General features: G+C 36.1%; 4 protein-coding genes across 10 annotated transcripts; 2 read left to right on the forward strand and 2 right to left on the reverse strand.

Annotated features, from left to right (window-relative positions):
- Window positions 1–403: 403 nt before the first annotated feature.
- LOC128986569 (fat-like cadherin-related tumor suppressor homolog) lies at window positions 404–66,063 on the forward strand. Of its 2 annotated transcripts, none has more exons than XM_054407000.1 (42): window positions 404–605; window positions 1,246–1,385; window positions 2,027–2,268; window positions 3,421–3,656; window positions 11,557–11,743; window positions 11,957–12,185; window positions 12,733–12,976; window positions 13,435–13,655; window positions 14,197–14,387; window positions 16,580–16,847; window positions 17,074–17,229; window positions 19,718–19,889; window positions 20,449–20,673; window positions 21,592–21,828; window positions 22,226–22,420; window positions 22,749–22,934; window positions 23,531–23,691; window positions 24,516–24,678; window positions 25,439–25,647; window positions 26,479–26,611; window positions 27,321–27,482; window positions 27,648–27,956; window positions 29,027–29,296; window positions 30,115–30,375; window positions 43,835–44,005; window positions 44,209–44,448; window positions 45,359–45,508; window positions 45,826–46,062; window positions 46,872–47,086; window positions 48,017–48,154; window positions 48,514–48,657; window positions 49,938–50,189; window positions 55,384–55,715; window positions 56,252–56,402; window positions 56,969–57,179; window positions 57,704–57,926; window positions 58,562–58,661; window positions 59,536–59,671; window positions 60,997–61,065; window positions 61,521–61,703; window positions 62,402–62,610; window positions 65,263–66,063. In XM_054407000.1, exons 1-41 carry the CDS (start codon window positions 458–460, stop codon window positions 62,500–62,502), a joined length of 7,998 nt encoding a protein of 2,665 aa, XP_054262975.1. In that variant the 5' UTR covers window positions 404–457; the 3' UTR covers window positions 62,503–62,610; window positions 65,263–66,063. The 2 variants fall into 2 exon arrangements, with proteins under 2 accessions (XP_054262975.1, XP_054262976.1); XM_054407001.1 differs by having other exon boundaries at window positions 62,402–62,563.
- Window positions 66,064–66,901: 838 nt separating this feature from the next.
- Window positions 66,902–77,916, reverse strand: LOC128986309 (uncharacterized). Of its 3 annotated transcripts, none has more exons than XM_054406607.1 (9): window positions 77,809–77,910; window positions 74,905–75,735; window positions 72,882–73,319; window positions 71,959–72,078; window positions 70,911–71,067; window positions 69,979–70,122; window positions 69,077–69,169; window positions 68,626–68,718; window positions 66,902–67,707 (listed from the first exon to the last, which is right to left on the reverse strand). In XM_054406607.1, exons 2-9 carry the CDS (start codon window positions 75,715–75,717, stop codon window positions 67,616–67,618), a joined length of 1,950 nt encoding a protein of 649 aa, XP_054262582.1. In that variant the 5' UTR covers window positions 75,718–75,735; window positions 77,809–77,910; the 3' UTR covers window positions 66,902–67,615. The 3 variants fall into 3 exon arrangements, with proteins under 3 accessions (XP_054262582.1, XP_054262583.1, XP_054262584.1); XM_054406608.1 differs by having other exon boundaries at window positions 77,814–77,888; XM_054406609.1 differs by lacking the exon at window positions 74,905–75,735 and having other exon boundaries at window positions 66,906–67,707; window positions 77,809–77,916.
- Window positions 77,917–82,839: 4,923 nt separating this feature from the next.
- On the reverse strand, window positions 82,840–88,777 carry LOC128988057 (uncharacterized). 4 transcript variants are annotated; one of them, XR_008490327.1, is made up of 4 exons: window positions 88,495–88,777; window positions 86,327–86,485; window positions 85,480–85,643; window positions 82,840–82,980 (listed from the first exon to the last, which is right to left on the reverse strand). XR_008490327.1 is itself a non-coding variant. In XM_054409242.1 (3 exons), the coding sequence occupies exons 1-3, from the start codon at window positions 86,403–86,405 to the stop codon at window positions 82,858–82,860; spliced, it is 366 nt and encodes a 121-aa protein (XP_054265217.1). In that variant the 5' UTR covers window positions 86,406–86,692; the 3' UTR covers window positions 82,840–82,857. The 4 variants fall into 4 exon arrangements, 1 of the variants encoding a protein (XP_054265217.1); XR_008490329.1 differs by lacking the exon at window positions 88,495–88,777 and adding an exon at window positions 87,974–88,054; XR_008490328.1 differs by lacking the exon at window positions 85,480–85,643.
- A 48,822-nt stretch (window positions 88,778–137,599) lies between these two features.
- On the forward strand, window positions 137,600–142,748 carry LOC128984778 (uncharacterized). Its single transcript, XM_054404146.1, has 4 exons — window positions 137,600–137,621; window positions 138,945–139,059; window positions 141,151–141,769; window positions 142,349–142,748. The coding sequence occupies exons 1-4, from the start codon at window positions 137,600–137,602 to the stop codon at window positions 142,532–142,534; spliced, it is 942 nt and encodes a 313-aa protein (XP_054260121.1). The 3' UTR covers window positions 142,535–142,748.
- The last annotated feature ends 1,431 nt before the right edge of the window (window positions 142,749–144,179 follow it).

Below are 144,179 nucleotides of genomic sequence, written 5' to 3' on the forward strand. Positions count from 1 at the left end.
ATTGTAAGAGAAAAAAAGGAATTTTTCTCAACAAAGGGCTTCGCTTTTGCTTTACTAGTTTATGCACTAAATATCGATCTACAAGAAATCGCCGCTAATAAAACCCAAAATGGTTTTGAGAAAAAGACAACATGGCAGCTGTGCGGATGACTTTTGGGTTTTGGAAAATTTTTATGTGATATTTTATTTTGTCTTTGGTCTATTAATGATATTTTAAAAGGTCGATAGTTTGGGGACACCCTGTATATTGAGTTTGTAGATACAAGCCATTTTTATCATCTACGAGACTCACACATGCATATATTGTTTATTAATTTATTACTCTCTCAACGGTTACGTTACGCCATTTTATTGTAATAATTAGAGTTATCTGTAAATAAACAATCTGTGATAGGTGAAGGCCACGGATCGCGGCAGCCCCAGACGTAGTTCTACAGTGCGTGCCAGTGTCCATGTGATGGGTGTACAAGGAGTGGATACGTCCAACTTGATACCTCCGGCTCACACCCATGTACAAGTTACTGAACAAGACCCTATAGGCTACTTAGTGGCTGTGGTACAACCTCCGGTGGTGGACACTGGACTGGTGTGGTTTACTATTGTTGGTAAGGCGTTGTCTTTTATGTCAACTTATATCTAGGGTATTTTTGCTTTCCCTGCCTATACATAGTACGTGGAGAAAGTATTGTTTTTGTCATCATTTGTTAGTATTTTGGGTGAATGTATCTGCTTTGGGTCCAACTGAACCCCAAAAAGAAGTTTTCAACGTGATATGTGTGTGCGGCCCAAACAATTTTAACTAAAATTTTAAAATGGTACAAGCCCCAATACTGCAAAAAATATGGTTCAAAAGTTATTGCAACTTGTGATTTTACCCATAAAATATCATAGTTAATCCTACCACTTGCTCATGATAAGGGTTTTTTGACAAGAATAGGAGAAAGTATTTGTCAGATTTCTGGTACAGTTTATTTTTTTAATGCAACCCTAATTACGTGTACCAAGAGACATTGTTTAAGGACAGAAGATCATAAGTTGGTACACCTGTAACCACTATTCATTTTCGATCAGCTGATGCATTGTTGAACTGTTTTCTACACAGTTTAGTGTTACTTATTCTGAATAAGACTCGACATGGTGTTTTTGCAAGTATACTATATCAACATGCAATTTACTATCGTAGATGTATTGGTTTCCTAAAGCTCTACTCCAAAAAAACTATTAACCACTAAACCCTTTTCACAGGCGGGGATCCAAAAGCAGAGTTTGTTATCGGCTCCGACTCAGGGAGTATTCACCTAGCACGACAGTTGGACTATGAAACACAAAATTTCTACAACTTGACCATAAGTTTGTCGGACAGTCGGCGAACAGTGCATACACAGGTGAACTTAAAACTACTACGTTCATAGATGATTGGTGACAATCAATGGTGCAGTTGAACGGAACACATTGGACCTGCATTCCCACTCCTTGTAAATCCCATATATTGATAGAAACCTCTCTTATTTAGTCTTGCGCTTTGATGACCAGAAGCAGCTCCAATTGTGCATCACCAAGTAACTGAGCTTAGTCAGAAAAGTTGACAAAAAATTTCTAATCTTGTCCACCGCTATTATAAGTGACTCGATTTGTTTGGCAACTGTGTAAAAAAGGAATTTTATTAACTTTTCAAAAATGTATATCATGAAAATCTTGCATAAGCTTTTTTTTATTCTAAAACGCTCTTTACTTTCTCATTAGCCCCTGTATATGCCTATTTGACACCATTCAAATGTACAAACTTGTGCTTTCATAAATAAAGATTTGATTGATTGAGGCCGGTCATCGATAGTTCTTGTTTTTAAAACAAAATATTTTCTATTCCTTCAGTATACACTTGTTGTTTTTGCTTTCGTTAATATTTTGTTATTGTTAGTTTTTTAGAGGTCAACTGTAACAAAAGGACTATGATGCCCTAAGTTTGCCTCAATGAAGAACAATTTTCATTTAATTATACAACTTACATTTACAATATATCTTGTAGGTTACCATTGAGGTGATCGACAGTAACGAGTTCACACCAAAGTTCCCACAATCACAGTACCAAGTAGAGGTCGGGGAGGAGGTTGCAGTCGGAACGTCTCTACTGAAGGTGAAAGCCTACGATGAAGATGCTTCCAGTCAGCTGGTCTACTCAATTCACCAAGCCCGGAGCCTGACGAGTCTTCAGATGTTTCATCTTCATCACTCCACAGGCGTGCTCACAGTGGCGTTACCACTTGATAGGTGAACACGTTAAATGGTTTAAGTTACCTTGCTTCGTCATGAGATTCTTTGTAGTAGAGCACACTACACTAGGGGCCACAAGAGTCTGCAGTTGGCGGTAGCCAATTTCAAGACTGGACTAGCGCGGCGTTGCAACATCGCCTGTTCACTAATTTTCAACACTAATAAAAATATACTAAACAATATTTTCAAATCAGCTGGTATTATTAGATTTGGCAACACCGCACTGTCCTCATTGGTTCCTTTGAAGTCACGTGGTAAATAGGCTCCTCCCTCAACTGCAGACTCTCGTGGACCGTACTATAATACATGTTCTGATCCTTTGGAGTGGAAAAAAATCTACCAGATTTGGTTGGATCCAACCATAAAATTATAGTAGTTGTACAATCTCTGTTTTGATCTCAGAGACATTGGATGAACTTCAATGTGGTGATGGTCGAAATGAGATATTTTGAATCTTGGAACTAAAAAGAACACTCTAAAAATCAGGTTTCAAAAAAATACCTACTGTTACATTTGGTATATGGGTACCAAAGACGTCAAACGTCTAATGTTTCACGGTGTCTCCAGTAGTTTTTTTTTTTTATTTTCAATTTTAAATGTTGATTTCCAATAAAAACCCATAAAATAACAGAAAAATCGGATTTCCACAAAAAAAGGCTCAAACAATTGGATTAAAATTTGGTATGTTATGGTCCTTTTTAACTCTAAACAAAATGGTACAACCCCCATTGCCATAAAAAATAAGGTTCAAAAGATATTGAAATTTTTTTGACTTAATACATAAAATACCATAGTTTCTAAATTAAAAAAAAAATATAGTAGAACCTGATGACAAGACTCTCATGGGGATTGTAAAATAAGACTTGTTATCAAGGTTGACTTCTTATCGAGGTTTGTAATAACATGTAATTAGGGGTAAAATAATTTTAAGGGGATTTGAAAATGACACTTGTTATCAAGGGCGAGTTGTTATAGAGGGTCTTCTTATCAAGGTTCCACTGTACTAGTAACTACTAGTAAAATACCCATCGCTTTCTAATTATTAGAGTTTTTAAGAAGCTAATAGGGAAAAGTATTTGTCAGATTGCTGATACCGTTTATTTAATATTCTTTGGGATATCCCACACAAATAATTCTTTTCGCTTCCAGAGAGACAATCACAGAGCACGAGTTGATTCTATGTGTCTCGGACGGAGGACTGAGAGGCTTCACTCGTGTGATTGTCAAAGTGACCGACACTAACGACCATGCCCCCGTGTGGACGAGCGGAGTCGTGACTGCTGCTGCATCTGAGAGTTCTCTCCCTGGCTCTAGAGTCGTCACTGTAGCAGCGACCGATGCAGACCACGGCGAAAACGCTCGGATCAGTTACTCCATCGTGTCAGGTAAATCCAAGAACCATATAAAATGAAGAGAGAGAAGATTTTGAACTTGAGCTGTAAAAATAATGTAAAACTATGGATGAATGGTGAACTCTGTAGGCACCAGTGGCGGATCTAGAACAGTGACAAGGGGGGGGCGAACCGGGGGGCCTGGGGGGTATGGAATACCCCCCAGTGAAAGCGGGGGGTTCGGGGGTCCCCCCCCGAAAAAATTTTGTGATATAAGTGTCCAAAATGACGGCTTTTAGACCATTTCTTTGTCTAAAGTTTAGTAAACAAATATTCAAATCGCCATTCAACTTTCCTTGAGAACGGCAGTTTAAACAAACTATCAGCTTGTTTTGCTAATATTATTTTCATGATTATTTAATGGAATAATTTTATAACGTGAAGTACAACGCAAACACTTACACTAACTTTAAAATTCTTGTTCGTTTTCAGCAGTGCAGTCATGTTTCTGGAGGACTATCCGTGAAATTGTGTTCACTGCAAACGCAGAATAAAGCCACTTATTCTACCTTTGGATTTGACTATACCTCCCTGCCTCACCCACTCAAGTTACTGCCTTAATCTTCCAATGATACTGTACTGTATCGCCTGTTATGCAATACAGTATTGGTGTCATCAAATCTGGACTAAAAATCGTTAAAACAGGGGTGCCCACAAGGGGGGGGCTGTGACGCAGACTGCGTCATTGAAATTCTTGGGGGGGGGCTCAAAAAATTCAAATGGGGGGGGGGGGTGGCTAAAGCTAATTGCAACAGTGTTCAACTTGACGACAATCAAAAATATATTACACAGTCACCAGATAGAAAGTGGATTAATTAATGACAATAGTTATATTATTGAATTAAATTAGTTAAAATAGGATTTTAGGATAGTTTAGAATTCGTGTAGAAAGTTATTATTTAAGATTAGCAAGACGTGAGATCTAGAGGGAGCGCACGGGATGGCTCAACTGCTGTGATAGATAAAAGATAACGCGTGGTACAGACACGTCCAGCTACACCGCGACTTAGCACAGAACGCTTTGTTGACATAAAGCTCGTTAAAATACGTACAATCAAGTAGCATAGGCTACAATACTTAACAATATTGTGTAGATACTCGATTACCTGAGTTAATAGGGAGAGGGGGGGGGTAATGAAAAATACGGTTAATCCAATAAAAACAGATGACAAACTCATTAAAACGCTGTAAACAGCAAACAGCCATTAACGTCACGATTTGCTTTTTTATAAACGAAATTCAATAGCCTATTGCATAATCATTATTATTGTGCAATAACATTATTATTGTAAATTTCAAATCATTTATCTTGGTTCAGTTGTACAAACGGCAACGTTTAACATTTTAGCTAACTCAAACTCAACTAATCACTAGCCAAACATTGCGTTGCTATAAAAAACGTAAATATTAAAGGAACCTTTAGAAAGTGTTATAAGGTACTGCTCGTGATAGACAGATAGGCTACCGATAGGTGCTGTATCACAGCATAGGAATTGACAGATAAGTAATAAAAAAAGTGTAAAATTATATTTAGAGATAATTAAAACACTCTTAAAATACCCCCGCCGCAGCAAACCTGCCGTCTAAGCGAATTTCCATTTGGCCGAATTGATTTTCAATTGATCTATTTAAATAACATTAGGTTTAACGAGTACCTAGGTTTGCTGCTACAAGGAAACTAATAAAGTAGTGTGTTTTTAGTAAAATATTGATAGCTTACTATAAAATAAATAAATTTGCCAAGTTTGATCAAAATATATCCATAAACAAGCAAACTACAACATTTTACAATATTCTCCATAAGAATAACATGGGAATTTTAAATTTACCATTTTTTTAGTTTTCTCCGTAACCAATAACCGTACAAAAACACTTTGATATACTGAATTGTTTGTTTTTTTAAGCTCTTTAAGAAGGTTTAGAGAAAAATTGGGAAATTTTGTGTTTTGAGGGTAAAAAGTGAGAAAAACCAATTTTTACCCCATAAAACCCCCCATAAAACCCTGTTCCCATGGTCCGATCATGCTGGATCGCGAACTCATTCAAGTTTATCCCGCCTTACACCTTCAAACCAAATTTCATCAAAATCGGATAAAAATTACTCAAGTTATCGTGTTCACGGACACATATATATATATATATATAAATCTATATATATATATATATATATATATATATATACATATATAAAAATTTGAATGAATGGTGTTTTTGGCCTCTGGGGACATTAAAATGAAAAAGTAAATCGGTCCCGGGCCTAAGTCTTACCATGAGACCTACGGTAATAGCTACTTCCCTATAGGGAAATTCGCTAAAAGAATGTAACGAGAACAATCTCGTAATTCTTTTTCTTTGTTCTTCTGTTCTTTAATTGGTTTCTCTTCAATTCATACACAAATTCAACAAGTCGCCATATTTAGGCCTACTCATCGGCCAATCACAACCTTACTTAAGTTACCATGGTTACTAATATTTCACTCAATCACAGTTAACTAAGCATTATGATTTATCTATGATTATATCGTCATCATTCATTCCCCAGCTGTTGTATCTCAAATCTGTTGTAACATAGCGCACAGCAGACATAAAACGGAGCAGACGATTATTGGCGCAAGCGTTGTTTCCATTTAATTTTCATCAAAGGAGCTTGTGATGTTTCTAAAGGGAGGGAGAGGGCATCGTTATATCGAGAAAGACGCTGACAATTCGTTAAGCAGAGGTTACGAACGCTATATGGATATTCTGGCAATAAAGAATTACTTAAATTGAGGTGACTTATAAAACTCTAATTTTATTTATATAGAAAGATAAATTTTCCAGTCCTGTACAACACTAAATCACGGTCTTTTCCCTGTAATCAAAATTCAAGTACAACTTGATACACACAGAATCTCCGGTTCCCGACCTGGATGATGGCTAGTTATTTAATTTAATTTACAGTTACATATTAGTAGGTACCCGTGATAAATGAAACCCGTTGTGTAAGCCAAAGCCACACGGTTATTAATATCACTTGGTTTTGGATTTGCTTACAAACGTGATCGGAAATGGTTACAAACGTGATCGGAAATGGTTAGGGCCTACACAGTATTCGTAAACAACATTTATGTAAACATATCAGTTCAGCTAGGAAAAGGAATCTTTATCAAAACGGCTGTTCGTAATATCATATATGACGTGTTCTCTTAACAGATTATTAGTATTTCATTAATTAATGACGTATGTAGTAAACATGGAGAAAATAAACTAGAAAAATCACACAAAATTGTGTTTTTGATCGTCCGTTATTTTATTTCCAAAATAGTGAGGCCATATTTTAATGGCTATAAGGACTCTCTCGCCAATCCTGTGGATTCAATTAAACCATTAGAATCGTAATCGGTACTTTAGTTTTCTTTAGAGTAGACTGCATAAAAGGCCTTCTGGGCCGTGACAGACGGACATAAATTGAGATAAGACATGTTTCAACTTCTTCAATGTATAGAACATAAATAACCCAAAATATGTATAATTCTGAGCAGTGTACAGACTAAACTATAACTTTATTTATATAGATTAACTGGGTTTGAATTTTAAATATCTAAAAAAAATTATAAAACTTCTTTTATAGTTTTACAAATGTGCTGGGCGGGGGAATAATGTTTCTCATTTGTTGTGTACATCATTTATGGTGGGGGGGGGCTGTTGCTCAATTGGGGGGGGGGGGGTGCGTCATGAGTCTAGGGGGGGATGGGCACCCCTGGTTAAAACAACGTTTTTTTTTTTTACTTCAAACATAAATTTATAGGATAACGATAATAATTTGACATTTGTCAATTGTAGATTATTTTAAATTGCATGTTTGAAGTATTTATTGAACTGATTGAGTATAGGTAACTATTTTAAACAAAGGTCAAATATAATCTAAAATGTTTATTTTTATTCAGACAAACATTATAAATAATTACACGAACGAATGTGGATTTTATAGTGGCAAAAATAACGCGAGAGAGTAACCATTTTTTGCATAAAGAAAAACTATGAGAGACGAGAGTAAACAATATATGTAGCTGAGTTGATTATACAATTTAAACATGAAGCAAATTATTTAATTGCTTTAAAACTAACTAAACATAATCAAAAGCTTCCTTTGCTCAAAAAAAAACTAAAACATAAAACTTTACTAGCCTTAGCCTACTTTGCTAGCTTTGCTTATGAATAACAAAACATGGCTTATAACACGTAAACATAATCTCACATTGGTTTAGAACTAAACGTAAATAAACAGCTCCCCCTTTGTTGATAAAAAAACTAAAACTAAAAACATCCGCTATGAACAACAAAACATATTTGATTTTGATAGCACATAAACATTATCTTATGTGGTTGAAAACTAAAAGTAAATAAAATAAAAAGCTTTCTTTGCTAATAAAAATTTAAAACTAAAATAGCCTATAATACTTATTTAAGCTGGCCTCGCTTAGGAAAAACAACACTTGACCTTAAAGCTACATAATATTAAAACTTTTGGCCTACTAAAACGTCTTTGGGACATGTAAATAAGTTACATCAAATCAGGTAATTTACCAACCTATTGCAAAATTACAAGAAGTAATTTTAATATGCATACCACATCCACATATGCACATATGCATATCACATATGCATGTGATTTTTACGAGTAAGGGAAAACTACTAAAATATGTAAACAAACTAGAACACATTTAAAAGTGTTCAGATTGTGAAATTAGGCCAAATAATGCCTAACTAACCAAATAACATTTATTCTCTCACGAATATAATCAGGGCCTGATGGGTCAACTATCGGTCAGTATTAGCCTATTTTTTAGACGACAAAGTCCAATCTTCTGGATTTTTTTGCAGCAAAGTTATTGACAACATTATCAATGTTTATGGTTATGTCTTTGTGAACATATAATAATGCTAGTCCTGTTAAGCGGTCTTCCGTCATTCTTGACCTCATCCAAGTTTTCACTCTTCGTAAAGTAGAAAAACTTCGTTCAGCAGTTGCTGCAGAAATCGGCAATGATGATAAAATTTGCAGTAGAGTCTTCAGCAATGGATAGGCGTTGCTATCGCATTTATCATAAGCTTCAGTGGCTCTGGTGATGTTTTTCAAACTGCTGTATGAACTGGAATTCTTGAGTGAAATTATTTCATTTATTAATTTGGAGACCATCGTATCAAAATTGTATGACATTAAGCCAGAATATGTCTTGCACAATGGTTCAACAGCTTCTTTTAGCTTTGTTACGTCTGGTATTAGGTCAAGTTGTCCTGGTAACAAAATGTTCATTTGGAAACATTTCATAGTATCTTCCGAAAACCGTTCACTTAGATCAAGTAAGATGTAATCTAATATTGGTATGTATACAGCTTTTCGCCAGTAAGAAGCAACTTCATCTTTCTCAGTAGTGGGTTCAGATGCACTTTGATAGTTTGCCCGGTTCATTTGCCTTTTTGCAAGTCTAGGTATCTTCAAGTCCACCTCCATTATTTCCAGGGCTTTTTCGGCTTGCCCAAAAACTAATGAAAAAAATTCATCTGACTTGTCACGTTTGTTTTTTAACGTATTTACAGCTTGGTTGACTTTTTCTTTGGCATGAGCTATGTCTATGTTTTGTTCTTGGAGGTATTTACTGAGGATGACAGTTGAAGACAATATGTCACTCAAGCTATATATGACAATTACAAACTCGCAGTTTGAAATACTGTGTAATAACGTATTTGCTTTGCAAGCGGTTGAGGCATCTTCCCATCTTGAAATAGTTTCTAAAGCCTTTTTTATGTTTGGAAGGTCCTCTAGAAATGCCAAAACAGCCTCATGCCGCTCGACCCATCTGGTTTCGCAATAGTTTTTCAGCTGATGGCCTACCACATTTTTGAGAATGTGGTTTCTTTTTGCCGACGCGTTGAAGAACCCAACCACTTCTTTTATTGTCCCCAATGCATTCCTAACACCTTGCACTTTGCTTGATTTTGACAGCGCTAGGTTAAGAGCGTGGTTCTGGCAAATACAGAGTGTACTGTAGGATACTTCTTTTTTAATTTCAGTTACAGCGCCTTTAATTGTAGAAATATTGACGCTGCAACCATCGCAGCCTATACCAACACAGTACTTAAGATTTAGGTCAAGTTTTTTCATGAATTCCAGAACCGTTTTCCCCAGAACCTCACCAGTAACAATAGGTTCTACCTCTACATCTGACTCATTGAAATTTGATTTATGCACATCAATGAATCCCACGAAATCTTCTCTAACACTTCCTTTATATATGTATCGCAATGCTAAAGTCAACTGCGATGAGTGAGATACATCAGTCGTCTCGTCAAAAATTATACTATAATATTTGACGTCATTCACTCTTTTCGTTATTTCTGTTACTATTTCTTCACCACAGATTCTTATTATTTCATTCGCAGTTGTTTTGCTTATGTAGGTTGCGTTTGATTTAGATGTCTTTAAATGATTTTCTAGGTCTTTGTCCCCGCTATCCACCCGAAATCGCAATAAAGCTTTAAAATTGCCTTCATTAGTTACTGGGTCTTCATTCAACTCAGAGAGACTTCCGTCGTCTCGATGACCCCTGAGGGGAATGTTTTGTTTGCCATGTAGGACTATCGTTTTTATAATAGGGACTAAACGAGACCTATTTTCAGTCACTTGTCTTTTCCGTGTTTCGTCCAATAGATTTATTACCTCATTTTGTGGATTTTCATGCATAGATTTAAATGCCTGAGCATCTTGTTCTGCTAAATGGTGATAGCTTGATGATGCATGTGTGTCTAAATCGCCATCTTTCCCTGTTAGTTTAGCATACTTGTTAAGGGGTTCTGTGACCAACTTTTTAAGCTGGACTGTTTTTCTTCCCCCAGCTAAAGTTTGATAGCAAAAAACTGCACAATATTTGCAGAAGAGACCTTGTTTATTTTCGGAAAAAACTAACCAAGGGTATTTTTGAAAATGGCTATTATTCACCCGTCTATGTTCTTCACGCCCTTTTTTCAAATGGACACTCGACGGGAAAATGTAGTCTTTCGGGGGCATATAATGATTGGTCAAAATTTGATATTTTGTGTGGTCATCAAGACATGACATACGCCCCACGTAGGTACCAACATCACGTGAGAGGCTAGACTCACAGGTAAGTGACCTAACCTCATTTTGTGTAGCAGCTACATCTATGGCTATATTACCTTCAGTGCTGCTACAAGGTTGAGGCTCTACAGGTACAGATACATTTTCTTCTGTAGCTCGGTTCCCTTCTTCCACTCGTCTTCGTTTTACAATATACCTATCCATTGCTTAATTCATGCATACAAACGAGTGTTTAGCACATACAAAACTACACACTTACACAGATCACTTGACACTAGAACACTACGTCACTACGAGTACTACGACAACGGACAACAGTAACATTTCGCGGGTAAAAAGAGCGGGAGTCAAGCCGTCAGGCAGTAGGAGTAGAGAGGGCGTGACGTACGGGCTGCGGGGTGTGGGGGGAGAGGTTGGCCAGTGCAGCCAACTGTCAGGCGTTGCGATTGCGAAAGTGGAATCCCTACTCTCATTATTTACCATTCTGAATTCATAGCTTCAGTTACCTTAAACGTAGTTTTGTAAACTATCCTCTACTTGTAATTCCCTAAATAGATGACGAGGAATTTAGTGTGACATAGACAAATGATTATACGCAATGTGTATATTGTACCGTTGTAAAAAAAAAAAAAAAAAAAAAAAAAACCCCGAGGGGGGGGCGACCGCCCCCTTCGCCCCCCCCCTGGATCCGCCACTGGTAGGCACAGCCCATTATCACTGAATCACTGGTAATCATGAAGTTTAAAGGGTTAATGTTGTAATATAGTTTGAAGATAACCACCTATTATTTTCCAGGTAACATTGGCAACTTCTTTACTGTGGACCCAGTGCTGGGAGATATCCTCATAGCTCGACAGTTAGACATAGAAGCGACATCAGAGTTCAACTTGATGGTTCGGGCTGTAGATGGTGGAGAGCCTCCGTTGGCATCAACACTTCCTGTATTCATCACGGTCACTCAGTCCGATCACGCTCCTCCTAGGTAAATAAATCACTCCAACCTCAGTGAAACATAGGAAACTTGCTTATGGTACAACCGTGCACTTCCAGCTCTATGTGTGAGGAAAAATATTAGTGGCAAACAAAGAAGAATCTGAGTAGATATTTATGTTAAAATGTTTTATGCACTGGGGAATTCATATACTTAATGCGTTACTCTCCTCCCCACATAGTGAATGTAGCGCTATGTTGCTAGGTTCCAGAATATTCTCAGCGTTGTGGAAGTGCCTGAAGACACTCCTGTAGGAAGAGTTTTGTGGCAAGCCCAGGCCAGGTCTTCCCTTTCCATCACTTACCATATTGTGGCTGGAAACTCACAAGAACAGTTCTTCATCAACCCCATCACTGGGGTGGTGACAATCAAACAGAAGTTGGATTACGAGAAATGTGCTGAATACAACTTGACAATATCTGCAACCAACCTGGTGAGTGAATTAAATGACATTAAATTAAATACTCAAAACAGCTCATAATGTTGTTTTATTCAGCGTTGCCTCCAGTATTGATTTATGACAGTGTAAATGTCTTTTACATAGTCTTTGATACCCTTTATTTATCCTTTAGTCAAGGTTAAAGGATAAGGTTATCCGTGTAAATGATACGTAAATGGTATGACAAGGTTGTCGTAAGCTTATGTGCTATCTGGGATACTTCCATCGTCAATTCTAATTTAATCCTGGGCGACTTAGATTAAAGCTTTGAACAATACAACATTGACGACAATGTGGTCAAATAAATGTATGTAAGAAGACAAGAGGCTTGAAAATAAAACTATTGTATCAAAACTAGTTGTCCGAGACTACATTAGTTTTGAAAAACTAAAATAACAAGAAACTATGTAAACAAAACTATCATAAAATTTGTCGTCAGTTGATCTATAAGTATGACAAATCTATTGTGATACTAGTCATCCTTGTTCAAATTTTCTTCTTCACATTTCATTACCCGTAGTTTGTGATGTTTTGAGAACAGGCGGGAGTTCAGTCTCTAGCTTCGCTGCTGGTAGACGTAGAAGACTGCAATGATTTTCCCCCAGAGTTCTCAGCTACCGAGTACCGAGGCCATATTTCCGAGAATGCTGTCCCTGGATCTCCTGTAATCTCCGACATGGGAAAACCTCTAGTTCTGCGAGCCGAGGACAAAGACTCGACATTGCTGCAGTACGAGATACTCGATATCACTTCTCGTAGACTTTTCTTCATCGACTCTTCAACAGGTATAATGATTTATATATATATTTTTAATCAAATAAATTAAGTATAGCTATCCAAACAAATTAATGACCAAAATGTGCAATATACCAATTCTAACACAAAATTTGAAACTGGACCTCTACATGGGATTAATATCTAGAACATTTACCTAATTCGTATAGAACTGTATTAAAATCAAATATTACATGTAAACTAAAAGAGACTTTGAGCCAAGAAGTGTATTATAAAATTATACTCCTTTTAAAGATACATAACAAAAATGTACTTTGCATTTGTTAATATTACTTTTAGATTTGTTTAAATGTAAATCGTTAATTTTAAAGATTTAGTGGTTTTTGTCTAGTTTTCTTTAAATTGAAATTTTTTTAGATTTAATAAACAATTTTTAATTTTTGTTATAATTTTTTTTTCTACAAATTTAATTTCTAAAGAAATGTTTTGACAAATAAAAAACTTTTAGGAGCGTTGAGGACACTACAGAGCCTGGACTATGAGACTCTTCGAGACATAAGTTTTCGAGTGGCAGTCAAAGACAGAGGTATTCCTCCTTTGTGGGCCCGTGACATCGCTACTGTCCTCGTCAAGATAGACGATGTGAATGATTGCCCACCAACCTTCACCAGTAATGAGTACAGCATCACACTTCTACTGCCTACCTACAGCAATGTGACGATCATACAGGTAATGTCAAAATAGACTCCTCGTAGGGATGGTCAAAACCAGAAACTTTGTATCTCAAAACAAAAGAAAAAACTGAAAAATTGAATCCTGATTCTCGAAAAGCCAAACGCAGAACTTTAAGTTGCCTGGTCAAGTTTATACTTGGTTTACAAATTTAGGTAGTTTCAGGAGAAGAAATCTATCCCCTCAACTTGACCATACCTTTTAAATCAATGTTCAACAGCTCATTTCAACAATGACTGGCTAGAAAAGTAAGGGAGTCAAAGAACAATGCGCTGGTGAGAGATTTGAACTGGCTTGCTTGGTCGCTTCTGGAGCTCTTTGACGACACTGATTAACGGATAACCCTCGTTAAATACAGTCAAATGAACTAAGATCTTGCCCTTTAAAAACTTTGAAAAGTACAGTACAGTATATAATTTTGTGGATTTTTTTTGGCACTGAGGGAATTTGCAGGTTTTAAGATTCTGTCAACTTCAAGTAACAGTATTTTAAACAAATAAGTAATATAAACTATGGTAATTAGTGAATATTTTCACAGGTGGCAGCGACTGATAAAGACTCGTCTGATGTTACAAAACTTGAGTATTCTATCGTCAGTGGTAACTACGAGAATATGTATGAGATGTCAACATCTGGCGTTATATCTCTCAGAAATAAGACAAGAGGGAGGCACAAATCACCTCACAGACTCAAGATCGCTGTTTCCGATGGAGTGCACACATCGTTTGCGTGAGTCAAATAAAATTTTAGAAAAGAACTCCTTATGCAGTTTTAAGTGGATTGTAATAACTGTAACGAATAGTTTTTTCAGACACGCCTCTATTTGCATTACAGTAGAACTTGAATCCAAATAAATTGGGACTGCACCACATTCGGGGTTGTTTGCAGAAAATAGGCCGAGTCAAGCCCCAGCTTTTACTATTGTTACCGCAGAATGTATCTGCAAAGATTTCACGATAGAAAAATTCACGCTTCCTTTGACAGGATTGCGGAGGACAATGATGAGTTTCATTGACCGTGGGAGACGGCAATGGTATTCCCATGGCTGCAGGAGATGATGATGATGTCTATAAGTACTTTCTGTAAGCGATTTGGATATTTGGAGCGCGGATTTTTGGAGATCTATTGTATATAAATTCTCAACTAACTTTCTTCTACTTCTTCAAAACTACACATAAAATTGATGAATTTATATTAATAATTAAGGCTGTAAAAGGGAACATTAGTAACATTCTATGCCACTTATAAATTCCTCTTTTGTGTCTGGGATTTTTCCAAGGAAATTAAAACAAGCTAAAATAATACCTTTACATAAGAAAAATAACTTGACAAATGTATCTAACTATCGACCAATATCTGTGCTCCCTGCTATTTCTAAGATATATGAAAAAGCAGTATACATTCAATTTCCCAAATTTTTATAACAATTTAATCTTTTAGATGATAACCAGCATGGATTTCGGAATGGAAGATCGGTTGTGAGTGCTGCTGTATCTTTTATTGAAACTGTAATTGAGTCGGTTGACAAGGGAAAATGTACAACTGGTATTTTTATGGACCTATCTATGGCATTCGACAGTGTTAGGCATTCTACTCTACTTGAAAAACTTCAAAGACTAGGAGTAGCAAAACGAACTCTTAATTGGTTTACGTCATATCTCACTGAAAGATCTCAATACGTAGAAATAACTCACTTGACAAATTACAATAGAATTATTAAATCATGCTCAACTTATAAGCCAATAGTTTTCGGAGTGCCACAAGGCTCAATATTAGGGCCCCTGCTTTTTTTGTGCTATCTATGTGGAATGAAAGATTCTTTAATATATAATAAAAATTCAACACTATGTCTGTATGCTGATGACTCGAATTTGGTGATATCATCCAACTCAATAGAGCAAACAGAAATGTTCGCTTATGTAGAATTGGAAAGTATTGGAAATTTTCTTAATAACCACAACTTGATGATGAATTTACAAAAAACTAAATTTATAAATTTTAAGACAACACAAAATAGACAGAAGGAGCCAATAACAATAAGCTATAACTTACAAAATATTGATGAAGAAATTAGTACAAATTTTTTGGGTTTAACACTAGATCAGCACTTGAATTGGGATAAACATGTCCACAAAATTTTAAGTAAAATTAATTCCGGAATTCATGCTTTATCAAGTATGTCTTTTTACTGTGATTTAAAAACTTTAAAAAATATATATTTTGCACATGTGCATTCACATATCACGTTTGGCATAGCACTCTACGGCTCAACAAAAATATGTAATCTAGATAGCATTTTAAAGGAGAAAAAAGAGCGGTTAGAATCATGCTTAAGCTGCAGCGTGATGAGTCAGCTAAAGAGCATTTTAAGGACCTAAAAATCTTTACTGTTTACGGGCAGTATATATATGAATCAATAATAATTGCAAAAAAACAAAAAGTATATTCGGAACCAAAAGAAAAAACCCATTCTTATAATTTAAGAAATAAGAACGAAAATGTACAACCACATAGGACTAATTTTTTTGAAAAGAAACCATCCTATGCAGGTAATAGATTTTTTAAATTTATTCCAAAAAATATTAAAAAAGAAACAGATCCAAACAAATTTAAAAAAATGTTGAAAGAGTTTTTAATAAATTTAGCAATTTATTCTTTTGACGATTTTTTTCACCTCCCTCAGTCGCTATGATAAATTATCTTACTAGATTTGTAAAATGTATTTGTTGTTTTTATAACCATTCCTCATGTTTTGCTGTTTTTTTATCCTGTTGAACTATTTTGACACTATTTTTATTGTAATTATTTTGACACTATTTATTGTACAATGTACATAAAAATGAATAAAGATATTTGAATTGAATTGAATTGAATATCATCAAACTGTCAGCGGGATCGTAACTAACAGTTTGTAAACGTAGGTATGTGAACATACATTGGAGGTGGGGATCAGAGTCCTCACTGCACTTCTCCCAGCAAGTATATGAAGCCGCAGTGGTAGAGAACACCACGAAGGTAGTCACAGTCACAGTAGCCACCGTAGTCGGTGCAGAACTCAACGAATATATCCTCTTCTCCATCCTCAATCCTTCGCCGTTGTTCCACATAGGACTGACATCTGGAGCCATACGCACAACAGGAACACGGTTCGACCGAGAGGAAGAGGATATGTATCAGCTGATTGTTCAGGTAATTTCCTTTTGTGAAACGTATTTCAACGTAACAAATAATTTTGTAAGGTGTTTGAGTTTCCTTTCAAAACTAAAATTTAAAAATGTTTACAAAAACAATAATATCTCCATAAACGATGTAAAGGGGGAGAAAGTAAAAAAAACTGCTGGCACCTTTAGAGAATAGAAACGTTCCTGTACCTTTTTTACCTAGTATTTAAAGTTTCTGTTGTTGTTATGTCCAGGCCCGCAGTGAAGCCGAGAGTGAGGAAGTCCGAGTGGCCCAGACTCTAGTGACGGTGTCAGTGTTGGACATTAACGACAATTGCCCAGTGTTCCTCGGGGTGCCTTACTACGCCACCGTGCCTGTCGACTCTGCCAAGGGAGATGTTATCACAAAGGCATGTGCCAGGTTTGGTAAAATCAAATCAAGTCAAATCATCTTTATTTCGTACATCAGGTACATTGGGAATGGTGGTAAAAGTTAAATCTAAAACTTAACATGAAGCACAAAAATAAACAATAATTTGACACAATATGTACAGGTGATAAAAACAGGTAGAGCTTAAATAAGGTTTTTCAAACAAATTATAAAAAAAAAAAAATAAATCAGGCTTACAGTTTTAAATATTTACGGTCAGCATAAGTAATTAATTTTCGAGCGGATATCACATAATGCAACATTTTGAGAAATAAAAAATCAGAAAATATTTTTTTTTTCTAACTATGGCTTTATACACATTTTTGGAAAGGTAATTTACCATACTTTTACAAAATAACATGAGCAGCGCAGGACATGTTGATGGATAAGCTAAAAAAATCAATAAGGAAAGAAACGCACACAAATTATTCCAGGCCGTCCCCAGCTAACTTAGTTGCTCCCAAGATATTATGTTAAGGATATTCTCTCCCTAAAACATTTTAAATACTACTTTTGGTCCAGTTTGAAATTGTATCAACTTGAAAATTATAAAATATAAAGTAAAACTATATGTACCAGCCCACTAAGACTGTGTCCCAGCTAAAATTGATAAAAACTTATCTTTTTTTGTCAATTTGAAGGAAAAAGTTATATAATTGAACTTTATTAGTATTCCTACATGCAGTACAATATTTAAAAAAATGTGTTTCGTACCTAAGTTGCTTTAAAATTTTTAAATTTTTGATAATTGTTAGGGGGACGGTCAGGAATTGAAGGGGACAGCCTGGAAACATGATCAATTTGGAGTATAAATATGAAGGATGAGCATAATTTTTAGTTTTGAGCTTTAATTATAGGTAAAATGATAAACAAAATATATGTTTTAAAAGAAAAAAGTGTATTATTACTAATTCATTCCAGGCCGTCCCTAACAAGGTTTGATTCTTAAGGGACGGCCTGGATAGGGACGGCCTGAGATTGAAACATTGTTTTTGATCAAAACTTTCGCTAACCTCAAAGAAAACGCCGGTTGCGAGGATTTTACTTAAAAGTGATGCATTACCGTCGATAATATGTACAAAGAGACACACAATTGTTACTTGTACTAAAAAAAACTTACAGGACGGTCTGGATTGTAATAAAATCACGCTTACCTTTTTGTAAACTTAACTTCATGTGGAAACATAAACTATACGTGAAACAATTATTTTAACCACATAGAGTCAAGATGGCGACCTTCTCTACCGAAATAAATCTTGAGTGGTAACTAGCACTGCCCTACAGTCATTTTGTGGACTAAAACAGTTGCCGGGACGGCCTGGAACAAAAACTGCCGGGACATACTTTTTACTGACACACCCGACAAGTAGGATAGAAACTTGGCAAGATTCATTCTAAAAAGTAATCTACAGTACAATGTTTTTGGACCAATTTATATTCCATTTGGAAAGCTTTAGTAAGCAGTAAGTGGTTTTTATACAGGTCTAAAAGACAAAAATGTGAATAGGGACAGGGGACGGCCAGGAAAAAGGAGGTATTTATGGTGTTATAAATAACACAAAATCACATAAATATGCAGTTTTTTAAATTTAACTTTCAAGAATGCATACCGGTAAACACATTTAGGACCTTTAAACAAAATATTTTACTATGTCCTAGATTTTGTGAATAAGGGACATGATTTGTTGAATTTATGTGATATCCGCTCTTTCATACAAGCCTAGTCTATGGGAATGCGCTGAGATACCCTAATTTCTAGTTTCTTACGAGGAGCTTTCTCCTAATAAACTTAAACCCGGGAACTTGATATACATGCTGTAGACTTATTCTATCAAGGTATTTGAATTCCTGTCCGTCAGTGTCTCTCTTAATATCCTCTTTGGACTTTAGTAAAGTAATTGAAAAGTTTGGTTTTATGATTCAATCGTTACTTAATCGTGAGAAGATAGAAAGAAGCAGAACTATGAACAACAATTAATTTTAATACGGGAATAAATAAATTAAAGACTTTTTCATCTTTTTATGATGCAAGACTTGTAGCACCAAGTAAATATTTATATTACGTTTTCAATCCTATTTCCTTTTGGAGACATGTTTGCATCTCTTCACGCTCGGCTAAACTGTATTTTGAAAATCGGACACAGCTTCTACATAAGAAATCTACACGTAGTAGGCGGGTATAAATCATTTTGTAGAGGAAACATTATGGCATGGAATTAAGACTAACATAGTTTTTAATTAATTGTAAGTAGGATTGTGTCTTTCGGAGGCAGGAAGATAGCTGTTATATCATTGGATTATTTTAGACACTTTCTATTTCAATTAGTAGAAAACAAAGTTTCCACAACGTTTCAGGATCAGAAATCCGACCCCTTTCTCAGGCCGGAGTAAGTGTTCCATCTTACATGGCAAAAAAACAGTGATGAAATAGTTCCACAACTTCTGTAAACAACTATTGTTATTGGTAGGTTCACGCACTTGACCTGGACGCAGGAGAGAACGGAGAAGTTCGCTATGAGTTGATGAGAGGCCACGGAGAATTGTTTCGTGTCAGCCGCAAAACTGGTGAAGTTGTGCTGAAACAAGCGCTCGAATCACAAGTGAGGGAGTATCAGCTCAGCATTGCAGCGTATGACGGAGGTGAGAAGGTTCACAGTTTTAACTCTAGTTACTTGACGAAAGTTAGTTTGTAAGTTAGTTTAATAAGTTAGTTATTAATTGATTATATTTGTCTGAAATATATTTTCCATCAGATCTTGTACCGGAAGATTGTATCACTCCTATGATATTGCAAATTTTAATTGAGATTAATGTTAGTGACATACATTAAATGAAACAATTTTAATGGTGAGTCACACCGAATCTCAAATCTCAAAAGCATCAAAACTTTAGAAAAGGTTCTAATTTAAGATCCAAAACTGAAACAGCCAACTTCGTCAGTTTCAAGAGTTATAGTAGTTTTTGTTTTGGGTTGATGAAAATGTTTTTTGGGTATAAGTGTATTTAGACACATATTCAGATTATTATGTCAGAGTTCAGTTAGGATTGCAGAGTTGAGATCTGATTTAAGTGTCAGTTTCGGTTTTGAGTTTCAAAATTTCTGGTTTCAACCGTTATGTAATAAAATTATTTATGTAAACACTTGGTTAAAGTTCAGTTAATAATATTCTATTTTAGTAAAACGAATTACCTGTGACAGGCATGACTCCGTGTTCAACCGAGGTGTGGGTACATCTCACCATTGTGGATCGTTCTCTCCCGCTGTTTGAGAAGCAGTTCTACTCTACCTCCGTAGCGGAGGATGTCGCGCCTTACTCCGTCCTGCCACTAACTCTGCACACTCACACTCCCTATGGCATGAAGCTGTACTACACCATCGTAGCGGGCAACGAGTACGAGATGTTCTCTATCGACTTTAACTCTGGTAAATTTTACCTCATGTCCCTAGATTGATTTCCACAGTTTTTCTGTTAAAATCATAGATATTTCCGATTCAGTAAATTCAATTCCAACCAATATTCATTCACTCGGTCATTTTAGAAACCAATTACCACTTTCAGTTGTCTAGTGTTTGGAAGGATATTTTTAAGGTAATTGTTCAATTAGTATAAATAAAAGCTGCCTAGGCGAGCTTTCTAGACCAGAAAGCCGGGTAAAAGGTCTCCGTCTCTTTTCGTACCCACCAACTCTTCCATTTTAGCAAAATTATTGGTAGCAGATTAAGCACGCTTAAGTTAGGGGCAGGCATAGCAATTCCCAAGCCCATTCGTTATTACCCATCTTATCATCACTAAATCCCCTTTTGTCCCCAACAATTAACCTTCCTTCTCGCACCCCAATCCGCTTCAGGAAATAGGATTGAAAGCGTAAGGAAGTACAATATTTACTGAAAGCTACAAGTCTTGCATCATAAATAAAGAGGAACAATTCTTTAATTGTAGGTATAGGAAATTCATTGATGTTCATAGTTTTACTTCTTTCCATCTTCTCACGATTAAGTAACGATTGAATCACAAAAGCAAATAAGTTCACAGCAGTGTATGAGGTTCCCAGATTTAAATTTATTAGGGGGATGCCACTTGTACGAAACTATAAATTAGGATGCTATCTCAGCACATTCCCATAGACTAGGCTTGTATGGTCTAGTAGAAGCCCCGAGCTCCCTGGTTCAAATCCTGCCAATCACCAATAAATTGTATCATGTGATAATGATGTAACACTTTTGGACCAGACTGAAGTAATGTGTAAAACAGTTCCAGGCTAGAACCTAGCGTCCTAGGATGTAGTGATTTTCATCCAACTAAGACTCTAATGTTTTCAGTATTATCCATTCTTTTAACAGGCGTGCTGAGAGTCATTGACCAGCTGGACTTCGAGGATGCTCAACAACACAGTTTGACAGTGAGAGCGACCGATCTTCACTCTGGCGTCTCGGCGGAGACTCTGATCAAAGTGAAGGTGATTGACGTCAACGACTGCTTCCCAGAGTTCCCTGTCAACATGTACCACAAAACGGTGTCAGAGTCTGAGGCCGCTGGCTCGTTTGTCATCAAGATCACAGCTCTTGATAAGGACACAGGTCTGTTAAGTAAAATCGCAGTATTTTTATAAATTGTCTCGATATTTTGGAATATAGTAATTAAACGTAGGTAAGGGTCTTGGGCAATTCAACCATTGAAATGTATCATACCCTAAAACATTTATGTTTTATGATATTGGCTGAAAAATTAAAAATTCCTTCCCACTGCACTGTTACGAACCTATTAAGAAAAAACCGAAAAAGGAACTTTGGAACTGGCTCGTAAATCAATAAGTCAATTGATGATTGTACTCGATCAAGGAATTTTCAACCCAAGAAGATTATTGAAAATTGTAAAGCAAGAACAACAACTTTTATATGTAATGTATTTTGATGCTAATGCATTTCTTGAAGAAATTACTAATAAATAGTATGTTTATCTATCTATTTTAACCAGGTGTCGGAGGAGTTGTAAGGTATTCACTTCGCAACACCAGTGAAGCGGAACCGTTCATTGTGGAGCCAGAGGATGGATCTATTTTTCTCCGCAAGAGCCTCGACCGTGAACTGTGGAGTGAACATCGTCTAGAGGTTATTGCTACGGACACTGGAGTACCGAATCTCTCTACATCCGTGAACGTTCTAGTCACAGGTAACGACAGAATAGCTAATATTGTTCTTGCACAGGCTTTCATTTGAGTAGAAACATAACTTTTTTTAGTACCTCTTGAGTAGGGTATTTATTTATTAAAATATATATTTTCATGGTATCTACAAAAGATTAGTATACATCTATACATTAGACATATTAATTATTTTCAATTTAAGATGTTCTACATGCTATAGTTGTATCGATCACAAGCTAAAGTTTAGTATTAAAGTTTGACAATTTAAAGTGTTCTAGAATATACTTGAAGGATAGTGATTATTTGTTATATATTTTCTGTATTTGTAAAGCTCATGTTTACTTGATGTTACAGTGGATGATTCCAATGACAATCCGCCGCAGTTCATCCGCTCTATCTTCGTGGCTCAGCTATCCTCGGAGATTGTGAGAGGTCAGTTCGTTGGTCGAGTGTTGGCCGTAGACCCGGACTTGGACAAGCTGCAGTACAACCTAGTGTCAAGAAGCCTTCACCACACCTTTGTCATGGATCCTGAAACAGGTATGGATTTCCACAAGGGGAAATGGTAAAATGGAATGTTTGAAATTCGTTCAGCCATGGGGGTAGTTTTTTTTTTGTGTCCTAGGACACTAGGCACGAGCCTGGGATTGTTTTTCACATTACTTCAGGCTAGACCTAGGGGTTGCGGCATTATCACTTGGATCAAATCCATTGGTAACTTGGCGGGGATCGAACCCGGGACCTCTGGGACTGAAGTTCCGCGCTCTAACCACTACTCCAGCTCGCTCCCCAACTCCCCAGCCATGGGGGTAGTAATGCAATTTTAATTTATACTACATAACAAGTGGGAAGTGAGCTGGTCTAGTGGTAGAGCACAGGACTTTGGTCCTGAGTTCAAATCCTGCCAATTAATGGATTTTGTCTAAGTGATAATGTTTTTTCCTCTAAACTTAGCTGAAGTAATGTTTCAAAATTCCAGGGTAGCACCTGGAAGAATGAAAATCAAATAATCCAACTGCTAAGACGAGTCTAAAACTGGAAGAGACCACTTGAAGGTGTAAAATCTGAGGTGTCTACTAATAAAAAAAATAAAAATTGACTACTAAAATGTAAAATGCTCTACTAATTTTTTTCAGGCATATTGAGGGTGATGAAGCTACACAGATTCCCTAGTGGTGTACCATTGGAACTGAACGTTTCTGTGAGTGACGGAGTCCACACAAGTTATTGCACGATGGTAATAGAACTGCTAGTGGCCGACCATCGTCCTCCTGTGTTCCAGTCAGACCATTACGAGGTAAAAGCAATGGGGAGTTTACAACTGAACTAGGGAAGCTCAACATTCAGATTATAATTAACATAGTCAACAGTGACAGTTTTAGGACACTGTCAAAGGGGGGGGTACCGAGGGTGTCCCACACCTCACAAAAAATAGGTGGCCCCAGAGAGGCTAGAAAATTTTGTATTTTTAAAGCATTTAATAACTTTCTAAAGCCATTTTCAACGTCTAGAAAAAACCTCCAAAAACCTCTGTTACATTTTCAGGACAAAATGTATGTTTGAATTTAATTTTCCAGGATCCAATGGAGGGGCCCTAAAACCCCCCTTGAAACCGCCACTAATAGTTTTAATATATTGGTAATTATAATATATCTTTAGGAAAAAAGCATTTGGATTGAAAAATTAAAGGATGGAGTAGACACAGCTATTTTACCTGAAGAAAGTTTGCAGACGAGTCTCAGCACAAATAAATTACATACACAATAGACTTTATATTTCGCCTCTTTCAGAGGCTTCTTCAGAAGTAGAGGGTATGGAAGTTGAGCTTGCCAGTATATGGTTTACTAGGGGGAGTGAGCAGTGCGTCAGTACTGAAATTCTGGGCTCAAATCACCCCAATCACCGATTGATTTTATCTATGTGATTTATGCCTTAATCGACTACAAATAGGCTGAAGAAATATGTGAAATAATTTTTGGCTAGACCCTAACGTCCTATAAAATGTTTAATTCAATGGTGCATACTAAAATATACAATTTTAACTAAAGTCTTCGGTTAAAATAATTCTACAAATTAATGTCTTAGGTTACTTAAAAATTAAAGTCGTCATATGTTTGGCAGGTAACACTGCCAGAAAACATGCCAGAGCCAAGTTTCTTGCTGTTGGTCACCGCCGAAGATCATCACGCTGGGACGGAGCGAGAGATAGAAACCCAAAGCGAACTCACATATTCTCTGCCCTCAGAGAAATATACAGAGTTTGTCAGTATTGATCCTTACACAGGTAAATTGTAATAGTAATACCTGAGACTTGTGAAAAGTAATATCTGTGAAATATGTAACAATGAGATAATAACAAGTAGAATATGTAACAAAATTTTGTATCTTTTTGTGAGGATAGCAGGCTTATTAGGTGTGGTAAGACCACATTATTGACACCATTTCCAACAAAAATAGTTCCTAGAAGTGCTCTCAGTGAAAGTAAAATATCCTAATGTTTTTAGTATATAAGGTTTGTGTATCTTGTGCCAGTTTGGATTCTTTCCCATTATGGTAAGCCTGCTATCCTTACAAAACGTCCATAAACCTAGCCCTTGTGCCATATGTTACATACTTCAGTAGGGTTCTAGAGAAACCTACTGAAAACTTGAATTTTGCACAATTTTATCTAGAGAGCTACCCACCAAACTCCCTGAAGAAAATTGAAACAGTGTCAATTTTAAGATTTTGATTTAAACTCCTTTTCTGTATTGCATTGATGAATTTCAAAATGCCACATGAAAAACTAAAGTCAAGACGGTATAATTTAAATTTAGTATGGGATAGTTAAAACCTGTTTTTGTCACCATTAGACCTTTGACTATTAATACAACTTCAGAATCCAATAGCCAATGATTAGACGTAAAAAATTGTACATCCCATTGTTTTCAACTCCCCTAAAAACTTAACATGACTGATTTTTTTATTGTAAAGCAATACTGTTCAAAGATAGATTCAATGTTAAATAGAATAATCTTCTTTATCTTCCACTTATATTTTCCCAGGTATGCTGAGGAGCCGTCAACCTCTGGATCGTGAGACTTGTGCGTTTTATGACATTCTTGTGATGGCTACGGACGACACTGGGAATTCTGGATTCACCTCTGTTAGACTCGCCATTTCCGATGTTAACGACAATCCACCAATGTTTACTCTGAAGCGTTACACTGTCTGCGTCCCTAGTAACCTTACCACCGACTCTTCCTTTCTTAAGGTTTGTCAGTTTTAATTATAGTCACTAAGGGGATAAGGTACCTATCTAACTAGACAACATAGTTAAATTAATTACATTTTGTTTATGCCCAGATTACTTAAGTGTAATTTATATTTTTTTACAGTAAAATCTTTGCCCATCATCATGCTTTAAATGAAAAAAAAAACATATAGTAATGTACTATCTATCGCTTGTTCATTGATTTGTGTCTACCAAAAAAGCTAGTATTAGAAACATATTTTACTTTTACTTTAGTGTATGAAGAAAGTAATGTTTTTTGGAGTTTGAGTTTTGGGGTAGAAATGTCCGTTTTGGGTCCCTTAACCAAAAAAGTGGTTTTTAAGTGATGTTTCTGTATGTTTGTATGTGTGGGGGGGGGGATGTACAGAGCTACGGACCACACCTGTAGTCTGACTTTTATGAAATTTAGTACACGGGTACTATTATCTATGCTATTTCCAGACAATTTCTTTCATTTTTTATGAAATTTTGATTTTTAATGGTGATTTTCTCATAAAAATCCTTTAAACAATGCAAAAATCAGTTTTTTACAGGAACGGCTTGGATGATTTTGGTTAAATCTCAGCATGTTCTTTTTAACTGTAGAAAAAATTAAAATTATAACTCCAATCTCTGTAAAAAATATGGTTCAAAAGGAACTGCAACTTTTGTAATTTTTGCTACAAAATCATAGGTACACTCACCGCTTATACATGATAAAGAGTTGTCGAGGAGCTAATAGGAGAGTAAGTGTCAGATTGCTGATACCGTTTATAATGTTCAATAAACACATCTATACATCTCACACAATTAAACTTATATTTGTTGTAGGTGAGAGCCATGGACCCAGACCAAGGCCCTGCAGCCCAAATAGTTTACACAATACATAGAGATCTTCAGAAGATATTCTCCATCCACCCGGTCAGCGGAGCTCTCTACCTTCGTCAGTCTGCTTTTACGTTAGGTGAGAATCCATAACATTTCATCACTAGGGCGTAAAGTGACTCATGTCACCGCAAGCTCAAGTTTAACTACCGAGACGTAAAATGGACGAGGTTTGAAAAGAGATTGCCCATGACATGAACTAAATTTTTTGTCATATTGCACCGTTTGATCAAACTATGTTACAAAATCAAAAATACTTTCCATGTAAAGATAACTTCTTAAAACTCCGTACTGTTTCAATTTTGCTATTGCAAAAACATGCAGCCGTGTAGTAAGCCTAACCTGTTGAATAATTTTACTTAGGATTGTGTTTGTGTCCATTATACTGTGTCCATTTTCCATCTTGTCTGAATGGGGGAGAGTCCATACTGGCACAAAACACAAAACTATTCACATTATTAAAAATGTTAGAATATTTCACTGTCACAGACAGCATTTTCAACTAATGAGGGTATGAGTTGAGGAGAAGCTTTCTTCAGGCGTCTGAAGAAAACTCAGGCAGAGAATCTGTCATCAGAGACCTGAAGAAAACTCCATCTTCAACTCGTACCTTCCTTTGTTGAAAATTCTGTCTGTGACAGTGAAATGTTTTGTGTGCAGTGTAAAACTTCATGTTTCTTGTGACAGTTTGGGCTCTATCTCATTCAGAAAGACCTGCTATCTTCACCAAAAACCAATTCTATAGAACGTGTTTAGGCTATTTAACTTTCAGAAAATTCTCTTTGCAGAAGGCCGTTTGTTTGAGTTTACGGTACGAGCGACAGATAAAGGCAGTCCACCACTTCACGCAGATGTTCCCGTCAGTGTATACATAATGGAGTCCTCAGACGAACCTCCTATCTTTCAGCGGACTGACGAGGCCTTCGTTGTAGCTGAAAACGCAAGAATAGGTGAAATATTATAATGATGAGTTAAGTTTTTCATTTTTAAATTTAGATTTCAAACGTACTTAACTTTTCCATAAAATAATGGTCAAAATTGAATTTAAAAAACAGCTTTAACAATTTAGTAGGCCTATATTATTATGGTCTTTTTAACTCAGTTGGTCTGTTTAGGCCACAACATTACACACCTAGTACTCAGCTCCGCAGGATTGGTTGACTTCCAGCTACTAGACTCAGATTCACCCTTTTCCGTTACTGACTCAGGAGTCGTTTACCTTTCTTCTCCGCTGGACCGAGAGCGAACCTCTCACTACTCTGTCGGGGTTATAGCTCAGTCTCAAGAAAACCCTCGCCTACACATGTTAACCTCCCTTAGTGTAACCGTTCTGGATGTAAACGACAACCAGCCTGTCTTTCACTCGAGGAAGTACCACGCCACACTCGCGGAGGACGTCGCAATCGGAACTTCTGTAATACAGGGTGAGAGAGTGTATTTGCAACTTTTTTATGAATAGAGCAATTTTCGGCATTAAGTTTGAGTGGAAACATGTAAGTTTTTTTTAATTAATGTTTTTTAAACCAAGTGTATAAGATATACAACGATTTTCCGTTAATTAAGGTCTCAATGAAGCTCATTTCGTAGCCAAAAATTCAAATCTTAAGACCAACATCATTTTCCTTATCTGATTTACTACTAAACCTCCATGGGAGGATAAATGTTGTAAAATAATTTAAATGTTGTGAAAGAAAATTGACACTCCCGCCATGTATAAAGTGCGTTCTGCGGTTTCAGTCATCAATTACTATTGAAGTCAATCGCCAATTGGCAGACGTATGACTTAAGTGTTTGTAGAAAACATGTGTAGGGAATTCGGAGTTAGCTTTGGAAATGTATTGGATTTTTTTATGTTGTTGACCAACTGCTTCTGTTCAATAGTCTGTTTAAAACATTAATCAAGGTTAGAAAAATTTTGCAAGGGGTTTGTAGTGTAACTGAACGAGATGGATTTCCAAATTAAATAGAGGAGGTCTCTATATATCATCAAGGAATATAATCACCAATGAAAGTCTCAAACGATCAGCATCAGTGAGCTTAAGTGTTGTCAAATTTAATCACTACCTTGACGGAGAACGATGATCACTTGCCTCTGGCCTGTTGTGTAAACATTCTGCACCTTCTGCGAACTCCTTAAAGCACTAGCAAATTCTATACAACAAACCACTTTTCTGCATATACATCTGTCAATTGGCAACCGTAATCAACAAGGGTGGACCCTGTTCCTGGAGAAACTTTTCACATAACGTGATTCATACATGGCAGGAGCTTTGATATTCTTTCAAAATTTTTTTGATAAGACTAATCGTCCCATAGGAGGGGTGGAAACCATTTAGAATGGTAGATGAAGTAAGATATACAATGTTGGTTTCAGATTTGAGCTGGCTTGCTTGGCTGCCACGAAAGTTTTTTCCTATACTCAGTTAAATGTGGTTTGTGTTCGTTAGTCACCTGATTAGTGATTATGTATACATGTGAAACTGTCTGTTTACAGTGGAAGCAGACGACGCAGACGAAGGAAAGAACAGTGAGATCTACTACTTGGTGGAAGGAGGAGACGGGTTGTTGACCATAGATACATTCACTGGATGGGTCACAACTGCAGAATCGTTGGATAGAGAGGTGTCTCCATCACTCAAAATCACCATCGTAGCATTGGACAATGGCTCACCTTCACTCAACAGCTCTGTGACACTAGTTGTGGACCTTGTAGATTGCAATGACAACCCTCCGGAATTCTCACAGGACGTGTACAGAGTCTCAGGCGAGTTAAGCAATTGTATTCTTTAAGATAGCTCACACTTTTTTTGGTGTGTACTGTAATTCAAGCTGAATATGAATGTAGCTTTTTAATGACTAAGATCAGCTGTTTCTTAGCCAAGACCATTTGTTAAAAGCGCAGGTTAACAACAGACATCTAGTCTGGAATGATATACCAAAGGCTGCAAAAGTAACCATGTATAAAACTTATTATATTCCGATAGTTACCTATGGTGCAAGTTTGGGATATAACAGTGAGGGAATGGAGTAGGGTTCAGGCGGAGGAAATTAAGTTTATAAGAGGTATTCAAGGGAAAACAAGATTGGATAGAATTAGAAATGAAGAATTGAGAAGAGGAATAGTTGAAGAATGTTTGAGAGAATGAGTAGAAGAATGGAAAATAATAGAATCCCCAGAAAAATTATTGAGCTTCACATGAATAGAAGAAGACCAAGAAGAGGAAGACCTAGAAGAAGGTGGATTGACGAGGTGAGACGAGACTTGGAAGCAAGAGGAGTGCAGTGGCAGTATGTGGAGGAAGAGTCATTGTGGAGGGACAGAAGAAGATGGAGAGGCCTCTTGGATGGCTGAAGAAGATGGAGGACACACAGACCCAGAGATAGCCCGGGAGAGGATATGTATGTATAGGTCAACAAAGAAAACCATCATCATGTTTGTTGTTCGTACAGAAAACTAATGACTGGTTGGGAACGAGTACCGGTCCTGTCTTTAGTCAAAGAGGAGCCACAACACATCACCATAATGTTTGACTATTGTTATTAGTAATTTATAAATATTAACTTTTAATCTTGCCATTGCAGTGAGTGAAGATCTAGAAGAAGGGAGTGAAGTAGTGAGACTTGGTGTCTCTGATCAGGATACGAATTCTCATCTGAAGCTTCACATAACCGAGGGAGATCCAGACATGAGATTGGCAATGGATGACTCTCAGCCTGGAGTTATGTATCTGAGGCGAAAACTGGACAGAGAGTTCAAAGACTCTTATACACTCACTGTTGTCGCTACAGACTCAAAGTATATCTCCTCTACTACAGTCATCATCACTGTTCTTGATGTCAACGGTAAGTATAAAAATTTTACGATTAGCATCGAATCCCAACCTTATATTATACAGCCGGATGTGTAACTAGTAACGTATACAAATGTTTGGGCACTTCTAGATGAGCTAGAGACGTGAAATTTTCGGTGTTTTGTAGGTCTATTGCCCAAACCACCGGGAAAAATCGAAAAAGTCGCATTTTCCCCTTTCAACCACCCCTAAATTAACAATTTCCCCCCTATGTTATTCTTATGGGAAATAACGTTGAAAAACACCGATTTTCGTACGCTCATCTGAACCGTTTAGAAACGTGCTAGAGACTTGGAATTTGCGTAGTATTGTACTATGGGGTCTTACATTACCGGTGAAATTCGTAAAAACCCTATTTTCAAAATTCTACCCCCCAAAAAAAATCTATAAAGATTTCGGTTTTCGGAAAAACATGTTTTTTTTAAAACGGCTGTAGCTCGAAAACGGTAAGAGCTAGAATCGATTTGAGGAAAAATCGTAGGTTCGCAATTAAATTTTCTACAAGACAGTTTTGTCTGAGAAGGCGTCATATCGAAATTCGCACTCCTTCACCTTCAAAAAACGCTCTAACTCCAAAAATTGTGAAAATCCTCTATTTTTTTACGTGTTTTTAATTTTTAAAACGACTTTTCGTATATATATTTCTACTTTTTATGCTCCCAACATTAAAAGGAAAGTCACTAGAGTGACCTTCTATAGTTTTAATTTACGAAAAAAATTTAAAATGGTGAATTTTCAAGGAAAAAGATAATTTTTAACGCAGTTCCTCCTGGAGAATTAGCATGTTTTGACAGGCAAACTAGACCTAAATGTAAGGAGGTGAATAATGGGCGTTTGGCAACAGGAAAATCTGTTTGGGCACTTCTATGATAGCTAAAGATCTAGGGAAATTTCTATTTCAAACCCTTCATCCTTAGGTAGCAATCGATTATTCGGATATTGGGATTTTTCCTTCAAATTTCTTCGTTCGAACGTCTGTTACGGCTTAACCGTAGGTCCGATCGAAAAACGGAGAGCATGTACAGTCACTACTTTTTCATGATCAACAACTTTGTAATTTAACATTTTTTGCCATCTCAACCCCTTAACCCGCAAAATCAGGCTTGAACTTGCAATTTTGCCCTAATTTTACTGTGTTTTGGTGGTTTTGGCTGCCCCGGAGTAGGTTAAAAACCCATTTGAGCAGGTTTGACTTTATAGTTCTTTTGACATATGTCCACTTTACATTCTCTAACTAACTCTCAAATTGGGGGGATGATTTAAAAAAATGAAAAATCTAGATTTTTTAAGATTTCTTTTGATTTAAAAGTACACAAACGTCAAATTACATGAAATCCATGTATGGTTTCGTATACTCCTTTTTATAGTGTACATTTTAATATGTCCAAAGTTACATATTAGCCTAATTGGGGATTTTTACCTACCGTACTTGACCCTAAAAATCGGGGGATAGTTTTGGGAAAAATAATAATCTAGATTTTTAAGATAAATTTTGATTTAAAATTACAAAAAACGTAAAGTTACACAAAATCCTACTAACGTTTCGTATACTAATTTTTATAGTGTATATTTTGTTCCGTGACGTCTTTCACCTATCTTCACTCTAACCCCCTCAAATTCAGGCTTGAACTTATTTGGACAGGCTTGGCTGTATTAACACATGGCTATTAACACATGTCCAAAGTTACAAAGTTAACATCTTAGCCTAATTTCGGAATTTAACCTACCTTACGTAGGCCTGAAATCGGGGTGGGGGATGATTTTAGTAATAATAATAAATCCCGCTTTTTATGACCGCCGTAAATTCAAAAGTACACAAACGTAAAACTACGTAAAATCCTAGTAACGTTTCGTCTTAATTTATCTTTCGTTAATTTATCTTTAACGTTTCTGTGAAAATTGGTATTGGTTGATAATTGGTATTGGTTGATAATACCAATTATCAATATTATAATACCTATAATATTGATTATTGGTAGTGATTTAAGCAATGAAAATTGATATACATAAATATAATTACCTAGCCGCCATACCAGTGCTTCGCAAAGGTTAGAGGACGCTAAAGAGAATAGTTAGAATGTAACATAGAGCTGCTGTATGAAATGTTAAATGACTCATATATGAAAATGTTTTACAATTTTTAAAAGTACCAAACAATTAGTTGTCAAAAACGTGGTAAATTAGTTTTTTATGTTACATAAATCTGCTGCATGACAATTTTAATAACTCATGAAACAATTAGTTGTCAAAAACGTGGTAAATTAGTTTTTTATGTTACATAAATCTGCTGCATGACAATTTTAATAACTCATGAATAAAAATTGTTTACAATTTTGATAAAGTACCAGATAAAAATAATTGTCAAAAACGTGGTAAATTTGTTTTCATAGGTACATAAACATACAATTATTTCTTTAATTGGCGATGAATACAGCAATGAAAATTGATTATTATAAATACAGGTAATTGCTATAAACATGGTGTATATCAATTTGTCAATTGTAATATTAAGCGTATTCATAAGAATGAAGTAGAAACGTGTAACAATAAAACAAGTAATTGTCAAAAACGTAGTAAATTTGTTTTTACAGGTATATATGCATACAAAATTGATAATTGGTATTGATTACAGCAATGAAAATATTGATGATCATAAATACAGGTAATTGTCAAAAACATGGTGTGTATTAATTTGGCAATTATAATACTAAGCGTATTCATAAGAACGAAGTAGAAACGCATAACAATATGCCTATGTCCATTAAGCCTGTGGTATTTGGCTCCGTTTAGCTCAATTGTTCAAGTAGTTTTCGCGTTATTGACATATACTTTCACATCCATAATATTGGTTCCTTCCATCAAGTCATTGACTTGATCGGCAATCCACAAAAAATAACTGGGCTACTCCGCTTACCGGACATTGTTTTGGAGAAACCAAACGTACAAACACGGTACATTTTCCAATAAAAGTTGATGCATTAGGTACTTAAAGAATATAAATGTCGTATTCGCAAAATATGAACAATTATTTATTAAATTAAAAACATTAACATAACTATAAAATCCTACTAAGACAGTTCTCATCTTTTATTACAGCTTTTTGGCGTAGTTCAAATTATCCGTTGTCATAAATAAAAAAAAAAACTAATAATAGTCGTGCACCCTGTTGGTAAATATAGTAACTTTTAGTGTTATTATTGTTGTTATTTAAGTAGCCAGGTGGCAAAAGCCTACCAAACTCATCAAACTTAAAAACAGTTAGCATGAGGTACAAGTATTAAAAGTGAATTAAAATAAAAGTGAACATTTATGTTTTAGATATTACTATAAGATGCTAAGTATAGAACCTTTTATATTATTTGCAGTACTCGAAGTCAATAACGCGAAAACGGTAAGGAGCAGTGATATAGTAAAAACAAATCAACTAGAACTTGTCTAAGGACTGTTTTACAAACATGTTAAGCTGTTAAACAATAAAAAAGGCAATACAAATTCTTCAAATTACAAAACTATTACAATTTTTCTAGTGTTTATCTAAAAGGTCCTCCAATTGCACGATCCCATAAGCTTTGTTTTAAGATCAGGAAACAGAGCATAGGTTAACACGAATTTGACAATATAAATTATTTTTTAAAAAGGTAAAAATTGCAAATGTCTCGCTAACAAGCCGTTTTAGGAGAAAACCGTATTCTTGATTTTAGTTTTATTTTGTCTCATAAAATCCATTCCAATATACTTTTTACTCATTTATAGTACACCCCGAATTAGTCTACGTCACCACTATCCCCACCATCTTGGGGGGCAGTGGAGGGGGCAACTTTCACTTCTCAGGGACGGACGCCGTCCACCTTGTCCTGCTCATTCGTTGTCCAGACACGCTTGCGTTCAGTACACGTGATTCTGTTCTTCGTCCCTTGTTGTATTTCAAATACACTTCTGCTTTATTATTGGCATCCACTGTTGAAATATAGTTGTTAATGTTCATCTGTGACTTTCAATAGTTTGATTTTGTGGTATTAATTATAAAAAAACCGAAGGTTTTTACTGTTTTTTTTTTCGTTTTGTAGTTAAGGAATCATAGTTGGCTGGCCGTTTTGATATTGGCTTACTGTGATCCCGTCAGCTGTTAGTTATAGTAGTAGGCAGTAGGCAGGGAAAATCTGTTTTCGTCATTCCTGTTCAGTTTCTCTGCTTGTGACTTTCGTCTTTTATTTGTCAGCTAATATTTGATTTGCTGGCAATCCTCGTCTGTCGTCCTGTTTAAAGTTAGGTTAGGTTTCTTAGAAAATAAGTGGTTTTTAAGTTGTGGTTATTGTTATTCTTCTGCGGCTTTCAATAGGTTTATTTTGTGGTTTTACTTATAAAAACCACAGTTTTTTTGCTGTTTCTTTTCGTATTTAGTTTTGTAGTTGAGGAATCATAGTTGACTGGCTGTTTTTATGTGACCCCGTCAGCTGTTCATTGTAGAAGTAGGCAGGGAAATTTTGCTTTCGTTATTCGTGTATAGTTTCTCTACTTGTGACAGTCGTGTTTTATTTGTCTGCTATTATTTGATTAACTGACAATATTGAAACATCATCGTCAGTGATCCTGTTTTGTGTTAGGTTTCTTAGAAAATAAGTGGTTTTAAAGTTGTGGTTATTGTTGTTGTAAATCTGATTTATTTTAGATTTACGATTATTCAGTTCCACACATTTTCCTTTTTTTACAAATCTGTTGACGTACTTTGTTAGTTGTTGAGCGTGGTATTTCTCATTATTGTATTTCAAATTCAGTTACTAAAAAGGCATTGAAATGGCAGTTACTTGCGCTGCCAGTGGATCATTTCACCAAGGCGATCTAAAACGTTTCGGTTACAGCAGAAATGCCCAATGTGTGGCTAACTCAGCCTGTGCCGTCGCGTGGAAATGTCTTGGGAATGAATTTACTACTTCCACCATTGACTCAATTCTTATGAGCGGTGACAATTTGTATAGGTCATTGCGCAATGCAGACTGTGTTGGTGGGGACAGGTTTTTGTTCCCAGACGAACTACCAAATGAGTTCGTCGTTGTTGAGAATCATGTCCATATTGAGGCTATTAATTATGTATACGACGCTTTGTATCCTCAGACCTGTGACTCATTAGATGACTGTATTGTAGAGTTGGCATGTGAATTAGAGCTGTTGGTAGTACAGTCTTCGGAAAATGTAGGATTTCTATTCACTGGTTTGAACGTCACTGTAGGTTTTTGGGCCTATCAAGATGGACTATACGTGTTTGATCCACATGCAGTAGACGAAAAACGTCGTTACGACTTTGTTAATAGCAGCAATAACTTGGCTAGACTTTTCAAGTGTGATGGTTTTATTTCTTTGGCTAATTTGTTATTGTCAAATGCTGTATATGATAGCAATGCCCATCAATACTCGATTGCTGAATTGAAATTTCGTACTAATATTGTAGCTGATGTTGAAACAGGGCATCGACTCTCCCCATACATTCCAATTAATACTCTTAGTATTATCTCTCCCCCACCGTGTCTCAGTCTCGATGTCCTCAATGAACCGACAAAAGAGCCCATTTCACAGTGTTTTAGTCCCGATTTTACCCGCGATCCAAAATTAACCAATGAGGATCCTACTGTACTGCTTTCACCACTCAGGAAAATGAAATCTCTCCCTGACTTGAACAAAACAACTAAGGCACGCGGGCGGCCGAAAAAGATAAAACGTGGACGTCCTAAGTTCTTGCCTACGACCAGAGAAGAGCAGATAACGGCTGCTAAGAAAAAATATGCTGACGATAACCGACAAAAAAATATCGACAAAGCACGACGACATCGCGAAACTCATCCTGATGAGCATAGGGATTCGGTAAGGCGGGTTAGCCAAAACCACCCTGAAGCAGGTCGTGAAAGAGTTAAGATTTTCCGGCTGAAAAACCCCAAGCTAATAGAGCTGAGACACTTAAATATCACCCTGGCTAGAAATATTTTTAATCACGGTCCAATGGGAAGTTGGTCAGGGGATCTATTAAACAATATATTATTATATAAATTAAAAAATACAAGCTTATGGAGTGATGGAGTTCATATTTGTCCTCAATGTGGCGCTCGACTTTTCGAGGAAGAGAGAGATCGCAATAAATGGTGTTGTGGTCAAGGTGCATATAATGTGCTTAGTTTACCTGCCCTTGAAGAAAATTTCTATTCGCATCGACTCTTTCTCGAAAGGGCTCGGGCTTACAATGATATTTTCGCCTTTTGCGCACTAGAGGTTTCAGGAGGATACCGTCATCCAAGTGGCATTTCCTTTTTTAAAATAGAAGGGAGGATGTACCATCAGGTGTACAATCTGGATGCTCCTGGACAAAAGTTCACCACTAAGGCTGGAAACATCCAGTTTGTTAACAGATCTCGATTGTACATCGATGATGGTGAAGAGCGGCTGAATATTGCTTCCGGAAGATCTCTCGATACTGATTTAATTAGTTCTATCGCAGAATTTCTCGACCGTAAAAATCCATATGTTGTCCATTATCGTCGTCTGGGTAGTGTACCAGCCGTCAACGCTCGTTTGGACTTCGAAATCACAAATAGAGCCACGCACGGTCCAGCTTTAGGTGACAGACAGGCGGGCGTTGAGGTTCATGCAGTACTAAGCACCGACGAGACTGTATATGAGCCACGAAAATTGACGATATGGAAAGTCGGGTCTGCTAGGCCTAATTCTATCAATCTCTTTAGCCCTCTTATGGAACCCTTCCAGTATCCATTACTTTATCCTGATGGCACTCTGGGATGGCATATAGGTCGTCTTGATAACTTTAATAATAAGCTATCACAATACAACTACTCACGTTGTCTGTTGTTATCAGATCCGCGCTTTTCCCACTTAGGACGACTGTCTCAAGCCTGGCAGGTGGAGATGTATGCCAGATACGAAGAAGAAAAATTAAACTTCATAAAATACAGGCAGACCCGGTCAGACGAAAATCCAATGCGGACAGGGCCATTGGACGAACTGGAGACAGCTTTGCGTGGTGATTGTCACACTACGGGACAGGTCTTTAACGACATTGTGAATGATGAAACGATCCAAGGGGAGGGGGGAGCACAGCCGGGTAAAATTTATCTCCCCAGTTCCTTCACGGGGGGGCCGAGATACATGAAGCTTCGTTACCAGAACGCGATGGCTCTTGTTTCTCGCCTTGGTTTCCCTACTTTCTTCCTTACGTTTACGTATAGTGCGACGTGGGAAGAAAACAAAAAGGCCTGCCCACGCAACAGTGGCCGCAGCGATCCCAGTACGGCCTGCAGAGTGTTCTATATTAAACTCTTAGAACTCCTCCGAGATCTGCGAAGTGGAGCTATTTTCGGCCGGTCCGTATATATCGTACACGTCATTGAAATGCAAATGCGAGGCCTTCCACACGCCCACATTGTTTTCAAGATTGACGGCGATGGACCGGTCCAGGCCGCTGATATAGACACCATTATTCGTGCAGACATACCTTCGGAAGAGGAGGCTGGAGGTAGACTGAGGGCGTTGGTTCTGAGACACATGATCCATGGACCATGTGGTACGGGTCACAGAACCGACTTCCCTTGTTGGGATCAAAATAAAGGCTACTGTACAAAGTATTTCCCTAAACCTGACTGTCAAACCACTCACATCGATGGCAGAGGGTTTGTTCAGTACACGCGTAATTACGAAAATACAGGTGTCATAACATCTCGGGGTAAGTCTGTCACTGTTCATGACGGTTGGGTTGTACCATACAACTCTGCTCTGCTTTTAAAATATGAAGCACACATTAATCTAGAGCTAGCTTCGACCCGAAAAGTAATCAAGTACTTGTTTAAATACCTGATGAAGGGTGGTTCACTGCAAAATGTCACAGTGACGCCCTTAAGTAAGCAGGACGACGAAGTACAGCACTATGTGACAAAGCGGATGGTAGGTGCTAGTGATGCATGTTGGAGGCTTTTAGATTTTCCAATATCTAAGTCTGAGCCAACAGTAGAATGCCTTCCTGTACACCTTGAGGGGAAGCAAAGTGTCACATTTCGCCCGAACAGTTTAGCCGAGGCGACTCTACAAGCTAGCTCTAATCTGTTAATATACTTCGATAGACCTCTTGGACCGGTATTTGACAATTTAACGTACCAATCCTTCTTTGAACAATTTCTCGTTCATTCAAAACGTCCACGTGGTGCAGAAATATATGATCATCCCGACGGTAAACACTACATCACTCGTCGACAACGTGGCACCAAGATCTGCCGACTTTATTGGGTCTCGCCAAACAGAAGCGAGCTATATTTTCTCCGTCTCCTCTTATTGGTCGTACCATGCCGTGGTTACGCCGATTTGCTCGCACGTGGAGGTGATGGCTGCAACACATTCCAACAGGTAGCGCGGAATCTCGGTTTGGTCGAAGATGAGGATGAGTATAGCATTGCCATCAAGGAAGCTGCTCATTTCATGGTTGGTTCGCAGCTGCGTTCCTTCTTCGTTCTTATATGCAACATGGGAGCACCTGCGGCTCTTTTGTGGGAATCCTTCAAAGACGCCCTTTGTGAGGACCATTTGCATCGCCATCCTGATGATCGTGAGCTCGCCTTCAAACTATCTCTGCTGGAAATTGAACGCAGTCTCCGACGTCATGGGTCATGTTTGGCCGACCATGGCCTCCCAGTCGTGGAGGACAACACTACAGAGTTGGGCAGGGAGCTACTCATCTACGGCGAGAACCAACAGAAATCAATTGTAGATGAGTGGGAACAGAAATTGTCGAACGATCGAGGTACCGTTTTGAATTACGTCCGCTCTTTATTGCTAGGAGGTCGACGGGCAAACAGACTTATTTTCCTTGACGGGCCTGGTGGCTACGGGAAAACATTATTGATTCGCGTCATTCTTGCCTATGTTCGAAGCCAAAATCAGGTTGCTATTGCTGTCGCTAGCTCTGGCATCGCCTCTGGCAATATGCCGGGAGGTACGACAGCACACAGCATGTTCAGACTTCCACTTGACCTCGGGGACGGCACGGGATACTGGAGCTTGACTAACGGATCTCAGCGAGCAGAACTGATCAGAGCCGCACAGCTTATAGTTTTTGATGAGGCACCGATGGCTCATCGCTACATTTTTGAGATTCTCGACAGATCTCTGCGAGACCTCATGAATTCGCCTGAACCATTCGGTAACAAGATCCTAATCTGTTCTGGAGATTTCCGTCAGATCGCACCCGTTGTTGCCAGAGCACGTACGCCAGCTGATATTGCCTGTGTATCTCTCCGTGCGTCCCATCTTTGGCCAAGTTTCAAGCTATTTTCTCTTTCAACACCTCACCGGACCGGTAGTTCCACCGCATACTCCGAATTTCTGCTTGGAGTAGGCGATGGAACTATTAGTACTGTTGTATTTGATGAAGACAGGCACACTTGCAACCTGATTCCACTGCCTGGACTAAGATATGTTACTTCTCTGCCCGACCTCATTACATTTGTTTTTCCCGATTACGTCCTGAATGACCCCGATCTCACGGCTAGGCGAGCGATACTTTCCACCATGAACGCTAACGTCCAGAATATTAATGCCGTTGTTCGTAATTTAGCAAGTGGCACCGTACACGAATTGAGGAGCGTGGACACAGTGGACAAAGAAACCGATGACGGCTTGGAGGTTGATGATCAATTGTTGAATCAGGCTACCAGCAAAGGTGTGCCGGACCATGTCTTGAGACTAAAGATCGGCTCAGTTTGTCTTATCATGAGGAATTTGAATATCGATAGCGGACTTGTGAACGGTACCAAGGTGATTGTTACGGCGATCAGTCCTCGCCTAATTACTGCTAGACTTCCCGGAAAAACTGATCCTATTTGTATTCCAAGGATACAATTTGTTTTCCCGTTTGTCGAGGGGTCGCCGCTTCGCGTCCGCAGACTTCAATTTCCCCTCATGTTGGCCTACTCTATGACTGGCCACAAAAGCCAAGGCCAGACGATTGATCGTGTTGGAGTCGACCTACGTAGTGATTGTTTCACGCATGGTCAATTATACGTCCTCCTTAGTAGGGTCAGACATCCTGACGACATTGCGGTTCTTGTCCGACCTGAAAGAGTTCGCGAAGGAGTAGCTCATACAAAGAACATTGTGTATGGCGAACTCCTTCATTAATACCAACTTTGACGTTAGCAGTAGGCTAGGGGATCTGCTTTACCAAAACTCCCCGTCGTGATTTGACATCTATGGCAGTACGATAGGGGGTCTGCCTGAAAAAAAGTCCCCGATATTTTGTGTGTTTTGTGTGTTTTTGTGTGTTTTGTGTGTTTTTATGTGTTTCGTGTTACTGTTTGTGGTTCCGACGTTTCCTGGCCTCCTCGTGGCGGAACTGGATATGCCATTATATATTTGCATCATGGCTAACTGACAGGGAAACAAGTATTTTTAATTATAATTCACTACAATCTTTACAAATATCTTTACGATATCCTATTGCTATTATTAAAAAAATATTGCTAAAATTCTACCAAAAATATAAAATGTTACTACAATCTGTTTATGCTATACAATGTATGTCTAACTTTTGTTTATATAAATAATTGTATATATGGTTCCGACGTTTCCTGGCCTCCCCGTGGCGGAACTGGATATGCCATACAGTTTGTGGCTAACTGACAGGGAAACAAAAATAGCTTAATCTATTTTCATAAATATATACATGGATATTTACTATTAACTATTTACTTTAAACAATACTTTACTATTATCAACTTATTAACTTATTAATCTACTCTAATATATTCGTGAAATATTTATTACTTTATTATTAAGTTTCGATATTACAACCCTAATTACCGTTATATTATCATTTAGTTTGAACAAAAACTCAGTGGAAAAAATACCTTACTATCATATGATCTTACTGCATAAAAATAGATTTTTGTTATTAAGAAAGAGGGGTTTTGAATTGGAGCTCGGGATTGACTTACCAACCTCCTCTCTGGATATTCGACACAGTTGATGACTAACTGATAAAGAAACTAATATGACTTGATCGGATTCCATTACCGCATGTTAAAGTATATAACAGCCTCGGAACAATTACTTTAGACCCTACCACTTTGAATATACCGTACTTTCCATTATTATACAATAACCGCAATTCTTTTTTTATTATAACTTTTATTGGTTTTAAAGGTAAACCTGCAATCCCTGCTGCCTTATTTTATTCACTTTTTTAGTGAGATAAATTTTACTTCTTTATTATGATGGCACTGTAAACGAATATTTTAACTAATGACGACTAACAGCTAGGGGGCCTGGGGGCGGAGCCCCCAGCGAGCCAAAGGCGAGTCTAAATAACTATACAGCCCGATGTGTAACTGACTGACAGGGGATACAAATTCTAAACCACTTCTAGATGAGCTAGAGACTTGAAATTTTCGGCGTTTTGTAGGTCTAGTGCCCAAACCCTCGGGAAAATTCTCAAAAGTCGCATTTTTTTATTTTAACCCCCCCTTATTTAAGAATTTCCCCCCCAATGCTATTCTTATGGGAAATAACATTGAAAAATGCCGACTTTGGTATGCTCATCTGAACCACTTAGAAACGTGCTAGAGACTTCAAATTTGCGTAGTATTGTAGTATGGGATCTTACATTACCGGTGAAATTCCCAAAAGTCCCATTTTCAAATTTTAACCCCCCCAAAAAGTCAAAATGGCGGACCTCTGAAAACGAAAAAACACTTTTTTTTCAACCGGATGTAGCTCGAAAACGGTAAGAGATAGAAAAGATTTGAAAGTATATCCAGGAACAGGAATTAAATTTTCTACAAAACCCTCTTTGGCGTTTTCCAAAAATCGCACTCCTTCAGCTTAAAAAACCACCCTACTTTCAAAATTTGGTAAATTTTTATTAAATTTTTACCGGTTTTCGTCATTTTTTCATACTTAAATAATTTTTTTCCGCAAATATTATTATTGCTTTGTATTCTCCTTACTTTACTTTAAATTTCACTCATGAATTGTTTTTTCGTAACTTTACTGCTTGACCCCCAAAACTTAATTTTAATCTCAAAATTTGAAGGTTTTTTGCCACTTTTACGAGCCCCATGTTATTCTTATGGAGAATAAGATTGGAATTTAATGACTTTGGTATGGTCATACGAATCGTTTGGAAACGTGCTACTGACTTGTAATTTGGTAGTATTGTAGTAAGGGATCATAAGCTAATGGTGAAATTCCCAAAAGTCCCATTTTCAAATTTTAACCCCCCCAAAAATCCAAAATGGCGGACCTCTGAAAAAGAAAAAAACACGTTTTTTTAAAACCGGATGTAGCTCGAAAACTGTGTGAGCTAGAAATGATTTGAAAGGATCTTAGCGAAAGAAAATTAAATTTCCTACAAAACCCTCTTCGGCGTTTTCCCAAAATCGCACTCCTTCGGCTTCAAAAAACGCCCTACTTTCAAAATTTGGTAAATTTCTTTCAACTTTTTACCGGTTTTTGCTATTTTTCATACTTAAATCGTTTCTTTTGACTTAAAATGTCAATTTTGAAAAGGGCGCAAGATCAACAAATCACGTTTACCCATTTCTAGATTAACTGGATATCTGAAATTAGGCATGATTGTTGATCTTGCGCCCTTTTCAAAATTGACATTTTACAAATATAACTCCCCCCCCCACGAAAATTAGAATCCCCCCAATGTTATTCCTACAGGTGCATCGGTCTAAATCAATTTTACCCACTTCTAGATTAGCTAAAGATCTGAAATTTGGCTCAATTGCAGGTCTTGCGCCATGGCCCATTTCTTTTTATCCCCAACCAAAAAAGGGGGCCTGGGGGCGGAGCCCCCAGCGAGCCAAAGGCGAGTCAATACTATTATATTTTTCGTTTGCAACCATTTGCTTATTGCATGAAATATTTGCCCAAAATTCCTTATAGTGAGGTTTAAGTTGTATACTTTTATCTGCAACCTGCCCTGTACAATCTCCTGGATACTTATAACCAACATAATGACAGACTCCAGAAATCCTTCTAACCTCAGTTTAAGATAATCCCAAACTTCCCTCTCAGCTATCTTCTAAATAGTTTTCCCAAAAGTGTTATAATTTTTTTGTTTGTGTATAGTATAGTATCATAGTGCCCTTTTTTTCAGTGGCCATAGTTGGCAACTCTGAAGATAACTCCAGTTATGAACTTGAACTGACATTTCTCTCCTACTCCCTGAAGGAATGGGATGAAATATCAGTGTTATCTTTTCTTTTCTTTTATTGTGTATCTATTTTCCCCCTAGACTCTAATTTTCTTAGGTGAAATAGCTAAACTCTATACAAATTTTCAAAAAAATTCCTTGCTAGCCAATTAATTGGCTTTCCTTGAAAAATATACTGTCATTCAAATAAGTGAGGTTTTATCACTTTAGTCCGCATATTTTACCGACAAATTTGTTTCAGATGAGAGAACCCAGTGTGTTCAAAGTCGATACTTTTTAAGTATCGCAGAAAACGTTGTTCCTGGTACATTTGTGATGACAACAGCTGTGGAAGATCGTGATACTATTCCAAATGTCACATTCCACCTCATCGGTGATAATGCCGACCACTTTTATCTTCACAAAGATAAAGGTATAATGATCGAACCAATTACAGTAGTTTAAACCCTCATGCTGTAAAAATTACAGTTCAAAAGTTTTAAGTTATTAAAATTTTTTTCATTTTATTTATAAAATATCATTTACTCCACTTACTCATTATTTAGGGTTTTTGACAATCTAATTGGAGAAAAGTATGTGTGGAGAAAAGATTGGTAATACCATTTATTTACATAGGAGAGCTCAAGACTAGCAAGCAGTTGGACAGGGAGACTGTACCACAGTACTGGCTGCAAGTGTTGGTGCAAGATGTTCATGTACCAGAGTGGACTTGTGTGTCCCATCTACACATAACACTCAACGACATCAATGACAACGCTCCAATGTTCCATACGGGAGGTCAACAAGTAGCAGTCAGTGAAGACTCTGGCACAGGCACTTTTGTCACCAAGATGACTGCTCTTGATCCTGATAAAGGTAACAAAACAAAAACAATTTAAAGTATATTTTGTTTTGTGTATTGTATTCGGTATGCTTGTATATAGTTTTGTGTTGTTATCAAATAGGTCTTTGAGTGATGATTGTGTCATTGAATAAGCTAAACTAGAGGCTGATATAACAGCTATCTATCTTTAACTATCTTTATTCAACTCAGTTGAAGATGGTCATGGATGTAACTGATGTAATTAATCCTGTACATAGAGCAAAAGGGCCAGGGTTTTCAGGATTTTTTGTAAGGATAGCAGTCTTACTTGAATGGGAAAGAGTCCAAACTGACACAAGAGACACAAAATATTAGAATATTTCACTGTCAATGCAAAATTTTCAACTAAGGAAGAAAGGGTTTTCTTCAGATTTAAAGTTTTCAGTATTCAGTCGAAGATGGATAGCTGTTACGCATCCGAAACGTCGGCCACCAGTTTAGCTTATTCAACGATAACAGTTACCACCTGGAGACCTAGATTTGACAACCTACAGTGCCCGTGTGGAAGCCTATCAACCAGATTTTTTTATGTTGTTTGGAATAGTTTTTGTATAAAAGAGTCTGTGGACAATACTTTTTACTTGTCAGGTCATGTGACTTTTGGGTTAACAAAATTGGATTACTTTTGTAAAGTATTATTTTTAAAGTTCTGTTGTTTTCTTTTCTCTCCTGAATGAGTTGAAATTGTGAACGCCTCCAACAGGACTGTATTTGGATTTATGATAGTATAATAAACATTTGTGATTGTTTAAAGTTAACACTTTATTTTTGTTACAAAAGTAAAACAAGCAAAGCAAAACATATATAGTAATTTCATAACACAACATGTACAGCTACAATGCAGAAGAAACAGTCTGTACGAAGGTTTGGTCACCATTATATTAATCTTTTTCCAACTTTTAGGGGTTAACCGCAAGACTCGCTACTATTTAGTCAACTCTGGCGAGAGCCACTTTGAAGTGGAGAAGGACACAGCTATTGTGCGTCTAGCGAAGCCACTAGATCGGGAAGTACAGTCGATGTTTACGTTGATCATCAAGGTTGTGGATTCTGGTGAGTTTATTACCAGTTAGCCGTAAATTAAATAAACATATAAAATAGTCCTATGGGTCAAGACAAGCCCATCTCGATGCTATAAGAATTCTTTGGGTTTTTTTGGTATAATTTAAGTAAAGATGATAAATAAAGGAGGTAAATGGACTTGAAACTTTAACTTGAGGACTGTCAAGTCAGTTTTCAGATGGTAAGTGTTTATGATTAATTATACACACTCTTATGACATTTCATATGATTGAATCACAAGTTCTTAGTTGAACATGAAACATTAAATATTTTGTACAATTTAACTTTTCTTATCGTAATGTTTGTAGGCATGCCGCAATTGTGGACTCTGACGACTCTTCAGGTAATGGTTCTCGATGTTAACGACAACCCGCCAGAGTTTGTATCCCGAGCGTATGTTGTCGCTGTAGCCGAGAACGCATCACTTGCAACGGAAGTGATTAAAGTGGAAGCGCTTTCCAAAGACACCGGAGTCAACGCTCAGGTCATTTACACTATCATCGAAGGGAATCAACATGGTCGCTTCAACCTGCATCCAGTCACAGGTAACTAAAAGCTAACTTGTGTTCAAAGTAAACGCTCTAATTCCACGATTTTGATTTATGAAATGAAGTTAAGAGAAGTCCCCCACGGGACTAAATATCATTTGTTTTATGTGTCTTCTGAGAGTTGTATAACCTATGACTTTAATATGGTAAGCTAGTTGCTATCCTCTCAATCTAAAAGCTCACTTAGTGGGGTACACACGGCATCAAATATTACTAGACAATTTGTCTTTTGTTTTATTTTGTTTAGTTCTGCTAGATGGTTCAGTTTCAGCTGGTTTATTAAAATTGCAGCAATTATTCGTTGCTCATAAAAAATGAAATTACTAAACTAATCTCATTTGGCTCCAATCGCCGTCCTACCTCACCAGCTCACACGCACCAATGCTGTTTTGCTTAAATGTTCTAAATTTGTGTTTTTTGAGTATCCGCTTGTTTTTTCTCATCTAGTTCCATTACATGGATATGATACATTTGACAAAATAACATTGTCATAACCTGTAAATTGTGGCATACTTCCACAAAATCAAAATCATGTATCACCACAAAAAAATTTCCACAAAATTATGTATTATCTTGGTCAGAATCATTTCACGACCACACTTTTTACCAATTAATTTAACACCAAATAAACTTTTGTAAATAGATTTGAGAGAGAACGTTCTAAACCCAGGTTAGAAAGAAATAAACTTTTATTTTGCTTAAAAAATATACATCTTTCAATTGGTGCTAACTGTTCTTTTTCTGTTGCTAGTAATTGATGGATTGCCAATGTTATAATGCATATGTGTACTTGTATGTTTGTGTAGGAGTTATATCCGTGGCCCAAGCCTTAGACTACGAGCACACCAGATCGTATTTACTGTCCGTGCTAGCGACAGATCAAGGAGTTCCTCCATTGAGCAGCCAAACTGTGGTCAACATCACCGTACTAGACACCAACGACAACCAGCCGACCTTCTCACAAAACTCATACTCCGTTCAGATACAGGAGGATATAGACATCGGGGAAATCATTCTTAAGGTGAGATGTACCAAATTATATCTATCGTTTATTATAAATTTGTGAATTATTTGTACTTTGGTTTTTGTTGGACGTAAAAGACAGGTTAGAAAGTAGTTTTTTAGTGTGTGGAGGCGCGTGATTGAATATTTCCAATTCAAACTCAAAACTATGACCAAATGTTTGGCACGGCTACTTTAGTAAATGGGCTCGTAGGGCCCAGCTCCAGGGTCACTTTAGTTTTTAGGTTTGTTTTAAGACGCAAAAAAAAATCCCCAGCAATAAAGGGGCAAAGAGGGCTGCAATTCTCATAGCTCGTCACATGCATACTGCAGGCCTGGGAGAAGGTTAATATGTTTCACTAATACATTATTGAATTTAATTGTTGTAGATTAATAATATTTGCTATACAGAGCGGATAAAATCCTCAGATAGTTAAATATTTGAAGGAATATATATAGATCAAATGGCAGCTGTTCAAATAATTTTCTAATTCCAACATGATAAATTATTTTCAAATTCATGAAATTCAAAGATGAATGGCTGCCATTTTTGACTCAATGTGCATATCAACGTAATATACTTGTACTTAACATTTTCTCCTGACTGGTAGCGGGCTGTCCCCCTAAAGAGGTAGCACAAATTACTGAATAATATGTTAAAATAACTTTTATGCCCAGTTACTTAGTTAAAATTTTTTAGCTCTATTATATAACTTTGAAGTAGTTGTCCCAGGACTTTTTCCCACTCTGTATTGTATCACAGTGGAAACCCACCACCACCTTATTTCAGTTAATGGTGCAATGACACCATTTTGACATGGTTGTTAGTTAAATATTCTTAAATTACATAACGAAATTGGCAATATTATATAACACATATATTCTTACCAACACATTAAATTATTCTTGTTGCTACCTGTCAACTATTTACTTGTGTTTTTGTTTTTAGGTAGAAGCTACGGATGCTGACAGTGGAGCCAATGCTCGCGTGGGATACAAACTTGAGGCCGGAGATCCCCATCGTCAGTTTAGCCTAGATTTCACCACTGGAGAGCTCACAGTAGCCAAGACTCTGGACCGAGAAACTGTAAGAGACTTTTGAGCAGACTTTTTGTAAATCATTACAATTTTCAATTTAGGTAGGGACGATATCTAGGTTCATATTTGAATCCAAATAAGAGAAGAAAAGGAGTGAGATGATCTGTATAGCTTTGTTACTGACAAGGATCAGCTGATTTTGTTGTCAGGACCAATTATCAAAATAATCAATGACAGCTAGGTTCAGTTCAGTAGGCATGAAAAAGCTACTGACTTATCTCAGGATCGAACCAGCAATCTTTTGAATGTCAGGCAAGCACTAGTCACTCAGTTGTTAGCAACTATTATCTGTTTCCCTACAACATCACCTGAGTTGATAGTAATTGGTTCTCACACTTGTTTGTGCAGATATCATCGTACATATTGACAGTTCGAGCTGTCGACAGCGGCGTTCCTCCTCTCAGCTCGACTGTGGTGGTTGGCGTGTTGATATTGGACGTCAACGACAACACACCGTCTTTCAGTAACGACAACTACACCTTCTTTGTACAGGTTGGTTCTAGTTGAATACTAATGATGTTTTTCAAATGCACCAGTTTAAAAACTATCATCATTTAAGATTTCTATTCAACAAATGAATTTAAAAATTCCAATTAAATTCTTTACCTTACACACAGAATGTTATTGTGCTCTTTAAGGCTAGGTGCACACGAGCGATTATTTCATCGGCTAATCTGTGAATCATGTATTAGAATGGAAGCGCGCACACAGGCGATTGAGGATTGCACAGGTTTTAAAATCTGCATTTTGCTGCAGATTCGTAAGCGAGGCGATTGTCACCCGGAAATCTGTAACGTACAGGTTGTTATCAGTCCGCGCGCGGGGTCGACTAAAAAATCGGCCAGTCGCTCGTTGTTCTCCTCAGAAGTCGGTAAGGATAGCTACGCACTCGAAAACATCCATTTTTCAACTAAAAAATCGCCACATGTGCGCCAAATTTATTTTTTATTTATTTATCAAGGGCGATTTATTTTTGGCTGATTTTTTTATCGGCCGATCAAAAAATCTATCATGTGCGCAAGGCCTAATAGAACAAGTTGTTACGGACCATTCTATTTCGATTTACAATCTGATTGTAATGATAGTTTTTTTAAAGCATAGTTGAGATTAAATTAGTTGTGAACTGATTAGTTACATGTATGTTATGATTAGTCTATGATGAATTTTTGGTTGGTGAAATATCCTTAAAAGTTTATTTTGAAACATGATAGCTGAAGAATGCGTGACAGCCAAGTGATGTCATCTGTTATCTATTAGAACCACAGTAGAAAAAATTCTTGAGAAAAAATTAGAAACCATTGTAAATTGACTACTATTCTTAATGAATGTGTAAATAAAGATTATTTGTCTGTCTTGTCTATTGTCAGTAATAGGTCAAGCATTGGGGATGAGCATCGATAAATCAACCATCGATAATCAATGTTTTTTCATTTAGATTTTTGTCTGCTTTCTGCCTCAGCTAAATAACCTAGCTACTATAACGAACGGTCTAGATTGACAGTCATGAACAAATAAATAGATTTTTCGCAGCATTTAGAACTAGCATCTCAACAGTGTAGATAGTTATCTAACTCTCCCTCCTTACTAAGCATGTTTTTTTGTTAAACTTTAAAACCCTTAATTCAAATTAGAGATTGTGATCACTTACAGCAAGTTTACTCTGAATCAGGGAAAGCTTTTGTTTTGTGTTATATCATCATCTCCAACAACATCCAAAAAACATTTGGATAGGCAAAATTTTAATACTTGTACCGTTCTACTTTAATTTCTAGGAGGACAAGATGGCTGGCTGGCCAGTAGGGCAGTTGGTGGTCTCTGACTCTGATGCGTTTCCCAACGGAGCTCCGTTCACATACACCATAATCTCCGGAAACCCCGACCAAGAGTTCCGTGTTCACTCTGACGGAACTTTATATACAGCTGCAAGACTCAACACTCGATTGCGGACTGTTTATTATCTCCAAGTACGAGCAACTGATAGTGGCTTTCCTCCCCTACACAAGGACACTTGGGTTACTGTTAAGGTAAATGCACAATTTTTAAACAATGTTTAACAGTGGGGGACTTTTTTAAAGGATTTTTTCATTGATGTATTTTTTTAGGTTATTTCGTTATATGTACGTTGCGGAATATGTATTTCAACACAATAAACCAAAACAGAAGAAACAAAATTTGTGCCCTCCTCCTCTACACTATATTTGAAAAGAAACTAAACAGGGGTTGTATGCAATCACACTACTTATACCTTATATTTTCTTTTGTTTTTACTTTGTGACTCAATTACTCATGTTAACACAGAATACTTAATTCTACTTAGCCTAATTACCACGTTTCGTTTAGTTCTCGTTTTGGAGTTTGGAGTTGGAAGCCATCTTACCAACAGAAGTCCAAGTTGATATATAGATTAAACTGCTATTTTTTAGAAAGATTTTCGGGATATTTATACATAATATTGTGACTAACTTTTGTTTAATATCTTACTGGATATGAACATTTTAAACACCCAGATGTTCTAAAAATCTACAAAGAGGATCAGCAACTCGTACTGGTTACATTTGATTGATCAACATTGGCTATGGTATCTACCAGGCTACAAAACACTACAGGAGGAGATACTGAAGGTTCGTCTTTTGGAGTTAGACACGGCAATGGACCTCACGTTTCTCACGAGCTAACACCCTCTGCTCATCTCTCCAGCCACAATCCATCGCAACAATATGTATCTAATACTTATTCTTGGATCTTCCCAGTGACTGTATGGAGAAGATCTTTGGCTACCTGGGCTATAAGCAGGTGTCTCATTTGAAATCAATGTGTAAACAAATGGACCGCATCTGACTTTCCAGAAACTGCAAATTTGTCACCGCTTCCAAGATATCAAGTCGCTACCACCCCCTGGCGTGTGAGAGTGACATAATAGAGACGCTCCACATGCGGCTTACTTTACTGCAGATGTCCTTCGGGAAGCATATCAAGCAAAAACATGTTTGCTTTTTTGTTGGCGAGATACTAGATAAAGATAACCGTATCTTTCATTACATCAAGGTAATCCCCAAGTTGGCTCGCCCTTATAAAGTAACGGACAAGCTTTTTGACTTGTCCACGATGGCAATGGAATACTTCAAGGAGCGTATTGAGCCAACGCTCCCAGAAATTGCGTTCTTTGGTACTGATTTTCTGGATTTCAGCGAGCAACAAGTATAGGAGTTTAGGTAACGTGAGGTCCATTGCCGTGTCTAATTCCACGAGATGAACCTTCAGTATCTCCTCCTGTAGTGCTTTGTAGTCTGGTAGATACCATAGTGAATATTGATCAATCAAATGTAACCAGTACGAGTTGCTGATCCTCTTTGTAGATATTTAGAACACCTGGGTGTTAAAAATGTTTATACCCAATAAGATCTTATTATTAAACGTAAACAAAAGTTAAAGTTAGTCACAATATTATGTACTAGCTGTAACCCGCGGGCTTTGCCCCGTTTAACTTCTTAATTTTCAAGATTATCTCGTTCGCATTGCTCAATCACGTCCTGGTTGAAGTTTGTTCGCTATGCTCACTCACCTTTAGGTTGGAGCTCGTTCGCTACGCTCACTCACCTTTAGGTTGGAGCTTGTTCGCTACGCTCACTCACCTTTAGTTTGAGCTCGTTCGCTGTGCTCACTTGCCTTCAGGTTAGCTCGTTCGCTACGCTAACTCGCCTCCAGGTTGAAGTTCGTTCGCTACGCTCACTCACCTTTTGGTTGCAAATTAGCTGTTGTCATAAATGTAAAAGAAATAATAGTGCTGCACCCTGTTAGTAATTTTTGTAACTTTAATGCTATTGAACATCACAGAACAGAACCAACTTGTTTAATTGAAACAGCTGTTAAGATTCAATAATTTCATTTCTCATAAGGTTAACATGGGAAACTCCAGAGCCACTGGGGCGGAGCCCGAAAGGATTTTTGAAATAAGAATATGCCTATATGTTAATCGGGAATGTGAGCTATCATCATGCCAAATTTCAGCCCAATCCGACCAGTATTTTTCGCGTTCACTTGTCACAAACATACATCCATACATCCATACATCTAAACTTTCTCATTTATAATATTAGTAGGATAACTATCCCGAAATCTTTCTCAAAAATAGCAGTTTAAACTATACATCAACTTGGACTTCAGTTGGTAAGATGGCTTCCAACTCCAAACTCCAACACGAGAACTAAACGAACGTGGTAATTAGGCTAAGTAGAATTAAGTACAATTAAGTATTCTGTGTTAACATGAGTAATTGAGTCACAAAGTAAAATCAAGAGAGAATAAAAGGTATAAGTAAGTAAAATCATCCACGTATATTATGATAGATTTATGGTATTAAGGCGCAATACAATTGTGCCACGAGAAGTAGATAGCAGCGCACACTGCAATCCATATGTTTGAATAAAACGCAGAATTCATAGCATGGCAGAAGAGTTCACATATTCTTTATTTAGAAAGGATAATTTAAATGTTTATTATGTGTATACTTGCATGCGTTCAAACAAACTACAAAAAAAAAAAAAAAAATACAAATAAATAAATATAATTGTATTGCTGAGCGACAGAGAAGGAAATGGACTTGTAACCAACAATAGCAAACTCCGGCCACGAGATGATAACACCAATTCCACCTTCTTTATCAGCCCTAACATCTGTTCCATTCAAACCTCTTCTTCGGTCCTACATAAACAAAATACTGTTTGAAATGGTTGCATTCCTAGGCAAACTTGTCCATTAATATTTTTCTGGTATTTATCGCCTAATAGCTTAGCCTCACAAGCCACCTCTTGGGAATTCTTTATTTACATAGCGTGGAATATCTTAAATCTTGAGTCAAGTTTTTTATAGACCTCTCTTCTTTTGTCTAGCTCTCCTATCCTTGCCATATACAGGTTCTTCTTTGCCTGCAAGTCTTAACGCTCTTGACTCGTAGTCATCAAATGACTCACTTTTTTCATTTAAAAACGATGATAGTGTTTCAAGTTTCTTTGTAGCACCAAACAGGTCTAGGTCTTGTCCACCCTTTCAAGAAGCTCATCCCAGATCACAGTTAGCATCGTGGTTTGGAAATTACCAAGAGTTTTTGAAAACCTGGCGGCTGAGACTCTTGTTGCTGGTGTCTGTGTCTTGTCTGCATTTAACTCTTCAAGAGCATCTTTCAATTCATGTTTTTTTATGATCAGAGCTCGAAGTGCGTCTGCTCTGGCAGATCATCTTGTGTCACTCAATAGTTTTATCAAAACCCTTCTTTTATCTTTTTTCGAGTTTCCTTCATTGCTCTTTTCAACGTGATGTTTTCAAACGTTCCATCTGTGGGTGGATGCCGAGAAAAACCCATACAGTCCTTGTACAAATGAAAAAAATATGGTTGCTTCTGGACATGCCTTCTCGGCAGCAAAACGCCCTGCTAAGTTTAGTGAGTGAGCTGCACATGGTACATAGTCAGCAAGATCATTTTTACTTTTAACCCTTGCCTGGAGACCTGAGTATAATATGCCCGACATGTTGGACGCATTGTCGTAGCTTTGCCCCCGTAGCAACCACAGTGTTGGAGGAGCCGAGGGTGAGCTGTGTAGCTGGCACTGGCAGTCTGATCCGTAGCGCCATCACTCATGTAAAAAAAAAATGTTTCCAATTTTTTGGCGCCCCCCCAAAAAGGCCAATTGCCTCGCGCCCTAGGCACGTGCTTATTCGGTAAATCGGCCCTGAATTAATGTATAGTGAACAGAGAAATAATTATATAACTGGATTTATTCTGATTCGTAAAAGTAACTAGATGTAGCAAACGTGAATTCAAATATTAATTGCATAAATTTGGAATATTAATCACCAGACCAAGACCATTTGGTAAACCTAATAAATTACATAATTAATTAATAATTTGCCCTAGCCTACACCCTTCCTCAACCCCTACTAAATTATCTACTCATCCGACACGTAGAAGTCCTGACACTGGCACTCGCAACACTACACTGTTCCCGGTCGTCTCTTTGTGCAGGTGCCTCCTTCGGTGAACCTGCGTGCGCAACTACCCTAGTTGCGTCACATGACTTTACGCGTTGCGTTTGTGTAGTTGTAGCGGGTCGCTACACTACTATGAGGATTTGTGACTCTAGCGCTTTACACGTCAGCTCTAACTGGTCAGATCCTGCAAACTTTTTGATTTTCAGTGGGTTAGCTGTACGGTAAGGCTACCTCGCAGTGATATGTTGTGACTTGTTACAATCATCAAACCATCTTAAAAGGTTAAGGGAAGGTACATAAATCTTACCTGTAGAGTATTCTGGCTTTAGAACAGACAACAGTTATACAAAAATGAAGAAGTTTATTACAATAAAACATTCACAAATGATATCCCTAACTTTTTTTGCAATTTGCACATGGAGGGGGGCATAACTTTTTCACCTTTTCTCATCAACTTACTTTAAGGTTCTAACTCTGAGCATTCCAAACATTGGGAAACACCAGGTGAGACTAAAGCCTGTGTCACACTACGCTACTTTACTAGCAGCTAGCGAAATAGCAGCTACTAAGTAGCCAATGTGACATAGGCAGTAGCAGCTACTAAGAGTAGCGCGCTAGTGAAATTTTACTAGCATGGAAAGTTGAACATGTCCAACTTTCCGTGCTACTAAACTGCGCTAGTGAGTCACGTGACCAACTAGCAGCTATCAAGTAGCGACTGTCGCCCAGTGTGACAGCTTCAATAGCAGACTAGCGGCTACTTGCACCACGTGCTGTCTGCCTGATTTGTTTATTCTCGTTCATTTTGAATAATTTCTGAAGTAATCATGAGTGATCCGAAGTGGGCTGGGGGAGATGTGATTAATTTTTTGAACCTGTATAGAAAATATCCGCGTCTTTGGGACATAACCTCTCTTGAGCTAAACTAGTAGTAGCAGCTAGTGAATAGACGCTACCAAAATAAGTGTGACAGGAAAAGTAGCTGCTATTTCAGTAGCTGCTACTAGGTAGCTGCTAGTAAGTAGCCAAGTGTGACACAGGCTTAATTAATGTTTTAGCTGACCAGATTCATCTCTTTTCTGAGTGAAGTATTGACCAACTGATAAAAATATACTGCATCAACACATTCTAGTTTCAAGTTTAAAGGCAATTCACTGTGTTTTTAATAATTGAGAATTATATCTTTCGACTTAATCAAAGATAGCAAAACGTACAATGATTTTATGTCCCTAGGTAATTGAAGAGTCACGCTTCCCTCCGGAATTGTCTCCGCTGGAAGTGTTCATCATTGTCTACCAGGAGCGTTGGCCGGGCGGAGAGATCGGTCACATCAAAGCCTCGGACAAGGACCCGTACGACATGTTGGTGTTTGGTTTGCAAACCACCGAGGACTTGTTTGCTATCGAGCCTCGTCAAGGTGTTATTTCTGTTGGGCCGCACCTCACGGCTGGTAGATACAGACTCAACGTCTCCGCTACCGACGGAAAGTTTACAGTTCACACAACAGTGACTGTAATCGCTGTGCCACTTTGGGACGACATGTTGCAGAATAGTGTCAGCATCAGGTAAACGTCGAGGCAACATATCAACAAATAATAATAATAGGATAATATCAAACAATAACAATAATATCGACCCTGACCAGTTAATTTGAAATACATCATGTTTAAGTCTCTATAGCCTACAATATAACTAAGAAAATCTGCCTCAAATAATTATTGCCAATCATCAAATATTTTTGAGGTGGCAAGGCACATCTATTTGTGTATTTTAATCAGAAAACGTAAGGTTAGTGTAGATTCTAGTAGAATAGAGTAAGATGATCTGTGTAGCTTTGTTACTGACTGAGATCATCTGTTTCATTAGTCAGGATCATTTATTAAAATGACCAAGAACAGCTGGGTTAAGTTTTGAACCATTAAAAAACTACCGAGTTTCTCAGGACCTTCTCATAACTAGGCGAGCACTATGACCACTCAGCTAACCAGATATGCGATTCATTAGTGTTTTATATTCTTTACTCCCGCACTTTTGGATTCTCACCAAAGGATTTTAATTTATTTTCCACTCTACAAAGGTTATAATAGTACTGTTTGTGTAGATTGCGCAGTATGACAGCTCATCACTTTGTGCTTCGCCAATGGAAGAGCTTGGTCCAGCTGCTGGAGACGGCTCTCATGAGACAAGTAACTCTCACGAGTATACAAGCTGTTTCTCACGGAGACCTTGATGTATTACTCACCATTGCTGGGGTAAAAACATCATATAGTACTCCCACATTAGAATAAAATCCTTCCTTCATTATGCTAGAACGATTGCAATATCTGCTCAATAGATTCCTTTCTCGAGTCTTTAAATATTGTTATTATTCAAAAAAGAGCTATTAGTTGCCAGAGTCTCTCATAGATCAGTTTTAAGCCTAGCTCTTGTCTTGGTTAAAAGTCATGTTTACACATTCATGGAAATCAACATCATCCTGGTAACAGAAGATTCAAAAACATAAAACCGGTCGAATAGACTTTCATTATCCTGAAAAATTTCCTTTTGGGAAGACATTTCGCTCATTAGAAGAATTGTAAGATGTGTGTATTTGAAATGCCTGCTACTCCTCCCATAAGTTTTTATAGATTATTCAATTTGTTTTGTGTATATTAGAATTAATTACAAATCACCTGTCAAGATATTAGATCAAAGGTGAGGATCGTAAATTAAAAGAAAGTTCACAACATCAGATTAACTATTGTATATGAGACTATTGTAATTGTTAAAGAAATCTCAATAAAGAAATTGATTGATTGATCTACATTACTTTTAACAGGGTGTCGAGTTGGGAACACTAAACGACGCTTTACAATCAGCCGGGCTCAGTGGTGCTAACTGGACCTGCGACTGTCTCAATGGAGCCCTCTGCAGACAAAAGCTTCAAATACAACGAGATCTCGTATTCACCGTGTCCACCGACTATGTCAGTTTTGTGTGTCCGGGCCATTTACATCAGCTTTATTGTGCTTGCAATCTTGGATACGCAGGTTAGTCAAAATTGTTGTTTAGAGTTTATTATTGCAAAGAATACTTATTTCATTTTAAAGGTAAGATAGTTGAACTTTGTTGAGATACTGAAAGTTGTTATTTTTTAAATTTATCCTTGGCTGATGAAATGAAAACATTATTCGAGAAAATATTTAGTATTTCATGATCTCAGAATTTAGATTTAGATTAGATTCGGTCTCAAGATTGTAGCCTGGTTCTGTCTGAAAATAGCAATTCATTGATACTTCAAGGAATAATTCTTGTTGTTGTTGTTTTCTTGTTGTTCTTTAGCTAGGAAAATTTATTAAAGGCCCAAATTATTTGACAAGGACAGCTGGATCCAGTTTTGAACCATTAAAACCTTTTCAAGTTTTCAGGATCGAACCGGTGGTTTTCTGTTACTACCCCGCTATGTACACTCTACCGATGGAACTGTGTAGATTTGTTTGTGAACTGTAGGCATGATTGATCAAAAGAATTTCTTCTTTTACAGAATTAAATATAATAAATAAATAATTTCTAGGTGAACGCTGTGAGCAGATACTCAATGACAGCGAGTGTAGATGCCCTTCTCTGCAGATATGTGTACCTCCGACATACGTTTGTGGTCCCCTGGCTTGTCCTCCGGCACAATCTTGTCCTCCGGCCACGTCTGTAACATCAAGTCTCACTTGGGAGTTGGTGATTGCTGTCATCGTAGCAATCGCCATCATCTCCGGTTTAGTACTGGTCTTCATTCTCTATAGGTAAGGTCGAAAGAGGACAAAATCATATTTTTGTTGACAGTTGAGTATCACCTGTTACTATTATATGTTTACCCTTCATCAGGGTTGAATTCACCCTCCAATGTACTTTAACGAGCTTTTTTAAGACATTGCTACGGTTTGACGACATCTTGTCTTGACGCAACCTGATAAGAGTGGCTTGTGACAACAAATCAGAGAACTATGTCGATCTAGGGCAGCTGTTTCTGATCGTAGTGAGTGCGATAGAGACATATGTACTGTTTTCAAACTTAAAAACTATGAAAGAATTGATACTAAGAAAGGTTGTGTCCAGCAGAGTATCCAAAATTTGTAATTTACTTGATATTGAAAAACTCATTGGAAAAAAACATTTTTTAGTTATAGTTCCATTGAAAGTCCAATTTCAAAAGACATTTGGATCCAGAATTAACTCTGCTATGGATCGAACCAGTACCTTCAGGCATGAAGGCAAGCACTATAACCAATTGTGATGTCTTAGCACTAGCGGGTATCACAAGTTGTAATAAAGAGATTATTAGCTTTGCGACTATGATATTTAAGAAGTTTTGGTTTGTTGGTAAAAACTATTTATTCCTACACAGTATATGAAATGTAAGCAAGAATTTTTGTTGCAGGCGTTGTAACAGAGTCAGCCCTGGAAACAGAATTGACAAGTCTGGATTGAACCACATCATTAAACGAACTTCAAAGTTGAGCAACCTTCAAGTAACTCAGGTAAAATATGTAATTCTACCATTAAAACACTAATTTCACTAAATAACTTCTTAATATGAATATTACAAGCTATAAATTTTTCAGAAAGTAAATAAAAACATGTCTTACACATAAAATATTCACACCGAGACGGTAAACATTTTTAGCGAGACGGTAAAAATTTTGAACAATGGTAGTGATGATCAATTTTGATTAGACACTCCAATGATCATCAGACCCAATAGATGAAGAGATTCCCACGATGATTAACAATAAACACTCACTGCAAACAAAAAACAGCAAAGATACGAGCTTATGCATATATTTCTGTTCGCATTTGTATTGTAAAACAGCTGAGTTCAACAATAGAAATAAATTGTAAACAAACACATGCAGAAATGAGAGCAAGGAAAAGTAAATTTAGAGCAAGAACAAATCTGTTGATTGTTTTCCCCTTGCTCTAAGTCAAAGCTTAGGTAAAAATTAGTTTCTATAATATTACCTGTAATCCAAAATAGGTATTTTATTACTTTTTGTACACAGTGATGACAGAAATATTTTATGAAACTTTTGAAACAAAAACCTTAGAGTTTACACCAAGTTCATCAAAATATCACCAAGGGGCTTTGAAAAATTACCAAATGGCGGATTACAGCTAAACAAAGCTGTAATAAAAAAAATGTAACTAGACATTTTTGACTTTTTTGGTATATGGAATTAGGGATTCAATAGCCTTTTATGCATGTTTGTGACACACTGTTTGGTTCTTATTAGAAAGGGTCACTCTTAATTGCAATCATACATTTATTTGGTAATTTTTGTAAGGCTGTTGAACCGTTATTACTTATTTCAAAGAGACATTTTACCAAATACAATATTTGATGTCATGTTGTAGCCTTCACGACCAACCTCGTACACATGCAGCTCCAACAATGAGCTGTTTTCTGCCGTCGCTTTAAACAACGTGGAGGATAATGTTCCGCCAGACTACAGACGGAATCTCATGAGTCCTCACCACAAGATCAACAACGGTAAATTATGCTGATCCCTTAGCAAATATACAGTCTAAGCATGGTAATTGAGGCATTTGATAGATCAAAACTTATGATTATTCAAAATAAAAGCTCAATCCGTAGAGAACCTTTCAATAATTCAAAGCTTCACTGTGTATTTTAAAGCCTATACGCAGAAGGTAGGGCGATTTGAAATATGCAACACAGAATGCAAAGTTTTTGCAGAACTTTCTATTATTCGAAGGGACAGTGGTGAATCCATAGATTTTTTTAGTTATAACAGGAAACTATACATCCTGTTGGGCACAGTGGCTTTGATAAACATCAAGCCAAACGGTTAGAGTAGTAATTGAATTGTTTGTTTAGCAGTGTTTACTCATTGGAAATTACTTAAAGCCTAGGTGTTTTAGCGGCATCCCCCTGTAACTTATCAGTCAAACAAAAAGGGCTTCAATGACAACTGATTTTTTTGATGAGTGGAGTATAATTAAATATGGATATGAAACGCCGAAGAAGTATAATTATCTTGTTCTTGATAAACGTGAAACTTCAATTTTGTCCATCAAACAGGATGTCAAAGTTGTATAGTGGTGTCAAAACCTCGTAACGTGAAGATAAACAAAACATCCTTGTGCCGCTTGATGTAAAAATTACTTTCTTCTGCAATTGTGTAGATTGTCTATCCTCGTTTGGTTAAAATAAAAACAGCTAGCACAGAGGATACATTGACAAAAGACCTCACTATCTTAGATGTTTTGTTTGAAAACAGGGGATTTGTACCATTTTGTTCAGAATTTAAAGGGCTACAACATACTAAATTTTTGTCAAAATCGTTCGGGCCATTTTTGAGAAAATCCGATTTTTCCGGTTTTTTATGGGTTTTTATGGGAAAATCCCCATTAAAAATCAAAATTTCAAAAAAATGAAAAAAACGCCTGGAGATACCATGGATTAGAACCTACATACCACATTTCATCGAAATCGGACCACAGGTGTAGTCTCTAGCTCTGTACACATCCAGACACACAGACACACAGACACACAGACACACAGACACACAGACACACACAGACACACACACACAGACACACACACACAGACACACACACACAGACATCACTTCGAAAACCACTTTTTTGGGTCCAGGGGGACCCAAAACGAATATATTCACTCAAACTCGAAAATTTTGACAAAAACAATACTTTCTCCATATACTATGGTATAGGGGGAGAAAGTAAAAAGCCAGTCTTTGTTATCATATCGCAGTCTATTTATGATTTCTTATATGCATTGTATTTTTATTTTAATTCAGACAAAGTTGAATATATATTTTAATGTTTCAGATTTAAAACAAACAGCTGACATTCCATTACATCAGCTGGTGTCTGGGGATGAAGACACAAGGACTGGAGGTGGTACTATTCATATTGTCTAAACAAAGTTTTATCATACTCATGGGTGGAGTTAGAGCATTAGATGGATGCCATGGTTCCTTCAATGAGGGGGGGGGGGAGAATACTCTAGGGGAGAGGAGTATGGAATACTTCTCTGGTGAGAGAAAAGATTGAAAATGCAAGCATATCAATTGACAAATTCCTATTTAATCCACAGCACTAAAACAACCAATGAATGCTTCTCATTGGAACAGCTCAGTATAGAGGGTTCACTCACAAAAAAAAATGTATTCCTATTTATTTTAATAACCAAAGTAATAAAGGGAAATATATACAATACAATTGCACAGATTTTGGTTTGTTTTGAGTATTCTAAATTCCATGTACGAAAATAGTAATTTTCACTGCAGTAGGTAATGTATTAAACAGTCCACTTAATAGAGTCTCTAATCCCTGTTTTTTATGTATTGCAGGATACTTATGGGACTGCTCTGATTGTCTTCAAAACAATGATACATATCAAAGCAATCGAGCAGAAGTGCCAGACTCGTCAAGCTACCAAAGCAATCACAGCAATCATAGTAACCATAGCAACCACAGTAACCATAGTAACGTCAGTAACTATAGCAGTAACAGCAAAGAGAATATTCAAAATGGTAAGTGGCAGACCTGAATTACAACTGTGTACTATTGTAGTTATATATATATTTTTGGGGAGCGAGCTGAACTAATGGTAGAGTGTAGTACTTCGGTCCCTGAGGTCTTTGGTTCTAGTCCTGCCAATCACCAACGGATTTTATGTAAGTGATAATGCCACAACCCTCTCTAAAACTAGACTGAAGTAATATAGGAAACAATTTCAGGCTAAAATCTTGAGGAATGTATAGTAAAAAGTAGTAAGAAAGTAAGGTACAGAGGATACATTCATGGCACATTTAAGTGGTGTCCAGCACTAGGTGTCTAGGGCAAAGTCCAACACCACCCCCTCGCCATCATGTACTACAACACTTACGGTGGAGAAAGACAATGTGCCCTGTGCTATAGGAATTTCCACATGAATTTTATCGCTCAGGCTCTTCCTTGCATGTCACAAGTCTATTACCCACACAATATACTAGAGCTGGAAGCGCACGGTTGACCCATAAGCCAGTTTCCTCTGTACCTTCTCTGTTCTCACTGTTATTTGAGATTGAGTAAGTTATAGAAGGTAATGTTTTCTAGTTTTCCAAAACATGGATCTTTAACTGAGATATTTCTTGATGGGTAATATTATCGTCCAAAGTGCAGAATAAGATGAGAATTATTTATATTAGCAATGTACTAAACCAATTATTAAACTTTGTAACCTTTGCAGGAGATCCAGCCAGAGATTTGGCAACGCTGGACACAAAACTGAGCCGAGAGAGTCAAGTGATTCCATACGGTTTCCCAAGCACTCTGGATAACGTTTCATAGCCCACCTTAACGCTTCAAACCTGCATCTGCCTCGTACTAGAAGACTGAACCACTGTTAATTGTACAAACTATTTTCACCTCTAAAACGTATTTTATTACTTAGCAAAAGTATGATATGACGTACATTTAGCGTAGTTTATAAACTCGTATCGTAATTGATTAAGAAGAATTTGGCCATTTGAAATATTAATTTACACATAACTTTGATGTAATTAGGCCAAGACTTTTTGGGCAGTGGTGTACATTTATATATTTATCCCAGGTACATGCAAACCCCTCCATCAGGATTTTGTTCATTTCTGTGTGACTTAGAGAAAGGGTGATCTGAGAAAATTGGATCGAATGTAAAATGTCGGGGTTCAATTATTTATGGTAAAGAAGTAGATTCCTTGTTTTTCGGTGATGGAGAGTTATCTAATAGATTTTTGTGGACATTATTTGTCACAAATAGTAAAAAGCAGCAGTAAAAAGTCAGCAAGGTGTTGACATATTACTTCCAGAGCTGAGTAAGTTGTTCAGGGCCAGCCTGGCTCTGGAACACATATCACCAGCCTGGAGTGTTTCAAGGGTGGTCATCATCCCTAAACCTGGTAAGGCAAGTTACACAGATCCAAACTCTTCCCGTCTCTCTGACCTCTTTCCTGCTAAAGACTTTGAAGAAACTGGAACTGACGTAAGTAGGGGAAACAGTCCTCAGAGTCAACCCCTTACACAGCCATCAGCACGCTTACACTACGGGGGCTTTCCTTGACATCCTTTGACAACGCTTAAACCCAGAGTCGTCAATGTTGTGTTGTGGTTTCCATGAGGTGGTGTGTAGGTGGGTAGAATCTCTTCTAGAGAAAAGGGATCACATGAGGGAGTCCCCAGGGCATAGTACTTTATCCTCTCCTCTGGAACCTCGTGGTAGACGATCTAATCAGCTCTCTCAGTGACAGTGGAGTATTTGTTCTGCTGACGACATTGCGATTCTGGTAGTAGGTAAATTAAACAGCACGGTTTCCGATCTCATGAATACGGCTTTGAGGTCAGTTGGCCAGTGGTGCACAGAGGTAGGCATTTCAATTAACCCCTCTTAAGTGGCGGTCATACCCTTCACAAAGAGGGGGGACCAGAACGGCATTGGACCTTTGAGAATACAAGGCTCAGTGCTTGCACTGCAGCATCAGTTGAAGTGCCTGGGGTTGGTACTGGACTGAAAGCTGCATGGGGACCACAAGTCCAAAAGGCCATTGCCCAAGGTAATCAATCATGGTATGCAGGCGAATAGTGGGAGGGAGCTGGGAACTCAAGTCGGGGGTTATGTCTGTTCGTTTTTGTGGCAAGGCCCTCCTGTCACACAGATCAATTGTGTGGTTGCCCAAGATGCACTCGGAGTAGGTGGTGAGAGATCTAGCTGCCATCCAAAGACTTGCATGTCTCATCATCACTGGCACGATGAGCAGCTGTCCGGGAGCTTCACTGGACTGTCTTCTCAACCTTACTCCAATTGACCTGCATGTCAAGGTCACTGCGAGGAGGACTGCCTACAGACTCCAGTGTGAAAAACCTTTGGTTGGATGTTGGAGGATGCCGAGGTCACTCTCGGATTACTCAGACGGTAAGAGGGGAGGTACTGGACATGCCCTTGAACCACATGCCGATTCGATTCTTCTTCGCCAAGCCATTCACCATCTTTCTTTCATCCAGGGATGAGTGGCTGTCAGGAGGGAATCCTCTTCCACAGGGTGACCTTGAATGGTATACGGTTGGTTCAAAGGTAAGAAGTAGGATAGGGGCTGGAATCCATAGAGTGCAGAATGGGGTGGACTCATGTCTTCCCATTGGAACACATCAAACTGTGTTCCAGGCTAAGATAACTATTATCACGGAGTGTGCCAGGGAGATCCTGATGGCTTCGAATAGACTTGGCTGTCTATTTTCAGAGACAGCCAGGCTGGGCTCAAGGCGCTCGATTCCTGCGAGTTAAAAGTCTTAAGGTGGTCTGGAACTTCCTCACAGCAGTATGTGCCCTGGGGAGGTGCAACATGGTAACACTCTGTTGAGAACACTCAATGATAGAAGGGAACGAGGTTGCTTACAAGTTGGCGAACGTGGCGTCAGCCTCAGACTTTCTGGGACCACAGCCTTTCTGTGGAATTTCTTGTGATTATGCATGTCAGTCACAGTCCAGTCAGTCATGTCATGGACTCAGGAGGAACACAGGAAAATATGATTTAGGCTTCAACACCATAAGGTAAGCAAGTTTACTCTCTTCTCGCCTTCCCAGACAGTTGCCTCCATTGCTCGTCAAAACACGATTAGACAGGAGGCAACTAAGATAGATCACAGCAATGGCTTCTTAAAATTACACCTGCTTGAGGATCTAGGAAGTATGTAGGAAATGTGGGCAGTTGGAGGAGACTGCAGATCCTCTACTCTATTACTGTACAGCTGTGAATGAGATAAGGGAAAGCACTCTTGGACCAATGATAAGGGGCAGGCACCTTCTTCAGGAGAAGCTCATAGATAGGATGCTGAGGTTCATCAAGCAACTCAGGGTTGATGGGCTCCGATGCATAATCGGGGAGCACAAAAATCCCATCTCTGGCTGACGAGCACCAGAATAAGGTCGACTCCGATTCTATAAATCAATCAATCAGTAATTGGTAAATACAACAAAAATATTGCCTGTCCTCAATCACCCATCTTGAGAGCCTCCCTTCCTCAAAAATCAGTTGTGAATTATTTGATTAAATTAATAAATAACTCATGTTTCAGACGATGGTGCCCCCTGGGTGAGTGCTTATCAATTTTGGGATCATCCCCGGATTGACCCCGAATACAGCTCACATTCAAAGTTATATTCAATTGTCAACAGTGTCTTCCTTTTCGCACCAATCAACAGAATGATATACATTATACTAAGTAAACTTATAAAAAAGAATACTTCTTGATCTGGTCGATGATGTTTATAGTTGGGATTTAAATGGGAGCAAGATTTAATTAAGATTTTTCTATCAGTATATTTTTAATGTATGTGTTTGTAAAATGTAACTTATTCTAAATATCGGACAGAATACTATAAAATGTGTATAACCTTTAAAATTTCCTGTCATTACATAGGACTTAAGATGGGTTTCTGTTAATTCTATTGGTTCTGTGAGCCTTGATCCTGAATATTAAATAAAATTGATCAAATGAGGAAAGTATGCTTCTAGCAGAGTGTCTAAAATAGCAATATGTTTTTAAATTTATTGTTTCAAGAAGACAGTATTACATATTACATTTGTCATTAGCCATTTAATGAAAAGACTCTTCATTCAACTTAAAATGTATAAATTTATATTTTTTGACAATAGACAATTAATTTTTATTCACACATTCATTTTGTTATGTCTTATCTTTCTGAGACTGTAATCAAGTGAAACTTTTGTTTCCTTTCCTCCCTAAACATACTGTGAAACAATTTAATCTAAAGAATTAAGTAAGCCAAACAATTTCAAAGAATCATTTTAGATAGTGGCTAGTGAAAATGTGAAAACCAGATTTTAATGTGGATTAAGCTGGATGAAAGTTTATATTTTTATTTTTGTAAATATCCTAGAGTTAAATGTAAATTATAACTTTGTAATAAAGCTAAATATATTTCAAATCTCTGTATTATTTGATTTTTTCCTACAGTACAAATCCTTAACTCATGAGTCATACAACTAGACATTCCATCCCCATGTTAAAGTTGTCACCAGTTTTTAAAATCAAAGTCATCGTAGTTGATGTGAGCCACTGACAGATTGTCCTGATTTAAACTATTTATTTCCGCCGAATACACAAACTTTTTGACCAAGTCAAACTGTTATGACTCATCAACTATGTAAGCAACAAAATAAGGAAGAAAATAAAATGTTAAGCACTAACGCAATCTGTAACTGGCTCACAAATATGTTCTTTTTGAAAAAAAAAATTGGCGACAACTGGTCCATAAAAAATTTTTGTAATTTAAAAAAATTTTGATTTTAAACAAAGAATTTACTTTTGTGATACTCATCAAAATATAAAATTCATTGATCCGCAACACGACGCACTCAAATTATTCTCCGGAAATGTCCTAGGGCATTAATAAGCAATTTTAATGTGTAGTGACTTCATCAGGGGAGGGAGATGGTCTAGTGGTAGATCACAAAGCTTCGATTCCCGAGGTCCCAGGTTCAAATCCCAACAATCACCAATGGAATTTATCCATGTGATAATAACACAACCCTCTAGGGCTAGAACTAGCGTTCTAGGATGTGAATGTGGGACATTAAAAAATGTGTAGTAACTTTAAAATTACTTCGGACTTTGAGATGTTTTTCTTATCTTAAGGTGAAATAAAAATAACTACACCAAATCTTTGTTCTAAGTTCTAAGTTTATTCAATGGAGTCGTTTGACAATCGACAGACTTTTGCAAAACCAACTTATTTAATTATAAAATTAACATAACCCATTTACAAAACACCTTCAATAATTAAATATACACTTATCAATAAATAAAAGGCACTTATGACTTATGTACATTTTGAATTGTTATACATATTTTGCCCATAGAGGCTACAAATGTTAGATTTACCTATTAAGAGTATGAATGCAGGATTCATTGATTAGGCATATTCCAAGAAACCTATATTTAACCCTATCGTTTGTTTTGGAAAGTCTGTACAAAAAGGCTCTTAGTTAGGTTTAGTTTGGTTAGTCTTTAGTCTCGTAGTTTGAGTAAGCCTCATCGGTTTTAAGAAATTGGTAGCATATTGGACAAAATACAATTTAAGTTGAAGTTTAGTACATTAAAATAAATAATAAATAACAATCAAAAATCCTAAAACAGAATTACATTACTGTCATAAATTAAAAACAATAAGTTAAATCTAAGGGAAACACACAGTAAAAATCTTAAATCTTCCGGAACAACAAGTTGTAACTAGCTGTACGATTTAGAGTTTCTAATAGATTTGTAGACACCTGATTTCATGGATACAAATTAAAATTCAAAGTTACAACTATTAGTCAATATTTAAAATCTGATTGCTTTAGCGTAAAAGCATTTCATGTCCAATGAAAATAACAAAGTAAAAATTAATAAAATAAAACATTTTCTAACTAAAACTTTCATTGTCTTTGTGTTTCTTTTTCTTCTTCTTTTTAGCACTTCCACCAAAAGACTCTTCCAGCTGCTGTTCTACAAGAGCTGCAATAATATTTGTTATTAGAAAATTTAGTTGTTATTGGGCTACAATGACATGTTATTGAAATTAATTGTTTAGGTACATTTTTCACAATTTTCTTCTTCATCCTACAATGATTTGCTGTAAAATCCTTCTCTTCTCACCATTGTACTATATTTTGTGCTCCAATGTTTTCTCAGGCGGTTGGTGTGACACTTCTTTATAATTGTGTTTGTTCTCTTATGGTTATGGTATGGTTTTTTCAAAATTTTCAAATTTGAGTTTTGTGAAAATATCAATAGTTAGGTACTTCTTTAATACTTTTCAATGAAATGGCGACCATACATAGTAGATATTTTAAACCAAGCATGAATAGAGATGAGTGTAGGATGAGTTGCGCGATCTTGTAGTCTTATTAGTGACTAAGGCCGACTTATTCCTTAGTCACAGCTGTTAATTAATTAATACAGTAGCCCATAATGACAACTAAGGGACCTACAGTTTATAATGTAATCCGAACCACATTGGCCTTGGTATATACGAATTGGTCTAATTTTCAGGATAGTACTGCAGATAGTCGTAGTACTCACTTGTGTGGACGTTGATCCACACCATTTAAATATTTTAAATATCCACTTCCACTGCTTACTGCTTCTAAGGGTTATTGACAAGCTTATTTGAGTATGACAAGTTGTTTTGCTGATACCGTTTATTCTGAAGGCGGCAATCTCATAAACCAAATGGAACCTGTTGTTTGTATATTTGTAGGGTTTCAAAAATATCAATCACTACGTAAAAGCTTCAATTACAGGAAACCTTTTTACACATTTCCAGTGGTTTTTCATATAATTGAAGGTGGGGTTTGGATTGTGACTAGGCCTACTGGCAATTTTATAGATATCTTTTTTAGCTTCAAGTTATTATACCGATATAATTTTTACCTGGAACTGTGTCATCTTCACAGTGCTTATGTTTCTTTTTCTTCTTTTTTGATGACAAAACATCGCTGGGAACCACATCTAATGACAGTGAACCTGTTAACAATTTTACTAAATGACTAGTTGGAAAGTTAGAATATAATGTTGTATGTTTTATGTTTAATTTGTTAAATAACAAAAAATCTGTTAAAAGTGGGTTGGGAGGACTCTTTGTTGTTTGCACATCTAATCAAAAATGTAGGCATTGCAACATATTTATCTTCGATATTAGTTCACCCTTAAAAATTGTTATTTTAATAAAAGGATTTTTTTGTTTGAACAAGGAAAACATTACAAAGTTAAGTCAATAAAAAAACATTAAAAAGTTATGTCAATAAATAATCCCTTGAGCTACCTACAAAAATCGCTGAAATAGCCTTCCTTAGGGATAAAAAGCTTAAGATGGAAAACTTACCATTGTAACTTTCATCGTGTTTCTTTGAATGTCTTTTCTTTTTTGAAGAAACGTGAGTAATCCTCTCCGCAGTGCGAGGTTGTTTGGAGAAATCTAAAAGAAAAGTAACTCTATGTTACCTAGAATTCCTCTATACATTATACAACTATACGGGGCAATCTTAAATGGATACCAATGAACCACACCAAGAATTTGTTGAACCAAAAATCTTGTTGGTTCTTGACTTTGTGTTTATACATGATCTTAAATTTTGCAAAATTTTGCTAAAAAGATTTCACTAACCGGGGGCTATGTAATACCCCCCAGAGGAGACGGACGTCTGGGTAGTAAATTATAATGATATAAATTATAGTAAATTATCCAGGTAAGTAATTAATTATACTTGCAAAGTCACAATTTTAAACTCTTTGACGAAGAAAAAATGCTATGAGGTTATATAAGAGGTATTGTTTTAAAAAACACAGAATTGAAAAAAAACCTCATCTGCATCCATGTGTTTGGAGAAAAACCTACAGGAGATAGTCAATCGATGTTCATATTACAGTAGACTCCCTCTTATCTGGACATCTTTTAACCAGACTACACTCGGCAGAAATGACATCTCTTAAACGGACAATTTTTATCAGCACATCAGTTTAACCGGACTCGATTGGCAGGAAGTTGGCGGTACTGAAACAACTGTTCTCAAGGGAAATATTTTAGACCAGTGATCACGTGCCTAAATACAATGCTCTAATAAATTTAATTCAATGCATTTAAATGGTTTTAAGAGTTTTTGGGGACGTCGGTTAAACCGGGAAACCCGTTATCCGGAAAACGGGGACTGGCATCGGTCCCGAGGAGTCCAGATAAGAGGGAGTCTACTGTATACAAAAATAAGTAGGCCTACACTTAAAACATACCAATTCCTAGTAGAGGATGTCGTATTCTAAGATTCTCTGGAAACTCAACCCTACTTGGAGGTTCAGAAATTATTTGACTGGAACTATTGTTAACTGCTTTCACTGATTCCTCTACTATAATGTTTCCAGTGATTGGAACCCTACCTGAAATAAAAAGCAATATTAAACATCAAAATTAGATTACACGCTAAAATGTCATCAGAAAAAGAATATTTTGTGAACAAAAACTATTACCTAATCCCACATCTTCATCTTCTACCCAAAAAGGATTGATGGTGTCAAAATATTTCATTTTACACCAATTTAATAAATTTAAAACAAACTGACACAAATACGAAACATACATTTACGACTTAAGCATGATGATAGGCGGATGTGTCAAATTCGGAAAAATGTGTAGTAAAAAAAATCTTTCGGGGAGTCGTAAGCTGTGGACTTGAGGGATCAGCTTCTTTAAGAAAAGCTTTTGTTCGAAATGCTTAATGAGATTAAGTAGGTACCGGTAGCTCGTTATAAATTTGTATTGCCACTATGTTGTAGCTCGCTTGGCATCACACTAGCCTAACCTTAGGTACATCAAATAAATCGTGCAGCCTTGTTCAGTGGTCATGAAACGCTGAATGGGGTTTTGAAACTTATTGCAGTTCTCATGGATCAGTAGTAGGCCTGAGCATACCAGGGTGTAGTGACTGTTAACAGTGTGGGTTCCTAGTCTTGCAAAGAATAAAGTTCTCGCCTATGACTTAGTTACAAAATGTTAACTCTTTGATTACCGAGTGCCGAAATTTTGGATTCAAAAGTATATGCAAGAAAACCTGAGCAAAAAAACGAAGGATGACGACCATTTGCTACGTCAGTTAGATATCTGTTGCAATATTATCGTAATTAAGTACCGGTATGTTACTCTCAAGTCAAGAGCTATGTAGACTTACGCAGATCTAGTTGGTTACGTTCACTAGGCACTGCCAGCGTAGCACTTCGTGGGTTGGTGTTGCGGTAACTATAAGACTCGTACGTCTTCTCTCCGTCGTCCAGTTTACAACTGCCATCTAGATTGAGTCTTTGACTGACTAAGGCTGAGCAATCCATCTACGAAAAGATGATTTGATCAGTTGAAATTTAAAACAATACTACAGATTTTCAGAGTGACACTAAGGGACTAAATAAATTATATGTTGCATCAGGATACAAAAAAACTGAAAAAAAAACTACCAAAATAAAATTTTCACTTAGTTTATATGTTGCAGTTGGTTGACTTTTGGCAAACCTCAGCTGTTGAGCTATTGTTTTAAAACTAGGATCATGTGGAGGGGATTAATTTCTTCCTCTAAAACCAAAAACATTTTGTGAACTAAGTATAACAAGTGTATAACACAGGGTGAAGCAGTGAAACGGCACGATTCCGTTACCAGCTGGCAAGAATTAAGGGCTATCAAAGTACGGGGGAAATTACCATAGGCGTCTAGACAAATGGAAATTTCAGTAGCCATAAAGTGTTGGACGAGTGCACAACACGCGTTTGCTGTAAAGGCAAATTACAAAAAATTGGATAGTATGGTTTGTGCTCAGCACACTTTCCGTTGTGAGTTCATCCTATCACCGCGGGCTCACGTGACATTAAGGAAAGCTATCCTCCTTTGGGTGAATAACTTTGAAGCCACTGCTAGCATGACATGGCGCTATAAAACGATTGCAGACGTTATAAAAACGCGATAACTCGTCATAGGCTGATTTCAATTATTAATTTAACAATGTGTGTAAAACCAAGTACGCCATTTGACTGACAATGAATTTTTAAAATATTTTTTTAAAGGTGAAACATTAATTTCCACTTAGCCTATGTAGGCTACTTAGAATTTCTGTTAAAATAACAAAAAAATTTTCTAAATGAATTAGGCCTATTTGTGATGTTTCAAAATCGTGCTGTTTCACTGCCTCACCCTGTATTATTAATTTCATAGAGAAATGACCAATACTTACATCACTAGGACATTGCAGAATCCAAATGTCATTCTTTTCAATCAAATCTCTATCTAGTAGTAATGCAAGTTTTGAAATGTCATCGTTCAATTCTTGCGTAAACTTTGGCATGCGGCGAATCTGAAATACACTTCTATCAGTTTATGTGAAAGAAAAAAACAAGTGAATCTGAAATAATCAACATCATGAACTAAAGTGAAAATTGAATGAAAGGTGAAGATCTTTAAAGTTACAATTATATTTTAGCTTAATAAATCAATCAATAGTCTTTTCACCCAGGGTTTTTCACCTGAGGAAAGGATCCTCTACATTCTGAAATGTTGAGGAATTTGTAATAATCGCTATGATCCCTCAAAATAAGTTAACAAAAAAATTAACTATGAACAAAAAATATCTTTTGTAAATATTGGCTAAGACTATGAGTTTAATTTTTAAATGAAAGAAAACCAATCCATTTGATTAAAAACCCTGCTTAAGTAAATAGCTTACTATGCTACGTATGGTTAAGTCTGTAACATAGAGCACAAGGGTCTAGGTTTTTTGGATTTTTTGAGAGGATGGCAAGCTTACCTGAATGCAAAGTCCAAACTGGTACAAAAACATGAAACTTTATACTATATACATGAAAATTCAAATATTTCACTGTCACTGACAGCATTTACAACTAAGGAAGAGTATTCTTCACGTCAAATATGGTGGCCAGTGTATACATATTGGACCTAAAGAAAACTCTCTCTTCCTTAGCTGAAAATGCTGTCAGTGACAGTGAAATATTCTAATTTTTGTGTATATAGTGTAAAGTTTTGTGTCTCTTGTGCCAGTTTGGACTCTTTCCCATTCTGGTAAGCCTCTTATCATCTCCAAAAACCTTATTATGCTATATGTTTATATGATACAGCCCCTTGCGCAATACTAATACTCACTTGTTTCTTAACACTTTCCAAAGTACTAGAAGTTGATATCACAGCTTTTTCTGCACTAATTTCTTCTTCCGAACTGTAGGATGATTCATGCGGGGCTTTTCCATTTGCAGCAGAATCCCTTACATAAATGTCATTGGAAGTAACTTTATCATCACTCATAGCATTTTCATTATCACTCTCCGAACTCAACAGATGGGTGTTCATAGAGTTTCTATTTGTTTTATCAACAACCAGTTCCTTGCTACCTTTAGAGGAAGGTCTGTCTGAGATTTCACCATCACTAGACGACACATCGTGGCTCTTCTCTTTCCGTTTTACCTTTGTTCTTACTTCATTCTCTTTGGTTTTAGTCTTCTTTGAAATAGGCCTTTCATGCTCAACATCAGAAGCACTATCTTCACGCTTTCGTTTTTCGGTCTTGGCCATTTTTCTTGGTACCTAAAATCATTGGAACTATTTGAAAAATAGGATTTAGACATTATAAGACATATTTATACTGAGATAATACTCAGTCATGCTTTTACTGCAAACAAGAAACATCTTACCCAATGTTACTGAGTGTATGGTGTGAGAGAAAAAATTGTGTTATCAACAGAACCATATGATCATCTTCATAACGAACACAGGTTTTTCTACCTTTAGTCAACTAACTGTAATCAAATGTTTCTACTGTAACTTACTTGATTCTAGTTGTTCAGAGTGATAATTTAAGTATTGTAGTGTACAGAATTTTGACGCATAGTCGTGTGATTGTTAATTAGCTGTTTATTAATGTGTAAAAGTAAATATACCACCAGTCCTGCTAACCTAAACCCCACCATTACAAAAGTATGGCTGATCCAAGCCACGCGTAAGGGAAAACATGTTAAGCCTAGTTCACACTTGAAGACTAAGTCGGCCGACAGTCAGCAGACATTCAGCCTATCGTCTGCCGACAGTCTGTCAACATAGTTTCGAATACAAGTTTCCGATTTGTTTTGCGTACACACTGGCCATCCAGTGTTTATCAGTACCTATGGCGACTGAAGACGACAAGATTTTTTTCTGTGTGCTTTTTACTTTTTAACCATGTGGCTGATGTACCGAGGATGGGACAATGTTGGATCCGTAGTAGCACTAGGAAGGTTTGTGCTATTGTCAAAACTCATCAGACCTTCGATTAGAAGATGGTGCAGGATTTAGTTACTTTGAAAGATTTACGCTAGCAGATTTGGAGGTTCTGTTAAAGGCTTTGTAAGCATTAATTTCATGGTGTCGTAGCCTCTGTAGGCGTATCGTTAAGCAAAATTGTTCAATTTACCTGGCTTTGTCAAGTGATTCTTGTTTTTAAGTCAACAACAAACTACATAAAAGGTCACTTGACAAAGCCAGGTAACTTACACCATTTTGCGTACGCATTAAGTCTTACAGTGCTGCAAGTTAAGCCCTGAACTCCAGCCACGCTGAACACCAGCGGGTTTGAGTTAGGCCTATATTAAATCTCCTGTCTCCAGCAACCTTCTCACATGCAAACTTGTTTCATGTCTACGTGTTCTTGTCCCATTTGTATAATAAACAGAAAACACTGTAGGCCTACTTTATCTTCAGAACACCTAGATTTGTTTGCTGACAGTTGGCCGATCATCTTGACACTTTGCTAGAAACAAAATCAACACAACAGAGACAGTTGGCTGACAATGTTTACGGAGATAAACCGCCAAGTGTCAACTAGGCTTTAGGCCGAAGTGTATTTAAATTAATCAAAGTTACACACTTTGAAATACTCAGGGTAATAATTGGGACTGTTCAAGATCGTTTTATAATCCCACATCTAACAGATATTATTAGAGGTTCTGTACGGAATTATTTTTAATGCTACTTTTTTTTTTGCAAAATCCCTAGGGAGAAAAGCCAGCAATCGGTAAAATAGGAAAATTTTCTAAATAATTAAAAAAGTTATAGGTACTTGCATAAAGTAGTCCACATAACATTAACAATTCTATTAACCTTTTTCCAAATGAATTACTCTCTCACAGATACTTACGATATCAAGACACTTTTCTGTTTTATTCTTCTCTATATCATCCACATCAGTTGAGTCAAGCAATATGTCTTTGGGAGTAGACTTTGGAAGACAATTTGTTTCAGAAGTGATAGAGTGGTCAGTGTCACTATTGGAGTTATCACAGATTGTAATATTACTATTATGAAATCTAGATTTAGATTTAGTACCCTTTTCTAAAAAGTCTCTTTTACTGCCAGGTGTACGCCAAATTTTATTAAATTTTGGTTTCTTAGACTGGAGCAATTTGCGAACTAGCTTGCCATTGGGTAATAGATCATTATATCTTTTATAATTAGTTGAGTCATTTTTTTCATCAGAAGAATCTTCAGAGCTGTCATCAATGAATCTTATTTCTTTTTCATTAGGGTTGTTGCAAGCCCAATCTTTTTTTGCTAGATATTCTGAATTTGAGTCAAGCAATATGTCTTTGGGACTAGACTTTGGAAGACAATTTGTTTCAGAAGTGATAGAGTGGTCAGTGTCACTATTGGTGTTATCACAGATTGTAATATTACTATTATGAAATCTAGATTTAGATTCAGTACCCTTTTCTAAAAAGTCTCTTTTACTGCCAGGTGTACGCCAAATTTTATTAAATTTTGGTTTCTTAGACTGGAGCAATTTGCGAACTAGCTTGCCATTGGGTAATAGATCATTATATCTTTTATAATTAGTTGAGTCATTTTTTTCATCAGAAGAATCTTCCGAGCTGTCTTCAATGAATCTTATTTCTTTTTCATTAGGGTTATTGCAAGCCCAATCTTTTTTTGCTAGATATTCTGCACATGTCATTCTATTGATGAGCTACATCTGTAAGCCAAACATTTGTACGTAAGTAAAAAATATTAATAAATCACTATTTTCATGTTAAGTTTTAATTAACATACAGCTCCAATGAGGTAACCAACAGCGAGTGATTAAAAAACATCTACCAAATCAGATAACTTAAGTTATTACAGTTCTGCAGAGATCCTATCCGAATATAATAGGAACTACTATAAGTCACAGGGAAGCAATAAGGAACAAAGACGATGTTGTACCCTAACCTACGCTTCTGGCAAGGCCTAGAAACGAGTGGAGCAGCAGTCAAGTATGAAGCAGAGGTATGCATAGACTCGCGTTTCTGTCTGTATTTAATCCTTTAAGTTATAAAATTAACTCTGAGGCCTAACTGTTACGGTATATATTTCTTAATAAGTAAAATCTTAACAGAAATAAATCTACAAGGATGTTAATTTGTATTGGTGTCCCCTATTTCATGAGGGAACTAAATAAAAAGGTAAAATTTTGGGCCCTAAGTGATACGTTGATTGTTATTATAACAAAACTGATTTGAACTAATTTGGCCTATAAGTAAGTTTACTCTGCAGCACGCTGTAAGTGGCAAGCCGCTATCTTCTTAAATACCTTAGACACCCATAAGTATAAGAGCATATCAATATCTAGGCTCAATTTAGTGAAATATTTCAATCGATAAGTTATTTCGAGACGAGACATTACTAGTTACAGGCCTGTCTCCATAGTTCCGGTTCTGGGCAAAATCATTGAAGCCGTAATATCATCCCAACTGACACAGAATTTGGAGACAAACAGTTTAATATCAGATAGGCAGTATGGCTTCAGGAAGGGTAAGTCCACCACTGGAGCAATTAAGAGGTTAGCTGACTTAGTTGGTGAAGCTTTTGAGGCTGGCGATACTGTGACTCTCACAATGTGTGACTTGAGTCGTGCTTTTTGACTGTGTCAATCATAGTCTTCTGCATGGGAAATTGAGGATTTTGGGAGTAGGCAGTGTGGCACTAACGATGATCGACTTCTATCTGACGGGAAGACAGCAGGTGGTCTCCGTTGAGGGTGCAACATCGAGCCCAAAAGTGTCAGGTACGGTGTTCCTCAGGGATCGACTGTAGGCCCGTTACTATACTTTATAATGATCAACCACCTTGATAAGAGATGGAGGGGTGGTGCTTTTTGCCGGCGATACACCTCTGGTATCACGGGGACCCCAAGTTAAGAACTGTCCACAGCAGATGCAAACCAGCATCTCGCTGGTTTGAAGAAAATGCTTTCCAGCTCAAGCAGGATAAGACCCAGGCACTGGTCTGCAGTCTGGCGAGAAATGCCCCACGTGATGAGCCAGTGAAGCTCCTTAGATTCCATCTGGATAGGAAGTTGGCGTGGAATGATCACATTGGCAAAGTTAGTAGCAAACTTTATAGGGTATGTTGCCTGCTGCTCAAACTACGTGATTTAATCACTCAGCCATACCTGCTGAACATCTAACATGCTATGTTCCACTCCCATGTGAGCTATGGCCTACTGCTATGGGATCATGCTGCAGATGTTGAAGACATTTTATTGCTGCAAAAACGTGCTGTAAGACTCATTACTTTTAGTGACCGTGTTACCCACAGTAAACCCATCTTTGCAAGATTGGGAATTCTCACAGTTTATAGCCATTACATCCTGGCATGCTCACTACTGAAACATGACAACTACGACAAGCTCCAACTCCGTTCAGCATTTCACGACCATCGAACAAGGCAGCACAAGTTACCGGATGTGCCTATGGTTAGGCTTGCAAGATCGCATAAGAGTTATAGGTAATACAGTGGCAATACAAATTGTTAATAAGCTACCTCACTTAACAAGTGTCTTGGGCGTAAACTTTTGACAAAGGACCTTGATCAAGTTAGGTAGAGGCTAGGCCTACTGAATATGATATTGTCTCTCCTTAGTGATACAAAATATACCGAACTAAACAACAGATATCAGCAAATGGACATGGTTTATTAATTTTGTTAAAAGCTAAATGAATGGAAATAAAAAAGTTAGGGTGTGGACTAGGCCTATACACAATTTAGAGCAGTAAGAATACATTACCGTACTTCACTTCACATTAATGATCGTTTATTATCCAGAAACTTCACACAAATAAACATAAAAAAAAACCTTAGTCTTACTGGAAACAACCTACCAAACCAAATCAAGTCAAGAAAAGGTTAAGGTTTAAGGTTAGGTTAGCGTGAATTTATGAAATAAATTGTAAACATAACCTCAATGTCTGTCGCCCGTTTATTACATACAACCTCGGTGGGGCACACGGGAGGGACTGACTACTGACTATGGGTACGATGCCATAGCTTATAATGTCATAGCTTATAATTGCGAATATGTTGCATAGCTTATAATCTTGAAAATGTGGCATAGCTTATAATGGAAAATTTAAATTGTTCCATAGCTTATAATCGTATAAATGTGGCATAGCTTATAACGGTTTTCTTAAAATGTGGCATAACTTATAATGGTATAGCTCAAATGTGCTGCAGCTTATAATATCTCGTTTGTTCTATAGCTTATAATTTTAAAAACGTGGCATAGCTTATAACGCGCGGGAATTACGTCATAGTGGATGGGACAGCTGATCGATCCTGAGTAGACAAAAAAATTATCGTGCAATGGTCCTCAAATTATCGTATGGACTAGCAGCCGCTACTCGGCAATAAGAAGTTGCGTTAAGTGCAGCCAACGTAGCAAAACCAAAAGTATTTCAATTTTTTTCTACTCCTGGACGACATATGTAATAGATGTAGCCTATATATGAAATGGTTTTTTGTTGAATAATAGAATAACTTTTTGTATCTGCTGTTTTACTTTAATTACGTAAGCTGAAATATATTATCATAAGCTTGATGTTGCTCGTGTTGCTTATTTATGCTATGCATGGTAGCTATTGTATAATATTTATTTTGTAATATTGTGTAATACCGGTGTAAAAATACTTTTTCATAGATAAAACCGTAGACTTTGCAACATAAGTAGACTTCTCATCCCATTGTTGATTTTGAAGCTTGTTTTTCGTGTCTAGTTCATGTATGTCGACACTGATCGCTAGTGTAAACGAAATATTGTTTCTATTATATTAGGGTAATTTTAAGATTTGTGCTTTACGGTTTGGTTAGATAACTTGGAGACCAGTTTTTTGTATGATTAGATAGTTTTATTTGGTCAAATTAGGTTTTAAATAACTGAAATAACAATCAAGAAACATATTGTAAAAAAAAAAACACAACCTCTACAGTCGGCATAGAATATCAATAAAATTGCCTTCAGCTTTTCAACAAGGATGACAAATCTTCTAAGGGGCTTAATGTTTGATCTATGATCAAAACATATTTAGTAGATTTGTCATACTTATGGAACAGCTTAAGCCCAAATTGTAGTTTTATTTGTGTACGGTGCAATGTAGATTATAGAGGTCATGTTTTGTTTACAATTTGTTTATTATTATTTTACTGTTTACGCCTTCATTTAGCCAAATAAAACGATCTTCTCATGTAGCGGTCAGTGTCACAGGACAAGAACTAAAGTAGACACAAAAACCGAGATTTAAAGATTAGGTCCATAATTAGTGAATTGAAAAATTCCAGATCCTCAGGATGGAATGGCATTCCCTCTTTTATTTTAAAAATTTGTAAAAACAGCATTGTTGAACCTTTGTCATACATCATCGACATTTCTATTAATAAAGGCATATTTCCAGATGTACTGAAATATAGTATTGTTTGTCCAATCTACAAAAAAGGAGATAAAACACAGCTTGAGAATTTCAGACCAATATCCTTATTGCCAGTTTTCTCCAAGGTTTATGAAAAATTAATCTGTAATAGACTAGTGACTAGTATCATATCTTGAAACCATCAACATTCCTTGTAGTAATCAGTTTGGATTTAGGGGTTGTAACACTTCAGATGCTATCTTTGAGGTCTTGAATTACATAGCAAGTGCCGTTGATGGATCACAGTATGCCATTGGCATTTTCTGTGATTTGTCAAGGGCATTTGACTGTGTCAATCACAATATTTTATTGCACAAACTTCAGTTTTATGGAATTAGACAAAAAGCTTATGATTTGGCGGAGTCGTACTTGTTGGGTAGAAAACAAAAAGTTCAACTGAATTACTCATCTTAACTATTAAGGCTTCAAAAATGTCACTGAAGGTGTTCCCCAGGGTTCAATAATGGGTCCGTTGTTGTTTCTTATTTATGTTGATGACCTCTTGAAACAAAATCTTAAGTCAAAATTGGTAATGTATGCTGATGATACTACTGCAGTATTAAAAAATAAAAACCCTGATATTTTAAAAATTGAAATTAAAAATGATCTTGATCTTATGACTGGATAGTTTCTGGCCAATAATCTTAAACTTAACAGAAATAAAACATATTGTGTGAACTTCCATTCTAATAGCATAAAAAGTAGACAGATTGACTATAACCCGTTAGAAGACACATTAAGTAAAATTCAATCTTGCAATCTTTTAGGAATAAAATTAGACTCAACTCTAACATGGTCTGATCATATAAATCAATTGGAATCTAAGCTTAATGCAGCATTTCACGTTACTTTAGTGCTTTCAAAATTAATAGATGAAAAAACTCAGATAATGGTATACTTTGCATATGTGGACTCTAACATTGGCTATGGTATTGAGTTCTGGGGAAATGCCACCACTGACAGTAAAAAAATATTTAAAATACAAAAGAGAATTATAAGAGTTATTGCACAAGTTAATCCAAGAACATCTTGTAGAAATTTGTTTAAAAGAATGAAGATTTTACCTGTGCCCTCTTTGTATATATTCAACACTTTAATCTTTGTCAAAAAACATTTTTCTATTTATGAAGAAAAAAGAAGTAACTCCCAATACAGCTTTAGGCCCATGAGCTCTGTGTTGCAGTACCCCACACATATATCAGCTGCTTATGAAAAGAGTACTTTTTATATGGGTCTCAAACTGTATAATAAGCTTCCTTTATCACTGAGAGAGGTAGAATCATTTAAAAAGTTCCTGTTACACTTACTGTCTTACCTGTTAGACAATTGTTGTTACAGAATTGAGGATTTTTTATCAGTCTGATTGTAATAAACATAACTTATAGACATTGATATAACTTATTTGTAAACTTTGCTAATAACCTAACTTATGTTATACTTGTTTTTCAATACTGTTAATAATTTATTCTATTATTTTTATTACTATATTTATTATTATGTTGCTTTTATTCTATACTATTATTATATTTTGACAATTTACCTGCCTGCGTGCAGAAGCACTCCTTAGGCGTTATGTGATGTATTTTAATAAATAAATCACTGACTATGTATCAATACCAATTAATTATATCAAAATGGATACAAAATGTACTTATTAGTATCTGAATCTGAAAACATGTGCTCAAGAACAGGAAATGACAAAACATAAAATAAAATGTAACGGCTTGTACGACCCACTAAGAGTAGGTAATTATAACACTAATACAATAAATAATATATAGTTACTTACTTACTAGGTTGTCAGACACAAAACACTTGGAATCAGAGATAATACGGATGAGTTTTTTTCCAAAATGCGGACAAATTGAATTTTGGTTGAACTAAGACGTGAAATTTTGGGAGCGGTATGTATAAGTTGGTGAGGATGAAACGAGTTTTTCCTAACTTAATTTAATTCCAAACGCGTGGCAATTATATCCCTGCGGGATATAGGCTTTAGGGTTTGTTGAAAATTAAATTTTTGCCAACTAACACAGCAAACTACAAATTGATTTGCACGACTCCACTTAACAACTCACCCCACGCATAGGATGGTTGGAGACACACTGGTCACTGAGACAGACCCTTGGCTAGAAGCTTTCCCCACCACGTCGTAGGGCCGTTGGGTAAGTCGCCTATGTCTAATCAGCTGAAAACTTCGGAAAAGTTTCGGTTTCGAGATTCGATCACAAAGTTTCAAGATTCAAAAGTTTCGAAATTGAAGATTTTGGCAGTTTTATTTTTGAAACTACTGACATTTTTTTGTGCCATTGTTATTGTTTTTTAGCCTTAAATTTATTTTTAAGTAAATTTTATTCTGAACTTCAAAAGGTATCTTAAATACTATAACTGGTACAATTCAGTTTCACATCAATATTTACTAAATGCAAAAACAAATATTGACCACTAAATGTTCTAATTAATTTAATATTCATGTTTATGTTGGTGTTAGAAGTTTAATTATTTGTTTTGTTAGTTGTTTATAAAAAATTATTTTTGGGATTTAAGATTATCAGTCACATTCACATATTTATGTTTTGTCATGGTCAGGAATTGATCTCTTTCAGTTTTGATTGCATACTTAACATTTTATGATTATGTGTATTTTTTGTAACCTTGACCTTTGTAACCAGCTAAGTAAAAAAGTTTCGCGTTTAGGTTTTGAGATTCGGGATTTGATTTTTTTAAAGTTTCGGTTTCGGTTTTGAGATTCGAAATTTCTGGTTTAGACCATCACTATTGCATCACATTCGGTACAAAAGAATGAAATTTAAATTTTGCTTGTCGCTTGTTTTGGGCGACACACCAAGCCTTAGTTGCAACCCAAACTTGAGCATAAATGGGGCCTAAGGTAAATATCAGGGGTATCCCTAGGGTTGGCAGCGCCCGGAGCAAACATGGTTGTGGCGCCCCCTCCCCCCCAGTAATAATAGTCGCATTCACATATTTTAATCAATTTTATGTATAGATAATGAGAAATAAGTTATAAATGAACATAATATTTGTATTAGCAAGCCTATTCTTTAAATATAATAATCTTAAAATTTGGTTGTCCGGATGCAGATAAACTCCTAGGGAGGAATTTGGAAATCCATTAGCCTATGTCTTACTGGGATAATTATGAAGTACTTTTATTTAAGGACTGGTGGTCTTGGTTGTGTTACTTACTTTTTTAAAAGGTGAAAATCAATATGAATAGGCTCAATAATGGAGTGTATTTTAATATTTCATCAAGAATAATAGGCGAGCAGCATTAAACATTTTGGTTTATAAAATATTTCTTAGATAAGGGTAGGGACCTTAATAAAACACAACAATGAATCATAATAGGTAGTCTATAAATTGGAGAAAGTTTTACTGTTTAAAAAATACTTCTTACAACACAATTGAAATAAATAAAGATTATAAGGCGAAGTTAATAGCTGAGCAACCCTTCTGCATTCTTCTGTCATGATATCCTGAAACAAATAAACAATAACTCAAAATTGTTATCAGAACTAAATAGAGAAAGGGGTGTCTTGTTAGCTTGGTGGTTAATTTACGTCCTGGACTTTGCTGCAAGAGAAATTGAGATTGACTTAAAGGATCCTTGCACAAGGTGAGAGGATTCAACATAATTTTTCCATGGATATTGCACACACTTGCCCAGCACAGCACAAACCTGCTAACAGCAGGCTACTATTAAAATTAAAGTAAAGTAAAGTACTGTAGAACCAAATCAGATTACGCTCTTGTGTCCACCATAGCACTATAGAACACCAAAGAGCACTAAACGGTTTTCATAGTCTTTTATCAATTAAGAATTATCAAATACATACAAATTATAACCCAGTGAATGATTGAAATACATGTCATGATGAAACCATACAGCGGTAGCCCAAGTACGGCTTCATCATATAAAATCATATTTTAGTTGGTCTGACCATACTTGGCAGGAGTAGAGTGGCCAGCTGTGCTGCGGTTAGCGTATATTCCGGCGCCGACCGCCAGGGGTAATGTGTAGTTACGGCGCACACCGCTGCAGCATCAAGCGCTAGCGACCGTTTCCATAACAACTTGGTAGTTGGGAGTAGTGTTGCCAACTTTGGAGGAATCCCCCAGAATTGGAGTTTATTGACTTATTTAATATTAAGCAATAAATTAATTTAAATGCCATCTTTTATTGTATTTTTTTTAAACATATATTTGTTATACTTTTGTAGTTTCATTACAATGATTCAAAGTTTTTCTTTATTAATCCATAATTTTAGGAAGTGGTTTATTGGAAGGTTTTGTTTTATATTTGCAAGGTCAAAATTAAATTTAACCAGGATGTCTAGTAGTCGGGGAAAACGGGAAAGTCAGGTATTAGTATTTAATTTCAAAATGGTCTGGAAAAGTTGGGATTTAGTCTTTATTTTGATATCAAAGTCGGTATATTTCATGATTTACCGCTACTCAATCGCGCTAGACAACGATCACGTTTCCGTGATGGCGCAAGACGATGATGTGTCTACACGACCGCGGGAGATGTTCTTAAACCGCGACTGTGCTAGACGACGTTTTCGTGACCACGGACCACGGGAAAAATGATCACGTCTTTTCTGCGATCGCGCAAGACGATTGTATATACGGCCGCTGAAGATGTTCACAATTTTAACGCAATCGAGGACGATGATGACGTTTCGTGACCACGGCATTCAATGATGATGTCTACACAGCCGCGGTAGATGTTCATGATTTTGACGCGATTGCAGAAGACGACAATAGCGATTAGTAATCATTTGGTTTGCAAGAGTGGTAGTGCTGGTAACAGCTGGCGAGTAGTCGACGACGACACTGAATCGAATACCGATAACTGATATCGAATGGCAAAAAGCTCTAGCGGCAGTCTATATTTACTCTATTGTCTATGACTATAGTATTACTCATCTACCATAGCCATAATGTTCTACCACTTCACCCAAACAAAAGAAAAAAAATAATTATTAAAGATTCACAAAATATCACAAATTATTCGTGAAATTAAAAACATAAACATAACTGTAAACAGACAGTTATCATTGTGTATCACAGTTTTTTGTTGCTGCTTAGTTCAAATTAGCTGTTTTCATAAATGAAAAAAAAATAATAGTGCTGCATCCTGTTGGTAAATCTTATAACTTTTAACGCCTTTGCATATCATAGAACCAACCTTTTTAGTTGAAACAGCTGACTAAATTCTTTAATTCCATTTAAATATGAGTACTCATAAGGTTAACATGGGAAACTCTAGAGCCACTAAGGCGGAGCCCAAAAGGATTTTTGAGATAAAAATATGCCTATACCTATGTTAATCGTGAATGTGAGCTATCATCATGCCAAATTTGAGCCCAATCCATCCAGTAATTAACACGTGATTGAACTTCAAACACACAAACGAACAAACAAACACACAAACTTTCACATTTATAACATTAGTAAGATAGTAGCCTTTCTCATTTCACATGATCTGACAAGCACGGTGTCTCATCAAACTAGTATGATCGTTTTTGTTCAAGCTCCTACATATGAGCAATCGATGTATCTAAGGTTTAATGGGTGTTGGGGAAAAATAACTAATTTAATTCTGTGCTGGTGTTAACATTTTTTTACCACAAAAAGATGTGAAACTATTTTATTGTTACCAGTTGTGTGGGGGCAATAAACTATAAACAAATAACTTGATCTTTCCACATATTTAGACTGGTGTAGTTGTACAGCGTAAGTCTCCGGTTCCGAAGATAACGGATTCACATCCTGGAAATCACCATGACAATTTGATAGATGGCCACCCTGTGCGTTGCTATTCATGAACGTTGGTGCGGCCATCTTTAAATGCCCTTACCCACCTGCGTAGGTACCATTCCGCCACTCATAATTTTCTCCTCATACACTTCACTAATCTGTCAATGAATTTAAATGGCTTTCACACCTTTAGCACTTAAAAATCTAATTACCGGTACAGCGCAAACTTCACAGGCGACGGCAGTCTCAATTGGCGGCACCGTTTTGAATGCTCTAAACCGGATGTAAACACAGCCGATTTGTGCCGAATTTCCAGCGCAGGCTTGCCAATACATCCACATACACAGCACAAATGTCCAAAATGCCAATCGCAGCACTGAAACGGAGAAATTTAAAAACAGTACTTACTTAAATAACATGCCTTGTATTATTCTGTCACCATAGGTAACTCTGAAACTTGAACAGTGAGCACTGTAAGTTGATTAAAGTGTATTTTTTTCCAAATATAAAAACTTAACCGCCACAGCACATCATAAGTTAACACGATGACTGCTGAAAACAACGTACAGGCGCTCCCCAGTGGCGGGCGAAGCCCCGGCACGCAACCGAATCAGCGAACGCAATTGGCATTCAAATATTTCAGTCTGACGAATCACAAAAGAGCAGTGGTGACTGTGCTGCGTTACCCCGAGAGTGGATGTAGTTCACTGAAACACCCAAAGGTAGCAGCACTGCACGGATCCGTATCCAGTGTCTTTGTAATGTGGGTTGAAGAGAAAAAATCCCCGAAACCGGGACAAAAGCATTGCCAGACAGGATTTTACGGGAAATTTTAGTACCAACCTACACCAAAGTAAAGCTCGCATTCTAAGCTGGCAGGCTGGCAACGATTATAACGTCTCCGTCTGAGGCTAAGCTCACACTGACTCAATATATTTCTGTTGGTCTGGTGCTGACTTTTGTCGGCGCGCGCCACATTGAAGTGCTAGCGACACGTGTTAATGTTAAACAAGGACTGAAAATGCTTTTTAATCATATTGATAACTTAGCCAAACTTACTTATCTTTATTGCTTTCGATTCTTTTCCAAGAAAATTTCTCTCCTCCTTATTTGGCCCCAAATAAGCAGACAACTTCATCAATATTGTTTACATGTGAAGTACTCTCATACATTAACACCAAACATTTGCAATGCTCCAAGCTTTACAAGAAAATTTACCTGGAACAAAAATAGGCAGTGTACATCATTCAGGCCTACTTCTTGTTAAAAGTAAAAACAGAATATAGAACTATAGCTCAAGGTAGGGCATATTTTCTTTGTACAAATATTTGGATTGGTAGATAAAAACTTAAAAACTCGAAGGCCACTGGTTCTCTCGGACCCAAGTGTCATTACCCAGGTGGAACTAATAAAGTGTGTTTTTTATTAAAACATTAATAGCTTAGTATAAAATAAAGCTTTCAAGTTTGATTTATAAAAATAAATATAGCCTATATATATATATAGTTTAAAATATAAATTAAGCTTTTTGTTGGTCGCAAAACATAAACAAATAAAAAGTAGAAGAAGGTAGCTTCTAATGTTATTCTTATGGGACAAATTTAAAAATGTATTTTGAGGGTTTTATAATTACTACTGAACGGAATCGTCTAAATTTTATGGTGTCTTTCTATTGGTGTCATAATTAAGATTCGTGCAATTTTTTAACACTATAGGTGCAACGGTTAGCTTGAGTTTTTTATGCGAACACTTACACACACACACAGTTAAGCGGACAACTAATCCACGACTCCACTATACACAACACGATACATAGATGACATATTATTTTTTTTTAATTTCTTTAGAAAGGTCTAGAGAATAATTGATAAATTTTGTGTTTTATGGGTAAAAAATGAGAAAACCCCATTTTTTGGCCTAGGCCCCTTCTCTGCATAGAACTCATTAAAACCCGGTCCCATGGCCCGATCATGCTAGTTCGCGAACTCATTCAGATTTATCCCGCCTTACACCTTCAAACCGAATTTTCATTTGATTTTAGGTTATGAAAGAAACATAATACAAGGATATTTGCCTTTGCCAATTACAATAAATTGTAAGTATGGTGGGCTAATATGAAAAAAGTTGACCCATAGGCCTACTTGCCTAATTTGTAATTTTATTCATGTACTCAGGTATGTGTCACAATTTCATTTTCTTAGGTAGCCTACATGTTTTTTTGCCATAAGTTAACTGCATGGTTTGCTGCCTTGTTTACTGTGTGAAATTAACCTAACTTAAGTTTTGTGACGTTACCTGTAAGTTATTTTATAGACTACTAAATTTCCATTCATACTTGGCTTAAAATACCTAATATGTATCGTCGCCATTTCATTGAATAGTATTAACAGTATTGATGGTAGAATAAGTTAAAGGGTACAGTTTCTTAACTGGGCTACGCTAATTTTATTGAAACTATCGATTCGATTAGTAAACCTACATGCGATTTTTTCACCATCAGCAAGTTTGGTTGGTTAAGTTAGGTTATGATAATTTAATTTTATAATAAACTTAGATGGGTATATTTTAAAATATCTATTATTAATCAATATTTTTAATTCAATACTGTAGTTCAATAAAATATATTAACTTAAGTTAGCGTAGCCCAGTTAAGAAACTGTAGGCTTACCCAAGTTAAATCTCTTGGCTCAGTATTATCACGCTTACCATTTCTAAGGTTACACAAATGATACAAACTTGATAGCCTACTTATATCGAATATAGGCCTACTCGAATACTTAATACTCATTCAAATGTGTAGGACGTAAACTTAAGGGCTGCCCTTTACTTTACGTCCTACACTCATTCGAATGAAAATATCGATCGATATATCGATTATTAGATAAGTTATATCATTTGGTTAGTTAGGTAAGGTTAACCTAACCTAACTAACCAAACGATATATCGAATGAAACAATCTAATAATCGATATTTTCATTCGAATGAGTGTAGGACGTAAAATAAAGTGCAGCCGTTGAATACATTCACTGATATTTTTATTAAGTTAATTGTTTAGGCCTGTCACAGGAAATCTGTAACTTGAGTCACAGCTACCTTAAGCTTAAGTAGGCTAGGCAACTGTACCTACTAACTTAACCTAATAACACTCAAGCAAATAATAGCCTACGGCATTTTGTTACTTTAAATAACAAGGCCTAGGAACAGGATTGGATTAAAACACAACTTACTGGATTTCAACACCTCAATAGTTTTGGAATTTTTTGATGTTTACAATTTATTAATAATTATTGTTCCTCTTCTTTATCTTCTGTCAACACCAGCCGGACTATTGACAAGATTCATTAATTTTCAATGCCGTTATCCTTCACTTCATTTTCATATCTTTTAACTTCTCACTATAAATATTTCTTGCATTTTCATTGTCATATAGCATGTAATTGTTGCCATTTCTCGTATAAAAATCGTTTAAAACATTTAAATAAATAAATGTTTAGGTTATAAATTACGATATCGCAGTTAGTTGTCAGTACGGTCAATTACAATAATTATCGTATCCTACCATAAAATATCGTATATATGGTAGACCTGACTGAAGCGAGCAGCTGATGCCATTCCCACAATGCAACATTCTCTTCAATTATAAGCTATGCCCCAAAATCAGGATTATAAGGTATGACTCAAAATCAGGATTATAAGCTATAGAACAGAATCGGAATTATAAGCTGCGCCACTATTTGACCATTATAAGTTGTGAAACTGAAAATGTGTCATACCTTATAACGTTTTAGAGAAATTGTGGCATAGCTTATAATTTTTCGTGAAAGTGTGGCATAGCTTATAACCGATTATAAGCTATGCCACATTTTCAACATTATAAGCTATGGAACAAATTCACGATTATAAGCTATGACATTATAAGCTATGACACCCCACGTGACTATGAGTCTATGACTAAGGCTAACATATCTTGTAGTGTCAGCGTTCGCCGCTAGAACCGCTAAGTTGAAAAAATAGTTATAAAATTAACTTTTTAATTATAAAATATTGTTTTAAAATTATAAAATTAATTTTTAATTTTTAAAATAAAACTGTCATAACATAACCTAACCAACCAGACTTGCTGATAATATAAAAACTCTATAAGATAAAAATCTAATTAATGATTACTTATAATTTTTAATTAAATATAAAATTAATTTTAAAATTTAGTATTATAAAATTAAACTGTCATAACCTAACCTAACCAACCAAACTTGCTGATATGAAAAATTTGTTGACAAAAAGTTAGTGCTACCAGCGGGATTCGGACCCGGGACCTCCTGAACATCAAATCGAAACGCTACTAACTATGTCACGAACTCCGTTGAAAACACATCGTTTCGTTACGGCATAGACTAACCAACACAAGTATGTTTAATCTATGGTTACGGTAATCGTGTTGCCTCAAGAGTAGACATTAGCCACTAGAGATATGACGTCACTACACCTTTAGCCTTAGTCCCTCCCGTGTGCCAATTCCACAACAACCGAAACACCATAACACCAACAAAAAAACTCATTTCTTCCCGTTTCCGGAAGGAAGAACTCACAGCCCAATTTGGTGTTAGCACAGAGACACATACTATAGACCAGTTAATGGTGTTAGTCTAGCGCATAGATTAAAAATCCCATTTAAAGATAAATATCCCACACTTGATTTAACTGGATTAGTTTCATCACTGCTTATAATCTCCAAGGGTACTCATACAAATAATCTCATTACGTATGAATAAGTCCGGGAACAATCATGATCGGGCCATGGGAACAGGATTTTAGGAGGTTTTATGGGGTAAGTTTTTTTTCTCATCCATACCCTCAAAACACAAAATTTCCCAATTTCTCTAGGCCTTTTTAGGAGCTAAAAAAATAATTTAGTGTATCAAAGTGTTTTTGTACTGTTATTGGTATAGGAGAAAGTTCTAAAAATTGTCAATTTAAAATCCCCATGTTATTGTTATGGAGAATATTGAAAAATATTGTAGTTTGCTTGTTATGGATATATATTTTGATAAAACTTGGCAAATTTATTTATTTCATATTAATATTTTACTAAAAATATACTTTATTAGTTTCCTTGTTACTACTAGGCGAACCTATAGTTACTCATTAAACATAATGTTTTTTTTTAATAGATTTAATTAAAAATTAATTAAGATAAATGGAAATTCGCTTTATTGGCAGATTTGCTGCGGGGGGGGTATTATTTGAAGAAATCAATTTCTGTACTATTTAAAAAACCTACAAATTACTATACTACACTGCAGGCACACTCAATTCAGTATTTATAAACTTGCATTAACAAAACATAGCTAGTTTTACATACAAAATTGCTCAATTCAAAAAACGTCTGACACTTCTACCAATTCATAATAAAATGGTATGACTTAAAACAACTTCAATAAGAACGGTCTCAAATTAATGAAATTAAAATACTTTTAGAAATTGATATTAAGATCAACATTTTAACTTTCATAAAACTTACGACTAGGCATAAACAAGTTTGTAATGATGAAATATTAATATCAGTGTTGTGAATAATTATTGTAGTCTAGAAAAGAATAAACCTAAAATAAGACTCGTATGAAATAAAAACTTTCAACTTGGTTGATAATAAACATACAGTAAAAATTAAAAAAAAAAAATAATATACATACAATGAAAATGTTAACCTTCGTCAAACTAGAACTTAGTCAAAAATCAAACTTAGAAGTCAAACTCAAACATCAAATTTAAGAAGAACAGAACTCTAATAAACTCGAACGCAGTCGAATCGTTCAGAATCATCAACACCAGGACAGGATCAAGGTAGCCAACATAGTCCAAAGGAACAAAATTTCTCATAAACAAAATTCCAACAAATTATACCGCTAATTGATTATTTATTTCCTAAAATAAGGCGTGTTTAGTCTAGTTTAATCAACGTTAAACGAAATTGAAGAAAAATCAAGTTAATTTGTCAAAGTCAAAGAAATGTTTATCTTTGATGGATTTTCACAAATATTTAAAATTTATTTAGCTTAAAAATATTGTTTTCTTGTATCTCTGACTTCCCAACTGTCCCAACTCATGGCAAGGAAATTCCCAACATTTCTATTTCCCAGATTCTGGGGGGGAGGCTCCCCCCTACCCCCACACCAAGGAGCGTTGGTCGTCTTCCTCATTAGTATTTTCGATTGTTATCATTGGGGATTATTTCTATAATTGAATTAAGTACTCGCCAATCCCCAAAGTTGCACTTCAGAGTCCATATTGGTTTCAATATTGTTTTATACAATAATAATTTATTTTACAGACTGGAAATAGATTTGCGTCCAATAGGCCAATTTTACTGGTAAGATTTTAATTTAATTGTTGAAGTTTTCTCCAATATGAGAGTTCCATGTTTTATTTGAATCTAAATGGACACCTAAATGAAATTTAAGTATTTAACCTCAGTTACTTCAGGAAGTTCCTTATTGTTTATTGTGACAGGTGGTCCAACATTTTGATTTAGAGTAAAAGAAAGGTGAACAGATTTAATTTAATCAGTTATATAATATTCTGGTTTTGCTGTAAAATTTGAGAACGTTGAACTGGTTTATGATGAACAGACAAATTGCAGTACTGTACCATCCGCAAATGTATAGCAATTTCTATAAACTCGTTTTCTGGTAGGTCTGTGTGTAGGCATCATGATGTGTTTATTTATTTATTTATACATGCCAACGGCTAAGCCAATTCATAGATGAAAAAACAAACTGAACAATAGTCAATAATTCAATACTCAATAGAATACAAAATACATAGATGAAAAAAAAACAAGCTGAACAATACAATACTCAATAGAATACAATAAATAAGTTAACAAAGACTATTGATATGAGAATGAGAATGTTATTTAGTCTTTTAAACATGCAGTTACATGCAATCAGACAAGTCATATAATAATCATCTGGAAACAATCAGTTAACAGTCCCAGTTAGTAAACTGGGTTGACTTAGCTTAAATCACACCATGCACAAAAACAGGCAAATATAATAAATAAATAAATAGTTAAATAATGGTAGCTACAATAGTAGAATAAATAGTGCACAATAATATATAACAATAATAAATAAAACAAAGAGCAAATACAACAATAGAATTTTTCCAACAAAGAATATATATAACAATAGAGGCGTTGAGGCTAGTCCAACATCTCCACCAGGGTTGATCCGGTTACCGGTTGTCCTCCTTATGGAGGTGTAACTCAGCTGTCGGCGAAGAAGTCGACATCACGAGCAACTCTGTTGTTGCCCAGCCTGAGGATCCTTGCCAGAGGACTGTGAAAGTCATAAGTGGTGCCTCTGAAGCGACGGCCGAATAATGTGTAAAGAATATACAAAAAGGGCCCGAGGACACTTTGTTATATAAAGTAAAAAACCCCCGCCGCAGCAAACCTGCAGACTAAGCGAATTTCCATTTGACTGATTGTATTTACACTGAAATGTCTACTTAAAAATATAACATTTATTCCCGATTTAAATAGAATTAGTTTAACAAGTACTTAGGTTTGCTGCATCAGGGAGGGTAAAACTGTTTTTTTTTTTTGTAAAATGTTAATAGTTAGTAAGAAATAAAAACATTTTCCAAATTTGATCAAAATGTGTTAATAAACAAGCAAACTACAACAGTTTACTTATTCTCCATAAAAATAACATGGGAATTTTAAATTTACAATTTTTTGGAATTTTCTCCGTAACCATTAGGCGCATAATAACGCTTCAATATACTAAATTATTTGTTTTTTTAAGCTCTACAAAATGGTTTGGAAAGAAATTGCTAAATTATATGTTTTTTTGGTAAAAAATGGGAAAACCCAATTTTTACACCATAAAACCCCCCGTAAACCCCCGTTCCCATGGTCCGATCATGCTGGATCGCGAACTCGTTCGAATAAACGTAGGTTTACACGTTTGTACCAAATTTCATCAAAATCGGATCATTTTTGCTCGAGTTATCGTGCTAACGGACACACACACACACATATATATATATATATATATAAATATATAAATATATATATATATATATATGAATTTGAACGGATGGTGTTTTTGGCCTCTAGGGTCCTCAAAACGAAAAAAAAAATCGGTCCCGCGTCCAGGTCTTACCATGAGTACTACGGTAATAGCTTATTCCCTATATGGGAAATTCGCTAAAAGTTTAAACTCAGTTTTAGTTTTAGAGTTATTACATTTTTATTTACAGTTATTACAAAATGCGTAGTCAATATTGTCATAGTCCAGTGATCAATCTTTCGTAAATACACAAATACCATTAGTTGCTTCCAAAAAAATCAGCTGTTACAACACCACTTGTGACGTTGCCAGTTCGAAGGCCGCGGCCTGGAGTTAAAGGGAGCCGTGACTCTCCCATAAGCTAAGCACCGTAAATCCATTTAATCAAAATCCTACCCAATAAAATCGTTTATATAAAACACAATAAAAGAGTATTTCGAGGTTTCATGACACATCATTTAGCCGACACGTACGAGGTAATAGTAGGTGGCGGTTAGGAAGGAGGAATGGAAGGAAAAGAAGAAGAAACAAAAAATCGAAACCGACTCGCGAAACGGCACACGGAAGATTTCTCAGGTGCCGTTTGACGTCACTAACTGCTGACGTCACTTTGAGGGAACACCAATACCGCAACGATACGATTTGAGCCATCGGCCTCGGTGGTGCAGTGGATAGCGTTGCGGGCTGATAATCCGAATGTTCCGGGATCGAATCCCGCCGGAGGCACTAACTTTTTATCAATAATTTTTTCATATCAGCAAGTTTGGTTGCAAGTTTGGTTTGGGAGTTTGGTTAGGTTATAACAGTTTAATTTTATAATTAAAAAATTATAAAATTGAATTTTAGGCAATTATAATTTTATTTTATGAACAAAACTATTTTTTAGATTAGTAAACCTATATTCGATTTTTCCATTATCAGCACGTTTGGTTAGTTTGGTTAGGTTATGACAGTTGACAGTTTAATTTAATAATAGAAAATTATAAAATTGTCTGTTTCTTCAGACGCAGCAGTTATAGTGACGTCAGCAGTTAGTGACGTCAAACGGCACCTGAGAAATCTTCCGTGTGCCCCACCGGACTACTCGGACCTCGGACCAAAAACCAATACCAAAACCAAGATGGCGAAGGCGATGCCGGCCGATGGATAACGAGCGAGACAGCGAGACGAAGTAAGTAGTCCTCAATTGTCGTAAGTATATTAAATATCATTAGTATTTAAATTTATTTGTCCACGGAATCAACCTTAAGTTGCATCATAACAGGGTAATAGGCAACAGGGTAATAGGGTAATAGGCATGGTGGTTGGCAGGCCTGCTGCCGAAGTTAACTTCTCCTCTGTGATACCTGCTTAGAAATTAACCGATTTTATACAGTTTTAACAGTTTTTTAAACCTATTTTTAGTTAATAGCAGTTTTTACAAGTGTCTTAAAGAGTCTGAAGAAATAATTTCAGTGCGCAAGTGTTGTAATTCTTTTCAAAAGTGTAAATTTTGTCTGGTGGCTTCACCACGCCGTACACTCAGTCTGCAATTTTTCAAAACCAGTTTTTACATAAATTTAAAGTAGTGACGACCTTTTCTAATTTTTTAATACATTTTATCTACAGTGAGATAAATTATTTTAATCCTTTTGACAACTTAAATCTCTTTTATAATATTTCTAAGTAATTTTCAACACCAAACAGCAATTGCCAAAGATGGAGTTAGCATAAGGAAACTACTCCAAACCTGTGATTGGACCAGAGAAGCTAAAAGAAGAAGAACAAACCACCAACTAGCAAATCGGGAGCCAGCTTTAAAGACTACTAGGAAGGACCCTTATTCAGACAGTGAGACCTATCTCTATTATAAAATATACGACGATATCTAGCATAATATTTGCATGGAATAGACAAGAACAACTTTTAAACATATTTTCTAGTAAAAATAAAGCAATCACTAATAGACAAAATAAAGCAGCTAGCATAGGGGAGAATAGGCTAAGCAATAAGTTTAATGGGAAACAGACTATCTAGACTAGGCCTCACAAGAAATCTTTTTTAAAAAAAAACAAGAAAAACTAGCCTGCCAACTAAAGACAACTAAGGAAAAAACAAACTTACACAAAAACAATATAAAAATAGTAAAATCCATAAAACTACCCCACAAAAAAATCGTAAACACTAAATCTAAAAAAATAAAAAAAAATAAAAATAAACAAATAGGCTACACGCTGAAACCCAAATACGATAGACCAGAACTGGAACTGAGTAGGCCTAATAATACAAGACAAGGCCCTACCTAGATACGGTACCACTATCAAGTATGAAGACTCCAAATAGAATCCATGACGACACCCTTATTGGGACAGATAATAAAGAGAACATTTCTATAAATAGTAACAAAACAGAAGATGGCGCATTGTGCGGAGTGTGCTCAGGCTCCTTTGAGGATGGGGATACGGCTGTTCTATGTGACGGCTGCAATGCGTGGTTCCACACTGCCTGTGGCAAAGTAAACAAAAGACTATATAACCGTATTAAGCTTGCCCCTATTGACAAACCTATAGAATGGCACTGCCCTCAATGTAAAATAAACACCTCTAAAAAGGATAAGACACTACAAAACACTGAACTGTCTGACACAGCAAAACTACTTGAAGAAGCCTACAACACGATTGATAGCCTAAAAAATGAAAACCTAAACCTACAAACAATTATTTCGGACCTGAAGGAAGAACTTAATAATACTTGCCAACAGCTCATCTCAGCAAAGGAAGAAAATATAAAAATAAACCAAGACCTAATCAAGAAAACAAAAACTACTATTACATTCAGCAATAGCCTAAGTACCACCCACACTAGCCTAAACCCCCTACCCATACACAATAGACCAGGAAACAGTGTGCTAAATAACAGCTGCCAACAAAAATCTGATAAACTCCAAACATGTCCTGACCAACAAATCACAAATCACAACTTAGGCCTAAGTACAAACCAAGACTCTCCCCCCAAAACCTCCAATGAACATAGGCCTACACACTTAATTATAGGAGACTCAACAGTAAAGGGACTTACAAATCTTGTCACAGACCAAAGTACAAAAGTGAAATATATGCCAGGTGCCAGAATTCAAGACCTTAGTCGATACATAAACTCAGTAGAAACACTTCCCAAACTCGTAACAGTTCAAATTGGAACAAATAACTTGCCGGGAGCAAAAACCCCTAACCACGTCATGAGACCCCTGTGGTACATGATAGAGGCTGCCACAAAAAAATTTAAAGATACAGCATGGATCATAAATGGCATTCTTCCAAGAAAAGATGTACACCAGACAACAATTAAGGAAGTTAATGAAGCTTTTGCTTTTATGTGTCAACAACTTAAAGTCACATATCGTGACCCAAGTGAACAAATAACAACAAGATGTCTGGGAAGTGACGGACTACACCTCAACAGCTATGGCTCTGGACTACTACATAATTTCATAATAAGTCATAAAATAGCAAATCATACTGTGGAGGCAGATGTGCATACCAACAGCACAGATTTACCAGAAAATGCAGATAAAAAAGCCCAAACCGGAAATGAATGCGAACAAAAAAACACAGAAACTACAGGAGTAGAAACAGTAACCTAGACTTACCAAATAGGCCTAACCAAAAAACTCAAAATCTTAAACAGCATAAAAAGGACCTGAAAATTTACCACCTTAATATAAACCGAGGCTTACAAACAAAAATTGATCCAATTGAAATAGAAATGGACACTATAAAACCACAAATTTTACTTATCACCGAACATGGACTAACTAAAGAACAGATTGAAACCACTAACATCCCAGGATATCACTTAGCAGCAAAATTTTCAAGAACCAATCACCTCTGGGGCGGAACCGCAATATACACAAAAATATCATCAAAAATTGACTTCCAAACTATTGACACTGAGAACGTATCCAGAGAAATGGAATGTGAACTATCAGCCATTAAAATTAAAACAACATCAAAGGCAACGGTAATAGTCTGCGTATATAGACCATCATCAGCCGACATTGATACATTTCTCCATATATTTGATACATTCCTTAATCAAATATCAATCAAAAACAACCAGATAGCAATCCTCGGTGATATAAATATTGACACACTCTGCCCTTCAAATAATCTAACAAAGCTGGAAACCCTTCTTAAACAACACAACCTTTTAGTGCAAAAATTACCGCCAACCCGAATAACTCCAACATCAGAAACAAGCATAGACTGTTGTATAACCAACCACCTCAACCCACTCACCGAGGTGATAAATAACACAATCTCTGATCATGAAGCGGTTCTCTGCACATTGAATACACTCATAAATGAGGGAAACAAAGAAAAAATAATGTTGAGGAACTTTTCCGAGGCAAACATGCAACTCATCAAAACCCTGCTAAAAAAAGAAAACTGCTCTTCAGTAGGGTCAACCAGGGCTAATATGAACACACCAAAATATTGGGGCTAATATGAACAATGACTTAAAAAGTCGTTTATCTGGGATTTTTAATCATGAAAAAAATATAATTATAAAGGAAATTTATTGTATTTTTTGTGTCCATAATGAGAAAACTTCAAATTTGACTTTTAGGTACTTTAAAAAAATACTTTGTTAAAACACTTTTTTTCCGCCCAAAAAACTTTTCCGCGCAAAGTGAAAACTTTTGTTATAACAATTTTTACATTGGTTGTAGGAATAATCTTAAGCCTGAATTTTGTTAAATAAGAATTGGGGATTATTTTTCTTTTCCCAAAGTTAAAATATATTAATAACAGCCAAAGTTATAAGCTTTCAAAGTTGGGGGGCTAATGTGAACAGTGAATGGGGGCTATTATGAACAACAATATATACAGTATATATTGTACTATATATACAAGCTCAGGCTGACGGGGAGATCGAAGTGATGGGATTTAAATCCTGTGATGAGGAAAAAAAATCATTCCTGAAAAAAGAAGATGATATATTTATTGTTTCTACCACTGACATTTTGGGGAAACTTCCAGACCCTAATGTATGTGGAACCAGTGATAGACATAAGTATGTCTTCGACAAAATTGTCGAAGTTTTTGAGGCGTAAGTTCCTCAATAAACTTCTTTGAAGGCCTTACAGTGATAAAACAGTTTTAATTTTATAAAGACAACAGTTAAGGTGTTGAATAGGCCTAGCCCACATTTTTATATTTACCTAATAGGCCTAAAAGTGCAATAAACTGTCATTTGCCTAAACGAACAATTTGCATTGTCTTAAATTATTGTTTTTTTAAGAGTGCTTTAAACAATTTGTATGTGGAAGAAATTTTTAATAAATAGGTACTCAGGTATGTTGACAGATAATTTTTTTCTTGTTTATATCTTATTATTATCCCTGTATAATATTTATAAATGGTTTTAAAAAAAAGGGTTACCGTAGGGCGACTTGCGGCTCTCCAAAGATACCTTCATATCTCAAAAACTATTTAAGATAAAATATTGAGACTTATTGCAACTGGTAGACTAGACCCTAGGCTTGTTCACAACAGCCCCCACATATGCCTAGTGTTGTAAATAACAGAGTTATTAAGAGTGTTCACATTAGCCCCATGGGCTGTTCACATTAGCCCCTTTTAGCGGGGCTAATGTGAACAGTGGTTTTTAATTTTTTTTTTAATAATGGTTACATTTATGGTTTTTGTTAGTAAATAAATAGATTCAGCTAAAAGAGCTGTATACACTACTATTTTTTCTTTTCTTCTGTCATTTACCATTTTTGAGTTAATGTCAAAAGTTTACTTTTTTTGTTCATATTAGCCCCGGTTGACCCTATTTGAGGAAAGAACGGTAAACGGAAAATACAATAACTTCATAGGCATTCTGACATACTACTTGGATGTGGCATGCCCCTACAAAACAAAAATAATATCATCCAAAAAAAAGCAAGCATACATCATGACCCAACCCATACAACAACATAGAAAGGACACCATAGAAGCAAAAAACAGGTACCTCACTACAAACCAAAATAACCACAAAAATGAGTATATTAGGCGAAAAAAGGCCTATGATCAAAAAGTCATCCAAGCAAAAAAGGAGTATGTTACTCACAAGATATCCAACGCATCAAACAAATCCAAAGAATCCTGGAAAATTATTAACGAGGAAAGAAATAAAAAAAAGACCTCAGATCTCAAGAACATAAGCCTAAAACTAAACGACATAATTATAACCGACCCAAAAGACATTGCCGACTCTTTCAATGATTTTTTTATTAACATAGGAAAAACAACCGGACCTACAAAACTCTTAAAACACCCCAACCAACAACTTTCAGAACAACCTACAACCAAAGCTGGAGCAATTTGAACCAGTCTTAGAACAAGATCTAAAAAAATTATTCAAATCCATAAAACATAATAATACAGCAGGAATGGATGACCTTTCTGGGAAACTTATACATCACTGTCAAGATGAAATAGCTCAACCCCTACTACACATCATAAACTCTTCCATAGCCGAATCTACAGTACCAGACAAAATGAAAATATCGTTAGTATACCCAAAATACAAGAAATCTGAAAAAACCAATATAGAAAATTATAGACCAATAGCCATACTTCCAACCTTATCTAAATTTCTAGAAAAAGTAATCCACATACAAATAATGAAATTCTTAAACTCCAACAATAAATTACATATCCATCAACATGGATTCCGAAATAACAGGTCCATCAACACAGCCATATCCGATCTTCTCCAATCCATAACCGAGAACTGGGAAAAACGTCATAACGTTTCAGCAATATTTTTAGACCTCCGGAAAGCATTTGACTGCCTCGACTGGTTAATATTGCTTGACAAGCTAGAATCAATAGGAATTACAAAAAGTGCTAAAATGTGGCTAAAAAGTTATCTCTCCAATAGACAGCAAATAGTCGAAGTAACCCACTATACTAACAACACCAAACAAAAAATAAAATCAACCTGTGGGAAGATGGAAAATGGCGTACCACAAGGCTCCGTATTAGGACCATTACTCTTCCTAATATATGTCAATAGCCTACCTCAAAACCTCCCCGAATTCACAAAATGTATAATGTTTGCCGATGACACAACCCTCATTGTTCCAGCATCAAATATAGAAGAACTGGAAAACCGAATTGAAGCAACAACAATTTCTGCAAGCGACAACTTCAAAAAACTCAATCTCACTATAAACCAGACAAAAAGTGCAATAGTAAACTTTACATCAAGAAACACAACAAACCAAAAGCCTAACGCCAATATTGAAATAGTATCAGAAACCAAATTCCTAGGACTAATAATTGATGAAAACCTCAACTGGAAAACCCATGTAGAAAATTTAACAAATAAATTATCCTCAGCATTTTATGGCCTTAAGAGAATAAAAAGAATATCTGGGAAAAATACCGCACTTGTGGTTTACCATGCTCTAATTTCTTCCCACATAAGATTTGGCATTATAGCCTGGGGAGCGGCACCGCAAATCTACCTAGACCAAATACTAACTGTCCAGAAGAAATCTATAAGAGCAATTAATGATCTGCAAGATGAAGAACACTGCAAACCATACTTTATCAACGATAAAATTTTAACAGTCATATCCATCTATATCTACGAAACCATCATCCATTCCCTAACATCAAACAACAATAGAAGAGAAGACATACATGACCATAACACAAGAAGAAAACAACAATTTGACCTACCATACAATAGACTTAAAAAATCTCAAAACCATCCAAACTACATAGGACTAAAATTTTTTAACCATCTCCCAGATCAATTAAAAAATATTCAAAACACAAACGGCTTCAAAAATAAACTTAAAGACTTCTTCTCAACAAGACCCTACTACAAAATAAAAGATTTCTTTGAGGCTACTGATGACCAAAAATGATGTGAAGAAATAAATCCGGACGAGCCCCCTTTCTTAAGGACAGCGGAGGCGAACACCCACAAGTAACAAGTAAGTAACAAGTAACAAGTATTTACAAGCAAAGAACTGCTAATTTCTCAAGTCATGATAGGCCCAAATATTATTCTATGCTCTGTGGGTAGGCCTAACTTACTTCTAATAATTATTAGAAGTAGCCTAGGCCTTAGTAAACACATTACACAAGCTAGGATACATTTTACCACCGATTGAAATCCGAGAACATTGAATGATAAATTGTGAAGAGGTAAATCCCATAGGCTAGCCTAAAAGATTGTTAAGGCATCTAACTTGGGTTTCAAGTCAAGTCAATTTTACTGAATAAAACACTTGGACAATCTTTAAAGTCTATAATACATAAAGATAATACTTAATTGCTATGTATTTAACATAGAGTACATTGGCTAACCTAGCAGCATAGCATAGGCTAGGCCTAGGTTCCTCAAGTTGTTGGCCTAAGTTGCAGACCTAACTTACTTTAATTTTTAACCCTCCAAGTGTCCATAGTTTAGGCCTTAATGTCCACCTATTTTTGGTGCATTTGCAAGGTTTTATTAAAACGGATCTGAGAAGCTTAAAACAATGTTAATTCTAATGTTCTATATACCATTTTGTTTGGAAAATCATGGGCTTCAATGTTATATATAAAACATAAGGAACATTTTTTCAAAAAAAAAATTTTTAGGTAAAAAAAAAATATAATTTCGAAAATTTTCAAAAAAAAATAAGTTCGCGCTCAATGAAATTGTATAAATTATAGGCCTATAAATATTTGATAATAGCCACTTTGTTCTAAATTTTATGAGGATTACAAATATATAATAATATAAGGAAGTAGATTTGCAAATAAATAAGTTATGGGCAAAAAACAGATTTCAGTACATAGCGTTTAGCTAAGAATGCATAGCCTAACCATAGCTAGGAATCTGGCTGATAATTTACATCAATATCACTACCTACTGGCTGATAATTTACATCAATATCACTACCTACTTCTTCAGGATCATCAACCAGCACTTCAAAACCACTTAAATCTTCTTATAATGCAACACGTAGGTTATATCACTACTTTTGATTTTTAACACTAAAACAATGATAAACGTAATAAAACACATCAGTCATCGGTCCGAGGGTAACCTAGCTGTTTACAAATACACGCACGTCAGCTGTCTGCTACAATTACGATCGGCTCAGAGAACGTACAGCGCTGAGACAGACCTCTGGAGAAAGCTTAGAATATTACGGAAAGAACGATACCTAACTCGATCCAGTTCAATCCGATTCAGTCAGTCATAGAGCCTTCGCCGTAAACGATGTCTGCGTGTCGAAAAATCGACAAGTAACACTACACAAAGTGTGCTGCTTGTCGAATTTTCGTCAAGTAACACTGGGAGGGTTAACCAACTTGTGCTTTAGGTTTTAACCATTTGTACACATAGGATTGTGTTTTAACTTGGGCCTCTCTATTAGCTCAACTGCCTGACTCAATCTAGTGGCTAGGACTGTTGACAAAATTTAAATATGAAGCTGTAAGTTAACTTACAAATACAGGCCTGTGTCTATAACCTTTACATAGCCTAAGTGAGTTCTCCATTTGTCGCCAGATCTAACTTATTCAAATTAAATCATGGTGTTTATTAAGTTAATCTTGAGGTCTTGTTTCATCATAGGCTTAGGCCTTAATAACTTATAGTCTGACACACCTTGCTAAGTTATTAACCTTAACTTTGGTCTTATGATTGTCATTTCAGGATGTAAACTTTTTGATCTGTTAAAAAAATTTTTAACGTTGGCTAAGTATTCAAATATTTTAAATTTTAGAACTTGTTCAGTTCTTAAAATCTTTGTAGGCCTAGCCTACAGTATCGGTAAGTTCTTAACCGTCTTGTCTGCTTGGAATGTTGTGAAACACTATTTAAACTTATGCCTACTTGAATTGTGAAACAACCATTTTAGATACAGTAAGTTTAGTCCTAGGTACTTATAAACTTGCTTATTTTGAACTTGATTCTGTTAACTTGGAAGATTAATGGATGAAAATGTTGAAAAGGCTGAACAAGCTTAAGTAACAATGGATGAATCAAGTCTTGGCCTACACTTTGTTATATTGATAAAATTTTGTCTTGTGTTATTTAAAAGGTAGGCAAGTTAATAGGTAATTCTGAGCAATTACTAAGTCAACCCCAAACTTTTTTCATATTTTAGTATGGTCATAAGGATGTCCTCAGAAAACAAGAAACATATCATTCAAGCCCCGCAAGGCCATCGTACAGGTTGCCGAGCGATAAGAAGGTTCAAAGTCCACGTGATAACAGTGGCTTGCGGGAGACGAGCGGAAGGCCAGTTGTGACAGTAGACCTACCGTTATGTTAGGTTAGGTTAGGTAACCTAACATAATATAACATTTACGGTACTTTGTTCTAACCTAACCTAACCTTGCAGAGCTTGAATTATATATGTTTCTCGTTTTCTGAGAACATCCTTATGACCGTGGTAAAATATGAAAAAGTTTGGGGTTGACCAAGTAGTTGCTCAGGATTACCAAAAGGTACCGTACCAATTGAGGTTGTTTCGCTTTAAGATAATTTTGTACCTGTATAGACTCAATATAAACTGAATTTTATTGTCATTTAATTCTAAAGGAAACTATAGCTGTTTTAGTTACCAGTCCTCAGTCAATTTTAACCTTAGGTGTTATACAATATAATCGTTATTGGTTTACATGTAACTAAGCACTTTTTTGTTTGTTTCAGGTGTCTTGATGGTATGATCACCTCAGTTGGTTCTGGCAGAAATCCAGGCGCGGTTTTGATCCAAGGCTACTATTCTTTAGTTTCACCATAAAGCTGCTATGGATTACTTAAGAACAAAAATACAGAGGAAGACAAAAGACAAAAAGAAAAACAGTCCAAAAGCAATGTTCAGTTGTTTGTACTTACCCTATTTTTCTTCTATCGTCTAGCTCAACATAACGCTGCTGCTGTGAAGCACATCACTGGCTCGGGAATTTCCCTCTCCTCTTACCTCTTCCTCGTATATAAAATAGGCCAGCCTATTGATAATAATGCCAACAAAATACATTTGATATCCTTACCCTTCCATTCCAAAGTATATCTTTTACCCTTCAATCCCAAAGATATTTTTAATAACCTCCTCCTAAATTTGAAAAACCTATCGGAATATAACCTTACCTTTCCATATTCCCTGTAGCCAATTAAACAAGAGGTGGACTTTGACTCAACTGGACATAAATTAAGGAGTAACCTAGAGAGATTACCTATCTAATTCATTCAATGGACTATTTTTCCGAGGAAAGTGATCTGTGTAGCAGGACTGCAGACACCCTTGAAGAGGCGATACTGGTACTGATTAGATGTTCATCGACAAAGTTTGAACTATTGAAGCTCAGAAGACCACTGCGTAATGTCCTCGACCCTTTACGAAGACACATAAATTCTGCTAGATCGAAGAAATTAAACCGCCAATGTACTTACTCTTGTGGCCACTCAAATCCAAGTTTTACCTCACTAACAAGCTGCCTCTAGACTCCCCTGTCCTTCGCTAAGTTAACTCGTCCCCTGAATCTTATACCTCCTGCGACTTGGTCGCCTTCCTTCCAGTGGCGGATCCAGAGGGGGGCGACCGCCCCCCCCTCGGGCATACATATACATATGTTTTTTACTGCATGTAATACAGTAGTGCATACAAATTGCGTAAAATAATTTGTCACACTAACTTTGGACAAAGAAATGGTAAAAAACTGTGATTTAGGAGACTTAGTTTACACCAATTTTTCGGAGGGGTACCCCCGAACCGCCCCTGACTCCCTGGTTCGCCCCCCCCTTGTGACTGCTCTAGATCCGCCACTGCTTCCTTCTTCCTTCTGACCTGCCTCTCTACTGCTTACTGCCCTGGCTACTTGTACCCAAGCTGGTACTTGGCCTTGCCAACATATCACCAGTTCTCAATGTCCTCTCCAGATCTTCCTCTATTAGTCTCATTTTCCACATCTTTCCCGATACGATCCCACCACCTGGCCTTTGGTCTTCTTACTGGTTTTCTTAGTCTCCATTACTGGATCTCCCTTAGTCTGCCTGTCCACACTCATTTATTTTTGTATCCCTCTCTGTTCCCATTCGACCTAACCACCTAATTCTTCCACTTATTATCGCCTCAATATCGTCTTCTGTACATGTTCCTGAGTTCTCTATTTCTCAGTTTGTCTTTGAATATTATTACATCCTTCTCAATATTTTATTTTCAAACGTTATTAATGTCCTCTGGAAACACAAGTTTTCCAACTTTTATGGAAACCTACCATACAGCAATTTTGACCTTTGTTACCTATATTGGAATAGTTTCTGCAAGTAATTTACTTACTCTCTCAAAATAACTTGAGCTGTATAAATATTGTAAACTGTTAACTTGATGGTATTTAACCCATTGAAACATACAACAACAAATGTAGGCCTGTACATTAAACTTGAGAATGAAATTGTTGTTCTTTCATGATCATCCAAGTCCAGACGCAAGGTTCACACAATCTCTACAGTATTGTCTGTGCAAAGTCTTCTCTGACATTGACTACAGATTGCAAGGTTAGACTTACGCAATTTTGCTGAGTTGTTATTTCCTAATGGGCACCTTTTACATGTTTTTCTCGGTAAGCTGTCATCTGCCAAACTCTCAAGTGTATGTGAGCATCATTTCCAAGAATTTTATTTATGTTCAATCATGTTCACATCTCGTAGAAGGCTTGGAATGGAGATTCTTTTTTACGCAGTTGGAGAACAATCAACTGTGTCCCTAGAGTCTTGATAAAGTCGAAGTGATTCTTCATTTGAGTGTTTCATTGTATCTCAAATAAAGGGGATACCGAAAAACTTGCTCTTACTCTCAGGGCCCCATGCATATCTTGGAAGATATTTGGCCGCACCAACAAAGCCTCTCCATCTTGTTCTATCCTCTGCATCCTCCTCAGTTGCTCCATGTCCTTCTTTACTTGGCTCCACCATTTTTGTTTCCCCAGGATTTCTTAGTAAAACTAATTTTAACTTATTTTGCTCCTCTCTTCGTAAAACATGTCCAGCCCATCTAACTCTTCTACACTTAAATTCACACACCACATCTGGATCTCTGTAGAGTTCTCTCAGTTCTCTGTGTGTCTCTTCCTCCATTCACCACCTTCATAAATTGGTCCATATGGTCATCTACCTGCAGTGGGTCTTGGGCTATACCTCGATTTCTTAAAAATTGCATATATTTGGTTTTCCCATCATTTACTTTTAGTCCTAATTGTCCTGTTTAGTCCATAAATACTTTTGTTAGTTGGCGTAGGTCCTCTAAAGTTTCTGCAAAAATGACGACATCGTCTGCAAACGCTAATATGTTAATTCTGGAGCCAATTGAAATTCCCTTATCTATTGTTGCCACTTCTTTTAGAGCTTCTTCTATTGCTAGGTTGAAGAGGATTGGGGAGAGACCATCCCCTTGCCTTACCCTTGCATTAACTGTAAAGGGCTCCGAGACTCCCATTTTACTGAACATGTGGAATTTGCTACAGTTGTTCTAGCAAGGTTTATAAGTTTGGTTGGTATTCCAAATTTGTCCATCTTTTTCCACAGTTTCTCTCTATTTGTGCTATCATACGCTTTTTGGAAATCAATAAATATTGCAAAAAACTCCCTATTAAACTCCCAATACTTCGATATGACTTCTTTAAGGATAAATATTTGATTCATTGTGGACCTGCCTTTCATGAAACCAGCCTGATGATCTAGGATTAGTTCATTTGTATATATTCGATCCGATTTAATACTATCTTTGATAAAACTTTGTACGGTATGCTAAGGAGTGATATGCCTCTAAAATTACTACATTCTTCTTTCTCTCCTTTCTTGTGAATGGGGACTACTATTGCTTAACTCCATTCTTCTGGAATTTCTTCTCCCAGATTATTTTAATCAGTTCCCAAAGCTTTCATATTACTACTCCCCCTCCCTTCTTCAGTATTTCTGCTGTTATCCCATCTCTGCCCGGGGCTTTATTGCTCTATAGAGCTTTGACTGCTGCTTCGACTTCTTCTCTGGTTGGTGCCTCAACCTTTGGTTGAACGTGATAGTATACGCCATCGTTATCTTCTTCTGGTGCAAAGTCCACACCATCTACATTTAGTAAGTCGCAGTACCGAAAAAACCTGAGAAAATATATATTTACAAATTACTTGTAACACTTGCACTTTTTCCCCTTGAAAAAGCTCTCTTGGAAGCTTTGCACTTTCCCAATGGGTTTTCCATATTTTTGAAGTCATATTTTGAGATGACCACCAGATTCTCCCTCGTGTTTTTCTTGGCATCTTAAATAGTGTCAAATTGTTGAGTGTGTGTTGGTGCATTATTGTCCTGGTGAAAGAGCCAGTTTCCTGTCTGCCTCAAATCTGGTCTTTTTAGTCAACACTCTAAATCAAATCAATCAATCTGGTGTTTGTTTGGCCTTTACACCGTTGCACAATCTTTGTAAAACTTCAAAGATATCTTTGTTCCTTCGATCACTTTGCACAAACTATTGAAACTCTTGAGTAGGGCTGCTGAGTATTTCTTATCTCAAACCTTCACCTTGCTATTTTTACCAGTGTATATTTATCAATTTTAAAGGTACCGGTAGTATGTTTTGGCATCAGTTGAGCATAGCATTTTTATTCGTTACATTTTTGTTTTTTTTGCATTTACACCCTTAATCCACATCTTCCACAAAATGGAACAAGAATCTCATCAATAGCTATGTACGCTGAAGGACAGAAAAATGCCTGGTTGTTTGTGGATTTTCTGAAATGGATGCATTGTTTTCTTGCTCCATTTCTTCTTGAGGAGTGCATCATCACAATGTAAACATAATATTAGTATTTTATACGTCTATCTCAAATAGTGGCCCTGAATAAATTGTAACTAAACTGGCCAAATAAAAAGAGACCACATATTTTCATATTGGATCTCAGTACCGATAACCTAAATAAAATACCAATTTGAGCGTTTATTTCTTCAGCATCCGTATTTTTGCTTTGGTGCAATTTTCTCCACTTATAATAGTTTTATGTTTGTTTTGGCTACAATGTTTGAAATAATACCGTTATCTAAAAATAGTTTCCCCATCCCATATTTTTCAGTGAAATTTCCCAATGCCCTCTAATACTAGATAATCCTATCCTTATTATGTTTTTTGCTGGGGTTATTCTGTTCAGAAGGGAAGTTTAAGTAATCTAAAAGAAACCAAGGCCTCTTTAAACTTAGTTTCTTTGGAATTACTTCTTAAGCAGTTTCTTTAACAGACTTAAACATTTTCCATAGTTTCTGTTATATATTGAGACAGACTACTTAAAAGACCTAGAAAGGGTAAAATGGCAGAGGGCCATCATCGCCTGGTTCTTGTAATCAACTCGTGTTGTCTTAATTTTGATAGAAAATCCTTGTTCTTTACAAGATCACAAGGTATACCTGGTTCTAATAGTTGACTGCTCTTTTATCTTCTCATCGATGGGGAGGTTTTGGAATGTTGAACTTTGCCCCTTTTGAATATTCTATCGTCTTGCGACTTCAAATTAATATGTGCCTCTTCCGGCATGGTAAACATAACAAAACAAAATGTCGTTTATGTCATAGAAATAACAAAACACCATATTTAGGCATGTCAATACTTTGTCCATTGTTGACTTACAGATAGTGCTAGTGATTCCACAATGTAATCTTTTATAGGCCTATCTGAAAAGACCCTTACTGGTTTTGATGGCCAGCAGTTCCTGAGAACATTCTCTTGCACAAATCTGATTATAGGCCACAAGACATTCTAGTTTGGTAAAAACTTTGCAACCAGAAATATTTTAAAATATCTCATCTGGTGTTGGCAGTGGGTACTAATCCGTGCACAGGCACTGGTTAGTCGTGGTTTTATAGTCACCACAAATGCGAATTCCGCCCTTTGGCTATGGTACGACAACAATAAGGGTAGCCCAAACTGATTTAGTTACAGGGTAAATTACGTCACACTTGACTAAATTTTAAAGTTCAGTTTATACCACACGTATATTTATAGGTTACGTTTACCAGACCCTGTCTATCTACAGCCCCATCCCTTTATTATAATCAATTGTTGACAAGGTCTTCGTTATTTCCATTTGAGGGGGTTTTTTTTGTGGCGTGAACAATTACTCATACAAAACACATTTTTCTTATCCACCCATTTTGTTACTAACACACCTTCAAAGCCTTGCCCTCTGGCTTCCCCCACTTCCAGTTTTTGTTTGGACAAGTCTTTTGGCATTTTCTGTCGAAGCAGACAGTGCCTACTGCATAAGTATCTCTATCCAGAAGCCTTTTGAACAGGTTTGGCCTTGAATACCAGTTATCTATATAGCAAATATATCCTTAGTCAAGGTATGGCTGCAACAACCCAACCACTATTGGACCCCTTTTGGTACTTCCTTTTTCCCCGTGTGGATTTCAAATCCAGAACAATAGTTTTTGACTCGTATATTTTAAAGAACTTTATTCCAAACTTAGCTCGATTGAATTGTATGTATGACAGTCGCCCTCGGAATTTCAAGTGGCTTTCATCAACTGAGACATGTTGGTCAGGAGTGTAGTTCTCTTGTAACTTATTGTTGAAAAAAGTAAGCATAGTGCTCAGTTTTTTCAACTTGTCTCCTCTTTGATCTTGACCATTGTCTAAAAATTGCAGAAAACACATAATGAGCATAAATCTCTTGAATGGCATGACTTCACAAAAAAATACGGTTTCAAGAATTTTTCACTTAGTCCAGTAGCTCTGGAGGGTTGGTTTAGGCACTATTGCCATAATTATAATTAGTGCAAAGAATGACTGTCATCTCATCAATATCTGTATCCACCCACTTACATTCATCTTTTTCCTTGGGCCTGTTTTGATCTGCTTGATACTTCTGAGCATACAGATATTAGTTTGCTACAATGTGGTTCCAGAATTCGTCTGTTAGAAATTTACCAAACAATCGGTTCCAACAATCGGTTGACTGGCTAAAAGTAAACCAAATGCGTGTATTGATCACTGTTTTCAAATCTGTGGCACAGCTGTTTTAATTTCAAAAGATGTAAACAAATTAAACCCCATGTTGTTTAAATGGGAAATGTTTTATTCTGTTGCGAATTTATGGTAAAAAAACTAAGAAAAACTAATAGTTTTCCCTCAAAATTCACTTCAAGACCTTTAAAATAAGACCCCACCCATCCTTCTACGGCCATCCAGTCACTCACAATTTCTTTACAAAAATTTGACTTACGGAATTATATATATAGATAACTCATTAACATATTGACTCCTGCTAAAAAATGATATATCCGAACCTAAAATGCTGAAAAATTTGTATTGTATAAAAACATACCTTCATATGTTGTAATTGACGATCGGTAATCAAAAAGGTCCTCCGTGGATTTTTTCTGTGAATTTTGCCATTTTGAAATCACCGTTCACCGGAGACCTGGCCACACATGAGGGACTTAAGCTGTTACTGACGCACACCGATTTGGGTGGTCGCGCCTCTCCACAAACTCTTCGCATTGTTTTTATTTATACAGTTTTTTTTACATTCTGATTCATTCCTAATACTAAACACATTTATTTACAATATATACATGCCTATGCCTGTATGATCTTGTCCTTACTCGTGGTACTTCTCGAAGCACCGGCCTATGCATAGACCAGGCTTGTCTGGGCAAGCTTCACAATAGAATGGGGTTTTTCTGTCTTTCTTCTCTCTCCAACAAATTTTGCAAGTCTTTCTTTTAACTCTGTTACTAGCATCACGTTCAGTACTGGTTCTAATCTTGTGCGCTTCTTGCTGAGCCCTCTTTTGTGCAGGGGTGCTGAGCGGTGTTCCAAGAGGTGGCAAAAGGCATCTTATAATTTGTAGACGGTAGTCATAAAATGACATCGGTTCAAAGCACTTATTGTACACATTTGTGTGATATGAACAAATATCTTTTTGTACCAGCGAACTGTTTTTCTTTCACTGGGGTAGTATGACAGCATCTGATCTGCCCGATCAACACCGCTCATGTAGCTATTGTATTGAATTATAGGGAGTGGTTTCACTACGACAATTTCTCTCTTGTTGGTAAATGTAACCATTTGGTTTTCAAATTCAGTTGAAATAGGTTACCACTCGCTTGACCTTCCATTTCCCGATCATAACGCTCTTTCCATACCTTGCAATAGTTTCCCCCTTTTTCAACACCGCCGACTTTACGACTTGTGGGACGTTTTTGCGATCTTTTCTGAGCGTACCTGTACAGTAAGTGTTCTTGGCTAATAGTTTAGAGGCCAATGAAAAACTATTATAAAAGTTATCCATGTAAACTGAATGCCCATTGTTCCGTTTTTCCTTCAGAAGGTGCATTACAACCTTTTCGGTATGCCCTTTTCCTCCTAGATCCTGCGTATACATGAAACTTCAGGATTAATCTTGTATGTTCGGTCAGGGTATACAGTTTCACCCCATATTTATGGCGCTTGCCTTTTATGTATTGCCGAAAGTGCAATCGCCCTTGTCACAACACCATTGCTTCATCTACAGAAAGCTCGGGGTAGTAAACAGCATTCCTTTTAATGTTGAAATAATCAACAATGTACTGACTCTTATCCATACTACGAGCTTCTGGATGTTGAGGGTTGTGAAAATATAAGCATCACAAAATGTTCAAAAATCTGTCCCTGGACATTACTGACCTGAATGCATTCAATTGAAATAAGGGGTCAATTTTCCAATAATCTTGTATTCGATTGAGACGAATAGTGCCTGTGTGGAATAAAAGCCCCAAAAAATCCAGTAATTCAGGAACTGTGAAATCAACCCACTTATTTATCCTAGATTTAGGAGTAAGGTCTCTCTTATTAAAAAAAATTGTTTGAGCATTGGCATTAGTAAATTTAACAATATTTTTGAGGAAAATGTCATCGAGTAATAGCTTGAAAAAATCAAATGGCGCGCCTGGAATGGGGACCAGTATCTCAGATTTCCTAACAAATGTGATAGGCCTCATACCTCCAGTTGTAATGGACCATGTAGGGGGGTCTGCACCAATTTCTGGGTCATCAACACTCAAATACGATGCCTCAGAAGCATCTGAATCATCATCCATGCGACGTTGGACGGGGTCGTCAGGAAATCCAGGATCATCAGGATCGCTGTCAGGTCTTGGGTCGAAGTACCAGGTCTATTGGGTTCCATTTCGTTGAAATAACTAATAATGATCACAAAAACTGAAACTGTTTTATATCCACTACAATGTTGTAATGACTCAAAATTCAATGTTTATAATTATAGTCCTTATTTTATTTTCAAACTCAATCTTGTTATATTTTCAATATTTATCCATGTCCATTTTTAATATTATTAAAACCATATTGTCTCAACATATATATAATTTACTATCAAAATTTATTCATTGGCTTATCCAAAATTATTATTCAAAAACAAATCCTCCAATCAGAACACCATCCATCTGGGTTCAAGATTATTAATAAAATTCAACCATGTTTTTATTTATGTGAACCCCATAACTTGATATGATTTACAACAATGAAAAAGAGAGTGCAGTTTAGCTATTCAAGAAGAGCACATAGAAACTATATTAGTTGTGAAATAAATTATGAAAATATAAAGTAAAGTATTGGCAAAATATCCAAATTAAGTTAACCGAAGAAAGAAGAATTTAAGCCTTTAAACTAAGAAGAAAATTATTATTACAGAAGATTGGTGAGAACATTCCATTTATTAACTCAGACTAACTTATAGACTCCTCAAGCATCCATTTGGACCCTATTTACCTCCATTAATTAAAATAAAAATCCTTCCTATTTAATTTATTGTTTTTGAAAGATTATTAAATTTATAATTTACCATACTCATTGAAAATTTAAATTGGAAATCTTTTGATTCGGCCAGCACGAATCCCCACCCCTGAACAATTTTTTGTAACCCCATATTAATCATTTAACTTATGTACCATTAAACCTCATGCTTTAAAACCTCTGTCCTCAAATTATTATTGTTTAAGATAAGATTAGAATACAAACCATATTAAGGGTTTATTTCAATGGCGCCCAACGTAATAGGCTTGAATCAAAAGATTTCATAATCGTATGTTGAGACAATCTAAAATAGGCTAATAAATACCAATAGGCTAATAGGCTACTTACGTATGTTAGGCCTACTCATTAAGAAGTTAGGTAGGATTAAGAATCCCGATTTCCCACAACTTATGTCCCACCAATATTAGGTACTAACTAAACGACTTGTAATTCTAAAAATAAATAGGCTACTATAAGGTAAAACAGATTTATTTCATGTCGTAAAGCTTAGGCCTAGCTCATTATTGTTATAACGATACCCAACTTGTCCTATAATATCCCTGTTCCCTTACACCGTCGTAAACAAAATGGCTAACAACGATAACGATAATCACTATAATTTGAGACAACCGAGACGTTATCCTGCATTATCATTTCAACAACACGAATCAGACGAATCGTCAAATCTGTCAACAGAAGAAATGGAAAACCTAACCTATGTAGAAGGCCAAGATGAATCTAACACCGGTTCGGGTTCGGAACGTTTCAATCCCAGTGGACCCAGTGTCGAAGATTTGAACCGGAACGAGAGCGACCAATCAGAATCAACGGACCGGGCCGAGATTATTGAAGTACACCAAAGACCCGCAGCCAATCAAAGCACACATTCACAGTCAGCTGATATTAGAACCACATCGACACACGGAATCATCCGAGGGTTAACGAAGACGCCCGAAGCAAGTTTCCAGCTGTTAGAGACCGAGTCTCCGACCATTGAAAACCGTCCCAATGACGTAATACCAACGTTCACACACGCAACTTCTCAACCACCTGAAGTTAAAGCTACGCAAACTACTGAACAACCGGATTTGAACAAAATATTTAATTTTCTAGAACAGTTTAACACTAAACTTGATCAAACCAACACACAACTAAACCAAAAATTAGATCAGACCCGAATAGAGCTAAACCGTGAGATAAAATCATGTCAAAAAATTCTAACAGAACAAATAAATGACATTAGAACAACACAAAGTGAATTTCGCCAGGAATTAAATGTCCTAAAAGCTAACCAACAGTCCCAAAATCAAGAAAACAAAGAATTTCAATTTCAAATCACAAATCAAATTGACGAATCAAAAATAAATATCCAGACATTTGTAACTAATAACTTGGAACAACAAGAACAAAAGTTAGAACAAAATATGAAAGCATTAGTGCTACAAACAAAAACCGACAGTGAAAATATTGCTAAATATTATGCACAATCCATCCACAATGAAATTGTTCCTAAATTACACATACAAAATAATCTTATCCAAGAACAACAAAACGAAATTAAAACTATTACTGAAACTCTAAACAAATGTGAAAGTGAAGTACAGTCACTAAAACTGAAACATCATTCACCAATCCGGAACGACAATCCTATTCAAATCATATGTTCGGGATCTGACCCAATGGAAAGACAAATCCCTAAATTCAATGGAAGAACTATAAATCCAAATGAATATCTACAAAAACTTAAACGGTTCTACGCTAAAAGGATAGAAAGAAATCCTAATAACGACCCTGTTGAAATTCTGAAAGATCTGCTCGACGTCAGTTTTGAAGGACCAGCGTCCAGATGGCTTCAACTGGTTAAGGCAGACATTAACAGTTGGGAAAGATTCTCCGAAGAATTCACCATGAAATACTGGAGCCGTGAAGTACAAAGAGGAGTACGTAGCAAGATTGAAGCCGAACATTACAAACCTAATGGAACGCTCAACAGAACTGAATATTTTACTGAGAGAGTCCTATTGCTACAGTCTATTACACCACAAATGACTGAAGAGGAAATAGTGATCCTGTTAAGCGAACGATTTGATCAACTCATCCAAGATAGCATTCAAGTACAGAACGTGACAACAATTCGAGCATTCGAAAGACTTCTGCAAAAAGAAGATATCCGAGATGGACCCAAAAGGAGCAAACCTGCGAACTACCATAATATGGATCACCGACCAAATAGTCCTACACATCGTAACAAGACTCCACCATATAGCTCTGATATTAACCATCGAGCCTATCAACCAAAAACATCATCTTATGCTATACGGACACCACACCAAGAACATCAAGAACCTAGAGAATACCAATATCAGCCATACAACCGTTTCAGACATGATCCTCGCAAAAACTACAATCAAAACCACAGACAGCATCCTTATACCAATACGCTCACTGATCAAAACCGATACCACCAAAGGCCTAATCAATACTATTACAATAACAGCAAACCATATCCTACAAATGAGCAAAAACAAGTATGTGCCATGATAAGTCAAGACAGTCCACATGACACAGCAACACAACAAAGATCTCCAACAAATTTCAACCCCTCATACACCAGCCAGGGAAACGACCCGTCGCTGTAGATGTAAGCCGAGGACCATCAACTACCAACATCATAACAACTACAGCGATATCAACAGCTAATATCCTCGAAAATGATTTTTTAAATAACCCTAACAATTTTTCGATAAATAATATAATATGTGATCAAGATTTCCTATTAAATGAACCCACTGAAAATAACAAATTTCCTGTGTCCAAACCAGTTAAATGCCCTGAAATAGATATTAGAATCAATAATCTCACAACAAAAGCATTAATCGATACTGGTTCTACAATAACATGTATTTCCGAACAATGTTTCAAAGAGAATCAAAAAATAATTGAACCATTTGAAGAACTTCCTTTGTCTAATACAACAATAACTACAGCTACTGGTGAAAAATCAAAACGTGTTGCAAGAATCATTTATGCCCCTGTAACCATTGAACATCAGACCATCTGGCTTCAATTTCTTATCATACCTAATTTAATTAAACCTGTGATATTTGGTATGGACACATTAACAGAACTCCGACTAAAGATAGATTCTAATGAAAATAAATTAAGCTTAACAATTAATGATACTGATATTAATCTAAAATGTGATATGAGTATTAAAATGGGACAAGTATGTCAAATAGATATAGGCAATTGCCAAAGGCCATATGATAACTACTATAACAATGAAGAAAACTATTTTACAATGTACAAAGAATATCACTTACCCAAGAAAGAACCACAGACCCACAATTACATGAAGACCTTCAAACCGATTTCCCCAATACTTGGACCATCAACATACCACATAAGTGATCTCTACAAAATTATATGGACCCTATCATATATATCCTCCATGAAGAAATACATTGAACCAATCTACACACTATAACCGAAGATAGAAGATAAACTGTAATGTGCGCTTAACCCAGTAAACATTGTGGTAAAAAGGAAGAATTTTAAATCATACCCACACAAGCAGTGAGTGAACAAGCCAATTTCTCCAGTTACCTCTGTCCCAATAGTTAAACTATAGTCATAATCACAAATTTAATGTATTTAGTTATAAGAGGTTATCATCAAGCAATCACAAACAACTATTCATTTAATGTACTCCATGGTACCTATAAGAATCATACATCTCTTATATGTCTCATGTTCATTTCATATTTCAACATTTGTTCATCACTCCATTCATTTATTATGTAAAAAATAAAAAAAATTGTTTTAACCACTTAAATTAATGTTATGTTTTTTAATGTTTGTAGAAGATAGGAGGGGATAGTAATCATTTTGCTATTTTAGAATTATTTTATTGTTATGTTCATTCCAACTGAAATTTGTTCTAGTTAAACCTTAATGTTAAGTTTGTTAGATTTTTGTTTCAACTCAATTTCATCTCAATATTTGTTATTTGCTGTATAATGTTAAATATATTTTTCGTCATTTAGCGAAAATATGTCATTAAAAATTTAATTACATATTTTCTGAGGGGATATTGTAATGACTCAAAATTCAATGTTTATAATTATAGTCCTTATTTTATTTTCAAACTCAATCTTGTTATATTTTCAATATTTATCCATGTCCATTTTTAATATTATTAAAACCATATTGTCTCAACATATATATAATTTACTATCAAAATTTATTCATTGGCTTATCCAAAATTATTATTCAAAAACAAATCCTCCAATCAGAACACCATCCATCTGGGTTCAAGATTATTAATAAAATTCAACCATGTTTTTATTTATGTGAACCCCATAACTTGATATGATTTACAACAATGAAAAAGAGAGTGCAGTTTAGCTATTCAAGAAGAGCACATAGAAACTATATTAGTTGTGAAATAAATTATGAAAATATAAAGTAAAGTATTGGCAAAATATCCAAATTAAGTTAACCGAAGAAAGAAGAATTTAAGCCTTTAAACTAAGAAGAAAATTATTATTACAGAAGATTGGTGAGAACATTCCATTTATTAACTCAGACTAACTTATAGACTCCTCAAGCATCCATTTGGACCCTATTTACCTCCATTAATTAAAATAAAAATCCTTCCTATTTAATTTATTGTTTTTGAAAGATTATTAAATTTATAATTTACCATACTCATTGAAAATTTAAATTGGAAATCTTTTGATTCGGCCAGCACGAATCCCCACCCCTGAACAATTTTTTGTAACCCCATATTAATCATTTAACTTATGTACCATTAAACCTCATGCTTTAAAACCTCTGTCCTCAAATTATTATTGTTTAAGATAAGATTAGAATACAAACCATATTAAGGGTTTATTTCAATGTATAACAAGTGAATGTTTCAACACTAAACACCAACTTCTACGAAATTACAAGTCACACGCGCACCGTTCACGGGAGACCGGTCCAGGTTTTGGGCCGACCGAGAAACTACGGCAACCAAACACGCTACAGAGCTCTAGCTATCGATCGATCATAACCTCAAAGTGTTCAGGCGACCGGCAGAGCCATACTGACCAGGTGGTTATGTCATCCCTCCGGTCTCGGGAGACCAGGCCGCAGTTAGTGTGTTAAACAGAAATATATAATTTTCATAAAAAAAAGGGAGAGTGAGGACAGTTAAACCTGTACTAAGAATCAATAGTTACTTCAGGAAGTATTATTACAAAAATAATCAAGACCAATTTACAATAATGTAGAATTACAATTGTGAAAGGCAATACAACTGAAGTTTAAAAGCACTTTGACCCAAATTGGAAGGCCTACAATGTCAAGCTTACAGTACAATAAAGACGCTTGAAAAAATATAAAAGTATTAAGAATATATGAAAACTTCTTATCACTAATCCTTATTGAATACAATTTTTGGCGGTAATCATCTGCCTTTTACATGAGGCACTTAATTTTGTACTTGGTTTTTTGTCAAAATGCTTTTGCACTGATTTTTAATTAAAATCCATTTCTTTTTTCGGGATATAATACATTCTTCCCGACGCTATTGTTACTGGAGGGTTGATACATGAAATGATGCTGCTCACTGGAATCCGACAAATGTCTTCTTTTGGAGGCCAATGGAAAGATCATATTTAGATAATACTAGACCAAAGAACCATCGATCATCATAAATGCACGCAATGTAATTATGTACAGCTATATCTGACATCTTAACCAATTGAGTTTCTGTAGAAAATCAGAATATTGTACAGAATTGACCATCAAAACTTGCACGTTTTGTTGTGATTGAGTCTTCAGACTTAGGTTCAAAATGATGGAAACTACGTGTTCTCTAGTTTAGAAGCGATCCTCTAGTTTTTTATGTGCCTCCATCATTGTTTGTTTCTTTATTAAAATAAAGTTTATGTTGTCTATTTTTGTATTACAAAAATCAAACAACTTTTCAGAATTATCAATAACGTTACCAGGGCCTACGCTGCAGGCTTGCTTTAGTTACAATGCTTTGACAGTAGCACCTATACCATCACATGGGATTGTGGCAGAAAACATCATTTAGCCTCTAAACCAAAGTCTTTTTTGTGAAGACAGATTCAAAAAGTGTTTACAGTTTTTATATTGTGCTGCACACCCATCACTGAAATGAACCACTTTCTTCACATCTGTGAAATTTGTCATCAAATATTGAATAGCAACCTTGTGAGTTTCATGAACAAATGGCACATCATGTTCCAAGTCGTCGGATACCACACACAAATTGGAAATTATTTGATTGTCGTTTTTCTCATTACGAGTGTAGATTACTACTGGATGAAGTGAACAGGTGTTACTGGTCCAATGGTACCCCTGCGCTTCAATTTGTACGGTAAAAGTATAGTTCTCGCTGAAGTCAATTAGAATGATGGCTTCATCTTGAATCAGGTTGCTTTTAGTTCTTTCAAATATTTTGCCTGTGATTTTGTAATAAAAGGATGAGATATCAATTTTTCCAGGCTTTGATTTAACATTTCTGAAAGAGGCAAAATATGAAGTCTATTGTGTATATATATTTCAAACTTCTCACCATCTCGAGTCTTTTGAGGCTGTACCCAAAATGGCCTCACGTAGTGAAAAGTAGATTTCAGATACCAATTTGCCATTTTCTCTGAGAAAATGATTGTAGAGGTGTTGTAGCGAGTTCAAAAGGACTCTAGATTGCTTTGTTTTATCTTTCTGTGCTTTACAGAATTTTTTTCCCCAGTCACATCTTGCTCACCGAGTCATCTTCAAAAAAGTTCTGCAGTAACTTAGCACCTTCACTGTAGAGTACTCTACTGTAGAGTTTTTTTGTAAACAACATTTACTGTAGGGTACCACTTTCTAACTCTTTTTCTTGTTTGTTGATCTTGTAGGGTAACAATGTCTCGAGTCAAGACATTGTTAGAGTTAGAGTTCTTAAGGGTTTTCACACATCTTATCAATGTTGCTTGGTCGGTATATGCTATTAGACAAGAACGGCTCTTGTACATAGTCCAACAGAAAAGACTACAGCAGTGCTATCTCACATACATTCTTGAATATCCTCTTTTTCCACATCTCTAGTGTGAGTTATTTCTACACATCCTCTCAATATTCGAGTTCTGAGGTTTTACAACTTCTCTAGTGTGAGTTGTTTCTACAGGAGTTATTTTTGTTTTTTAAATAGAATGAGCCACTCACAATGTGTTTTACCGTAAAAACTATTTTTACTGTTTCATTTTTGAAAACGTTGATAATTAATACGAAATTAAAGATAGGTCTACTACAGTTACTTTTTTCCTTTTAACATCGGTTAAAAGTCAAGATACTTTTAATGAATGAGATCTGCTTCTTCTCAAGAAGTTCTAGCATGATACCTAATTTCTCAACAGATAATTTTTCGTTTTGTTTGATCGGATTTCTATAAAAGCCATTTACCAGTAACTTGGAATGATTCTTAGGTAAGACATTAGAATATTATGTTAGACAACATTCAAAGATCTGTTCTAATAGGTTATTGATTTCAGGGGTAAATAGAGGTTTATATTTAATATTTTCTTTACTTAATACAATAACTCCCCCTCCTCTGCTATTTTTCCAGGCATAACTACAGTTTATAGTGTACCCTGGTAAATTTTATCTTGTAATGCTTACTTCTGACATTTTGTGCTCAGTGATTACAATTACATCTGGGTTAACTTCAGAAAGAGTTATTTTAGTGACTAAGGATGAATTTAGACCTCTAATATTCTGGTGAAAGATCTGGAACTTACTATCTAATTTATATTTAGTACAATCCTTTCCTTCTCTAAAAAACATAGATTTTCCCCTTTTATTCTCACACCTGAATCACTTTCACTCAGCATTATCTCACAGGTATTTTTGTAGAGTTCGTATAGCATATCATATTATTTCCCTTTATTCTGGTGCCATCACTCATGCCGTGAGCACAGTCGGTGTTTTTTACCAAGTAGAGAATTTCTATCGATCGTCAAAGTGTCAGTAAACTAGTCCTAGAGCTAAACACTAGATGTTGCACTAAACTAGATGTTGCATAAACATAACAACTTCAAATAATATTCATCATTTAAAACTAAATACCTTGGATATGAGTTCACTTAAACTCAATTTAGATTAAACCACATTCAATTTTTTTACTTTATCCCCCTATCATAATCTTCTGTTTCCTAATCCGTAATCTTCCTGCTTACACTGAACTAAATTTTTTGAAATTAAAACAACGCTTTACTTTAAATAATATTTTAAGCATTTTTTTAACATTAGAATAGAATGTAAAAAAAAACTTGTAACGAACCAATTGTTACAATGTATTGAAATGTAAATACTTATCTTGACAGTTTTCCAATGCATTCAGCTGTTTAATTAATTCAGCTGTTAAAAAATTCTATGTTACTCTGGGATTCATGTTGCATATGATTTACACGATTGTCTGGGTTTTGAAAACGTCATTATTCTTATGACCATTTTTTAATGAGATTTTTTTTACAATTCACATTTAAGTACTGTGATACATTTGAAAGTTGGACATTTTCTTTTGTCATTCTTCCCTATTAAAGTAAGTCTGTATAACTATTTAAAACCGGCATCTACTATTTAATCAATATTTATTAAGAACTCAATCTCTTGGACATACTATATTTTTACCATCAATAATGAAGAAACAACTGAACGAGACCTATGATCTCTACACCTTTTCCACATTTATTTGAAAAGCTATCAATTGTATTTGAGAACCATTACTTGTATTTGAGAAAATATCAAATGTAAATGAGATTAGTAAGTTGAATTTGATAAAACAAAAAATGTATTTGAGAATAGTCAATTGTATTTGAGGAAGTATTATATGGAATTGAGAAATCCTTAATTTTATTTCAGAATTAGGGTTTTTAATTTGAGAAGTTGGTTATTTATCAGCTGAATTTTGAGTCTATTTCTCATTATCTAATCACAAGTTCTCAAATAAATTTAACCATTTCTTAAATACAATTTACTGAACTAAAATTAATTTGATGCCTTCTCAAATTCAACTGACTGTTCTCAACTTCGTTTGATGTTTTCTAAAATATATTTGACGGATCTCAAATACAATTGATATGTTATCAAATAAACATAACTGTTTCTCAAATAAAATTGGAAAAGATGTAGGGTAACTAAAGTTCCTAAGAATGTTTAACACCTTTATTGCTTTTATAAATAACCATAGACTGAAATTCGAGCTTACTCTTAAAACTAATATATCCACTTGTAAGTTTATACTTGGCCTTATATACCTGACACCTGTTCCTGTTACCAGGTGTTTTTTATCGGTTGGTAAACTCCGTGATTTAGGGTCCAACTGTTAATGCGCCGAGTTGTTCCTTAGTTGTAGTGAATAATAGCAATATAATGTCCAAAGCTCCGAGACTCAGTTTCTTGCTAACCTCTCATATAATTGCTTCTTGATTTACTGTTCTCGCCGAGTTGTTTTTACTTTATCCCCCTATCATAATCTTCTGTTTCTTAATGTATGAAAGAATATCTCATGTGAACTTTTTAAGGAAGTTGATTAAACACGTTGTACTGAGCTACTTTTAAACTCATTGCAGAAAAACCTATGTATAAATTAACAATAATTTCCTGTAGAAATGCACACTCCAAGCTATATTATAAACTAATAATTGCACAAATAAAGTAAAATGACATTGATACAACGAAATTTGCGATATTGGACATCTACATTTATGTAATATTAATCACATTTTTCCTAAGGAAGGTTAACACCCTTACGTTTTCCAAAGTTATATGTATACTTTTAAGTATACTTTTATCTCCCGTCTTTCTTATTTGGTACGTCACTGTGCAAATTAATGAAAAAACCGACCAACTGCACTCGCATGTAGGCTACATGTCACGCTTCACAATTTGCAAATTTTGTCAGCTTTTTTTCTATCTACATAATTTTTTGTTGGGAGATTTAATGTAATAAACATTTCTCGTTCCTCCGGTGTAGAGAGTTGTACAGTGTTGTACAGTCCACTTTGTAGGAAAGCGAGGTGGAGTGACAGAAATGGACAGTTGCCTATTCCTCACCACAACCTCTTTATCAACCTCCTCGATAGATCTAGGAGCAAAATAATGTCCAAATGTTTCATAATGTCCTGAAATAGGAAATAAAGTTGTCTTTTTCATGACCTCCCATCATTCAGATCACTCAAGTGTTCTTCAAAAGTCTTAAAACTATAATTGCTAAGTTAAAACTATAAAGAGAATTGATATGAAATTAAAGTTGGGTAAAATAAAGCTGTCTTTTTCATGACCTTCCATCATTCAGATCACTCAAGTGTTCTTCAAAAGTCTTAAAACTATAATTGCTAAGTTAAAACTATAAAGAGAATTGATATGAAATTAAAGGTGGGTCTGCAAAGATCGATTGAAAGTCAAGATACACAAAAATCAATAATTGATGGAAACACTCTCAAAGATGTTCCGTTTTCCATCTAAAGCTTTTAATAGGTTATCTAGTAATCTGACTTAAACCTAATAATGGTTGAAAATTGGGTAATGACTAATTTCATAAGCAGATTGCTGTTTTGTTTTACCACAAACACAAGAGCCCACTGAGCCTCTGGCGAGTGGTCGCAGGATGCTAGGGCCAATATGAAGTTGCACATCTTATCAATGTTGCTTGGTTGGTATACGCTATTAGACAAGAACGGCTCTATTACAGTCCAACAGCAAAGACTACAGCAACTAAAGCTATATGAGAATCTTACGTACATTCTCCAATATCCTCTTTTTCCACATCTCTAGTGTGAGTTGTTTCTACACATCCTCTCAAAATTAGAGTTCTGAGGGGCTTCCACTTCTCTAGTGTGGAGTTGTTTCTACAAATCCTCTCAATATTAGAGTTCTAAGGGTTTTTACATCTCTAGTGTGAATTGTTTCTACAAATCCTCTCAATATTCGTCTTTTGAGGTTTTTCTACTGTTCTAGTGTGTAGTTGTTTCCACACATACTCTCAATATTAGAGTTCTGAGGGTTTTCACATCTCTAGTGTGAATTGTGTCTATACATCCTCTCAATATTCGTCTTTTCCCTAGTAGCACAAAAACACTTAAAAAAGATTTGATTTTTGATCTTAAAATATTATGAAAACTTTGATAAATATTTTGAAAACCTTTCAAAAGTGTTTTACTGAAACCATTTTCATTTTTCAAACAATATTTTAAAAATATTTGTTAACTTTTATAAAATATTTTAGAACACATTGTCAAAACAAGATAAAAATATTACAAAAGTATTATTATCTGTAGCTTGGCTTCTAAAAAAACAACTGAACCACACCACATCGCGACGGTATTTTATTTGGTCCGTTACGAAATCAATTATCATGATAAAACAAATACTAAATCATTGAATGAACGGCTTAGCATATGCCTTAAGTTAGAACAAAACACCTTAAGTTAGCATATAAGTTTATTGGCGATCCGTAGCTTAAGCTTCTTATAACTAAAGCATATGTAATCTTTGCTAAAATCAATCAGAGACCCTAGGCGTCAGGCGAACCGTTTTTGCGTCGGTGATGGCGTCAATGATGGCGTCAATTTTCTTTGTCTCCCGGTCCCGGATATAATCATCTCCCGGATGTACTCAAACTAAAAAAAAAGTTGATTCGAGTTGTTACTACCAGTATGTTTTATCTATGTTACTACTTATCATATGAATATTAGAGTTTTTAAGGTTTTCCACATCTCTATTGTGGAGTTGTTCCTTCACATACTATCAAATTTGACATCTGAGGTCTTTTTCTAAATTGTTTTATCAAACACATCAAACACAAGAGCTCACTGAGCCTCTGGGGAGTGGTCGTAGGAAGCTAGGGCCAATAGGAAGTCGCTCATCTTATCAATGTTACTTGGTTGGTCTATGCTATGAGTCATGAACGGCTCTAGTACGTAGTCCAACAACAAAGACTACAGCAGTGCTATCTTACGTACATTCTCCAATATCCTCTTTTTCCACATATCTAGTGCAAGTTCTTTTCACAAAAACTCTCAATATTAGAGTTTTGAGGGTTTGTCACATCTCTAGTGTGAGTTGTTTCAACACATCCTCTCAAAATTAGAGTTTTAAAGGGTTTTCAACATCTTAAGTGCGAGTTTTTTTTACCCATCCTCTCAAAATTAGAGTTTGGAGGTATTCCACTTCTCTAGTGTGAGTTGTTTCGACACATCCTCTCAATATTAGAGTTTTAAATCAAAATGGCTCAAAAATAAATAATTGATATTGTAGCAACACTCTCAACAAAGTTCTATTTCCAATCGAAAGCTTTAAATAGGTTAACTAGTAACTTTGCTTAAACCTGAAGATGGTTGAATATTGGTTTGTGACTTTTTAAGGAAGTTGATTAAAAAACGTTTCACGTGACTGTTTCACTCATGGTCAGTTGTACGTCCTGCTCAGTAGAGTCAGGCATCCAGACCATATAGTCGTCCTTGTCCGTCCCGACCGTGTCCAAGGTGGAATCGCATACGCGAAGAATATCGTGTATGACGATCTCCTCCTCTAACCCTGACTTGACTTTCCCTGACTTGACTTTAGCTGTAGGTTGTTGTATATATTTTCTTTTGGTTTTTTCTTTAGAAATAAGTCGTTTTTCGTGTGTTTTTAGTATTTTAGTTTGGCAGTACGATAGGGGGCCTGCCTTATCAAAAGTCCCCGTTGTTGTATATATTTTTTTCTTCTTTTTATTAGTTAGTTAAGTTTTTGTTTATATTTCTTTAGGTACCTAGTTAGTAACGTTTACTAACTTGTACATTTGTAAATAATTGTAAATATGGTTCCGACGTTTCCTGGCCTCCTCGTGGCGGAACTGGATATGCCATTAAGTTTATGGCTAACCGACAGGGAAACAAACATTACTTGATCTATTTTCCTAAATATATATACATGAATATCTACTATAATCTTTATCGTTAATATAACACATTACTATTATCTTTGCTGTTATCAACTCATTCACTTATCAATCTACTTATCTTATACAAAATTTTACTAACTTGTACATTTGTAAATAATTGTAAATATGGTTCCGACGTTTCCTGGCCTCCTCGTGGCGGAACTGGATATGCCATAAAGTTTATGGCTAACCGACAGGGAAACAAACATTACTTGATCTATTTTCATAAATATATACATGAATATCAACTATAATCTATTTTATTAATATAACACTTTACTATTATCAACTTATTCACTTATCAATCTACTTATCTTATACAAAATTTTACTGACTTGTACATGTGTTAATAATTGTAAATATGGTTCCGACGTTTCCTGGCCTCCTTGTGGCGGAACTGGATATGCCTTGCAGTTTATGGCTAACCGACAGGGAAACAAACATTACTTGATCTATGTTCATTAATAAATTTATAAATATTTACTAACATCTCTTTACTTGAAATACTATAACTGTTAATATAAATAATTGTAAATTAATATGATTCCTACGTTTCCTGGCCTCCCCGTGGCGGAACTGGATATGCCATACAGTTTGTGGCTAACTGACAGGGAAACAAAAATAACTTCATCTATTTTCATAAACATATACATGAATATTTACGATGAACTATTTACTTAATATTATACTTTACTATTCTCTACTTATCAATCTACTCGAATATTTTGTGAAATGGTTATTACTTCAATATCGATTTTCGCTATTACAACCCCACAAAGAATTTAGAGATGCGGAGAGTGCTCTCTAGACCACTTCTAGGTGTGCTACGGGCTTGAAATTTCCCCGGCTTCTTGGTGATGGCCTCTCACCCCTTCCTAATCTACTAATGACGACTAACAGCTAGGGGGCCTGGGGGCGGAGCCCCCACCGAGCCAAAGGCGAGTTATAAACTATACAACTGAACGAATTAAGTAAATTGAAATAATACAATTTGGGATATTGGAAATCTACGTTTATGTGATATTTATCAAATTTTTCCTGAAGAAGGTTAACCACTGCATGTCCTGTTTTCCAAAGTTTTATCATACCTTGTTACCAGGTTAATAACATTTACAATGTTACAATGTTACAAGGTTACATAGCTATTGCTCTACTTTCACCATGCAACTTCTCATCAAGTACAATTTCCTATAAATAGGCTGGTTTTGTGATCCATTTAGTTTTTTATTGCACTCCTTAGCAGTAGTTGCATATGTTGTAAGCTCTTTTTTCGATCTAAATAATTTTCCTTTGGTAGATTTATTGTAATTACCAAATTTCCTGACATCTTCCTCCCCCACCTGGTTTGGTACGCCAGGGTTATTGCTAAACGTTGTCATGTTAAATATCAAAACTGTATTCTAAAATAAAATAATAAAGTATAAATAAAATAATATAATATAATAAAATAAAATAAACGGTGTAATATATTTTTTACCATTTTGGATAAACTAATAAAACTTGGCATATGAATAATAACCATTAATGTTTACTCTTTCAAGATTTTATTACTTTCAAACCTCTTTAAGGGGGGCAGCCCATGAGGAATAATACAAAATTGTCAAATTGAAGGTCTTATTTAGTATATCATATTCAGTGGCGGCTCTAGGACCTTGTCTAGGGGGGGACTCCGGGGGGTTTGGGGGGTGTGGAGCACCCCCCAACATAAGAGGGGGGTCCGGGGGTCCTCCCCCGGAAAAATTTTTAAAATTTTAAAGCCGTTTGGTGACTTTTTAAAGCAATTTTAACGCCTAAAACTGTGTCCAATAATAGTCCAAAAACTCCCATTTCACCTGTTGTTTGTCATGCATGAGCAAATAGACATAAGTAGAATAAAGTAAAGTATATTTTTTAAATAGTTTTTACCAATTTATTTAATAGATCAGATTTATTATCCCAATAGAACTAGGCCTATATTAAATATGAATAGATATTGCAAAACATAACAATTAATCCTCTATTGTGGTTTCTATTTCATAATTCAACTTTTTAAACCTAGTTTTAATTTGTACTGCTCAATTTCGGAATTTTGGGGGAGGGGTTTGACTCTCTAACCCCCCTCCCTGCCTACGGCCTTGTAAAACGGGACTACACTGTATTGAAAATATAACTAACAATTGATAATTTAATAGTAAAAAATCCACGGCAATAATGAGTAGATAACCAAACGGTAAGGCCTGACAATGATTGAATTGTATAATTTAAACACCCACGGCAATAACGAATAGAAAACCAAACCATGAGGGTAAGGCTTGACTAATTGTATTTTATATTAAAACATCCACGGTAATATGAGTAGAAAACCATACCATGAGGATAAGGCCTAACTTTAATTGTACTGTTTGAATGTGAAATCCATCCTCCTTTCTTTCTGCCCGGCGAAGTGATCTATTACTTTTTCGTTGAAGTTTAAAGTTGACAACAGCTTTTTTTCGATAGAACACATAGCAAGCGCACTTAGTCTGTCTTGTTTCATGGTACTCCTGGTAAACGTTTTAATTCGTTTCAAAGTAGAGAAACAACGTTCACTTTCCGAAGTAGTCATAGGTATTGTGCTTATGATTTTTAAAAGTTTGATTGACTCTGGAAGCACATCTTTGAGGTTGTTGTCATAGACAAAGTTGAGTAGTCTTAATGACCCTGTGGCCGTTGAAAAATCATCCCTATTGTAAATAACATTTAACTCCTGTTTCAATTCAGTTTTATTTAGGCTAAATAGTTCCGCAGCAGCGTGTAACTCTTTTTCGGGAAACTTGGTTTTAAACTCCCCAAACAAACTTGGCTGAAACAGTTTTGCCGCGGACAAATGATTTACAAACGTAAAACGGTCATCAATTCCCGACGTAATTATGTCACACACTTCCTTTGCGACAACGCGTTTTTGATCGTCGTATCTTCTCCGCTTTTTGCTCGATTCGGGTTCACTATCTCTCGGTTGATCTAACATGGTCGAGTTTCTTACGCGATCTACCACAGTTTTGAAATCGCCTACAAACTTAAACGCCTTGACGCAATCAATTGTTGTTTGCTGCAGTTGGTTGTACAGAATGTCACTGTGGGGCAGTATTTGATTGAAAAAGTCCAGCCAGAAAAGAAAGTCTTCGTCTTTTAGAATACTTCTTAGGCCAACAGCTTTATTTATTGTGGCATAGTCATTGGTGTCATCGTCGAGTATGTAACTTAAACATTCCTCCAACTCTCTTTGATAATTAAAAATTGTGCTTACAATTCTGGATTTAAAATTCCACCGAGTACCTGAGCTTTTTGGAATACGACGTTTTACTATCTCATCGAGAACTGCAGTTCTCTTTGTTGACTGGGAAAAGAATGATGAAAACCCCTCGATATTACTGAAGAATATCTTAACCTGCTTATTTTGTGTAGCACTGCGTTCAATGATTAAGTTTAATTGATGTGCGTAACAGTGGACAAAATTTGCATTCTTATATTTAGATTTTACACGCGCTTGTACTCCCGTGTGTTGGCCACTCATTACGGAAGCCCCATCGTAGCTCTGGGCAATGACTTTATCAGGAGTTTTGTCGAGGTTTAATTGCTCTAATACTTCAAAAATTGTTTCGCTAACTGATTCTGCATCATGGCCTTTTGGTCTAATAAAAGTGATAAATCGCTCGTGAATCGTGCCATTCAGCTCGTACCTAATAACAAATACTAGTTGGGATAAAGTGGCACAGTCTGTTGTTTCGTCGGCTTCAATAGCTACATAGTCGGTTTGTGTCAATTCGTCACGAATCATTTGCAGACAAACGTAATATATTGAGTCCAATAACTCGTTCTGTATGGTTTTAGACAGACCCAAAAACACTCGGTTATTTGTTTGATTTATGTGCTGTTGCAATGTTACATCCAGCTCCGCCATAAGGTTAACCAAACCACGAAATATGCCAGGATTTTTTGAATTTTCGCGTTCATCATGTCCTCGTAATGCTAATTCAAACGCTCCACAAAATTTAATTGCATCAATTAGCTTACTTAGAATGTATCGATTTTTCGAAACATCTTCATTTTGTTTTTGTATTTTTAACCTATATGCATTGTCCAATTGGCATCTAATATCAACTTTACCTAAAACAGCATATTCTATTGACGCATTTATGTGCTTTTCACTTGTTTTGTGTTTTTTTACTTTTTCCAGTAGATGTTTAAGGTCTGAAATCCCGTCTACAGTCCATGCTCTATCTTGAACCCCCATGACCAAACAAGTGTAGCAGAAAAATGAATTTTTAATTGAACAGCCACATAGCCAATCGGCATGATTGTACATATGTGGCGAAAATTTTCGTGTGAAGCTATTCTTATTCTTTGAACTGTTTTGAATTTGGTTTATGTTCATGAAAGGTCTAGGAGGTCCTAATTTTTTCAAAGAAATTCTGTGGTCAATATTTTTGATCCCTTCATTGATAATCAGGCTAACTTCATTAGTGACGTTAGCCGTCGACGACAACGAAATGCCGCCGTCCATTATTATTTAGATTTAGGCCTTCAACCCACGGCAAATTTACCCGTAATAACTTATTAAGACTAATAATAAGTAACTATAACTAAAGTTGTCCGAGTCACTTTACCTATGGTTAGTTTACTTCGTTTTCGGGTTGATTAGGTTAGCCTATACTAAAACTACAGACGTAACTTATTGACTCAAAAATACCAACTAACTAACTCAATCAATTAAGTATAACTATTAATAATTTCTACTTAGCTCTTTCAATCTTCAAAAAACTACCGCTGCCTTCCTTAGGCCTCCATCACTATCACTAAACACTATTGATCACAAAACAACAGGTCGTTTGGCACTAAACTATAACTGAACTGTGGTCATGGACATGGAAAGAAGTGAGGTTAGTTTATGTTTATGGTAGTGACAGTGTGGATGATGGCTCCAGCGCTGCCAACATGGTTCTTCCTATCCTAATCGTGTGTGATGCAGAATTATCCAGTTTAGGGTGGCTGCCCTGATTTATGGATGCGCGCGCAGCTTTGGACTCTGCCCCAGAGTCCCTATTGTAAAGCATTGGAATGACGTCACGGCACCCTCAGCGCTGTTAGGTGTTTCTACCATAACACTACATGCATTGAGTTTGGGACGGAGGTTGCCGCCGTCCGCAATCCACATTATGAAAGCGACTATCGCAAAACAGTCATTACTGGATTCAAAATTTAAAACTATTTCATTTCATATTATTATCATATTGATTAAGTAGTCGTAAATAATTGTAATTTAATTTTAATTACGACATATTATTTTTTTATTACATAAATAAAAAAAATATTGATTTCTGTATTGTTGGGAGGGCGGCGTCCGAGAGTCCTTATGGGCTAGCCGCTACTGATCATATTGTTGCAAACCCCGAACTCATACGGACAACTTGGTTAAAAGTGGCAGCCATTAAAATATTCCTTGAAACTGTAATTATGAATCTTTGAACGGCTGCCATTTTTTACCCAGCTGTTACTTTGAGTGCAAAATCACGGCATTGTATTCTACTAATAGAGACCTTTAATATGATATTAATATCAACCTATTCTCAAGTTTATGATTTCCTTCCGACTCATAGCACATGCGCTACAGTATAACAAGTATTGCAAATTTAAAATCTTAGAAATGCTGTAATTTTTTTACTCTATTGTCCGTTTGAGTTCGGGTTTGTGGCAATGTATTTTACTAACAGAGACTTTTAATTTGATACCAAACTCGACCTATGCTGTTATTGAAGAATTTTTTCTGACTCCCCCTCAGGGATCAAAAAGTAATAATAGCTTAAAAGAGAAGATATTTATGTCTGTAATTGATTTACCAAGTTTAATTTATTTATCTGTAATATTATCAAATATATGATCATTCCGGGACTTTTCAATCACACTGTATAAGCAGGGCATATAAATTACCAATATAACATCAGTAATCAATTTGACTCGATCAAATAATGTAACAAAGTTTGTTACACTGCACCAGAAGGCAAATATAGGTAATAGCATTCTCCAAAAAGCTGTATAAAACCTGAAACGAATAAAATAATCCCCCAAGCAATCGTGCGTAATAAGCCTGAAATTGATTTTTATCTAAGTATTATATTTTAGCAAAACAATTCGAAGCACACAAACATTTTATCAAATTACTCCATGTTAATTGATTGTTATTAGCTGCATGCGATCTTCTCACCCTTGTCATTTGCCTCATGTCATTTAGCCTAATGTCATTTAGTCTACGTAGATATGATGTAATACAGTCGAGACCCTCTTATGATTGCCTCGAGCGTGCAACAAGAACCTCTTAGCCTCAGCCGAGATACTGCAATAATTAGGAAACTTGAGACTATCGATTAGTCTTGTTTAGCCAGCAGGTATCCCTCTGATACGACGTAATGAGAATCTATCTCTTAGCATTGAGGCTGATATTGTGTTTGGAACTTGTGAACGTTATTGTTGGTTTTATAAAATTGTAATTTTTTGTTTGTATGAAAACTATGTTGGCGATGATTAGTTTGTATTGGTTCTCGTTGTTTTTACTGTAATTTAGTAGTTTAATATTTAACACCATTTGGATATTACTTTTGCAATATTACTTTGAAATATAGAACACCTACAATAGACAATAATCTTTATTGACATGTTCGTTGAGAACAGTACATGCGTACATGCCATTAATCTACAGTGTTAATGGTTCAAGTACATAGCAACCTACAGTGGAACAAGTTTTATGTTCAGTAAATTAAGACAGTGTTTTACACTTTTTTAAACGTACAGAATTTTATTGTATTTTAGAGCAGTTATGCTTCAAACTTACTACTAGGGGGAGAAACATGTTCCTGGCCGATAGACTGATAGGGATTACATAATTCTTTGGAGACAAAATTATCTAAGATCTTTTAAAAGGCTTAGTGAAGAAGGCAGGCCAATTTACTAACAAGAAGAAAATATGCAAATAATGGTCTCACAAAGAATAAAAATTGGATCGATGGTCAAAAGTAGAAAATATGCTTTTCTTAAAGTACATTCAACTAGGTGTCAAAATCCAAGAAGTAAGAGCAGGCGAGTAACAGAGTGTATGTGTTTTGCATACTAAGTCGGGTAGAACACTTTTGTTCTTCTGTGAAGTCTAATGTATTCCTTAAAAATGAAAAATCAGACCTCTTCTTTATTAGCTGTGATGATGTAAGGAGAAACCAGCTCATCTTCCTACCCTATCCACTTCTACTATCCTATCCAAAGTGTACCAAAGGGCCAGCGAGGATTATTTACCGGAATGGAATTTCTCAGAGAAGGATAATGCCTACAATTCACATTACATAATTTTGTGTTAACATTTTTTATAGTAAAATAGGCTAGGCCAAGCCGTTATGTGTTATTGTTTTGTTAAATGGTAAATTAGCGTGTGTCTAACACAAACTAAACCCAATAAATTAAATTGAGTTTTATGTCTCTTCAGTTTCTTCCAAGCATCTAAATTCTATACGAGTGGATCAAAGGGTGGGTCAATCACCACCAGTGACAATCGCTACCAGTCGGGTTTGTAATTGTTGCGAAAATAGTGGGATGCTGGTTTCATCCTGCAAATGAGTTGGAGCCGCCGCGTTGTCTGTCTACAGGCACCGCGAAAAAAGGACCAACAATGACCGTGAGGGGGGACGTGGTTGTATTATACGAATGATGAGCTATTGGATAACCTCTTATTAGGAGTATTTATACCCAAAACTGATAAATCCACTAAAAACTCAATACTCAAAAATTTTGACAAACACATTCTCCATATTAGGGAAAGAAAGTAAATAAGAGTGTTTCTCAACTGTCCACCTAGACCTTAGGACCACAGCCACCTCTAATACATGTATTAGAGGTGGCTGTGCTAGGACCCATGACGATTTCATCAATAGCTTCGTTGAGAAATATCAACCATGTACAACACCGTTTGTTGACAATCCCCCATCGCATCTTGTGAATTCATTTGTTCTGGACTACATGCATATGATATTCTTGAAAGTTATCTTACAAACTCCAAGTATTCATCATCTTAGCACAAGCGGCTTCGCAGCAGGATTGATGTTGCAACATGAAGTGCCAAAAAATGTTAATACTGGTCATTTGACAAACCCCCTTTTAAAACAACCGGGCATTGGTACATGAAAATAGTTCTTAGTTCAATGGCCTTCCATTGTTTGACTAAATGTATTTCTCTTGGCTTTCTAAAAAAGTCTAAAGTCATACATGGTTCCATCGACAATAACTGCTCATCAATTATATTTCATGGGAATGTTGCCAGTTTATTAGGACGTGGTCCTTTAAACCATATGAAAAGAAGAGTTCTAAAAACTTACTCAAAGGAAATACCTTATTTCTTAGTTCTTTGATTGATGGAGTAGTAAATAAAATTTGATAGAATTCTTTACGAGAGCTTTAAAATATTGGAAAGCCATCACTTAAATAGTAGGTTAATACAAATATCTCCTTAAAAGCAAGATTTAGGAAAACTTAAAAACTGTAAAATGTACATTTATTTATTTTTGCACTCTTCAAAATTATGTTAAGGACAATTCTAGTGTTTGTGTCAGTTTTTATCAAAGCTTAGTAATATTAAAAAAAAGAAAAAAAACATTTTTTTTACCCCGTTCGATGTTGGGTTTCTGAAATTACCAAAGTAAAAGGGGATAAAATTTCAATAAAAAATGTTTAAAACTCAAGTTTTATATTCACATTACAATGGAATAGAATAACAGAAACATTTCAAATTATTTATCTAGACAAGAATTTCATGTCCTTTATTGTCTTTAGTAGGCTATGTGAACATCTCCTTGTACAAATTCAAATACTCTTCAGGGATGTACTTCCTGGACTTCTTTATAGCATCTAGTATAAGTTAGGTGCACGAATTTTAGAACAGAAAGTTTGTGAATCATAAATATAGAAAAATGGAGTCACTCGCCTGAATATTAATATTATTTAACAATACTTAAATGGAGCTGTCAACCCATATTTTTATGATCTAAAATGAGTCTATTCTAACATTTTTGAAATGCTGTAATAATATTTTACTCAACCCGCCATGTTAAAGTTCCCTATCCCAAGCGTGACGTAGACAACTTCTTTACTTCGCGAGTGAAGTAAAGTTTAAAAAACTCAAACCCATTTAAATAACATTGAGCATTCAGTTCTTTTAGTTATTTTTTTCTACTAGCCTTTACATTTAAAATTAAAAACAACAGCTGATCAATGTTAATCAATTCATAATATTGTAAAAATGTAACAATGACTTGATTAATTTTCCCTTATAATTTTAATTTATTATACACAAACACTACATTATTCAATGAAAGTCTTAGACCATCTGTAAACGTCCACACATCCGGATGAGGAAGCCCAATTTCTTAAAACATAGTTCTTAGGTAAGCCTCTAGGTCATTGTTGGTCCTTCTACGCTGCCTGTAGACAGACAACGCAGCGGGTCCAACTCATTTGCAGAATGAAACCAGCATCCCAGCACTTTCGCTTCATTAAAAGTAGCCTTAGCAGCTGCTTGAAGGGCTACTTCAAAATCTGTGACAATTGTTGCTGGATTCAATGAAGGGTATCTTTGCTTGATATAATTCAAAAAACAGTCATAGGAACTTTGTGTTTTGCGTTCCATTAGCACGCTGGAGACAGGAAATGCATGGCCATAGTCATGCAGCCATCACAGCAGCTAGTATGATTTTGGTTGACGTGGAACAATTTTAAAGGTTCCATCGAGATGAATCTCATTCATTTCCGCCAATAGTCTAATGAATGTGGGTGAAGAGAAAATTACATTTTTATCTCCATTTGCGTCTTGTATTGTGTCTTCGTTAAAAGGAAATTCATGGCCATAGTGGATAGCCATCAGAGTCAGCAGCTGGTATGATTTTGGCTGGAGTGGAACAATTTTAAAGGTTCCATCGGAATCTCATTCATTTCCGCCAATAGTAAAATGAATGTGGGTGAAGAGAAAACAACATTTTTATCTCCATTTGTGTTTTCTATTGTGTCTTCCTAAAAAGGAAATGCATGGCCATAGTGGATAGCCATCACAGTCAGCAGCTAGTATGATTTTGGTTGACGTGGAACAATTTTAAAGGTTCCATCGAGGTGAATCTCATTCATTTTCGCCAATAGTCCAATGAAAGTGGGTGAAGAGAAAACTACATTTTTATCTCCATTTGCGTCTTCTATTGTGTCTTCGTAAAAAGGCTTCCCTCCAATTGTTAGGCCAAAGCGAGGGTTTTGCTGAAGAATCTGGCCCTATTCTGCGAATGTCTGAGGTATTCGGTGTTGCAGAGCCCTACGTGCACGATACATCCAAGAGATGATTCTTTTCAAGTGATTTGGTACTCGCTCTTTTTCTTTGGCACCTGGGGGGTGTGTTGAGCCCCTATCACTAATTACTAATCTGCTTAGATGATGGTTCCGTCGGAAGAGGTGGTCCTTGTCAATTTCATCGACGTCATCTATTCCTCCTAACTTCTAGAAGAATTACTAGTATGCTGAAAACACAGATTAAATTAGAAAACTTTCATGTGCCATTGAATTGCTGCAATAAAAATAAACATAATAACATAATTGGTCAGTTAAAGATAAAATATTATGTCCATCACAATAAAGAACCTAATACACTGCATAAAAAGATAACAAAACGTAATAAATTGCACAGGCTAGGATATAATATTATATAAACATAATAAACAACATAATTAATTCATGACATGAACATAACAGTTATCTAATTAATTATTATTATTTTATGACGCATACATGACACTGACAAACATCCAGGTCGTCATGCATTGGTAGCCAATTCCAATGCCGATTCCGAGGCCGATGCCATGATATACAAAGTCTTGAAGGAGTTTTTGCAGTTCCAGACTAAAGACAGTCCAGTTTAGGTTGGTATCACGATTCTTATGCTGCTGAGAATGCTGAGCTAATACACCCATTCCCTGAGGTACTTCGATATGAGGGTCCTGTTGTTATTGTTACAGAGATTCTCCTTCAGCCAATTCCACGCATTCTCTATGGCCTGCGTGTTCACCCTGAACTTACTAAGATTCTTAATCTGTTCAAGCATCCGAACAGTTGATCAAGGCATGTGTCATTGAACCAGGGTGGTGGCTCCAGATGGTAGGCCTGGGTCTACCCGAAATTTTGGTAGATCTTTTAAAATTATTAATAAATAGACATTTAATTATATGTAAATAAAGGAAAACCGTTAAAACTCATTATTGTGAATTTAAATTTTAAAATTCTCCCTTTTTGCGGGGAGTCCCCTCAAACCTCTTGTCCCCGAACAAACTCCTTCTTGATCCTTGTCAGCTCTCCTAAAAAGATTTTACTGGTGCTGCCCCTGCATTGAACCTCCCTCCCCTCAGGCACCTAGAATGGATCATGTTCCTAAGGAAGGTAAACAAGTTGATGTTGTGGCTCACAGTGTCATGTTCAGCAACTCTGTTGTATGCCGCCCTTAGGTCGCTGCAGATCTAGGACTCTTGGTCTGATGTATTGCATGATGGGTAGCAGCGTGTCAGCTGAACGGTCAGGGACTAGATCAGCGAAGATGTTCTTCGTAGTGTTGATGATACTCTTCTTCTTTTCTTTTGTGCAGCAATGTTAATCCCCTAGTACTTTCTTTGTTACTAGTATTTTCTATTGCACAGTACTGGCATTTGGTACCAATTATCTTCTCTTCGTTCCGCTTGTGATACTCTTTGCTGTTGGTGTGTGTTTAACCCTGGTACTTCTCTCTTTTTACCACTACAGTAAGGGAATGTTTGGGATCAAGTTCTTTTCCTTTTTCTTATTTCTTTTCTGATAATGATACCCTTTCCATATAGTATAGGGGGAGACAGTAAAAATACGCCATACACTATATATTCAGAGCAAATACAATACGATACAATACATTGGGACGATTTACTTAAGCTACACCCACTTTGGGTCTGTCCACTGCTCCTGTGTTTGCCTACCCACAATCCTCCGAGCGATGTGTTTTGTCTGACATTTCTATTGTCATAAGCGACATGAATTGAAATCTGACATGTTATTTGAAGGAGTTTCTCAGACATATTTCTTTTTAATCCATGCTTTAAGTGACAATCTTCTCAAGGACTCTAAATAGTGTGACTGAAAAAGACGTAAAGAAAATAATTATTTCTTTTGAAAATAAATTTTCAACGGGATATGACGAAATTTCCATTGATATCATTAAAAAAAAACCTGTTCCTAGTACTATTTTAAAACCACATGTACATTTAATAAATTCCTCTTAAGGTGGTGCAATGATTTTTGGTCATGGTGGAATTTCAAACTTTTTAATAATGTAAGTTGTCAATATAAGGTTTTGAAGCAAACAAATATTTTTTTGGAAATTTTTTTATGGCTACTTTTTTGTTAACAGGTCTTTGAAATAGGCGATTTGGCACTCACTCTTTTGACTTTATCTCAAAAACGGTTTGAGTTAAGAATGTGAAATTTGGGGTATTAATCAATGATATTGTACTACAGGGTCTAAAAGTATTTATGTGTAAAAAAAATGAAAATCAATTTTACGTGCTGCTTTATTTGTAAAATAAAAAATATAAATTATGAGATAATTGAAAAGAAAAATATTTTAGACCAGGAAGTTAAATCTAAGGAATGTATAGGAATTTAATTTATTTTTAAATATTAATATTTGTAGGCTGTAAAGTCAAAAGATATTTCCGCTGTAACGCCCGCACTGCTCAGCCTGCAACCCAGAGCGCTCCGTGCCCCCACCCCTCCTCACTTTCTCCTCCGCTGATGACTCAGCCACGGCGCCGCACCGACCGCACGCTCTCGGCTCGTTGGCGTGTACCCACAGGTTGTGATTGATTGTGTGTGACCCACAGTGTGACACAGGTTATTGTTTGAAATAGTGTAGTGTTGTGTGGTGATAATGTAGCGGTGCTTAGTAGTGCGCTTATGGTAAAGTATACTCAATTCCTCGTTTACTTGTCAGTATAGAGGCATTACGGATGTTTACCCAAATCATTTCCAGTATTTAAAGCAAATTTCCAATTAATTATTAATAATTCTTTTGGAAAACATGCCTATATCTTTATGACGTTTATCCGATATTCGGCCGTCATCGATCGATGGTACCGATAATGTCCAACTGATATTAAAACTCTTTAAGGTAAGATCAATAAACTCCTACTTTCAGAATATGTTAACATTTTGTCCCTATTTGAGTTATTTGGAATTTTTTAACTTAAAAGAAAAGTTATAAACATAATTTAAAAATGAGTTAGCTACATAAATGTAAGTTTAATTTGTTAATAAGTGATTAGAAATAGGCCTTATAATCCCTTATAATTCCTTTCTTTCTTTAAAAACCCGACTAAAAAAAGCTTAAACTTGTGAGTTTTTTTAAAACTCAACTCGACTCAACCTCAAAAATTACTAATCTAATTAAATTACTAATTAAAGATAAATATTACCCTCTACAATTGTTTAAATTAGCAATTTTTTATACAAAATGTACAAATTCCATACCCCCCAAACCCCCCCGGTCTATCCCATCATTCAAAACTATATCCCCCCCGAAATTAAATCCTGGGTACGCCACTGCCTAAGCCGTCAAATTTTTCACGGCTTAGGGAAATTCTGTACTGAAAAGTAAAAGTGGAATAGAGTATATTGTTGTGCAGTGACATAAAACAATACCTTTATAATTAATTGTTTAAAATTATTAATTAAATTTTAAAAATTGAGTGGGCTTATTTGTTTAATCCTTATAATTATAGAGAACTGATACCAGTTTCATTTAATAAAAATGCCTTACAAAGGAAGAATTTATCGAAAACGTGGCAAGCGTTCTAGATCTATGAAACTTTTCATAGCAAGACAAAGGGAAAAAACGTCAAATGCTCCTGATGAAACAAGTGAAGACATTTTTAATAGACTTCTAGAACAAACCAGGTAGGTCTGACAACTTCTGCTCTCATGCATTATAATATACTAGATAATTAACATAATTTTGACCATAGGTGTCATAACCAGTTATAAATTGTTGTTCAACATATTATAATGATAAAGAAGTACTTGTTTTCAATTGATCATTGCTGGATAACCTTTTTGCATTATGCCTATGAGCTCCAATTACTATATCCTATTTTCATAGATGGGAGTTTACTACGTCTAGAACAGGATACTAAACATTTATTGTTCTTAAAGTTTATAAATTGTTTGCAAAAACGGCCAAGCTTATATGTAACGCAAGATCGCTTTTCACACTTGGCCATTTTTGCAAACAATTTAGGATATATTATGCCACGATAATTGGTTGTAAAATGCACTTTTGGTTGTTTTTCGATCTTATGTTGTCAATTGATTATAAACAAATACATTAATTATTCTATATATTAATATATTGAATAATTGATATTGAATTAAAAATTTTAAAATGTGAACAGACGACGCTTAAGTTTTGTAGCAAACCAAGTGCAGCTGAAAAAAAAACCAACAGCTGATATATTGGTGATTGACATTTAAACTCTTTGCTTTATTTATGTTTACAAATAATAACACATTAGGCTATGCTTCAAAAATTTGTAATGCAGCCTACATGTGAGTCCCAACATTACTAAAACAGCTGGTTCCTTCAATATAAAATACCGTACAGATAAAAGAACAGCTGTCCAGCAAAAAATGATACTTGCCATGATATGACAAGGAGGGCCGTAAATGTGCCGTGTGTGTTATAAGGAGGGCCGTGTGTGTTATAAATGTGTTATAATATCACTGAATTATTTGTTTGTGACTTTACTCAAAACTACGGGTGGAAAAATATTTTGGGCTTATGGAAAACCCGTTTGATTTGGCCCTGCTTTAACATTACTGTATAATAGCAATAACATCAAATATTTGGGTACAAACAAATTACTAAAGAAAATATCTTCTCTTTTTTTAGGCATGAAACGCTTGCGGCTCAAGAAACAAATACACAAAGCTCAATGCTCAATGATTCAAATTCAATTTTAGAGCTTGCGGAACTTGAGACGAATGCAATCCCCAACCATAGTCGTAGTTGTCTAAAAGTCAGTAATTCAGATCCGAATTCACCTTTCAAGCTCAATGATGATCTTCAGATGACAGTTGAAGACAGAGATGAAGATGAAATGGTCGTTGACGACCCAGATTATTTCCCCCCTCTAACAGTGGAGAGATCATTTGACACGGAAAAGGTTTTATTAAAGGGAAGAAGAATTGTGGATATTGACCATTTTTCCTCACAAATGGAAATTATTGCATCCCATCCTAATAAATGCACTATGGGGAAATACAAATTAAAGAAAGAAATCTGTAATGGTCTGTACTCAACACTGGTGTACTACTGTGATAATTGCGAAAAAGAGTTTTCCGTAACAACTTCTCCAGCAAGTGATAAGGAAGACATAAACGATGCGTTGGCCTGGGCTGCAATGTCAGTTGGAATAGGATATTCTCAAGTTGAAGAACTCTTTAGTATCCTTGATTTAAAAATAATGGGACAACAAAAGTACCATAAACATGAACAAGCAGTTGGAAAAGTAAGTCTTTGTAAAATTAACACTTATCCTAAAGTTAATCCTACGGTTCATTAACTTGGTCCATTGTGTGGTTAAATTTCATGCAACTTTTTTATAACTTGGTTTGTTAAATTTCATACAAGATACGTATTTATATGAATTTGAAATGAATTGCCCTTTTACATTGTTTCAATTATCAACTTCAGACCACCCCGAACGTTTTTTGAAGTGAACTCTTCATTTTGACATGGTGTTCATTTCATGGTGTTGTGACCCATTAGTTCAAACTACATGTCGAATCCTATTACGATCACGAAAACTGTTTTGAAAATCTCTTTCCAATCTCAAGTTATGGCTAAACGATAAATTATTTTTCACTGTCCCTAAAGCAGCCGTTTTGGTGATTTTTTCGGTGAAATTACCATTTTTATTTTAAATTTCAAAAAGGTGATATCTCAGAAACGAAACAATATAATACAAAAACAATTGCGACGTTGACTTTAGCGTTGAAAAACAGTCTTAAATCACTCAAGTATATTCAAGTAGGCTACGCATAAGTATCTTTTATCGTTGGCTAATTCGTATTTTGTAATTTTTTAGGGGTGGGAAGATTGTTTATTACGAAAAATGCAAGAAAACGCAGAGGAAGAAAGGCGAATAGCTATCGAGAAAGGGGATTATCTGAACGGAATTCCCTTCATCACTGTGATTGGAGATGGAGGATGGGCCAAGAGATCTTATGGGCATGGGATGAATTCTTTAAGTGGAGTGGTAAGTACACTTTAATTGTTATGTTTATGTCGCACTTAAAGATTGCATATTTTTTGGGACAGATGGAGGGGTAAATTTCTAAATCCTACGCGCCAAGCACCGTGGTCTGACCGTGTACCTTGACTCCCCTGACTCCCGCCGACCATGCGGATCGATGGTATAAGGGTCGCCAAATGTGCGACTCGAATCGCTCGTGAAACCCGGATGTTGCGGGCGCTCTGCAGGGCCGCTGCGACCTCGCTGCGTGGTCGCGCGACAGGAGTGACAGGAGTCGCTCGTGTCGAGTCAATAAAGGTTTTATGTCGGAACAAATTAGAGAGAAGAATTAGAGAAATTAGAGTCGGAACAATTAATTAAAAAATTGTGTAAAAGCTACGTTTTAAAACTTTTTAAGAGATGGCTATGCTTTGCCTCACTCTAAAAAGCTTCCATATTGATTTTATCAAGTAAAAACTGCCGAGTGCAATATTGCATCACAGACCTTCATGGTGTAAACTGGTTTTAAAAAGAAAACACGCTTTTTACAGTTCAAAATAAACATTCTCTTCAGCTGATTTTCAGCAGACAGTTTTAGAAGCTTACAATTTTCGCCGCCCGCCTTTTTATTTGGCCGCTACTCTAAGAAATTCAATACTAATGATTTAATAACTCATATAATTTTATTGCAGGGAGTGATTGTTGGCGCAGAAACTCAAAAACTGCTGTATCTGGGCGTCCGGAACAAATTTTGTTTTGCCTGCGCAAATCCCAAGAAAAAGAAAGTGGATCATCTTTGCTTTAAGAACTATAACGGTCCTTCAACGGGGATGGAAACAAGTGTCATAGTAGAGGGGTTCAGAAGAAGCGAGGAAGACTATGGACTAATCTATCGTAACTATATTGGAGACGGTGATTCAAGTGTATTTGCCCGTATTCAGGAAGGGTGTTATTACGGCAGGTATGTGAAAAAAGTGGAATGCGCAAATCATGTTACTCGGGCACTCAACGACAACCTTCACAAATTGTCCGAAGACACTAAATATCCATTGGAAACTCGCAAGCTCCTTAGTAAGCCAGCGCCAAATGAAAGCATATCAAGGCTGGAACGCATGGTAAAAGGTGTCCGAACAGCGATAAAGGAAGCTGGCGTGACAAAAAGTTCGGAAGCGGTAAAAAATTTGCGCCACGATTTGCACAACGCTCCAGATCACGTTTTCGGCAAACATGACAAATGCCGCTCATTTTGCACACGAAAAACAATTGGCGAGGAAAATGTACTGCCCCAGATGGATGTAGACTTTTTGTGCAAAATAAGAGCACTTATTGGAAACCTAGAAAGTAAATGTGACAGCCTGGTTTTTGACCAAACGACAAACGTCGCTGAAAGGTACATGGGCTGCGTGGCAAAGTTTACAGGTGGCAAAAGAATAAACTTTTCAACAGGTGGATCTTTTCGTCAACGATGTTTTGGCGCTGGTCTCGCCCACAGTGCAGGACCAAGCTGGCACTTGAGTCCCTGGGAAAAACTGAAAAACCGCAGTCCAGGGCAGGTATTTAGAAAAAAAATCCTCTCACGGGAAAAAAGAAAAATTAAACGAAAAATGTTATTTTCAGGAAAGAAAAGTATGAAGAGAAAGAGGAATGGGAAAGACGGTTCCTACGACAAAGAATACGGCCCCCT

This window comes from Macrosteles quadrilineatus, unplaced genomic scaffold (assembly GCF_028750875.1).
Source record: "Macrosteles quadrilineatus isolate MER2022 unplaced genomic scaffold, UCM_ALF_1.0 Scaffold_2__2_contigs__length_208266976, whole genome shotgun sequence".
NCBI lineage: Eukaryota > Metazoa > Arthropoda > Insecta > Hemiptera > Cicadellidae > Macrosteles > Macrosteles quadrilineatus.

Bases quoted from the DNA above. Each gene is read 5' to 3' on its own strand.
- LOC128986569 (XM_054407000.1), top strand. From the start codon at position 458: ATGGGTGTACAAGGAGTGGATACGTCCAACTTGATACCTCCGGCTCAC. The intron at 3,657-11,556 runs GTAAATCCAAGA...ATTATTTTCCAG, and splicing joins CAGTTACTCCATCGTGTCAG to GTAACATTGGCAACTTCTTT. The intron at 59,672-60,996 runs GTAAATTATGCT...TTAATGTTTCAG, and splicing joins TCACCACAAGATCAACAACG to ATTTAAAACAAACAGCTGAC.
- LOC128986309 (XM_054406607.1), bottom strand. From the start codon at position 75,717: ATGACATGTGCAGAATATCTAGCAAAAAAAGATTGGGCTTGCAATAAC. The intron at 71,068-71,958 runs GTAAGTATTGGT...ATCTTTTCGTAG, and splicing joins TTCTGCAATGTCCTAGTGAT to ATGGATTGCTCAGCCTTAGT. The intron at 68,719-69,076 runs GTAAGTTTTCCA...AATTGTTAACAG, and splicing joins ACACGATGAAAGTTACAATG to GTTCACTGTCATTAGATGTG.
- LOC128988057 (XM_054409242.1), bottom strand. From the start codon at position 86,405: ATGAAGTTGTCTGCTTATTTGGGGCCAAATAAGGAGGAGAGAAATTTT. The intron at 85,644-86,326 runs GTAAGTTTGGCT...TCTCCGTTTCAG, and splicing joins ATCGAAAGCAATAAAGATAA to TGCTGCGATTGGCATTTTGG. The intron at 82,981-85,479 runs GTAATTAGATTT...TATTTGTTTCAG, and splicing joins GTGAAGTTTGCGCTGTACCG to GATATCATGACAGAAGAATG.
- LOC128984778 (XM_054404146.1), top strand. From the start codon at position 137,600: ATGGATCATGTTCCTAAGGAAG. The intron at 139,060-141,150 runs GTTGTGATTGAT...CTCTTTTTTTAG, and splicing joins TCGTTGGCGTGTACCCACAG to GCATGAAACGCTTGCGGCTC. The intron at 141,770-142,348 runs GTAAGTCTTTGT...GTAATTTTTTAG, and splicing joins ATGAACAAGCAGTTGGAAAA to GGGTGGGAAGATTGTTTATT.